Source organism: Cololabis saira, chromosome 10 (genome assembly GCF_033807715.1).
Source record: "Cololabis saira isolate AMF1-May2022 chromosome 10, fColSai1.1, whole genome shotgun sequence".
NCBI classification, from domain to species: domain Eukaryota; kingdom Metazoa; phylum Chordata; class Actinopteri; order Beloniformes; family Belonidae; genus Cololabis; species Cololabis saira.
In genome coordinates this window covers 45,456,059-45,586,178 of record NC_084596.1, presented here as the reverse complement: position 1 = coordinate 45,586,178, position 130,120 = coordinate 45,456,059, and the positions used below count along the sequence as shown (strand labels likewise).

The window sequence follows — 130,120 nt, the reverse complement described above, 5'->3', positions numbered from 1 at the left end:
GATTGAATTTGAACCACAGAGAAGCACTTGCACCTTGAATACAGCTGAGGAAGTTGAGGAACATAAGCATAGTCCATTCACATCTGCAGAAAGTGAAAATTCTTCAGTGTTGGAGCAACCTGAACACAGACATGAGATGTTGATGATGACTAAAACTGATGACTGTGCTGTGTCTGTGCAGAAAAAATCAAAAATTCCAAGATGGAATGAACCTGCATCTAAGCAACGGAGGGTGAAAGCCCACCGGGAAATTGTTGCTCCAGTGTCTGATGACAAGGTGACGCCTGCTTCTCAAAATGAGCAAAGATGGCACAAATTCTCAGAAAGTAGACGTGAGGACTTGATTGCTGATAACCTGATTGCATCTGAGCAGCAGAGACCAAGTTCTATTCCCAGTTCTGTTACAGTATCACAAAGCGAGGAGAGCATTGTTGCCGAGGTTGGGCAACGTGAGCAAACGCGGGACACTGTTTTAGATGGGAATGAAGTAGATAACCAACTTGAGAAATCACTTAATAATCTGAAAAGTACAGTGTCAGTGGTAAATGCCAATAGCAAATCTCTTCCAGATGAGAATAGCCATTTGAGCGCAAAGCTGAAAGAATTGAAACTGTCGGAAGCATCTGCTATTTCCAAAGACTCCAGTTCTTGTGGAGTTGAGCAGGATGAGCACGGATATTACATGGTTTTGGAGACTAAAACTGATGCTGTGTCTGTGCAGAAAAAATATAAAATTAAAAAATGGAAGAAACGTGCATCTAAGAAACGGAGGGTGAAAGCCCACCTGGAAATTGTTGCTCCAGTGTCTGATGACAAGGTGACGCCTGCTTCTCAAAATGAGCAAAGATGGTACAAATTCTCAGAAAGTGCCGAGGTTGGGCAACATGAGCATGTTTTGGGTGACAAACCTGACCTCACTGCATCTGAATTCCAAAGAACTGCAAGCTCCTTGGAAATGACAGCTCCAGACTCCAAAACTACTGAGACTTTATCTCGTAAAGGTCAGAGTAGTAGTATGTGGCGTACTTGTGTGAAAGGCGTACTACAGACAGCTCTGCATGTTGGCATTTTCACTATGACTCAATATGTTTTTGTGCCTTTCCTGATGAACTCAATTTTACCCGACTACTCCATAGACATCCTAACATCCATGCAAGACCATGTTTACCAACTATTACTATCTTACTGCGGCCCTCCAGGTGAAGTACCCTTCTAAATAAGTCCTTCCCTGTGCTTGATACCTACAGAATAGAGTAGAATAGAGTAGAATACTTTATTGTAGATATACCTGGGTACAGTGAGATTGAAAGCAGCATCACCTCTCCAGTGCAAGACAGTGAAAACAATAAGAAATATAAGAGTATAAGAAATATAAATAATATACAAATATAAAAAAGGTTAAGGTGCATTTGAATAGTGAAATCAAGACCTGAGTTCCTATTTACAGATAATAACATAAAGTTACACATGTGGTGGAATATTGCACAGATAGTCCGGGAAAAAGTATTGCACGGTAAAAACAGTAAATGCACATGAAGGCATTCACATTTTGTTCAGGGCGGTTATGGCTTTAGGGAAAAGCTGTTTTTTAGTCTGTTGGTTTTGGACCTGATGACTCTGTAGCGTCTTCATGAAGGCAGCAGGTCAAACAGGTCAGAGCCGGGTCTGTCTTTTATGATCTTAGTGGCTCTGCAGAGGCAGCGGGAGGTCTAAATGTCCGACGGGGGATGATCTTCTGCACTGCTTTCACCTCTGGAGCCTTTACCTGTCCGCAGCAGTGCAGCTGTCGTACCAGACTGTGATACAGTACGTCCAGTACTCGAGTTGTAAAATAAAATCTATAATTCAATTCAATTCAATTCAATTCAATTCAAAGCCTATTTGTTTTGTTTACGGCTTCCCAGAGCTTCTGGTTTTTCCCTTGTTTTTGAGTGAATACAGACTACCGCTGCCTGCTGGTATGGAGGGGAATTACCTCTCACGCATGTGCAGAACGTACGTGCTAGTTGGCCGTTGGGTGTCGTCTTTGCGGTGTGTCCAAGTGCTTCTTTTTGAGCCCGACCCAGCACGACACAGGCGACGCAAGGCGACCCAGCAGTCGGCCGACAGCGGGCGACGTCGGGTTGGTGTGTCCTCGGCTTAAAGCCCACTTGATCTGGGTGTACCAATGTGGTGATCACTTTGGTGAGACGGGCTGCAAGGATTTTAGCTAAAATTTTACTATCGTACCCAACCAGACTAATTGGTCTGTAGCTTTTACAGTCAAGAGGTTCCTTATCCTTTTTGGGAATTAGGGATATGACAGCCACAGATAGAGTGGGCGGTAGGCTGCCCCTGTGTTTAGCCTCGTTATACATATCTAGTAGTAGTGGGGAAAGTTCCTCTACATAGTATAAAACTCGGCTGTGTAGCCGTCAGGGCCAGGGGCCTTGCCAGAAGGGAGGTTTTGAATCGTATCCGCTATTTCCTCCAGTGTAATAGGCTGATCAAGCAAAGCCACCTGGTCCTTTGACAGTGTGGGAAGGCCAAGAGGAGTGAGAAAAGCGCCTATCTCCTGCGCACCTGCTTGGGTTTCAGAAGAGTAGAGTTTAACATAGAAATCCCTAAACGCTTTATTTATCTCCTCTGGGTCTGTTATCAGCAAATCACCTTGAACTCTTAAAAGGAACCCTGGTTATTAAGACTTGTAGTCCTTAATTAGCCACAATTGTTCTCTTATACTAAAATATGTTGTTAGAAACACATAAAATAATCTAATTGCTTTAAAAATCTACAATGTTTATCACATATTTTGACCTGCGGGAGGCGCCATGTTTCCTGCGCAATGCATTCTGGGGGCGATGACGTAGAGCGGTGGCTCTGGGAAGATAAGCCGCGTTAGTTTAACTGGGACAGGTATCTAAAACATAGATGAGCAGCATCTCCCGGCCGTGGAGGCTGACGAGGGAGCCCATAAGACGTCTCGGTTCAGGCAAACTGGATCAAAGTTCTGTGATGCATGGGAGATCTGCAAAAATGATCAATGTCGTGCGCATCTTACCAGTGCATTAGGCTACGGCGTAGACGGCGTAACCTACGCCGTCGACGGCGTAGGCTACGGCGTCAACGGCGTAGCCTACGGCGTAGACTGCGTAGCCGTGGCTCTATGAGCCCCCAGCGCTCCGCCATCCGCTCTCGCCGCCGCCGGGATGGAGACGCCGGTGGAGACGCCGGTGAGCAGGACGCACGTTTGGGTTGGCATAGCCAACCCCTCTCCCCCCCTAAAACCGGCTTCGGTGCTGGGTGATGACAGACCAGAGGCTGAGGGGACTGGCCCGGGACTTTGACGAAACGGGAGGCGCAGACTTCGCGTCAAATAGGCAAGAACATCTTTATTTATTTAATGACGCCAGATCTGGCTGGGGTTTTTATTGTAGCGTCGGCTATCTGCTAGTTGAAACGTGTGGTCTGTTAGTCTATCTGAGTTTTATGGTGTTTTTATAGTTCATGCTTTATGGTGCGGTACTTTTTTTTTTTTTTTTTTTACTTTTTTGTAGGTGCGCCGTCACCTTAATGTTTAGCTGTGTTTTGATCTGTGTTTCTGGTGCGCCGTCACCTGTTTAGCTGTGTTTTCATCTGTTTCTGGGTGTAAAACAGTGTACGGGGGCCAGCAGGAGCCACCGTCTGACGTCACTACCCAGAATGTAAACAGCAATGGCGACCTACGAGTTAAATTATATTTTCAAATTTTATAAAAACGAAGACATCAACAAGGTTTTTTATATCACATTGTTATAATTGATACCAACATTTATCTTTTAAGACCTACATGTCTTAATAGCCAGGGTTCCTTTTAAAGCTGAAATGAAGCTTAGTGCCTCTTTCTGCTTAATGTATCTAGCCAGCAAACGACCCGCTTTGTCCCCCTCCTCAAAAAATGTTTGTCGAGCCCTGAACAATGCAAATTCGGCTTTGCGTGTTAGAATGGTGTTGAATTCATATTTGAGCCTGGTAAGGGTAGCCAGATGGGCAGAGGATTTGTTTTGTTTAAAGGCCCTCTCTGCTATGTTAAGTTTCTTTTCCAGCTCCCTCTGCTTGATAATGCTTCTCTTTTAAGGAAGCATGCTGTATGATGCAGCCCCTGATGAAAGCCTTAAGGGTTTTTATATTATGCCAGCAGAGGGAGCAGAGGGCAAGTTAATTCAATTCAATTCAATTCAATTTTATTTATATAGCGTCTAATACAACAGAGTTGTCTCTAGACGCTTTCCAGAGACCCATACCCAGAACATGACCCCCGAGCAATTATTACATAAACAATGGCAGGTAAAAACTCCCCTAGTGGGAGAAAAACCTTAAGCCAAACAAAGTTAGTCTCCTTGTAAAGGATAATTTGAGATGTGAGATATTCTTTAAAATCCAAATCCAATAGAAGGCTAGACTTAAAGGGGACCTATTATGAAAAACACGTTTTTTCTTGTTTTAACATATATAAAGTGGTCTCCCCTCACCCTGCCAGCACAGGGGAGACAAAATACCATGAATTTCTGCAAGCTCTCTGACCCCCGCCTGACAGAGTCCCCCAGTGTCACGTGGTTTTTTTTGAGCCGATTAAAATCTGCTCCCGTCGTGACGTCACGACGGGAGCAGATTTCCAGAGGTTCAGCCTCCGCTGCTGAAACCACGCCCACAACCAGCTCTCTCCGCTGCTGGAGCGGTGCTTCCTTCAGCCAGTCGGACGCGGCGCTGCGGCGGAGCGGATCCGGGTTAAATCATCCAGGTTCCCGGGTGGTTTGGGAGCTGGGTCCTCGGGGGTCCGTCCCAGGTCGGACCAGCTTCACCCTCCGAGATTTTCAGCCAAATCTGTCGGTTTGATCACCGGTAACGGGCGATGCGCACAGGATGCGCGCCGGAGCCGATCTGTGCGCCCGCCGTGGAGTTGCGGCGCCCGTCGCGCAGCATCCGCCGGGCAGATCCGGCTGAAATTCCGCTGGTCGGTCCCCGGGAGTCCCTGCTACCAGTCCAGGCGGGTTCCTGCGGTCCCGGCCGGTCGTAACCGGTCAGATTCCCTGGTTAAAGTCGCGGTGATGCGCGCTGCTCCACTTCCTGGTTCCCAAAGCGGGGTCCGTCCGACTAAATTGTCCAGGTTCCGAGCCGCTTTGGGAGCAGGGATTTCTGGGGTACGTCCCAGGCTGGACCAGCTTCACCCTCCGAGATTTTCCCCTGCTACACGTCATTCAGGGAGCCAATCAGCACAGAGCCTCATTATCATACCCCCCCCTTCCCTAAAAATGAAGCACAGAAAAAGAGGTTAGAAGCGGTAAAACTAGTGACATGGCCCACAGGCTGGATTTATGATTTAGGTAGAAAAAACAAGCTTTAGATTGTTTTTAAGACATTCAAGGCCTGTTGAGGAAGTGATAGAATTGGAAATAAGAAAGAAGTCTATTCTTGATAGAGTACCATGTGGGGATGAGTAAAAGGTATAATCTTTTTCGGAAGGATGTAGTAAACGCCAAACATCTACAAACCCATAGTCTCTGCACATATCCCATAGCACCCGAGCAGCCCTGTCTGCCTGAGAGGCAGGAGGGCTCCGGTCTAACGCATGATCTAATACTAGGTTAAAATCTCCCCCCATGATAATTGGATAATTCCCAAGACTATTTAGATCAAATTCAAGTTTTCCGAAGAAAGCAGGGTCATATATATTTGGAGCGTACACATTCGCTATGATTATTGTTTGACCTTGAACCACAGATAGTAACAGTACATAACGACCAGCTTCATCTCTTAGTTCTTTAAGACACTTAAATTGTAATCGTTTGTTGAGTAAGGTCATGATTCCCTTATTCTGCTGCTCCCGCATGAAGCAAAAACTTGACCCACCCAGCCCCAGCACAGCTTTTTAACCTCCTCTGGCAACAGGTGAGTCTCCTGTAAGAGCACCACATCACATTTCTGGGACTTAATGAATGTCATACTGTAGCAGAGCCAGAGGGGGGCGAGGGGGCAGTCGCCCCGGGGCCCACAAGCTCATAGGGGCCCACAAGCTCATAGGGGCCCAATGATAGGGCCCCGTTTTGTGTGATACGTTCATCTATAATCGTAAATTGTAGGCTATAATAACGATAAAATGTGCATTGTGCGGCCAGTGTAGGCTAATCAGTACTGGAGTTGACCAACCGGATTTTCTTGCATTCCAAAACTCCGACTTCCGGCCCGCCAAAATAAAAGATACAGTCAGTCAAATGAATGAAAAAATGAAAAGAATCCAGAGCAGCATATGCATATCCTCATATTTTACAGGATCACAACCAAAAATCCAGAGAAAAAATGCAACAGAAGATGAAACCAGATGTTACATTGCTGATGGGATGGAGGACAGCAGCATCTCCCTGGCTGAGGAGCTCCCAGGCCACTCCACATGAACAGGGCTCAGTCAGATCACAAGCTCACCAACCCCCCCCCCCGAAACTATGGTTGGGGCTGCGTTGAGCCGGGTCGCTTTGCTAAATGGAGAGAGGGTCGAGTGGATTTCTGTCACCACAGACAAATTAAAGATGCGCTGGAGATCCTGCAGGCCCTGTCACTTTTCCTTCAGAGAAGAGACAACAGCTTCCGTGCTGATACTGAGGTGGGCGTGGCTGATACTGAGGTGGGCGTGACTGAAACTGAGGTGGGCGTGGCTGATACTGAGGTGGGCGTGGCTGATACTGAGGTGGGCGCTGAGCGCACTGAGATCAATGAGGAAAGACCTGTACCAAGACAATAAAGACATTCTAATTCTAATTCTAAAAAAGACCACGGTGTGAACACAAAATGCATGAGGGAGGACAGAAAAAAAAGAAAAAACCAAGGCACTCTTCTTTAAATATAAAAAGCCTTTATTTGCAATGGCTATTTCATGTAGAAGTTTAAAAAAGTGGGTTACAGCCCATGCGTTTCGGCCACAGCCTTCCTCACCTGAGGAACCACAGCCGAGTGTGAGAGCTGTCAGTGCCATGAACCATGTTCTTACAGAAGGCACAAACAGAATGTCCACACTGAACAATCTACTATTCATCTCTGTAAATGGACCAGATGTTGCTCCTTCTCGGCCCGCAGGTTTATGGAGATGTGGGTGAAGCAGGGACACCACGCTGCTATTGATCCGCCAACCGGAAAGCAGAAAAAAAAACAAAAAAACAAAAAACAAATACAAAAAAAACTAAAACATTTTGACTGCACATTATTTCACATTTTTCTGTTAAACTGATATCGAGAAAGAATTTAAAAAATATTTATTTTGTTTATTTATTTTTATTTGGCACATTTAAAAACAATATTAGGAGAAAATATCTCTGCAAATGCAGTGGTTCAGTTCATGTTCAAAATAGGCCTACCGCCTACGTTATGTAGCTTAAGTGTAAGGTTTACACAAGAAACACATTTTCATATAGCCTATAATTGGACCGCTGTTGTGTGGTAATTTTTTTGAAAAAAAAATGTTTCTCAAATATATATATATATATATATATATATATATATATATACATACAAACAACCAGACACACTCACATTGACACCTACGGGCAATTTAGAATCATCAATTAACCTAGCATGCATGTTTTTGGACTGTGGGAGGAAACCGGAATACCCGGAAGGAACCCACACAAGCCTGGGTGTTGAACCGGGGACCTTTATATATATATTTATATATATATATATATATATATATATATATATGTATATATATATATATGTATATATATATATATATATATATATATATATATATATATATATATATATATATATATATATATATATATATATAAGCCCAGTGGATATTTAAAGCTTACAGAAGGCTGAATTTAACTGCTGCTATGTCATTCCTGCAGTATTTCTGCAGGTGTTTTGGTCACTGCTATTATTTGTAATATATTATATTATTTGTAATCAGCACAAATTATCTGTCCCCATATGATCAAATCCACCATCCCTCCTGATTGTTTTTTACAACTCGAGTACTGAGGCTAATTCTTACTTTACAACTGTCCTGAATGCATCGGGGCTGTGAGCCAACGCTGATTGGCTGTAACTTAACTTGTTTCGTTTTTTTACACTTGAACTAACTAGTCTTGTTGTATGTGCGACTGCGGCATTTTGGAGGGAAGTGAAAGAGGAAAAATGGACAAGAAAAAGCATCAGTCTAGATCATTTAAAAGAAAGATAAAAGAGAGAAAGGAGAAGCTTGTTGCTTCCTGTCTGCCGCTCACCTCATATTTTGCAACGGCGCCGGTGGCTGATGAGGAGGCTAATGTTAGCTGTAGCGGCGTTGTGGCCAGCAACGAATGAGCATGTTTTGGGTGACAAACCTGACCTCACTGTATCTAAATTCCAAAGAACTGCAAGCTCCTTGGAAATGACAGCTCCAGACTCCAAAACTACTGAGACTTTATCTCGTAAAGGTCAGAGTAGTAGTATGTGGGGTACTTGTGTGAAAGGCGTACTACAGACAGCTATGCATGTTGGCATTTTCACTATGACTCAATATGTTTTTGTGCCTTTCCTGATGAACTCAATTTTACCCGACTACTCCATAGACATCCTAACATCCATGCAAGACCATGTTTACCAACTATTACTATCTTACTGCGGCCCTCCAGGTGAAGTACCCTTCTAAATAAGTCCTTCCCTGTGCTTGATACCTACAGAATAGAGTAGAATACTTTATTGTAGATATACCTGGGTACAGTGAGATTGAAAGCAGCATCACCTCTCCAGTGCAAGACAGTGAAAACAATAAGAAATATAAGAGTATAAGAAATATAAATAATATACAAATATAAAAAAGGTTAAGGTGCATTTGAATAGTGAAATCAAGACCTGAGATCCTATTTACAGATAATAACATAAAGTTACACATGTGGTGGAATATTGCACAGATAGTCCGGGAAAAAGTATTGCACGGTAAAAACAGTAAATGCACATGAAGGCATTCACATTTTGTTCAGGGCGGTTATGGCTTTAGGGAAAAGCTAAAAGTTTTTTAGTCTGTTGGTTTTGGACCTGATGACTCTGTAGCGTCTTCATGAAGGCAGCAGGTCAAACAGGTCAGAGCCGGGTCTGTCTTTTATGATCTTAGTGGCTCTGCAGAGGCAGCGGGAGGTGTAAATGTCCGACGGGGGATGATCTTCTGCACTGCTTTCACCTCTGGAGCCTTTACCTGTCCGCAGCAGTGCAGCTGTCGTACCAGACTGTGATACAGTACGTCCAGTACTCGAGTTGTAAAATAAAATCTATAATAATAATTAAACGTCTGAAGTCGTCAGCTGAGCTCCGGGAGCGTATAAAGGCCCTGACACACCAAGCCTACTGTCGGCCGTCGGGCCGTCGATGAGCGTCGGTGCGTCTGTCAGCCTAGTTCCCCGGTGTGTCTCGCACGTCGCCACAGGTCAGCCGCCCATCGGCAGCTTTTCAGCCAATTCGACATGTCAAATCGGCATCGGCCGTCGGTCAAACAGCTCACTCTGTGATTGGCTGTTCAGGTAGCGAAGAAACCGAAGTGACGAAAGCAAAGCTAAGCTAAGAAAGCAAAGCTAAGAAACCGAAGCTCTTTCCTTCTTCCACAAGCTGAAGGCCGAGGGCTGACAACGCCAGTGCCGATTCTTTATTCTTACGCATTGTGGTAGCGAGAGTGGTGTGGAAATGTGGTGTGAATATGAAGCCTATTTGTTTTGTTTACAGCTTCCCAGAGCTTCCGGTTTTCCCTTGTTTTTGAGTGAATACAGACTACCGCTGCCTGCTGGTATGGAGGGGAATTACCTCTCACGCATGTGCAGAACATACGTGCTAGTTGGCCGTTGGGTGTCGTCTTCGCGGTGTGTCCAAGTGCTTCTTTTTGAGCCCGACCCAGCCCGACACAGGCGACACAGCAGTCGGCCGACAGCGGGCGACGTCGGGTTGGTGTGTCCTCGGCTTAAAGCCCACTTGATCTGGGTGTACCCATGTGGTGATCACTTTGGTGAGACGGGCTGCAAGGATTTTAGCTAAAATTTTACTATCGTACCCAATCAGACTAATTGGTCTGTAGCTTTTACAGTCAAGAGGGTCCTTATCCTTTTTGGGAATTAGGGATATGACAGCGACAGATAGAGTGGGCGGTAGGCTGCCCCTGTTTTTAGCCTCGTTATACATATCTAGTAGTGGGGAAAGTTCCTCTACATAGACTGTATAAAACTCGGCTGTGTAGCCGTCAGGGCCAGGGGCCTTGCCAGAAGGGAGGTTTTGAATCGTATCCGCTATTTCCTCCAGTGTAATAGGCTGATCAAGCAAAGCCACCTGGTCCTTTGACAGTGTGGGAAGGCCAAGAGGAGTGAGAAAAGCGCCTATCTCCTGCGCACCTGCTTGGGTTTCAGAAGAGTAGAGTTTAACATAGAAATCCCTAAACGCTTTATTTATCTCCTCTGGGTCTGTTATCAGCAAATCACCTTGAACTCTTAAAAGGAACCCTGGTTATTAAGACTTGTAGTCCTTAATTAGCCACAATTGTTCTCTTATACTAAAATATGTTGTTAGAAACACATAAAATAATGTAATTGCTTTAAAAATCACATATTTTGTACCTTGTTTTACCTGCGCAATGCATTCTGGGGGCGATGACGTAGTCCGGTGGCTCTGGGAAGATAAGCCGCGTTAGTTTAACTGGGACAGGTATCTAAAACATAAATGAGCAGCATCTCCCGGCTGTGGAGGCTGACGAGGGAGCCCATAAGACGTCTCGGTTCAGGCAAACTGAATCAAAGTTCTGTGATGCACGGGAGATCTGCAAAAATGATCAATGTCGTGCGCATCTTACCAGTGCATTAGGCTACGGCGTAGACGGCGTAGCCTACGGCGTAGACTGCGTAGCCGTGGCTCTATGAGCCCGCAGCGCTCCGCCATCCGCTCTCGCCGCCGCCGGGATGGAGACGCCGGTGGAGACGCCGGTGAGCAGGACGCACGTTTGGGTGGGCATAGCCCACCCCTGCCCCCCCCCTAAAACCGGCTTCGGTGCTGGGTGATGACAGACCAGAGGCTGAGGGGACTGGCCCGGGACTTTGACGAAACGGGAGGCGCAGACTTCGCGTCAAATAGGCAAGAACATCTTTATTTATTTAATGACGCCAGATCTGGCTGGGGTTTTTATTGTAGCGTCGGCTATCTGCTAGTTGAAACGTGTGGTCTGTTAGTCTATCTGAGTTTTATGGTGTTTTTATAGTTCATGCTTTATGGTGCGGTACTTTTTTTTTGTTTTTTTTTACTTTTTTGTAGGTGCGCCGTCACCTTAATGTTTAGCTGTGTTTTGATCTGTGTTTCTGTTGCGCCGTCACCTGTTTAGCTGTGTTTTCATCTGTTTCTGGGTGTAAAACAGTGTACGGGGGCTAGCAGGAGCCACCGTCTGACGTCACTACCCAGAATGTAAACAGCAATGGTGACCTACATGTTACATTATATTTTCAAATTTTATAAAAACGAAGAAATCAACCAGGTTTTTTATATCACATTGTTATAATTGATACCAACATTTATCTTTTAAGACCTACATGTCTTAATAGCCAGGGTTCCTTTTAAAGCTGAAATGAAGCTTAGTGCCTCTTTCTGCTTAATGTATCTAGCCAGCAAACGACCCGCTTTGTCCCCCTCCTCAAAAAATGTTTGTCGAGCCCTGAACAATGCAAATTCGGCTTTGCGTGTTAGAATGGTGTTGAATTCATATTTGAGCGTGGTAAGGGTAGCCAGATGGGCAGAGGATTTGTTTTGTTTAAAGGCCCTCTCTGCTATGTTAAGTTTCTTTTCCAGCTCCCTCTGCTTGATAATGCTTGTCTTTTAAGGAAGCATGCTGTATGATGCAGCCCCTGATGAAAGCCTTAAGGGTTTTTATATTATGCCAGCAGAGGGAGCAGAGGGCAAGTTAGTCTCCTTGTAAAGGATAATTTGAGATGTGAGATATTCTTTAAAATCCAAATCCAATAGAAGGCTAGACTTAAAGGGGACCTATTATGAAAAACATGTTTTTTCTTGTTTTAACATATATAAAGTGGTCTCCCCTCACCCTGCCAGCACAGGGGAGACAAAATACCATGAATTTCTGCAAGCTCTCTGACCCCCGCCGGACAGAGTCCCCCAGTGTCACGTGGTTTTTTTTGAGCCGATTAAAATCTGCTCCCGTCGTGACGTCACGACGGGAGCAGATTTCCAGAGGTTCAGCCTCCGCTGCTGAAACCACGCCCACAACCAGCTCTCTCCGCTGCTGGAGCGGTCCTTCCTTCAGCCAGTCGGACGCGGCGCCGCGGCGGAGCGGATCCGGGTTAAATCATCCAGGTTCCCGGGTGGTTTGGGAGCTGGGTCCTCGGGGGTCCGTCCCAGGTCGGACCAGCTTCACCCTCCGAGATTTTCAGCCAAATCTGTCGGTTTGATCACCGGTAACGGGCGATGCGCACAGGATGCGCCGGAGCCGATCTGTGCGCCCGCCGTGGGGTTGCGGCGCCCGTCGCGCAGCATCCGCCGGGCAGATCCGGCTGAAATTCCGCTGGTCGGTCCCCGGGAGTCCCTGCTACCAGTCCAGGCGGGTTCCTGCGGTCCTGCCGGTCGGAACCGGTCAGATTCCCTGGTTAAAGTCGCGGTGATGCGCGCTGCTCCACTTCCTGGTTCCCAAAGCGCGGTCCGTCCGACTAAATTGTCCAGGTTCCGAGCCGCTTTGGGAGCAGGGATTTCTGGGGTACGTCCCAGGCTGGACCAGCTTCACCCTCCGAGATTTTCCCCTGCTACACGTCATTCAGGGAGCCAATCAGCACAGAGCCTCATTATCATACCCCCCCCTTCCCTAAAAATGAAGCACAGAAAAAGAGGTTAGAAGCGGTAAAACTAGAGACATGGCCCACAGGCTGGATTTATGATTTAGGTGGAAAAAACAAGCTTTAGATTGTTTTTAAGACATTCAAGGCCTGTTTAAAATATACATTAAATGCCATAATAGGTCACCTTTAAGTCGCCATCTAGAGGCAAGTGGAGTTTTTTTTAATGGGAAGCAAGCGGAAAAATACAGGAGCATGATCCGAGAGGAGTATGTTACCAATAGTGGAGGAAACTATAGAGGAAGTGATAGAATTGGAAATAAGGAAGAAGTCTATTCTTGATAGAGTACCATGTGGGGATGAGTAAAAGGTATAATCTTTTTCGGAAGGATGTAGTAACCGCCAAACATCTACAAACCCATAGTCTCTGCACATATCCCATAGCACCCGAGCAGCCCTGTCTGCCTGAGAGGCAGGAGGGCTCCGGTCTAACGCATGATCTAATACTAGGTTAAAATCTCCCCCCATGATAATTGGATAATTCCCAAGACTATTTAGATCAAATTCAAGTTTTCCGAAGAAAGCAGGGTCATATATATTTGGAGCGTACACATTCGCTATGATTATTGTTTGACCTTGAACCACAGATAGTAACAGTACATAACGACCAGCTTCATCTCTTAGTTCTTTAAGACACTTAAATTGTAATCGTTTGTTGAGTAAGGTCATGATTCCCTTATTCTGCTGCTCCCGCATGAAGCAAAAACTTGACCCACCCAGCCCCAGCACAGCTTTTTAACCTCCTCTGGCAACAGGTGAGTCTCCTGTAAGAGCACCACATCACATTTCTGGGACTTAATGAATGTCATACTGTAGCAGAGCCAGAGGGGGGCGAGGGGGCAGTCGCCCCGGGGCCCACAAGCTCATAGGGGCCCACAAGCTCATAGGGGCCCAATGATAGGGCCCCGTTTTGTGTGATACGTTCATCTATAATCGTAAATTGTAGGCTATAATAACGATAAAATGTGCATTGTGCGGCCAGTGTAGGCTAATCAGTACTGGAGTTGACCAACCGGATTTTCTTGCATTCCAAAACTCCGACTTCCGGCCCGCCAAAATAAAAGATACAGTCAGTCAAATGAATGAAAAAATGAAAAGAATCCAGAGCAGCATATGCATATCCTCATATTTTACAGGATCACAACCAAAAATCCAGAGAAAAAATGCAACAGAAGATGAAACCAGATGTTACATTGCTGATGGGATGGAGGACAGCAGCATCTCCCTGGCTGAGGAGCTCCCAGGCCACTCCACATGAACAGGGCTCAGTCAGATCACAAGCTCACCAACCCCCCCCCCCGAAACTATGGTTGGGGCTGCGTTGAGCCGGGTCGCTTTGCTAAATGGAGAGAGGGTCGAGTGGATTTCTGTCACCACAGACAAATTAAAGATGCGCTGGAGATCCTGCAGGCCCTGTCACTTTTCCTTCAGAGAAGAGACAACAGCTTCCGTGCTGATACTGAGGTGGGCGTGGCTGATACTGAGGTGGGCGTGGCTGATACTGAGGTGGGCGTGACTGAAACTGAGGTGGGCGTGGCTGATACTGAGGTGGGCGTGGCTGATACTGAGGTGGGCGCTGAGCGCACTGAGATCAATGAGGAAAGACCTGTACCAAGACAATAAAGACATTCTAATTCTAATTCTAAAAAAGACCACGGTGTGAACACAAAATGCATGAGGGAGGACAGAAAAAAAAGAAAAAACCAAGGCACTCTTCTTTAAATATAAAAAGCCTTTATTTGCAATGGCTATTTCATGTAGAAGTTTAAAAAAGTGGGTTACAGCCCATGCGTTTCGGCCACAGCCTTCCTCACCTGAGGAACCACAGCCGAGTGTGAGAGCTGTCAGTGCCATGAACCATGTTCTTACAGAAGGCACAAACAGAATGTCCACACTGAACAATCTACTATTCATCTCTGTAAATGGACCAGATGTTGCTCCTTCTCGGCCCGCAGGTTTATGGAGATGTGGGTGAAGCAGGGACACCACGCTGCTATTGATCCGCCAACCGGAAAGCAGAAAAAAAAACAAAAAAACAAAAAACAAATACAAAAAAAACTAAAACATTTTGACTGCACATTATTTCACATTTTTCTGTTAAACTGATATCGAGAAAGAATTTAAAAAATATTTATTTTGTTTATTTATTTTTATTTGGCACATTTAAAAACAATATTAGGAGAAAATATCTCTGCAAATGCAGTGGTTCAGTTCATGTTCAAAATAGGCCTACCGCCTACGTTATGTAGCTTAAGTGTAAGGTTTACACAAGAAACACATTTTCATATAGCCTATAATTGGACCGCTGTTGTGTGGTAATTTTTTTGAAAAAAAAATGTTTCTCAAATATATATATATATATATATATATATATATATATATACATACAAACAACCAGACACACTCACATTGACACCTACGGGCAATTTAGAATCATCAATTAACCTAGCATGCATGTTTTTGGACTGTGGGAGGAAACCGGAATACCCGGAAGGAACCCACACAAGCCTGGGTGTTGAACCGGGGACCTTTATATATATATTTATATATATATATATATATATATATATATATATGTATATATATATATATGTATATATATATATATATATATATATATATATATATATATATATATATATATATATATATATATATATAAGCCCAGTGGATATTTAAAGCTTACAGAAGGCTGAATTTAACTGCTGCTATGTCATTCCTGCAGTATTTCTGCAGGTGTTTTGGTCACTGCTATTATTTGTAATATATTATATTATTTGTAATCAGCACAAATTATCTGTCCCCATATGATCAAATCCACCATCCCTCCTGATTGTTTTTTACAACTCGAGTACTGAGGCTAATTCTTACTTTACAACTGTCCTGAATGCATCGGGGCTGTGAGCCAACGCTGATTGGCTGTAACTTAACTTGTTTCGTTTTTTTACACTTGAACTAACTAGTCTTGTTGTATGTGCGACTGCGGCATTTTGGAGGGAAGTGAAAGAGGAAAAATGGACAAGAAAAAGCATCAGTCTAGATCATTTAAAAGAAAGATAAAAGAGAGAAAGGAGAAGCTTGTTGCTTCCTGTCTGCCGCTCACCTCATATTTTGCAACGGCGCCGGTGGCTGATGAGGAGGCTAATGTTAGCTGTAGCGGCGTTGTGGCCAGCAGCACTAATATTACTCAGAAAAAGACACTGGAGCCTCTGGAGGACGACCAGGAGCCCTGCTGCAGCACACAACTGTTGCCGGTACATTTAGTACCACCACCAACTGCGGAAGCTAGTTTGTGCTCCAGTAGCGCAAATACACCCGCATTTGACAGCGGAGGACCGGGCTCGGCGGGCAGCCGCCTCGCCAGCAATGTCTTATCTCTGCAAGTGTACCCGACCAACCCGGTCTTGTTTCGAGACCGCACTCTCACCCCTGAGGTAATCCGGGCTCTCATCGGGCATGGAGCTTGTCAGACGGGTTTGAAGGATAATTATGACGATTTTCCATACGACCAAGAAAGACAGCGCTTTAAACCCGCCTGGTACAGCCGTCATTTGGGAGTTTCGGGCACCGTGGAGCGACAGTGGCTCATTTCCTTGTTGGACAATGTTCGAACCTGGCCAATAAAGCTGATTCTGATTCTGATTCTGATTCTGATTTATTCCCCCAGAACAAACAAGATGTTTTGCTTCTGTTGCTGGCTGTTTGGCAAGAAAACAACCTGACCCATGCACAGGATTTTCAAACTACAAAAAAGGACCAGAACGAATTGAGCTTAATGAAAAGTCCAGTGCCCACCGTGAAGCAGAGAAGACATATTTAATGTAAAAGTACCGTCTGACTCAGGACAACACTGTGATCGCGGGACTGATAAGAGCTGAGAAAGAACAGGTGGAAAGGAATCGGACACGGCTTGGCCTTTCGTGGCCACAGGGAATATGCCGGGCTGGGCGACCCTGACTCAAATGAAGGTAACTTTCTAGAGCTTTTGAAATTACTGGCAAAATACGATTCGACTATTGAGCAGCACCTGATGAACCCTGTAAGCCGCACTGCAACTTACCTTAGCCACCAGTCACAAAATGAGCTTATTGGAGCGCTTGCAAGCGAGACATTGAGCACTATAATAGACGAAGTGAAGGCATTATTTGCTGAATAAATATACATGAATATTTATGTTGTAAATGAATTGACTGAAAATGACTGAAATGCACGTAACATTTTTAGATTGTCAAAATGTCAGAGGCATCGCTGCTCCTCATTGATCCACTGGGAGATGAAGATTTTTATGAGAGGAAAGTTCTTCGAAACTGGAGGTATTGTTGTTTAGGCTTAAAGGAGCTGTATGTAAGAGCAATAATAAAACGAATCATAAAATGACCCCGATATGTCAACAGACATTTAAAAATCATGTTCATTTCAAATACTTATGTCACTGACAACAACACTCAAGCCAGGATATTCCAGTTTAAAAAGAGGAGTTGCAGCCCTCAACTGATGTTTATGTTGTCATTTTTGTTTTGGCCTGAAGCTCCACCCTCCACCTATCTCCCAATCACCAAGTCAGTATTGTTTCTGAAGCTCCACCCTCCACCTATCTCCCAATCACCAAGTCAGTATTGTTTCTGAAGCTCCACCCTCCACCTATCTCCCAATCACCAAGTCAGTATTGTTTCTGAAGCTCCACCCTCCACCTATCTCCCAATCACCAAGTCAGTATTGTTTCTGAAGCTCCACCCTCCACCTATCTCCCAATCACCAAGTCAGTATTGTTTCTGAAGCTCCACCCTCCACCTATCTCCCAATCACCAAGTCAGTATTGTTTCTGAAGCTCCACCCTCCACCTATCTTCCAATCACCAAGTCAGTATTGTTTCTGAAGCTCCACCCTCCACCTATCTCCCAATCACCAAGTCAGTATTGTTTCTGAAGCTCCACCCTCCACCTATCTCCCAATCACCAAGTCAGTATTGTTTCTGAAGCTCCACCCTCCACCTATCTCCCAATCACCAAGTCAGTATTGTTTCGGCATCCGGGTTGCCAGCTCGGCTCTAATTATCCCAGCCATGGCAGCCAAACCACACAACTTGCAGCAGGACGGCTGGAGCTCTGGTATTTTGCTGTTGATGGTAAAATTATTTAAACTACTGTCACAGAAATTAGATTTTTTTTTTAATTGTCTAAAGTGTACTAAAACAATGTGCTACATGATTGTCAGATTCACAATATGAATCCCCCTATGTTGTGCCACCTGACATGCAGAACAGTAGGCTTGTGACCCACAGTCATTCTGCTTAGCTTTGATATTTTTTTTTTTTTTTTTTTGGGGGGGGGGGGGGGTTGTAAAGGGACAGATTATAAAAGTCAAACTGACACAACCTTTATTAATATCATTTTGCAGTTTGCCAAAGAATATCTGGAGTATGGCAATGTGTCCATGACACAGACGTCGCCACAAGCTGTTGCACAAGCACGGTTAAACGTAGCTTGTGCACCGCTTCAGTTGAAAGGTCAGTGGTATCAAACAGTAATTTAATTTGACTATGCTTTATTTGCTCTGACAAAATGTAGTTTGTACGTTCTGTTTTATATCTTGTGAAATCTATGGTTAACAGGCAATGCAGATGATTACTGCGTGGTGTGCTCCTGTCTGGAATGCGATGGGGATAAAAGCATGATGGTAAAGTATAATTAAAATGTGTGCTTTGTAGGGCACATTATTCCAATTATATCTATTATTTTTATATCAATTGCCCAGCCATAGTACTTTGTATTGTATTGTTAATTTATATTCATATATATCTTTGTTTGTAGGTGCAGTGCGGGTCCAGCAGTAGGTGGGCACATTTTGAATGTGTCCACTACGACAAAGGGACACAATATAAGTGCCAGAAATGTGGCTGAACTCTTCTGTTTGGCATTTTGTTGTTGTTCTCAAATAATTATTTGTTATTGCTATTATTTTTATGATTATTATGTTATTAAATGTAATTTTCTGAACTTGGCAGACTCTTCTTTTGAAATGAGAAATTGTGACAATTTGTTTGTTTGTGTGCCTTTACTTTTATTTATTTTTCTTTTATATTTATTATCAATCCAAAAATAGTGATTACAAAATGGATAAATTGGGAGGTAAAATATTAATCAAATATTTATTTCAAATGGATGATATGGGATGTTGAGTATTTGTTCGTTCAAAATACACAACCCATGACATGAATTGCATTACACTTTGTGAACATTATACGATAAAGAGAAAAAGAACAACAATTCTATTGCTTTAATTGATATTCAGTTATTCGCCTTTATTTAACCAGGCAGGTCATTAAGAACATTCTTATTTACAATGACGACCTGGCAAGAGACAAGGACCAATTTGGGGGAAAAGGACGTGTAAAACAGTAAAAGTGTAGCTCTACAAAGGTAGAAAACCATTAGGTAGCATTTTGGCAGAACATCACAAATTGACAGATACCGGTAGACTGTTCTGCCAATTTCTGCAGATAGACACATTCTTAAGGCTGATTTATGGTTCCGCGTTACACCAACGCAGAGCCTACAGCGTAGGTTACGCGGCGACGCGCACCGTACGGTACTCGTCGCCGCGTAGCCTACGGCGTAGGCTCTGCGTCGATTTAACGCAGAACCATAATTCAAGCTTCATTTACAATGACGACCTGGAAAGCGACAAGGACAAATTTGGGGGAAAAGGACGTGTAAAACAGTAAAATTGTAGCTCTACAAAGGTAAAAAAAAAAACAACATTTGGTAGCATTTTTTGGCAAAGCATCACAAATTGGCAGATAAACCGGCTCTGGCTGTGAGGGACCTGAACGGAGGCGCAACTGGAGTGAGGAGTGAAGAGGTTTTTTTTTTTTGGTTTTTTTTGGCGTTAGTTACGGCCCACAGTAACCTGTGTATTTATTTAATAAATAGCCCCTAAGCGGGGAACGTCTCGGCGAGATTGTACGAGACGTTACACTATAAATAAACTACAGAAATAACTATCCGCTTGGTAAGGTGGTTCGACACTGAACCATAATCCAAATGTACCAGGTTTACTCACTAGCACACAATTATCTCTCAGTCACTCATCAACATTTACAATGTGAGCCGGTAATAACCGTTCCACCCCGTTGCTAGGCAACAGCACAGGCACGCTACTGTAGCCTCACACAGGCGCGCGCGCCGCGTTCCATTTTTTATGACGTGCTTAAACCGTATGACGTCATAGCAGGGCACAGCTATATAAATATTTAACTGTCCCGATGTAATCATTTCATAGAAAGGACGGATTCTTAACGGACCAAATCAACACAGGAAAAAAAAACACTTCTGCTACTCAGAGATGGAACAAATTAAGAGGGAGTTGGCAAAAGAAAGAGCAAAAAGCGAAAAGTATAAAAAAATAAATCTAGATTTGACAGCAAAATGCGAACATTACAAAAAACTATATCTAGATTTGAGAGCAAAAAGTAAAAACACCTACAATCAACTAAATCGAGATTTCATGCAAGCACATTTAGATGGGAATGAAGTAGATAACCAACTTGAGAAATCACTTAATAATCTGGAAAGTACAGTGTCGGTGGTAAATTCCAATAGCAAATCTCTTCGAGATGAGAATAGCCATTTGAGCGCAGAGCTGGATGAATTGAAACTGTCGGAAGCATGTGCTATTTCCAAAGACTCCAGTTCTTGTGGAGTTGAGCATGATGAGCACGGATATTACATGCTTTTGGAGACTAAAACTGATGACTGTGCTGTGTCTGTGCAGAAAAAATCTCAAATTCCAAGATGGACGAAGCCTGCATCTAAGCAACGGAGGGTGAAATTTGGGGAGGCTAAATTTGAACAACATGAGCAACAATGTGACATGTTTTTGGATCCTAAACCGGAGAGTTTGATTGAATTTGAACCACAGAGAACCACATTTGCAGAAAGTGAAAATTATTTAGTGTTGGAGCAACCTGAACACAGACATGAGATGTTGATGATGACTAAAACTGATGACTGTGCTGTGTCTGTGCAGAAAAAATCTAAAATTCCAAGATGGAATGAACCTGCATCTAAGCAACGGAGGGTGAAAGCCCACCGGGAGATTGTTGCTCCAGTGTCTGATGACAAGGTGACGCCTGCTTCTCAAAATGAGCAAAGATGGCACAAATTCTCAGAAAGTAGAAGTGAGGAGTTGATTGCAGATAACCTGATTGCATCTGAGCAGCAGAAACCAATTTTTCCTTTGGAAAACGTTGCTCCAATATCTGAAAAAGAGGTCACGTCTACTCCTGAAATAAATCGAAATGAGCAAAGACAGTCCACATATTCAGAAGGTAGATCTGAAGACTCGATTCTAGAGACCATTGTTCCATCTGAGCAGCAAAGACCTATTTCTCCTTTGGAAATGAATGGGTCAGAAACAGAAGATGAGGAGAGATTATTTGCTAAATTTGAGCAACATAAGCAAAAATGGGACATGTTTTTGTATCCTCCACCGGAGCCTCCGGAGGGTTTGATTGAACTTGAACCACAGAGAAGCACTTGCACCTTGAATACAGCTCCAGAGACTTCTGGGACTGAAGTTGAGGAACATAAGCATAGTCCATCCACATCTGCAGAAAGTGAAAATTCTTCAGTGGTGGAGCAACCTGAACACAGACATGAGATGAACACAAAATCTGATGCCTGTGATGAGATTAAAGAGAAAATCTCAATCCGCACATTGGAAATTACAACCCACGGATTTGAACAAGAGGAGACATCTTCTGCTGAGGCCATGCGTCATGAGCAGAGACGATACAAATACTCCAAAAGTCAACTTGAAGACCCGATTCCATCTAGGCAGCAGAGACCAAGTTCTATTCCCAGTTCTGTTCCAGTATCACAAAGCGAGGAGAGCATTGTTGCAGAGGTTGGGCAACGTGAGCAAACGCGGGACACTGTTTTGGATGGGAATGAAGTAGATAACCAACTTGAGAAATCACTTAATAATCTGGAAAGTACAGTGTCAGTGGTAAATGCCAATAGCAAATCTCTTCGAGATAAGAATAGACGTTTGAGCGCAAAGCTGAAAGAATTGAAACTGTCTGTTATTTCCAAAGACTCCAGTTCTTGTGGAGTTGAGCAGGATGAGCACGGATATTACATGCTTTTGGAGACTAAAACTGATGCTGTGTCTGTGCAGAAAAAATGTAAAATTAAAAAAGGGAAGAAACGTGCATCTAAGAAACGGAGGGTGAAAGCCCACCTGGAAATTGTTGCTCCAGTGTCTGATGACAAGGTGACGCCTGCTTCTCAAAATGAGCAAAGATGGTACAAATTCTCAGAAAGTGCCGAGGTTGGGCAACAAGAGCATGTTTTGGGTGACAAACCTGACCTCACTGCATCTGAATTCCAAAGAATTGCAAGCTCCTTGGAAATGACAGCTCCAGACTCCAAAACTACTGAGACTTTATCTCGTAAAGGTCAGAGTAGTAGTATGTGGCGTACTTGTGTGAAAGGCCTACTACAGACAGCTCTGCATGTTGGCATTTTCACTATGACTGAATATGTTTTTGTGCCTTTCCTGATTAACTCAATTTTACCCGACTACTCCATAGACATCCTAACATCCATACAAGACCATGTTTACCAACTATTACTATCTTTCTGCGGCCCTCCAGGTGAAGTACCCTTCTAAATAAGTCCTTCCCTGTGCTTGATACCTACAGAATAGAGTAGAATACTTTATTGTAGATATACCTGGGTACAGTGAGATTGAAAGCAGCATCACCTCTCCAGTGCAAGACAGTGAAAACAATAAGAAATATAAGAGTATAAGAAATATAAATAATATACAAATATAAAAAAGGTTAAGGTGCATTTGAATAGTGAAATCAAGACCTGAGATCCTATTTACAGATAATAACATAAAGTTATTCTGGTCCTGGAGGCGGTCTTGGAGGCAAAAACTCAGGTCTGGGAGGAGTTCGGTGAGGCCATGGAGCAAGACTTTCGGTCGGCCTCGAGGAAATTCTGGCGGACCGTTCGGCGCCTCAGAAAGGGAAAGCAGTACTCTGCCGGCACCGTTTATGGTGCGGGTGGGGAGCTGTTGACCTCGACTAGGGACATCGTCTCTGGGGCGTGCTCATCCATCACCCAAGCCGCGGTCACTGAGGTGGTTCATAAGCTCCTCAGTGGCACCGGGGGTGGATGAGATCCGCCCTGAGTACCTCAAGTCTCTGGATGTCGTAGGGCTGTCTTGGTTGACACGCCTCTGCAACATTGCATGGAGGAAGGGGACAGTACTGCTGGAGTGGCAAACCGGGGTGGTGGTCCCTCTTTTTAAAAAGAGGGCCTGGAGAGTGTGTTCCAACTATAGGGGGATCACACTTCTCAGCCTCCCCGGGAAAGTCTACTCCAGGGTACTGGAGAGGAGATTACGGCCGATAGTTGAACCTCGGATTCAGGAGGAACAATGCGGTTTTCGTCCCGGTCGCGGAACACTGGACCAGTGCATGTTGGACTCCGGCAGGGCTGCCCTTTGTCACCGGTCCTGTTCATCATTTTTATGGACAGGATTTCTAGGTGTAGCCAGGGGCCGGAGGGGATCCGGTTTGGGAACCTCAGGATTTCATCTCTGCTTTTTGCGGATGATGTTGTCCTGTTGGCTTCATCGGACCGGGACCTTCAGCATGTGCTGGGGCGGTTTGAGGCCGAGTGCGACGCGGCAGGGATGAGAATCAGCACCTCCAAGAACGAGGCCATGGTTCTCCACCGGGAAAGGGTGGTGTTCCTTCTCCGGTTGGGTGGAGAAGTCCTGCCTGAGGTGGAGGAGTTCAAGTTTCTCGGGATCTTGTTCACGAGTGAGGGAACGATGGAGCGTGAGATTGACAGACGCATTGGTTTCAATTCAATTCAATTCAATTTTATTTATATAGCGTCTAATACAACAGATGTTATCTCTAGACGCTTTCCAGAGATCCAGAACATGAACATAAACATAAACATAAACATAAACATAAACCCCTGAGCAATTATTATATAAACAATGGCAGGTAAAACACAGGCCAGAACGCAGCTCCCGAGGCTCCAGCCTGCAAACATGCACAAAAGAGAAAAAAGGGGGGGCCGGCACAAGAAACTACAGGTACGATGGACAAAAATGATAGCTATGAGATATTTATAATAAATAAAAATGGTAATGGAGAAGAGAGGCAGGAAAAAGGAGAGGAGAAGAAGGGTGAGAGGCACCGCCCAGTGGATCATGTCGGTGCCCCCCTGCAGCATAAGCCTGTAGCAGCATATCTACCTCGAAGCTATATTTGAGACTAACTATTATAGTCTTGTTCTATAGCTGCAACTATGACTACTGACTCTAACACACTAGAGTTTACACTACCTAGAGATTTACCAACACCAGCTAGAGGTTTACTAAACATTAACTAAAGGCTTTACTAAACAGAAAGGTTTTAAGTTTAGTTTTAAAGGTGGAGGTGGTGTCAGCCTCCTTAACCCAGATTAGAAGTTGGTTCCATAGTAATGGTGCCTGATAGCAGCCTGGTGCAGCGTTCGCAGTTATGCGGTCGATGTACCGGACCGTCGTGGTGAAGAAGGAGCTGAGTCGAAAGGCGAAGCTCTCGATTTACCGGTCAATCTACGCACCTACCCTCACCTATGGTCATGAACTTTGGGTAGTGACCGAAAGGACGAGATCGCGGATACAAGCGGCCGAGATGAGTTTCCTCCGCAGGGCGGCTGGACGCTCCCTTAGAGATGAGTTTCCTCCGCAGGGTGGCTGGACGCTTCCTTAGAGATGAGTTTCCTCCGCAGGGTGGCTGGACGCTCCCTTAGAGATGAGTTTCCTCCGCAGGGTGGCTGGACGCTCCCTTAGAGATGAGTTTCCTCCGCAGGGTGGCTGGACGCTCCCTTAGAGATGAGTTTCCTCAGCAGGGTGGTTGGACGCTCCCTTAGAGATAGGGTTAGGAGTTCGGTCACCCGGGAGGAGCTGCTCCTTCGCGCCGCTGCTCCTTCACATTGAGAGGAGTCAGCTGAGGTGGCTTGGGCATCTGTACCGGATCCTCCTGGACACCTCCCTAGGGAGGAGTTCCAGGCATGTCCCTCCTCCCTAGGGAGGTGTTCCAGGCATGTCCCTCCTCCCTAGGGAGGTGTTCCAGGCATGTCCCTCCTCCCTAGGAAGGAGTTCCAGGCATGTCCCTCCTCCCTAGGGAGGAGTTCGAGGCATGTCCCTCCTCCCTAGGGAGGTGTTCCAGGCATGTCCCTCCTCCCTAGGGAGGAGTTCCAGGCATGTCCCTCCACCCTAGGGAGGAGGACATCCTAACATCCATACAAGACCATGTTTACCAACTATTACTATCTTACTGCGGCACTCCAGGTGAAGTACCCTTCTAAATAAGTCCTTCCCTGTGCTTGATACCTACAGAATAGAGTAGAATACTTTATTGTAGATATACCTGGGCAGCGCCGTCGTATAGGGGGGAAAGGTGGTGACAATTATAAGGGCCCACAGCCCACAAGGGCCCACACAGGGCCCCCCAGTAACCTATGAAAAAATGATTATGCACTACCTAGAGATTTACCAACACCAGCTAGAGGTTTACTAAACATTAACTAAAGGCTTTACTAAACAGAAAGGTTTTAAGTTTAGTTTTAAAGGTGGAGGTGGTGTCAGCCTCCTTAACCCAGATTAGAAGTTGGTTCCATAGTAATGGTGCCTGATAGCAGCCTGGTGCAGCGTTCGCAGTTATGCGGTCGATGTACCGGACCGTCGTGGTGAAGAAGGAGCTGAGTCGAAAGGCGAAGCTCTCGATTTACCGGTCAATCTACGCACCTACCCTCACCTATGGTCATGAACTTTGGGTAGTGACCGAAAGGACGAGATCGCGGATACAAGCGGCCGAGATGAGTTTCCTCCGCAGGGCGGCTGGACGCTCCCTTAGAGATGAGTTTCCTCCGCAGGGTGGCTGGACGCTTCCTTAGAGATGAGTTTCCTCCGCAGGGTGGCTGGACGCTCCCTTAGAGATGAGTTTCCTCCGCAGGGTGGCTGGACGCTCCCTTAGAGATGAGTTTCCTCCGCAGGGTGGCTGGACGCTCCCTTAGAGATGAGTTTCCTCAGCAGGGTGGTTGGACGCTCCCTTAGAGATAGGGTTAGGAGTTCGGTCACCCGGGAGGAGCTGCTCCTTCGCGCCGCTGCTCCTTCACATTGAGAGGAGTCAGCTGAGGTGGCTTGGGCATCTGTACCGGATCCTCCTGGACACCTCCCTAGGGAGGAGTTCCAGGCATGTCCCTCCTCCCTAGGGAGGTGTTCCAGGCATGTCCCTCCTCCCTAGGGAGGTGTTCCAGGCATGTCCCTCCTCCCTAGGAAGGAGTTCCAGGCATGTCCCTCCTCCCTAGGGAGGAGTTCGAGGCATGTCCCTCCTCCCTAGGGAGGTGTTCCAGGCATGTCCCTCCTCCCTAGGGAGGAGTTCCAGGCATGTCCCTCCACCCTAGGGAGGAGGACATCCTAACATCCATACAAGACCATGTTTACCAACTATTACTATCTTACTGCGGCACTCCAGGTGAAGTACCCTTCTAAATAAGTCCTTCCCTGTGCTTGATACCTACAGAATAGAGTAGAATACTTTATTGTAGATATACCTGGGCAGCGCCGTCGTATAGGGGGGAAAGGTGGTGACAATTATAAGGGCCCACAGCCCACAAGGGCCCACACAGGGCCCCCCAGTAACCTATGAAAAAATGATTATGCACTACCTAGAGATTTACCAACACCAGCTAGAGGTTTACTAAACATTAACTAAAGGCTTTACTAAACAGAAAGGTTTTAAGTTTAGTTTTAAAGGTGGAGGTGGTGTCAGCCTCCTTAACCCAGATTAGAAGTTGGTTCCATAGTAATGGTGCCTGATAGCAGCCTGGTGCAGCGTTCGCAGTTATGCGGTCGATGTACCGGACCGTCGTGGTGAAGAAGGAGCTGAGTCGAAAGGCGAAGCTCTCGATTTACCGGTCAATCTACGCACCTACCCTCACCTATGGTCATGAACTTTGGGTAGTGACCGAAAGGACGAGATCGCGGATACAAGCGGCCGAGATGAGTTTCCTCCGCAGGGCGGCTGGACGCTCCCTTAGAGATGAGTTTCCTCCGCAGGGTGGCTGGACGCTCCCTTAGAGATGAGTTTCCTCCGCAGGGTGGCTGGACGCTCCAGGTTCCAGGCATGTCCCTCCTCCCTAGGAAGGATTTCCAGGCATGTCCCTCCACCCTAGGGAGGAGTTCCAGGCATGTCCCTCCTCCCTAGGAAAGTGTTCCAGGCATGTCCCTCCTCCCTAGGGAGGAGTTCCAGGCATGTCCCTCCTCCCTAGGAAAGTGTTCCAGGCATGTCCCTCCTCCCTAGGGAGGAGTTCCAGGCATGTCCCTCCTCCTTAGGAAAGTGTTCCAGGCATGTCCCTCCTCCCTAGGGACGAGTTCCAGGCATGTCCCTCCTCCCTAGGGACGAGTTCCAGGCATGTCCCTCCAGGAGACCCCGGGGAAGACCCAGGACACGCTGGAGAGACTATGTCTCTCAGCTGGCCTGGGAACGCCTCGGACTCCCCTCGGAAGAGCTGGAGGAAGAGCTGGAGGAAGTGTCTGGAGGAAGAGATGGAGGAAGAGCTGGAAGAAGAGCTGGAGGAAGAGCTGGAGGAAGAGCTGGAGGAAGAGATGGAGGAAGAGCTGGAAGAAGAGCTGGAGGAAGAAGAGATGGAGGAAGAGCTGGAGGAAGTGTCTGGAGGAAGAGATGGAGGAAGTGATGGAGGAAGAGCTGGAGGAAGTGTCTGGGGTGAAGGAAGTCTGGGCATCCCTGCTGAGGCTGCTGCCCCCGCGACCCGGGAACGGATAAGCGGCGGACGATGGATGGATGGATGGATGGATGGATGGATGGATGGATGATGGATGGATGGATGGATGGATGGATGGATGATGGATGGATGGATGGATGGATGGATGGATGGATGGATGGATGGATGGATGGATGGATGGATGGATGGATGGATGGATGGATGGATGGATGGAACATAAAGTTACACATGTTGTGGAATATTGCACAGATAGTCCGGGTAAATAAAACAAGTAATGTAATATTGATAAGTAAAAAAGTAAATAAATTAAAAAAAAATTAAAAAAATTATATGAAAGTATGTTAAAAAAAAAGGTTACATTATAATTAAAATAGAATTAAAATAGAATCAAGTGCCAGGACTGCCTGAATCAGCAGAAAGAAATTCCCGTTTGGACAGTCCAATAGAAAATAAAGCAATGGAATTGTTTTTGTCACTGACGCTCGCTCGCGTCACATGCAGTTAGGACACGGTGTTATGTAACTGCCCTTCCCTACGTATCCCAACTAGGCTGGCTGCGTTTCTAAGCATGATTGCAAGGGGCTCGATGGCGACATCAAAAAGCAGGGGGGACAGGGAGCACCCCTGCATTGTCCCCCGGAAGAGAGGGAAATACCCGGATATTATGTTTTTGGTTCGTATAGAAGCTTGATGCATAGTATACAGAATTTTAATCCAGGAGCAGAAAATGGGACTGAAACCAAATCTTTTCAGTGCTGTAAACAAGTAGGAATATTCAATTCTATCAAACGCTTTATGAGCATCCAGAGAGATTCAAATTTCAGGATTGATGTTGTCGTTAGGTGCGTATATTACATTAAACAAGCGACGGAGGTTACTAGATAACTGTCTGCCAGCAACGAAGCCAGTGTGGTCCGGATGTATGAGCTCATTCATGACAGGCTTCAGTCTGGCTGCTAGCACCTTGGCCAGGATCTTATAATCGCAGCATAGTAGACTTATGGGACGAAACGAGTCACACTTAAGTGGATCCTTGTTTTTTTCAAGAGGACCGATATTGTAGCTTGTGTCATTGTTGGGGGGAGAGACCTGGTGGCAAGGACCTCCTTAAACACCTTACATAACAGGGGAGTTAACTTAGCAGAGAACATTTTGTAGAACTCGACTGGGTACCCGTCAGGTTTCCCTGACTTTAGTTTCTTGATAGCGTTATCAATCTCAGCTGCTTTCAAGATTGGAATTATCTGGTACATCCAGAGACGGCATCTCAAGATCAGTAAAGAACCCCTCCACCTGTTCACTGTTTCCCTCCTCAGAGGTGTACAAATCCTCATAGAAGAGTCTAAACTGGCTGTTACAGTAATATAGCTTTGAGAACAATTATATCTGGACGTTGGCTAGCAAATTTAGTACAGTGAATATGATATTTAGCAATAATTAAGAGAAGGTTGATTAAATATTCTTTGCCGGTAAAATAACCGACTGTGCAGCTCATGTCTGCCATTGTTTCATGTTTTCAGTGCTTATTTGTGCTACTGTCACAGCTTTATGTGATATTTAGGCCTACATGTGCTTTTAGCTGCATTGTTTGGTCTGCATGCCAGTGCTGCTCTGTGTCACCTGCAGTCATGAGCTGTCATTAGGCCATTATGTGAAAGTTTTTATACATGTCATTTCATTCTGTAACACATATACATACAAGCTCCCATATATACTGTACCAGCTCAGTACATTTTTTTAAACGCCTGGAAAAGTAAGCATTATAAATCCAGGTCGTACTGCGGCAAAAAATTGTATTTTAAACAACTGGAAATCAGAAAAAACCCCAGCACCCAAACAGTGGATCAATGAACTTGCATCATATAGCACTCCAGACAAAATACTGTATTCTGTTAGAAAAAAACCTAGAGACTGACTTTATTTGGAGAGCCTTTTTGGATTTTTTGCCTTTATTGGACTAGCTAATGATCTGAATCATATACTGCATTAATGAATGTGTTTTTTGCAGGACTTGATTATTTACTTTATTATTAATTTGCTCCAGTAAACGTATTACGTATATATGTCAACGCAGTACTGGAGTTGAGGGAGGATGAAGGGGAATGGCATCCCCCCCGAAATAAAAACGGTCCAAATCATCCCCCCTGTAAAACTGCCATCCCTCCTTTCCATCCCTTATGTCATTTCATCAATGAATGTGGTTTTACTGCTATTTCAACATTTAGAGTCATCACCAGAAAAATAACACCAGAAAAATAACTTATTTGACAATTTTCACCTGTTTCAAGTACATTTTCACTTGAAATTGCCAAGAAGGTTCCCGGTTCAACTCCCAGGCCCAGCAGGGTCTTTCTGTGTGGAGTTTGCATGTTCTCCCCGTGCTTGCGTGGGTTTCCTCCGGGTACTCCGGTTTCCTCCCACAGTCCAAAAACATGCATAGTAGGTTAATTGATCATTCTAAATTGCCCGTAGGTGTGAGTGTGAGTGTGTCTGGTTGTTTGTGGGGACTGCGGGTGGAAACTAGCATCTCTGCTCAAACCCGGTGTATTCACACTGCTTAATGTAGTGTGCATTAATATGCATTGTCCCGTCTAAATAAACTTTGAAATGAAATGAAATTTGAAATAAGTAGGAACATCTGCCAGTGGGACAAGATTGATCTTCTTATTACAAGCAAAAAAATCTTGTTCCACTGGCAGATTTTTCTACTTATTTCAAGTGAAAATCTACTTGAAACAGGTGAAAATTGTTTTTTCCAGTGATGAGTCTTGTTTTAAGTGTAATGAGATTTTTTTTAATAAAATGAGACATTTTAACTAGAAATAAGATAAATATTCTTTTTAAGATTTTTTTTTTTTTTAAATATTTTTTTATCCCGGTTTTTTCCCCATTTAATCACCCAATCACCCTAACAGTCCTGTGCATTGCCATCCTCTACCTACCAACCCAGGGAGGGCCCCGCACTGAGCTCAGGTCTCCTCCTTAACCTGAGGAGTGAGCAGGCCGCATCTTTTCACCAGACAGGGTGGGGTTTCTCCGGCCGGACATAGCACGTGGAAGGATCACAGTGTTTTTTATTGTTGTGTTTTGATGTATTTGATGTAAGCCCAGTGGATATTTAAAGCTTACAGAAGGCTGCATTTAACTGCTGCTATGTCATTCATGCAGTATTTCTGCAGGTGTTTTGGTCACTGCTATTATTTGTAATATATTATATTATTTGTAATCAGCACAAATTATCTGTCCCCATATGATAAAATCCACCATCCCCCCGGATTTTTTTTTACAACTCGAGTGCTGTGTCTATGGGCTTGACCGCTGGAGGACACCCTAGTGTTGAAGCTGATCGAGTGTTCGGGGCTCGACTATGTCAGTCTGCTGTTCTGTTGCTGCTGCATGTCTGTTGTAGAAAAGCTGCCACTAAACAGAGCACACCAAGTCACGTGTCTTCCGTGTACATTAGTTATTATTGGAATTCTAGTGCTATATATATAATATATATTATATATAAGTAGGTGGGTCCGGGTCTGGGACGGACACGGGAACGCGCACCGGGAACCCACCGGCGGTCACGTGACCGCGCAGCGTGCACGTGAGTCTGGCACGAGCAGGTCAGTTATTTCTGATTTACCTTCATATGTTTTTCTGCATGCAGTCTGAATTTCGTTTGTTTGCTAGTTGTTGGGGGTGTTTTTCATGAAACCTACTCTTTGCAACATTAACAGGATGTTTAAGCTGAAGTTCGTTTCCGATTCAGTTTTGAATGTAAACTTTAAACGTGTCTTTCCCTTTGTTTTTTTAACATCGAGACCACTTCGGACCAAGTCCAGTTCAAAAACCATATTTAATCATTAACACAGACTTGGTTAATTGTTATGCATGTGGTTACGTCATCGCCTGCACAGTCATAGACTGAGAGAATATATTTATTATTATTATTTATATATTATTATAAATAAATAATATATTAATTTTATATATATATATATATATATATATATATATATATAATTCATATTATTTATTTATTCATATATTATTATAAATAAATAAATAGTAACAATAAATGGAGAAACATTTTCTCATCAACAAAACAAATAAAAAAGATTTCAAATAACAAAATAACATATTTGAACAATTTTTCAGACAAAAAAATAACATTTGAACCATTTTTCAGACAAATAACTGGAAAAACTGGAAAAAATCTGAAAAATGGTTCAAATATGTTATTTTCTTACTTGAAAAATTTTAAATATGTTTATGTAAAATATGCTTTGTTGATGAGTAAATATGTTTCTGTCTTTTTCTTATTTTTGTGAGGGGGGATATATATTGTTTTTCGGCACTACCTTGTTCTCTATAGCTGATATAACATGAATTACTCCTATGTGGGATCAATAAAGTTCTTATTTTTGCCATCTGAGAAAATTAAATATATAATATTTGGTGCCTAACTGTTTAAGTATATTAGTGCATGTGTGAATGAATAAATGAGACGTAAAACGTACATTTCTTTGTAGAAAGGCGCTTTATGAAAATAAGTCCATTTACTTGTATTAGTTTACAGCGCAGTCTTGCAACATCCAATATGGCGGCGACGTTGTCGTATAGCAGCAACTCCATGGAAGGAGGAGGAGACATGTGTGCACAGTAAATAGTGCTGGGCGGTATGACCAAAAATTTATATCACGGTATTTTTCAAAATTATATCGGTTTCACGGTATATCACTGTATTTTTTTTTCATGCACAACTGGGTGTTAACCACATTCTCTAATGATTTGGAAAGGAATTGCTGCAGTAAATTGGCTTAGAATGGCCTATTTTACTGTCATGAGGAGGAAATATTGTAGAAAAACATGAATGTCCACACTAGTATAAATACAGGTTTGCATGGCCTCACAAAATGATGCCGTTTACAATGAGGTGGCGGCACTTATGATTCTAATGAAGTGAGAGAATCAGTCAGACAACACTTAAAGACTTTAAGTGTTGTCTGACTTGACTTTTCTCCCGCACTTCTAGTGTTACCTGTAGACGTCGACGCAGATCTCAGCTTTATGCATTCTTGATATTCTATCACATGTTTGCGGCTGAGATGGTGGAGCAAGTTGCTAGTGTTGCCTCCCGCGGCTACAACTTTAGCTTTACAACACTTGCAGATTGTTGTTTGTTGGACGTCGTCTTTTTTAAAGCCAAAGAATTTCCACACAGCCGACACGGCTCCTCTTTTCGGAACAAGTTCCCCTGTGTCATGTTCTGGAACAGTTGTGGGACTTTCGTTTTCAGCCATCTTCACCCACATATGTCCGCTGTAAACAATGCAACTGCTAAATAGTGATGCACCGAAATGAAAATTTGTGGCCGAAACCGAAACCGAAAATAATAATAAACACTTGGCCGAATACCGAACAATACCGAACATGGTTCTTCGCAGTTTTTCATTTATTTTGCCAATTTTTTCACCATTGCATGAATCAAATAAATTTGATTTAGGCATGCTTTTCAAAGAAAAAATCTTTTACAAAATTACAAGGTAGAAAATATTTATTGAACATAAAAAACTGAACATTTTTTAATTTCCCAGCATTATGTTGTTTTGGTTCCACCTCCTGGTGAATTTTAGGTAAAATTCTTATGTGGTTACTTTTTGGTTGGCCAACGATTTATGTGGTGCGCAACCGGTACGGGAGCGGCCAGTCTATTTCTACGTTTCGCTGCGCGGCGAAACGTAGCGCCGCGTTCCCAACGTTGTGTACGCTACTGTACATACTTACCGGTATTACGGTATATGAAAAATTCATATAAGAAAAATAAACACCGCTATTCGGTATGAACCGGTATACCGCTCAGCGCTAACAGTAAACACTTTTTTGTAGTTGTCAGAGCCCTGACCTCTGACCCTTGACCCCTGACCACGGGGCAGGGGACGCCCCTCTTAACTCCCCTGATAGTGAAGGGGCTCCAGATTTGATTCCAAGTTTTAATATAGAGGTAGTCAGAGGTGGTGAAGCGGTGGACTGGCTGTTTTACCATTTAACCATACCAGTAATTTAATAAAAAAATAAAAAGCCAGCCTTTGTATCACCACAAGGTTCACATTTACACCTACTAAATATCAGTGTTGGGCAAGTTACATCCAAAATATAATATATTATATATTACTAGTTACTGTCATTTGAAAGTAATTAGTTACATTACAATATTACTATATCTGAATTGTAATGCGTTACACTACTTGTGTATTACTTTTGAGTTACTTTCAACAAAATAGCCACAGAAATATATGACTAAGCATTTAAAAATGCTAAACTGCAGATTTTTATAGCTGATTATGTACATTCAGTGGAGGATGATGTAACATAATGACTGTGTAGGCCCCTAAAGCTACTAATAACTTAATATAATTAGGCACAGTAAAGGCTCATGGCACAATACAATAAGTAACAATGACAGTTAGAATCATATAAGCAGACAAATGATCAAAGTCTGTAAGTTATGATGGAGATGCTGCAAATATTTAAAGTCCTGGCCTATTCATATGAAACAAAATAGAGTTAGAGCCCACTATAACATAGCCTATAGCCTTATAATATGACAAACACACAATCTCTTTTTTATTACCGTTTTTATTTCAGGGGGGGATGATTTGGACCGTTTTTATTTCAGGGGGGATGATTTGGACCGTTTTTATTTCAGGGATGATTTGGACCGTTTTTATTTCAGGGGGGGGTGATTTGGACCTTTTTAATTTCAGGGGGGGGTGCCATCACATCACCCCTCATCCCCCCTCAACTCGAATACTGCTCACACGGAACTCAGAACTTCTTCATAAATAACTCCCAGAGAGAAAAAAAACCACCAGCAAGCTAACAAACAAACCAATAAAGCTCTCAGAGTTAACAAAACGAACCAGCAATCAACAACTCGCAGCTGTTTTAACCTCTCCTCCTGATGGGCTGCAGGTGTGGTTTAAGGCTGATTTATGGTTCTGCGTTACACCAACGCAGGCCATACGCCGTGGGTTACGCGAACTACTGCGTACCCTACGGCGAAAGCTCTGCGTCGATTTAACGCGGAACCATAAATCCGCTCTCACAGCGCGACTGACTGTGAGCCCGGCTCGTGCTCCTCGCCGCGCGCAGCTCCTCGCCCACTCCGCGCTCATATATATTTAATAAATGTATAAAGCCCATATATTAATAAAGCCTCACTTGGCCGAGCCCTAACGCTGAGACCATGGTAGATTTAAGTTACACGCGGACACGCCGCACTGTTGACTTTTCCCTGCCGGCTCTGCTCACTGAACAGTCCCCACACAAACAGTGTCCAGCGGCGCTACGTTCCGCTGCGCCGCGCCTTTTTTCTGTTGTCGGGATGTCTCGCGGTCGCGGTGTTGGTGAATTCTTTAAAAAACAACAGCTAAACGGGTTAAAATGCGTTGTAACGCGCGTTACTTAGATTGTAACGAGTAAAATATTACCGAAAATTTATTAGTAATGCGTTATATTACTGCGTTACAGCAAATAGTAATACATTACTGTAATTGCGTTACTTTTGTAACGCGTTACCCCCAACACTGCTAAATATTAGAATGGCCGATTGACCTCATTTTTTAATTAGATTCGGGCCGAGGTCGATCACCGGAGTGTCCGGGGAAAACGCACCTAAACAATGGACAATCCTCTGCTGAGGCTAAAATCCCAGCAGTTTAGAAGTGTTTTTATTTTTAGTTTATAATATTTATACAAAAAAAAAATAATTAAGCTATTTAAAACCAGTAACTGGTACTAGAACGCTAGCTGGTAGTGTCCTCATTGACCTAAAAAAAAAACCAACCCCACAAAAAAACCCTTCAATAGCCAATTCAATAGATATTCAATAGAATCAATAAATACCCTCTGACTTTATGTTAGTCACACAGTCACATTTAGAGTGATTTGTTCTTTCCTGGCACCTAGAAATATCAACATTTGACCATCAACTTGAACCCGTTCCCCGTAAATAAAATCAACCATTAGTGCATGTACTGCTTATTCACTTTTTGCATCCACGACTGACCCACGTACACACAAATGCTTAGAGTAAACATTAGTTTAACCTCCTCTTGTCAATTTGACACAGATAACCGACTTGTGAGCAGATGGGTGCCGTTTTTTTTTTTTTTTTTAAATACACTGACTAGCGCTTTGAGTGTCCAAGAAAATCCCAATATAAATGTGTAATCCATTATTATTATTATTATTATTATTATTATTATTATTATTATTTCTCTTCCCCTGCTACGTCACAAGCACTATAACTTTAGTCATTGACTGTTGGAATAAGCCAGAAAAAAAAAAGTTCAAAGTTTCGACTTAGACAGGCCAAGGCCGAGCTGATGTGCACACGAGGAAACCCCAGTAATGGTACTTGTCCTTAATTTATTAGTTTAGTTTATTGTTTTGCACAGTTTTAAAAATATACAGGAAATATCAAATATAAATACTACACGGTGCAGGAAGAGGCAAAAAACCCAATGGGCTTATTTGAAGCCTCCACCGAAGTTATTAAAATTGCATGTGTTATAAAGAACACAAGATTAACATACAAAAACAAAAAGTATAACTACACAAAAGTGATGGCAAACTAATAATGCAATATATAAATAATACAAAAGACAAAAAAATATGTGTGTGTGAGTGTGCATGGGATATTGTTTTTACAACTTATATTACTTATATTGACTCCTGAGCAAATAAGACGGTACATGTCACTATGAGTGAAACACAAAAAACAAAACAAAAAAGAACAAGGATACATGTACAACATTAAATTGGGAAAACAGTTACAAAACAGCAGTCAAGTTCCTTCAAACGTCTTTTATAACATTTCAAAGAGGAAGAGTTCTTTGCCAAGTGGGAAAAATCATTCCACAATTTAGTCCCTAAATCTCACCGAACATTGACGTCTGCAAGTGAGAAATTTAGGAGGATGAAGATCTGAGGATTGTCCAGTTGAATAAGAATGAACCTGCGAATTTAATTTAAAGTAAGTCTTGAACTGTCCAGGAATATTCCCTTCACTTGAATTTATCTTATAAATAAAAAAGCATATCTGAAAAATATTGATATCACAAATAGTAAGAATCTGGAGTTTGTGAAATAAAGGAGTAGATGAAGTGAGTGACTCTGATCCAGTTGCTAATCCTAACAAAACGTTTCTGTAGGACCAGAATTTTGTGAAGAGTGGTAGGAAAAGTATTTGCCCAAACTATATTACAATATGAGAGATATATTACAATATGAGAGATAAGGATAAATTAAACTATAATTAAACTAGATTAAATTGATTCCTTAAATTGATTCCTTTACACTTAGATATGTGTCTGTTGTGGGTGTAACTGCTCCGTCCGACTGGAGCCCCGGCCGTCGTGCAGAGTCACACCAGTGCACGTGTTCCTGCAGGCAGCTGCAATGGAGGGGGAGCCGCTGTCGGCCCTGTGCACCCCTGCTCTGGTGGTGGACGTGGACAAAGTGAAGACCAACGCTCAGAGGATGATTGAGCGCTGCAGGAAACTGGGAGTCCAGCTTCGGCCACACATGAAGACCCACAAGACCCTGTACGACCGCCACGCTCTCACAAGTACGTACGAGTACGCAGGTCGGCCAGGCCGCGGTAACGGATGCCGTTGTGCTCCCGTCTCTGCAGCGAGGGGGCCGACATCATGACGGCGGGGTCACGGCGCTGCATCGTGGTCTCCACGCTGGCCGAGGCCTCCTTCTACGCCGACCACGGGTTCGATGACATCCTGTATGCATACTCTCTTCCCTTTGACAAGGTTGTCCTTCACACATCCTTCCTGCTCAGTATAACGCTTTTGCTGTTCGTGATGTAAGAATGTAAAACACCAGGGGAAACAGTTATCTTGTTAAATATAAATGTGAATATGACACATTTACAGAGATGAATGAAGCTGTGCTGTCATGGCTGACATGGAATAGAGGGTCTGCATTGACGTCACTTCCCCACTGGAGCAGCCCCCTTACTCTCACTGAGTGGCAGAAATGTCTGCAACTAGTGGAGAAGACGGGATAACAGCTGATTATTGGCTTAAATTAGCGTCAGTTGGACTTGACAGTGACCCGTACAGTTACCCCAAGAACCAGTGGTCCATGGACATTAATATTTGGTACAGTTTCCCCAAGAACCAGTGGTCCATGGACATTAATATTTGGTACAGTTACCAAGAACCAGTGGTCCATGGACATTAATATTTGGTACAGTTACCAAGAACCAGTGGTCCATGGACATTAATATTTGGTACAGTTACCAAGAACCAGTGGTCCATGGACATTAATATTTGGTACAGTTACCAAGAACCAGTGGTCCATGGACATTAATATTTGGTACAGTTACCAAGAACCAGTGGTCCATGGACATTAATATTTGGTACAGTTTCCCCAAGAACCAGTGGTCCATGGACATTAATATTTGGTACAGTTACCAAGAACCAGTGGTCCATGGACATTAATATTTGGTACAGTTACCAAGAACCAGTGGTCCATGGACATTAATATTTGGTACAGTTACCAAGAACCAGTGGTCCATGGACATTAATATTTGGCCACGAATTCAGTTTCCTGATATTTATATGTACTTAATTTCTACGCCGGGGAAATACACGAAGCAAAGCCTGAAGGCTTACAAAAGTCTTGACGCTTGGTCCGACTTCAAGGCAGGATTTGTTGTAGAAATTAAAGTGATGAGGACACTGAACTTTATGATTTGACTGTTTAACGTTAGCTACCCAAAACTCCAACATTACCTGATACAAAATGGGAACCGCAAATCCACATTTCGGTGTCTGGAATCCAGTTGTTTCTGTGAATTGCAGTGATCCATTTGTCTCTTAAGCTTATTTTTCAGTAGTCTGTAAAACCATAACTCCGATTTCTTGCTAAATTTATGAGTACAGTCGATCGCACAACAGCTCTTTCCCATTTTAGATGTTTTCCAGTTGCTCAAACTGAAAGTTTACGCTGCCACTCAGTCTTTCTGCCACTCAGTCTTTCTGTCACTCAGTCTTTCTGACACTCAGTCTTTCTGTCACTCAGTCTTTCTGACACTCAGTCTTTCTGACACTCAGTCTTTCTGACACTCAGTCTTTCTGACACTCAGTCTTTCTGACACTCAGTCTTTCTGACACTCAGTCTTTCTGACACTCAGTCTTTCTGACACTCAGTCTTTCTGACACTCAGTCTTTCTGTCACTCAGTCTTTCTGTCACTCAGTCTTTCTGTCACTCAGTCTTTCTGACACTCAGTCTTTCTGACACTCAGTCTTTCTGACACTCAGTGGGCGAAACCCACTGTGAAGTTGCATCTGTGACGTCATGCGCATTCCCTCTATATACTCTGCAGTTATATTTTTTTGTCAAATATATTTTATTGAAGAAGATATTTGAGCTGTAGGACATAAACGGAGTGTACCTTTTCTTTTAAGAAGAACAAAAAGGAAAAAACCCCCAGAAAAGATAACATCATAACACATGATACACAGGAACATAAGAAAAACCCTCCCATCACATCCAGCCCCCAGCTTCTTTCTTTTTATACATAAACTTATATAATTATAATACTTATACTTATATATTATAAATACTCACGCATTTTGCCACTCATAATTAATTGCGTTAATTTTCATAACGTGTTAATTAGCAGTGTAGTTAATTAATCTAATTAACGCGCTAAACTGACAGTCCTAATTGCGACACAAAAAATATTGACCATAGAGCAGAACACTCACCCTAACACAAACATAAAACACCACACTGTCTGGCCGCTGCTCCAAAAAGCATGGCTGACTCCGTAAGGGAGACCTGGGAACACTAGAACAGGAGAGAAAATAGCAAGAAAATGAAATAAAAGCTCAGATGAGAAAGTATCAATAACACAAGGGTGTAAAAACCTCCCTATAATATAATATATGGTTAACCTGGTGTCAACCTACTCTGCAGTTCTATTAATATGATGTGTGTTCATGCCAGCCTCCAGATACTGACCACCTGTGGATATAATACTAATGATAATGATGATATCTGCGTAGGTAGAGCGTTGTGCCGCCCTGTCAGAGAGGCTGGATCTGTTCCAGGTCTTACTGGACCATCCCGCTGCTCTGGAGCTGCTCAGGAAGAGGCCGCTGAGCGCCGGCCGGCACTGGCACGTCTGGCTTAAAGTGGACTGTGGCAATGGGAGAGGTAGGCCCGCCGGATATGGAGCTAGATCTGTGTCTTAATTATTCAATCAAAAAAAAAATTGCTTCAATCAAAAAATATATTTTCAATTTAAAAAAAAAATCACTTAATCAAAGAAAATGATTTCAATCAAAGAAAAAAAGTGTTTGAATGTAAACAAATATTTGAGACTTAAAAAAAATCTTTTAAAAATATTGTAGCGTCCAGGATGTATCAGAAGAACGAGGAAGCGTAAGCCAGTTTAACAGATTTATTATCTGTTACAAAAATGGGTTACTGTTGGCCGTAACCACGCCAAAACAACAAAAACCCGCTGAGCTCACTTAATCAGCTGTTCAACTCCGCTCAACAGCTGCTCAACTGACGCTCCTCCCAACGGGCATGCGCACACTCACAACTCCTGTGCTTACCCCGCCCCTACCTGTTCTCTACACACAGGCTTAACATTAAACAGAACATCTGAACATGACAACATAACTAAACATAACTGAACATTACTGCAGGGTCGCTACAATATTTTAAATCCAAAAAAAAGTGTTCTAATGCAATTTTTGCTGTCACAAATATTTTTTTGCGTTCAAACTGTTTTTTTCTTTGATTGAAAAGGTTTTTTTTTTATTGGAGTGATTTTCTTTTCTTGAAAATATTTTTCTTTTTGAAGCTTCTTTTTTGATTAAATGATAAAGACACAAATGTCCTACCCATAATGTGGCCCAAACACAAAAAACACTACTTCAAACAAAAAACTTCACTTCTATCAAAGAAAATATTTCCAATCAAAGAAAAACAGTGTGTTTTTATTTGTTTACATTCAAACACTTTTTTTCTTTGATTGAAATCATTGACTACGTTTACATGCAGTCAAAACTTCGGTTATTGTTAATATTCCAGTTACTGAAACATTGGGAATATTCCGTTTACATGGTGATTAATCATTCGGGATATCGGGATCAAACCAACGACGCACGGAGAACATCATGACACAATTACTGTCATTTCTGCTTCTTCTTCCTGTATCCAAATTCAAAACAAATGCTGCTTCGCGCAACTTTTCTCTCACCTTCTTGTAAATCTTCTATCCCGGTACTTTCTAGCGTCTACAAATGCAGAAATGTTCATATCCTTCATTACATTTATGAAGTGATTAGTCTCCTCCTGGTCTTGGTTTCTCCGTGTTTATAAGAACTTCCTGGACTCAAAAGACCAGGATTCCTTGTGAACAGAGCATGTGCAGAAAACAAATTCCTGTTCCGTGTGATGGGGATATTCTGTTTGGTGTTTACATGACCCAATATTCGGGTTTTAAAAGGAGTAACCCAGGGGTCTATTGGGGTTTTTAAAAACCTGAATATGAGCAAATTCTGGTTATTCAAAGAGGTTATTGGTGTTTACATGGCCGTGCAAATTCAGGTTATTGCCAATATTTGGGTTTTAAAAGGGTTATTGATGCTGGAAACACAGTCACTTTCTTTGATTGAAGTGAATTTTTTTTTAATTGAAAACATATTTTTTGATTGAATAATTAAGACACAAATCTACCTCCATAGCCGGACGCCCGGCGGCGGCGCCCAGCTGAGTGTGGCGCCCCAGCACTGGTTGACGTGTGCTCTGCTCTGTGTCCTAGCCGGCGTCCTGCACTCGGAGCCGGCGGCGCTCAGCCTGGCCCAGGCCATCGCCGGGGCGGAGGGCGTGGAGCTGACGGGCGTCTACGTGCACTGTGGAAACACCTACACCTGCAAAGGAGTGGAGCAAATCCAAGCTGTTTCCCGAGAAGCCACCAGCTTCACCCTGCAGTTCATGGACAAGTAATGATGCTTTTCCACTAGAACCTACTCAGCCCGACTCCACTCGCCTCGGTTTTACGCTTTTCCACTCGGTTCCGAGTAGATACTTTTCTCTAACTATTCTGCCGAGGTTCTAAGCTGCTGAGTCGGCAGTATCTGACATCATCACACTACAGGCCACCGATTGGTCGGGGGGTTGGAGTCAGACGTCTGAGTCAGGAGGAGGAAATCAGAGAAAGAGACTCTGACGGATTCTTGTTCATTTTATTCAACAGACAACGGCAGCAAAAGTCTGTTTCATGATCCAACTCTGAGGTGCAGATGTTCATAAACCTGGTGCTGAGGAGAGAATTAAAAAGAGATCTAGACGGTGGCCGAGACCCGCCATTGGTGAAAATGAAAGAAATGCTGCAAATAAAATAAACGCTGCAAATAAAATAAACGCTGCAAATATAAAGAAACGCCGCTGCAAAAAAAAACAAAAAAACGGCGCAAATAAAAAAGCCACAACGGAAGTGTTTTACCGGGGACTATTTTTGCTGATGCACCGGTGTTTTTTACGTGAGAGGAGAAAATGAAGATGAAGACGTAAGTGGAAAGGAAGAAATAAGAAGAGCGAGGAATAAGAAGAACAACGAATGGGAAAATAAGTGAAAAGGTTAGTGTTCAACGTCGCTACGTGTCATTTTTAATGTGCAACACCGGTGCATCAGCAAAAATAGTCCCCGGTAATTCACTTCCGTTGTGGCTTTTTTATTTGCGTCGTTTATTTATTTTATTTGCAGCGGGGTTTATTTTATTTGCAGCATTTCTTATATTTGCAGCTGCATTTCTTTTGTTTGCAGCGTTTCTTTTATTTGCTAAGCGTTGTTTTATTAGCAGCAGCGTTTGTTTCTGTTTGCAGCGTTACTTTTATTTTCAGCAACGGCGGGTCTCGGCCACCGTAGATCTAGACGGTGATAAGGAACGACCAGATCTACCAGGAGATCTGTCTCTTCATAGCTGCTCACGGCTCCAGCTGACTTTTCAGCAGCGCAGAGACAAACTAACAAAAATGAAAAAGTGTCGCCACTTGAAGTTTCTTTTACTCTTATTTTTTAACTTGATATCAAACACAAGCCACAGACCCAGCTGCACATCTATCATCTCCTCCAGGTTCTACATCTTTAGTGTTGTTGTCAAGGGCGAAACTTTAGTTTCAGAGGTGGGGGGGACACAAGTAGGAACGACAAATTTGTGCGTGTAGCTGAATCGTGGATGTGCAGTGTGGCTTTGTAAGACTATGTGTGTGTGAATGCCAACAATCAAACAATTTTAGTATGCATTTGCTTTTTTAGACACTTTTTTACCTGTTTTTTTTTGCCCCTTTTGGGAAAATGCTGGATCTGCATTCTTGGCCAGGCTTGAGTTTTCCTTTTCAAAAGCTTGGGCACAGAAAAAACATAGGATTCCATTGACTCCTTGTTTATAATGGAGCCAAGGAAATTCACAGTACCACTTCTCTTGATCTTAAGGTTTTGTTGCTGAGATGCTGTTCTACAATCACTTTTGGGCTAACATGGTTGGGTTCCTGCCTGCACTTCTTCACTTGCGCCTGTCTCCTCATATTTCTCCTATGAAATATGAAAATAGATCATGTACATTCCTTCCTTTCCTTATAAACAAACCAAAATCACCTAACCATTTACAACATATGAACCTACCTGCACTACAGTGCTGCTGCTGCTGCTGCTGCTGCTGCTTTCCCCTGCCTCTCTCTGAGTTTGAGCCTGTGGTGTAAGTCCTACATTACAGTTAGTGAAGTAACAGCAGAGGGAAAATGTGCTTTCCATACTCTATACAACACACACAACCAGAGGCGGGTAGTACTCAGTTACAGTAAGATTTTGGATAAATTGGGCTTTTAAGAGTATTTTTAATGCAAAGTTCTTTTTACTTTTACTGGAGTAATATTGTTCTAAAGTAACAATACTAATAGCCTTTTCCTGGCAGTTTGTTGTCACCTTCAAGCTCTCTCTCTGTGTGTGTGTGTGTGTGTGTGTGTGTGTGTGTGTGTGTGTGTGTGTGTGTGTGTGTGTGTGTGTGTGTGTGTGTGTGTGTGTGTGTGTGTGTGTGTGTGTGTGTGTGTGTGTGTGTGTGTGTGTGTGTGTGTGTGTGTGTGTGTGTGGTATTATAGTATTATAGTGTTGGTTCTCTCTCACTCACTCACTATTTTTATATTTAACATCTTAGCTAGCTAGCGACAATAGCATATAAAGTAACGTTGAGTAATATTTGGCTACTCATCTCTGCACAGCCTACCTGCAACACAGCAGTGCTGCTGCTTTTTTGTCCCGCTGCAAAAATGGATTTTAAACTGAGCTGCCGGCTCCTCTTCATTTCTGCTGCTGCCGCGTCCTGGCTGTCTGTCTGTGAAGGCTGATTTATGGTTCTGCGTTAAATCGACGCAGAACCTTCGCCGTATGCTCTGCGTCGATTTAACGCGGAACCATAATAATTCAGCTTTGAGCAGCACTGAGGGGAGGAGGGAGGGGGAGCGGGGCTGCCGGGCCGTCAGTACCTTCGCACAGGGTGTCTTGATGATTCGCAATTACAGGCTGAGCCTACCGTTAGTTTTTAAACTATAAAAAGTGGGGGGGACAAAAACATGATTTTGAAAAGTGGGGGGGGGACATGTCCCCCCTGTCCCCAGTGGAAATTGCGCCCATGGTTGTTGTCTTCTTAGTTTAGATCACACAATCAAATACGTCACAGCAGCTTCACTCCAACCTCCTACTAACTTCTGCTCCAGCTGCTGAATTGTTATGGAAAAGAAACCAGGCCGAGTTGAGTGGAGCTGAGTAGGTGCTGGTGGAAAAGCACCACATGACAAGAGCAAGTGTGTGGAGATGAACCCAGTCAGATAAAACCTTCTCTTCGATGTGGAAGATAGACGTGGCAGGGAGTTACTCCCACACAAGCTTGTTGTTTACACTCAGATCTATAATAATATGCACTTTAATGCAGAGCTGGTAGAGGAGCCAAAGATTGTACTCAAGTAAAAGTACTGTTACTTCAGAATAATATGACTCAAGTAGAAGTAAAAAGTAGTCATCCAAATAATGACTTGAGTAAAAGTAAAAAAGTACTTGGTGAAAAAACTACTCAAGTAGACAAAAGTACAAAACAATCATCTTCAGGCAAATTAAATCAATAAAATAAATTAAAATTAATAAAAAATAGCTTAAATTAAAATCTTAAAATAAATTCAAGTACTTTAATAATTAATAAAATAATAACAGAATAAAAAAATAAATTAAGCACAAGTAGCACAACATTTCCAGCCTTTGTACTTTTCTTTTTTAACCAGCAGAACTAGAACAAGCCCATGAACTCATAGAAACTCTGTGTGTGTTTGAGTCTGTGTAAATGTGACAAAACATGCAAAAACAAACATTTTTTCCCAAAGAATCACCCAGTGATGTCATGAGATTGACGCGTACGTGGATAAAAGGGATAAAAGAAAAGTAACAGCTCAACGTAGCCTAATGTAGCGGAGGAAGAGGAACAGTTTCTCCTTCACAAATCTACTCAAGTAAAAGTAAAAAGTATAGTGATTCAAAACTACTCCTAAAAGTACAACATTTCCCAAAACTTACTCAAGTAAATGTAACGGAGTAAATGTAACTCGTTACTACCCAGCTCTGCTTTTATGTCAATCTGAAAAGGCTTGGATCACATTTTTCTAAACATCCAGATTCTTGGCAGAGGTGGGGAGGACGTTGAGATCGGACAGGTTTTAAGGAACCGTTAAAAGAACCCATTTAGATTCAGACGTGTGAATTTGAGTCAACATTTTATTGTTGAATCCAGCTTTAATCCACTGAACCTTCCCTGGTTAACACCTACACGTGATCCTGGAGGTTTTAAAGTCACCAGATTCAGCCGTTTCTCTCTGTTCACGTGTTAATAACTTTCACGTGACAGTTTTGGCGTCACTGCGTTTAGTCAGCGGCTCTCACTGAGCTCACTTGTGTTTCAATAAGAAATAAGTTGTGGTTTTTATTCAACACTGCAAACCTGGTTTGTTTGACTTTATTCTGCAGACTGAAGGCTGTTGGCATTAGCTGCAAGTCCAGCATCGGCTCCACGCCGTCCTGCAGTCATCCCGTCCCAGAGATGGCAGAGCTGGACGAGCTGCACCCTGGGAACTACATCTTCTACGGTGCGTTGGTGCTGATGTTGTCGTGGGGTTGATCTACAGTCAGTGCCTTTACATGGGAATTTTAAGTTCTCTATAATTCAGAATTAAAATTAAATCTGATTTAAAATGAGTAAAAATTACCATGTAAACACCTAATTCCCAATGAAAATGGCCATTCCGAATTTAAACTTAATTCCGAAGTAAGTGGCTGGTTTATTTTGATTTTAAATCCAAATAGAATAATTCCAGATCATGTTTACACTCATTCCTCTTTAAATTAATTCCGGTCTTTCTGCGCTGCTCGTTCCCTCGCCCGTCTGTCTCCATGACGCTTACAGGACTGTCTCAGAAAATTAGAATATTGTGATAAAGTCCTTTATTTTCTGTAATGCAATTAAAAAAAAACAAAAATGTCATACATTCTGAATTCATTACAAATCAACTGAAATATTGCAAGCCTTTTATTATTTTAATATTGCTGATTATGGCTTACAGTTTAAGATTAAGATTCCCAGAATATTCAAATGTTTTGAGATAGGATATTTGAGTTTTCTTAAGCTGTAAGCCATGATCAGTGTGAGGGACCGGAGCGGCCTCCCCTCGTAAAAGGGGATAAGGCAAACTGGACCTGGGTGATGAGGTGGAAAGGAGAACACGCAGAGCGTGGAATGCCAAAAAAAAAGGCTTTTTATTTTATGTAAAAAAAAGCACAAAGACATCCAAATAGAGTTCAAAATATGGCACATTGAGCATAGCCTCACATCCAGCTACCTCCACTCAGCAGACCCCTTTCTGGTATGCAGCCGCTGTTTATGAAGCCAGGCAGGCTGGGGAGGTTGATTGGACACAGGTGTGCCCAATCAGCAGAACCAGGCACACCTGTGTGGTGCTCCCCCGCAGACCACGCCCAATCCTCCACCCTGCCACACAGTCACGTATTAAAAAAGTCCGGTGACGGTGAGAAGGGGAGGTACGGAAGAGTATTAGGGCCACTTAAAAAAAAAAAAAAAAATTCTGAGAAAAAAGTCAGAATTCTGACTTTAATCTCAGAATTCTGAGAAAAAAGTCAGAATTCTGGGCCACTTAAAAAAAAATAAAAATAATTCCGAGAAAAAAGTCAGAATTCTGACTTTAATCTCAGAATTCTGAGAAAAAAGTCAGAATTCTGACTTTAATCTCAGAATTCTGAGAAAAAAGTCAGAATTCTGAGAAAAAAGTCAGAATTCTGAGATTAAAGTCAGAATTCTGACTTTTTTCTCAGAAGAAAAAAAAAAAAAAAAAAAAAGTCAGAATTCTGACTTTTTTCTCAGAATTCTGAGATTAAAGTCAGAATTCTGACTTTTTTCTCAGAAGAAAAAAAAAAAAAAAAAAAAAAAAGTCAGAATTCTGAGAAAAAAGTCAGAATTCTGACTTTAATCTCAGAATTCTGACTTTAATCTCAGAATTCTGAGAAAAAAGTCAGAATTCTGACTTTAATCTCAGAATTCTGAGAAAAAAGTCAGAATTCTGACTTTAATCTCAGAATTCTGAGAAAAAAGTCAGAATTCTGAGAAAAAAGTCAGAATTCTGAGATTAAAGTCAGAATTCTGACTTTTTTCTCAGAAGAAAAAAAAAAAAAAAAAAAAAGTCAGAATTCTGACTTTTTTCTCAGAATTCTGAGATTAAAGTCAGAATTCTGACTTTTTTCTCAGAAGAAAAAAAAAAAAAAAAAAAAAAAGTCAGAATTCTGAGAAAAAAGTCAGAATTCTGACTTTAATCTCAGAATTCTGACTTTAATCTCAGAATTCTGAGAAAAAAGTCAGAATTCTGACTTTAATCTCAGAATTCTGAGAAAAAAGTCAGAATTCTGACTTTAATCTCAGAACCGAACCGATTTCAGTCAGTGTGACACAGTTACTGCAGAAGACAAGACTGCAGAAGGCAAGACTGAAAATGTCTGACGTTGATGATTTCCTCCGAGACAGAGGGGTCTCAGAAGACAATATATCATTGCTGGCAGAGCAAAAGGTAGGTAAAACAGATATTTACTTGTTCGTGTGTGATTTTTGTACATTTAAAAGTGTGAAGCAACTTCTCTGATTAAGCTAGCTTGCATGCTATCATGAGTTTTACATTCATGACTGTAATGATAATAACCCAACGAGCGGACCTCCGACCCGTTTGTCGGCTGATTGCAATATATATATATTACAACCACATTGTTATGTCCTCACTGTTTGTCTTCATAGAGTTATACAGAGTCCGCTGGTGACTGGTTAACTGTTTATTTCTGCTTACACCGAACGTACATGGCTACTTGTCATTGTTTACATCCATCAGCCAACCTCAAGTGCGTGATATAACGTTACTGTAGTGGTCTGTAGTTAAAGTGTCTGAGAGAAACCCCGGAGAAAACAGTAGGTGTTACGTTATTGCGTATTTAAATGTATTTTATCACACACACTGCCTTATTAAATAAAGCCAACAAATGAATGAACTTGCAAGATCTTATGAACGAGCGCGAGAGTTCTGATTATTCATAACGTAAAGTGAACTGCTGGTGGTCTTTGTTTGCTGATGGGTCAAATCCCAGTTCAGTGTAATATCAAAAGAGACTCGATAGATTTGCAACACGGTTATTTTGAATTAAGGTGCTCTAGACTTTATTCATTTCAGATCTGTGCATCATTTACCTGGAAAATTACAAAGTAATACGTTTAGAATTTTACCTATTGTGGTGAAAGTATAACCAAGACAAAAGATCAGCCTAGTTCTCTTCTTTGTATGATATTTCTGGAATTTTATATAATAATTACTATTATGCAGACCAGAGGGCATTCTTTTAGGACTACTGCATACACAAGTTTATAGGTGAAAATACAAGGATAACAGATTAGGTCACACAAAGTTTTAAGTAATTTAAACATCAAGTTATACAACCATATGCCTTTTTTTCTTTTTAGAAATATTTCAAAAGGAAAACAAAAGTGCGCGTGTGTGTTTAAAAAAAAAAAAAAATTATTAATATTGAGATCATGCAGAATAAGATGTTTTCCTGATCCACGAGCAAGCCAACCAGTACCTGAAATAGGGATTTTCTGGGAATAACACGTTTATATTTGTGTATATACATACACCGCTCTTTTTTTTAGTAAACACTTTATTTCAGACCCTTTACTTTAATTTGAGATTATATCACAAATATATCCTTAACTGAAAATCAATGTCTTTGTTTTGTCTTTGTGCAGATCGACAGCAGTGTTATACTCTTGATGGATGATGCAGCCCTGGCAAACTATATCCCTTCCTATGGAGATAGAATTGCCCTCTTGAACTTCTGCATAGTTGTCCTTTCAAATTAATTAAATTTAGTGACACTGGTTTTGCCGTTCAACATGCCTCCCGTGCCAGAGTTGGATGACTTAATCAAATTTTACTTTAGGCTTTCATTTAGTAACAAAGAAATACTTGCCATTTTAGCGCAAAACAGTCAGATAGTAATAAGCATCCGGACTTTAAAGAGAATCTGTAAAAGACTTGGACTGTTTCGAAGGAAAAATCAGTCAGATTTGGATGAAGTTCTGGCTTTTGTCCAGAATGAGATCATGACACATGGACAGATGCAGGGTTATCGTTGGCTACATCTTCGTGCGGTTCAACGTGGATTTGTTGTGTCACAAGAAACTGTAAGACGCATCATTAAGCTGGTTGACCCGCAAGGTGTGGAATTAAGACGAGCAAGACGCTTGAGGAGACGTCAGTACAACTGCAGAGGACCAAATGCACTCTGGCACATGGACGGCTATGATAAATTAAAACCTTATGGCATTGCAATTCATGGCTGTATAGATGGCTATAGCCGATATGTGTTATGGATGGAGGCTTATACCACAAACAGTGACCCCAAAGTCATTGCTGGGTATTTTATCAGAACAGTCTCTAACATAGGTGGATGCCCTGAGAAGATTCGAGCAGACAGAGGCACAGAAAATGTCTATGTAAGAGACATGCAGATATTTTTACGGAGGAACCACCCAGACAGCTTTGCAGGCGAGAGAAGTTTCCTTTATGGAAGAAGCACAGCCAATCAGCGGATTGAGGGGTGGTGGAGTACTCTTCGCAAACAGAGTGCACAGTTCTGGATGAACATGTTCCAAACATTCCAGGATGATGGTCACTTTACAGGAGACTTTTTGGACAAAAGTCTCATCCAGTTCTGTTTTCTAAATCTTGTTCAGGTAAAAATCTTTCGAATCACTCTGAAAAGAATCAATCATAAATGTATAAAAATACTGCTAGTTTTTCCTTGAGCACAAGTGTTCTAAAATGTACAATTCACATTAGTAGAAGCTCCATTTTACATCATGTCAGGAAATTGTTTTTCTTTTTGAAAAAGTTTAAATTTTGTACCTTCATAACTAGTAAAGGAAATTCAAAATAAAATGAAAACAATACTTCAAAAATAGGATCCAATTTTGGTAGTTTACTGACATTTTCTTCAGTTCTGATTTTAAGAAACAATGAATTTCATTGCACTGTTCTAAAAATAAAAGCACATCTCTTTTTTAACCAGTGCCAAGCAAAATTCTGGACCAGAGGCAGAGCTGAATTGGTCTTATTTTTCCTATTTCCAAAACACATAAACTGACCCCTAATATTACTAGGTATTCTGCAAGCAAAAAGCCCCAATTTATTTATCCATTGATGTTATACATCTAAATGTTTCGGAAGATTCAACTTGCTTTCTGAAACAAACAAAAAATTAAAGCAATGCCAATTTTTTGGTTAGCTATCTCAATTAATCATATTTAACAAATCTTAGTTTTATGATATCAAAAAATATTAAATGTACTAATTTTTTAAAAGTCTACGCTATCCCCTTTTTATATCACACTGACTTTAGTATTAGAGTGTGCAGGGTGTGCATGATTTAGGAAGATTTTAATGAACTTACAGGTCTTTCATGTCTTCAGCTTTATCTAAGGTGGTGCACACATGTCAAGGTGGCTGCCTTGACAATAAAGTGCCGTGGGAAACACTGTTAGTAATCAATATTTACAATGCTTCTTTCTGTGTAGGACGAACTTGATGAAGTTGTCAACACATGGAACGCACACAGGATCAGACCAAGGAGTGGTGGTGCTGTGTCGGGCCGGCCAGTTGTGATGTACTCATTCCCAGAGCTCCATGATGCTGAGGATCGACAAAAACCTATTTCTATAGAGGAAGTCACTTTGTGTGCAGAAGAGTGTACTCCCAAGGGACAGTTTCCATGTGATGAAACTATTTTTGAACTGTGCTGTTTACTGATGGAAGAGAATGGATGGGAGGCTCCAGGTGATCCTTTTGCTGCAGCAGATCTGTACATCAGGTTAAGAGAGGAAATACTTAAAATTATTTAATGTCATCTGACCAAAAATAAACTATATTGGAAGCAAGTGCTTGACGTTCATGTTTGTTTTTCTGTAATCTTTTCACTAATTTGAAGTAGCCTGATGAACATAAAATCAAGATGACCAGAATACACATTTGGTAGAAGAATCAACATTTTACTGAAAATTGAAGTTTATAATATTTTAACATTTTCCAACAGTTCAAATGATTTAAAATGACAATATGGCCTACAAATAACTCAATAAAAGCTTGTGGATTGTGATAAAGCTGCCTTCAGAGTAAAATGAAAGAAATCAAAATCAAACAACTGGCCAAGATAATGGCAAATGAACATGGCTGTCATTCAGTTAAACAGAAACAAGTGGTGTCACAAAAAATAATTAGACACATCATAAAACTTTCACAAGATGTGGATTTAAAAGGATAGTTTGGAGTTTTGGAGATTAGGTTGTATGAAATATATGGCAGTAGTATAGTGGATGCAAAGGTGTCACAAAGTTTAACAAATCTCCTGCGCCCGAGTTATCGCATCTTGCTGAAAAAATAGTACAGAAGATAAGAGGGGGACATGAAACCAAGCAAAACTTGTTTTGACCTCATCATGTAGGGAGCATGAATTGTTGCTTTTTGTGTTCCCTCATGATGGGGTCATAATACCAACAGGTTTTGCTCTACAAAGAAGCATGCAAGTGTTGCATTACACTATGTTAACATTTAAACAACAGTCCTCACATATGTCAGAACCTTGGTTTCATGTTCCCCTCTTATCTTCTGTACTATTTTTTTCAGTAAGTAACATGCAATAACTCAGAGCAGGAGGTTTTGTTAAATGATGTGACACCTTTGCATCCACTATACTACTGCCATATATTTTATATAACTTAATGTCCAAAATTCCAAACTATCCCTTTAACATGAGTAAGATATTTTTTTCTACTTTTTTTTTTGTGTCTAGATGCTGGTTAACAAGATATATTTGATTGTGGCATTATGACATGTAAGAATGCATCACAGTAGTTTCATTAGTTACCAAAAACAAGTCAGAACACTAAACACATTTAATACTTTCCATCAGTAACTGGGGAATTATATTTTAACTTTACCCATAAAAATCTGCAACAGGGTACGATGTAAAATTCTCCAAGGATTGAAGAATGCAAAAATAATTTGTGTAGATAAGATAGAGAAAATAAGAAAACAAAGGTAGATTGAAAACCAATAACAAGTGTTGATCAAAAGCAAACAACCAAATTCTAATTATGTCACTTATCAGTTTTACGCTGACCTTTTTTGTGGTATTTCTTCAGGAAGAATTGAGCCAACTGTTCAAGGCTCTAATTTATCTGCCAATAAATTCAAGTTACTGCATGGATGCGGGATTTACTACACTTTTAGTAAATGCAATGGTAATTTGGAACAACTTTCCATGTGGATGCTGCACAATTTTGCAAATTAAAATCATATTCACAAAGGTTGATTTTGTGCAGCTAGATAACTGGAATCAATAGAATGTATTCCTCAACATCCTCTACAATTCTTCAAAATGACTTAATATGCAACATAATATTTGTGGAAGATTGTTACGGTATGAGTTGTGGTAGTCTAAACAATGTCCATTACCCAGACATTACTTTCAAGAACAGCGTTGAATTCTAAACGGAAATCTGGGAAGTTTTCATAGCTTTCAGCAATATGCAGAGTCTTTCCACATGTGTGTCCTATTGGTCTTCTTGTGAACTCCGTCATTTGTTCAAACTCCACATAGATGCTGTCTGTCACAATGAGATCAGATCCTGTGCAGAACCTCAAAAACTTCTGAAGTTTGATTTCATCCAGCTCCCTGATGAATCTTTTCAGGTGATTCGCCACTTCCTTTTGTTTTGGAGTTATATCTTCACTAAACTTAAGCAGTTGGCAGACCTTCTTTGTAGTTGGTTGCAAATCAGACAGCAACTTTGTCAGATGATCTGGAGTGATTGAGAGATGATTCATGGTAATTTCCCTCCAGGAGTTAATAACAAACATTGGTTTTTGGACAAGCTCTTTGTGTGCGATTTCATCCAGGATCGTTGTAAGACTCTCAGCTGTGATTCTCTTTCTGCAGCCGTATCCATCAAGAATTTCCAGAAGATCATCATGATCCACTTTTGAGAAATCCATCATTGCTTGCTTCAAAACCTCACATTCCTGGCTGCTCACAAACTGCAGGAAATGTGCTTTAGGATCACTGTAGATGCAACTGAAAAGCACCTGCTCAAGGAAGGGCAGAGCAAGTTTGTTTGGCAAATACTGACAGTCGAGGTAACCTTTCAAAAGCACTCTGCCAATTGCCTTCCACTTTTCTGCAGAAAAATCATGGCGAATGAAAGGCACTTTGACTGTTGCACCAAGTGTGCATCTCTCATAGAATTCCTGCCAGAAACAGCTGAGAACATCTCTTAGTACTCCAGATCCACTGCCTGCTTCTTCCATGTTGTCTGGAAGTATGCGTTTCACATTCAGTGCTTTGTACAAAATCTCTGCATCAGAGAAGGCAGTTATCATGTCTTGGAAAGTGTCCCCATGATGAATAGTTATTGTTATCACATCATCTGGGTGAGCTGGACTGACAGGAATAACAAAATCCTCAAAGAACAGCGTGTCGTCTGTGTCTTCTTCCACGCCGTAAACCGGGCCAAAGGTTATAGTTCCAGAATCAATAGATGTTTCTGGAGAAGGCTGGAGCTGATCTGTGCCATTTGTGACATCTCCTGTTTGTCGTTCTGTGACACTGACTTCACTGCCACTGGTTGCAGAAACAAGGATCACATCAGTGGCATTTTCATTCATTTCTTTTTGCTTGGTTGCAATGTAAAATCGCAACATTGTCATCTTTGCAGCTTCATACATGGTGCCTATAGTCAGGCATGTCTCACCTGTAAGGCAGTTCTGTTTAAAATCCCACACCTCAAACTCAAAATCAGATACTGATCCTTTGGGAGAGGTTCCATCAGGAAAAAAAAGGTTCTTCCCCTCTTCAAGTATATCTTCTCTTTCAGCATCAATTGACAGTTTGATTTTTCTGGTGCCACCACCCTGCTTTGCCCTGACTTGTTTGGTCAATTTTCCATCATTGTGAATCCATCCTATCTCCACATTTCTTACCGACTTTAGCTTTTTTGAATGTGTACTTGTTGAATGTGTACTTGTGTCTCTGTTTGATGTATCTTCTGTGGAACTGTCCTTTTTGAGCTTCAATTTCTCACGAAGTTTATCTAAAAGCCCTTGCTTTCGTTTTGACAGAGGTTTTTTACTCTTGCAGAAGTTCAAGAGGGCAATTCTATCTCCATAGGAAGGGATATAGTTCGCCAGGGCTGCATCATCCATCAAGAGTATAACACTGCTGTCGATCTGCACAAAGACAAAACAAAGACATTGATTTTCAGTTAAGGACATATTTGTGATATAATCTCAAATTAAAGTAAAGGGTCTGAAATAAAGTGTTTACTAAAAAAAAGAGCGGTGTATGTATATACACAAATATATACGTGTTATTCCCAGAAAATCCCTATTTCAGGTACTGGTTGGCTTGCTCGTGGATCAGGAAAACATCTTATTCTGCGTGATCTCAATATTAATAATTTTTTTTTTTTTTTAAACACACACGCGCACTTTTGTTTTCCTTTTGAAATATTTCTAAAAAGAAAAAAAGGCATATGGTTGTATAACTTGATGTTTAAATTACTTAAAACTTTGTGTGACCTAATCTGTTATCCTTGTATTTTCACCTATAAACTTGTGTATGCAGTAGTCCTAAAAGAATGCCCTCTGGTCTGCATAATAGTAATTATTATATAAAATTCCAGAAATATCATACAAAGAAGAGAACTAGGCTGATCTTTTGTCTTGGTTATACTTTCACCACAATAGGTAAAATTCTAAACGTATTACTTTGTAATTTTCCAGGTAAATGATGCACAGATCTGAAATGAATAAAGTCTAGAGCACCTTAATTCAAAATAACCGTGTTGCAAATCTATCGAGTCTCTTTTGATATTACACTGAACTGGGATTTGACCCATCAGCAAACAAAGACCACCAGCAGTTCACTTTACGTTATGAATAATCAGAACTCTCGCGCTCGTTCATAAGATCTTGCAAGTTCATTCATTTGTTGGCTTTATTTAATAAGGCAGTGTGTGTGATAAAATACATTTAAATACGCAATAACGTAACACCTACTGTTTTCTCCGGGGTTTCTCTCAGACACTTTAACTACAGACCACTACAGTAACGTTATATCACGCACTTGAGGTTGGCTGATGGATGTAAACAATGACAAGTAGCCATGTACGTTCGGTGTAAGCAGAAATAAACAGTTAACCAGTCACCAGCGGACTCTGTATAACTCTATGAAGACAAACAGTGAGGACATAACAATGTGGTTGTAATATATATATATTGCAATCAGCCGACAAACGGGTCGGAGGTCCGCTCGTTGGGTTATTATCATTACAGTCATGAATGTAAAACTCATGATAGCATGCAAGCTAGCTTAATCAGAGAAGTTGCTTCACACTTTTAAATGTACAAAAATCACACACGAACAAGTAAATATCTGTTTTACCTACCTTTTGCTCTGCCAGCAATGATATATTGTCTTCTGAGACCCCTCTGTCTCGGAGGAAATCATCAACGTCAGACATTTTCAGTCTTGCCTTCTGCAGTCTTGTCTTCTGCAGTAACTGTGTCACACTGACTGAAATCGGTTCGGTTCTGAGATTAAAGTCAGAATTCTGACTTTTTTCTCAGAATTCTGAGATTAAAGTCAGAATTCTGACTTTTTTCTCAGAATTCTGAGATTAAAGTCAGAATTCTGAGATTAAAGTCAGAATTCTGACTTTTTTCTCAGAATTCTGACTTTTTTTTTTTTTTTTTTTTTTTTCTTCTGAGAAAAAAGTCAGAATTCTGACTTTAATCTCAGAATTCTGAGAAAAAAGTCAGAATTCTGACTTTTTTTTTTTTTTTTTTTTTCTTCTGAGAAAAAAGTCAGAATTCTGACTTTAATCTCAGAATTCTGACTTTTTTCTCAGAATTCTGACTTTTTTCTCAGAATTCTGAGATTAAAGTCAGAATTCTGACTTTTTTCTCAGAATTCTGAGATTAAAGTCAGAATTCTGACTTTTTTCTCGGAATTATTTTTATTTTGTTTTAAGTGGCCCAGAATTCTGACTTTTTTCTCAGAATTCTGAGATTAAAGTCAGAATTCTGACTTTTTTCTCAGAATTTTTTTTTTTTTTTTTAAGTGGCCCTAATACTCTTCCGTTGCTCACTTTTTCACAATCAGCAATATTAAAATAATAAAAGGCTTGTAATATTTCAGTTGATTTGTAATGAATCCAGAATGTATGACATTTTTGCATTACAGAAAATAAAGGACTTTATCACAATATTCTAATTTTCTGAGACAGTCCTGTATATTCCACGCTGGGCTGGTTTTCCTAACAAAGTTTCAAGATGCAGCACGCAGTAAACGCTGGTCAAGAGCAGAGACCATTTATTTAAGAAATAGCTTGGAGGACCTGGAAATAATTAAAAGAACAGATGGAAACAGGAAACCTCAAAATTACGAGCTTTTCAAAGTTGTAGCGGCTAAGTTAGTTTTTCTTCCGTTAGTTTAACTTCCGGTCCCCCCCCTATCCAATCAGAACCTTCCCATCCCCCAGACCTGTAGAGGAATTGGAGAAAGACCATCAAACGGGTTTTCCATGTAAACCTCAATTCAGAATTACTATTTCCATGTAAACTCAAAGGAAAATAGTTTAATTTTGAATTATTTAATTCTGAATAATTAATTCAGAATTAAAAAAACATCATGTTACCGTGGCCAGTATTTAAAAGGAGGAGAAAAGATGTTCAGGTGCTGAGTTTGGAGTTTGTGTTTGGTTGTGTTCCAGACGTGCAGCAGTCTCTGATCGGCTCGTGCCGCCTGGACGACGTGGCGGTGAGGATTCTGACCCGAGTCATAGGACACTGTCCACACCGGGACCAGCTGCTGGTGGACTGTGGCTGGAGCGGGATCAGGTACAGTCACCGCCGGAGCAGAACGGCTGTAATCCAGCCCTCCACTACGGTGGCCGAGACCCGCCATTGCTGAAAATAAAAGTAACGCTGCAAACAGAAACAAACGCACCTGCAAATAAAATAAACGCTGCAAACAAAAAGAAACGCCGCTGCAAATATAAAAAAACCCAGCTGCAAATTAAATAAAAAACGACGCAAATAAAAAAGCTACAATGGAAGAGAATTACTGGGGACTATTTTTGCCGATGCACCGGTGTTGCACATTAAAAATGACACGTAGCAACGTTGAACACTAACCTTTTCACTTATTTTCTCGTTCGTTGTTCTTCTTATTCCTCGCTCTTCTTATTTCTTCCTTTCCACTTATGTCTTCATCTTCTTCTTCTCCTCTCACGTAAAAAACACTGTTGCATCAGTGAAAATAGTCCCCGGTAATTCACTTCTGTTGTGGCTTTTTTATTTGCGTTTTCTTTATATTTGCAGCGTTTCTTTTATTTGCAGCAGCGTTTCTTTTTATTTGCAGCTGCGTTTATTTTTATTTGCAGCGTTTTTTTAAAGGTGACCTATTATGGCATTTAATGTATATTTTAAACAGGCCTTGAATGTCTTAAAAACAATCTAAAGCTTGTTTTTTCTACATACATCAGAAATTCAGCCTGTGGGCCATGTCTCTAGTTTTACCGCTTCTAACCCCTTTTTCTGTGCTCCATTCTAAGGGAAGGGGGGGGTATGATAATGAGGCTCTGTGCTGATTGGCTCCCTGAATGACGTGTAGCAGGGGAGGAGAATAAGCCTCGCTCCGGGGAGAAGAGCAGCCGGCCACATGTCCCATGCCAGGGAGCTTCTGCGACAAAATAAAATCCATTGCTTTATTTTTTTGGTATTGACTGTCCTAACTGGCCACGAGTTTTCAGCGGGGACAGAGAGCGTCCGATGTCACACGTGATAGTCGGACGCTCGCATTCAGTTGCACAGTGTAAACGGATCTTAGACCCCGTCCACACGTAGCCGGGTATTTTTAAAACCGAATATTTCCCCCCTCCGTTTATAAAATAATTTGTATCCACATTACATCGTTTAAAAAAAAAAACCCCATCCACACAACCGAAGATCTGCATTTTCGACCACATTCATAAGCATTCCAAACCTGTAGATCATCTGCGCCTGCCGGGGAAGCGCTTCCCCGGCTGGTTGTGCCGCGTTATCGACGCAGTACGGCGTAGGGTACGGCGTAGGGTACGGCGTAGGGTACGGCGTAGGGTACGGCGTAGGGTACGGCGTAGGGTACGGCGTAGGGTACGGCGTAGGGTACGCCGTAGGGTACGGCGTAGGGTACGGCGTAGGGTACGGCGTAGGGTACGCCGTAGGGTACGGCGTAGGGTACGGCGTAGGGTACGGCGTAGGGTACGGCGTAGGGTACGCCGTAGGGTACGCCGTAGGGTACGCCGTAGGGTACGGCGTACCCTACGCCGTACCCTACGCCGTACCCTACGGCGTAGGGTACGCCGTAGGGTACGCCGTAGGGTACGCCGTAGGGTACGCCGTAGGGTACGCCGTAGGGTACGGCGTAGGGTACGGCGTAGGGTACGCCGTAGGGTACGGCGTAGGGTACGCCGTAGGGTACGGCGTAGGGCTGCGTCGGTGTAAAGCAGCAAACGGTGGTCAAGAGCAGAGACCATTTATTTAATAAATAGCTTGGAGAACAGCGGTTTCAGCTGGACCATATTACACCAGGAAACTGGACCACATTACACCAGGAAACTGGACCATATTACACCAGGAAACTGGACCACATTACACCAGGAAACTGGACCATATTACACCAGGAAACTGGACCATATTACACCAGGAAACTGGACCACATTACACCAGGAAACTGGACCATATTACACCGGTCATGAAATCACTACACTGGCTTCCAGTGAGTCCAAGGATAGAGTTTAAAATCTTACTGCTGGTCTACAAAGACCTGAATTGTCTTGGACAGAAATCCATGCTGGATCTGTTAGTTCCTATGAAGCTCCCAGACCCCTGAGGTTCATCTGGATCTGTTAGTTCCTATGAAGCTCCCAGACCCCTGAGGTTCATCTGGATCTGTTAGTTCCTATGAAGCTCCCAGACCCCTGAGCTTCATCTGGATCTGTTAGTTCCTATGAAGCTCCCAGACCCCTGAGGTTCATCTGGATCTGTTAGTTCCTATGAAGCTCCCAGACCCCTGAGCTTCATCTGGATCTGGTTTGTTGTGGTTCCAGAACCAGAACCAAGCAAGGTGAGGCAGCGTTCAGTTATTCTGCTCCTCACCGGTGGAACAAACTTCCTGTAGACCTGAGGTCTGCTCCAACTGTCAGCTCCTTCAATTTGATATTTGATTTATTCACACTCACACATGTGAATTGGTCTCCTGGAGAATCAAGACCTTATGCTAGGAGCCAATGAACATAAATACAGTAGACAGGAATACATACATGCACTTGCACTTATAAACACACTTAACAATACAACATGCACATTAGACTAAACTAGCACTTACATTACAACATATAGGCTGAATTATGCTTCTGCGTCAAAATGGCGCCGTGCCTACGGCGTGTGGTTTGGGTCGACGCAGAGGACACGCCGTCACCTGCGCCATCAATGACTTGCAACTCCCGAAAATTGTAACTACGCGTCGAGGAGACGCAGACCACACGCAGACAGAGAGGGCTGTGATTGGTTCGTTTGAAAGCGAAGCATTTCCGGTTTCCGGTTTGAAGCAGTAGTGAACTTCCAGGACTTTTTTCTTCGTTTATATGTGATTTTTTTTGTTTTGGTTTTTTGCACAATAGTTGTCCTTATTTCTTTGATTTACTGTGACCGGAAAAAGTCGGATAAACCATTCAGAAAAAGATCGCTAACTAGTGGCCGCGGGGGGTACTGCACCGCGACCAAATGGAGAGACGGAGAAGTCAGAAGGTTCAGCACGGCGTCACGGCTGCGGCGTGTGCTCTGCGTTGGTGTGACGCAGAAGCATATTTCAGCCTTAACACATTACAAACACTTAACATGAAACATTTTGTGGTCCCGAAGTGTACATTTATATATATGAGCTTAACAATTGTTTCTTTAACTGGCGTTTGAATATGGAGATGGACTGTGACTTTTTAAGGCTCATCATTCAACTCATTCCAGATCTGTGTCCCTGACACACAACACTCATACTCGTTTTTTCCCTATAATAAGGTGTTTGTGTCTAGTTTTGTGGGTGTGCTGGGGAACAACGGAGATTGGGATGAGTTGAGTTAGTCTGGGATTCAAACCTGAGACCACCTGATATATTCTACACGCATTATGGAAAGGGTTATATTCTTTAAGGCCAAGAATACCATAGTGGGCAAACAGGGTTAAAAACATTACTGTTTAGTGAAGCGTACTCCTGAATTAAATACTCACCTGCTGTACTCTACTGCCCTTACTTTTAACAACTTGTGCTTTTTATTATTTTACCTCTTTTCTTATCATTAGGGGCCGAGCACCAGCAAGGCTTGTGCGAAGCCCTATTGAAATCGGAAAGATTATTATTATTATTATTTTATACGAAAACAATTGCGTTTTTGAGGCGCATAAGTGATTCGAAAAGTTGTGAAACATGGCACGCACGTCCCATGTGGCGAAAAATTACGTATTCTAAAAGTGTCAAAAAGGGGCGTGGCCTAATGGCTCAACAGCGCCCCCTAGAAAACTTTGTGCATCAAGCCCCACAATACGGTTTGATGTACATGCACGAAAATCACTACACACCTGTATCCAGTCACAACTTAAAGAAAAGTCTCTTGGCGCCATGGCCGAAACCCAACAGAAAGTCGGACATTTTGAATTAATCGTGTCATTTTGGCGCAATTTTATGACATTTTCACGTGTCGTACTTTAACAAACTCCTCCTAGCAGGATCGTCCGTTCAACATAAAACTCGCTCAGGAGACACAAAAGACGTTAATGATGAAAAGTTATCAAAATAGTGAGTTTTCGTGAAATGGCATGGCCGTGGCACCGCGTCAAACTTCAACGCTAAACAGGAAGTGATACTAGTAGCTGATTGGTCAATATGTGATTCTGCCATAACTTTTGAATGGTTTGACATAAAGAGTCATGGGTGGTGTCATCGGACTCGGTTTTGACTCCTTCACCTTCATTGGTGAAAATCGCACGCACGAGATCCCGTTCATCGCTGCTTGCAGCTTTAATTTTATTTGTTATTTACTGTTTAATCGTGTCTTGCCGCTTTTAATGATGATGTAAAGCACTTTGAGTTACCTTGTGTTGAATTGTGCTATATAAATAAACCTGCCTTGCCTTGCCGTCCCTGTCAGTTTGGACGGAGCCGGGAAACTCCCCACTGGATACGCTGTGATTGAAGGACATCCGGAGCTCAGGTGAAGCCCGTCGCTCTTCTCTCTTCTCTCTCCTGTCAAAGCGGTGTGTGAATGTGACTGATGGGAGATGTGTTTCATCCCCCAGGCTGGCGTCCATGACCCAGGAGCACGGCAGGGTGGAGCCGCTCTCAGGCCCGCTGGACTACAGCCAGTTCCCCCTGGGCTGCCTGCTGGCGCTGATCCCCCACCATGTCAGTACTGCAGGAGGGATGGAGCTTTAGGGGCCTCCACACTGATGCTGCTTTTCCACTAGTACCTACTTGTCTCGACTCTCCTCGTCCTCGTTTCTTTTCAACACCCAGATCAGAAGTAGGAGGTTGGAAAAGCTGCTGTGACTTATTTGATTGTGTATCTAAAGGAAGACAACAACACTAAAGATGTAGAACCTGGAGGAGATGATAGATGTGCTGCTGGGTCTGTGGCTTGTGTTCCATATCAAGTTAAAAAATGAGAGTGAGAGAAGATTCAAGCAGCAACGCCTTTTTTTTTTTTTGTTTGTCTCTGCGCTGCTGAAAAGTCCGGTGGCCGAGACCCACCATTGCTGAAAATATAAGTAACGCTGCAAACAGAAACAAACGCCGCTGCAAATAAAATAAACGCTGCAAACAAAAATAAACCCCGCTGCAAATAAAATAGAAAACCGACACAAATAAAAAAGCCACAACGGAAGTGAATTACCAGGGACTATTTTTGCTGATGCACCGGTGTTGCACATTAAAAATAACACGTAGTGACGTTGAACACTAACCTTTTCACTTATTTTCTCGTTCGTTGTTCTTCTTATTCCTCGCTCTTCTTATTTCTTCCTTTTCACTTACATCCTCTTCGTCTTCTTCTTCTCACGTAAAAAACAACGGAGCATCAGCAAAAATAGTCCCCGGTAATTCACTTCCATTGTGGCTTTTTTATTTGCGTCGTTTTTTTTAAATTTGCAACAGCGTTTATTTTATTTGCAGTGGGGTTTCTTTTTATTTGCAGCGTTTCTTTAATTTGCAGCGGCGTTTGTTTCTGTTTGCAGCGTTACTTTTATTTTCAGCAATGGCGGGTCTCGGCCACCGTAGAAAAGTCAGCTGGAGCCGTGAGCAGCTATGAAGAGACAGAGCTCCTGGTAGATCTGGTCGTTCCTTATCTCCGTCTAGATCTCTTTTTAATTCTCTCCTCAGCACCAGGTTTATGAACATCTGACCCTCAGAGTTGGATCATGAAACAGACTTTTGCTGCCATTGTCTGTTGAATAAAATGAACAAGAATCCGTCAGAGTCTCTTTCTCTGATTTCCTCCTCCTGACTCAGACGTCTGACTCCAACCCCCCGACCAATCGGTGGCTTGTAGTGTGATGATGTCAGATACAGCCGACTCAGCAGCTTAGAACCTCTGCAGAATAGATACAGAAAAGTATCTACTCGGCACGTTAGACCCCTAGTGGAAAAGAAACAAACCGGGTCGGGCTGAGTAGGTACTAGTGGAAAAGCAGCATTAGGTTCTGCTACATACATGAAAGCGTGTCGGTGTCTGCCGGTCTCACTCCCTTCTGTGTTTGCAGTCGTGCGCCACAGCCATGATGCACCCTGTGTACCACGTGCACTCTGAAGGCCGGCTCCTGGGGAAGTGGACCCCCACCCGCGGGTGGTGAACATCTGCATCACCATGGCAACACGGCTGCACGTGTCACTGTTGGAATAAAACCCCTGAAAGCTCACCGTTTGTCATGTCTGGTTTTTCTAAAAATGACAAAAGAAATGTTGGAAAAAATGGAAATGGAGGGGTGATTGTTATTTCTAACACGTAAATAAAGTGAAGTTGGTGCTTCCCGATCCTGGTCTACAGGACTGTCTCAGAAAATTAGAATATTGTGATAAAGTTCTTTATTTTCTGTAATGCAATTAAAAAAACAAAAATGTCATACATTCTGGATTCATTACAAATCAACTGAAATATTGCAAGCCTTTTATTATTTTAATATTACTGATTATGGTTTACAGTTTAAGATTAAGATTCCCAGAATATTATAATTTTTTGAGATAGGATATTTGAGTTTTCTTAAGCTGTAAGCCATAATCAGCCATATTAAAATAATAAAAGGCTTGCAATATTTCAGTTGATTTGTAATGAATACAGAATGTATGACATTTTTGTTTTTGCAATTGCATTACAGAAAATCACAATATTCTAATTTTCTGAGACAGTCCTGTAAGTTTCCAGCGGTGTCCTGCAGAGTTTTATTCATCATCATTTGACTGTAAACATGACTAGAGACCAAGAACAACAGCAAGAAATCCTTTCTGGTTTCTGTTCATAGGCAGACGCTGGATGTTCCCAAAAAACGAAAATGTGTAAATAACATCTTGACAGCTGGACTCAATGAGCTTATTAAATTAAAGTCGACAATCCTTTTTATACCATATGTTTTAGACGCTACATACCCTGAACTTTGGATGCACAAACAAAAGAAACATCCCTTGTGATTTTCCCTTCATGATTGAACTTTGAAACACTGCTGAAATGAAATGTAAAAATTTGAATTCAGTTATTTCCCAGAAATGAATTGGAAGAGGTTTTTATTAAGCGCTGAGTGAAGAGTTACCGGTTTCATGGTTGATAAATGATTTGAAATGAAACTCTAATCCATGGCCTGTTTCTCTGGTCCGCTACCACCAACACTGCTCTCCTCCCGGGGTATATGATGAACTTTTCCAGTTATTTTCTTCATTCAGTTTAGTCAAGAGGGACAGTTCATACAATTACATCTCATGGCACTACGTGTATTATAATTAACTTTTTTCTTCTTTCATATGTCCCTGATGCCTCTGTTTTTAGAGATATTGCTTGTAGTATATGGAAAGCATGTCTTGATAATATGTAAAGAAGATTATATCATCATCATCTTTATTTGTGCAGACTTCAAGGTCCATAAAAAAACATACAGACACATAAAAACACTAAGAGAACATAAATACATAAAAAACAACAGCTACAACAAGAGACACTCATCCCAGTGTCTCCAGAACGGAGACTGATATGTTGTTGCACTGAGGCCGGGGTTAGCCAGCAGTTTGATTATAGAGTTTTGAGACTCGTCCAAACGACTCATAAAACTGTACATCAAGTTTCTCAGGAGTGCATGAAAAGAATTCATGCCAATGTTACAGAACGATTCACTTGCACTGCTCCTCCCTAGTTTTCTCATTAAAATTCTCATACAATCATTATATGAAACCTGTAGTTTGTGCAAGCGTGCCTTCTTGAACTTGACCCACAGGGGGCAGTATAGAGATTATATTATGTACAATATGCTCTAAACAGGTTTGCCTTTACTTCATTAGAGCATGAGTGAAATTTCTTACATAGCATATTTGCTTGCGCATATAATATGCAACGCTGTCTATACAGATCATCATCATCAGACATTTGGTCTGTTGTAACCAGTACTCGAGTTGTAAAACAAAATCAGGGGGAAGGTGGATTTTATCATATGGGGACAGATAATTTGTGCTAATTACAAATAATATAATATATTACAAATAATAGCAGTGACCAAAACAGCTGCAGAAATACTGCAGGAATGACATAGCAGCAGTTAAATGCAGCCTTCTGTAAGCTTTAAATATCCACTGGGCTTACATCAAATACATCAAAACACAACAATAAAAAACACTTTTCTGAACTTATCAATATGACTCTGTCCTTCACAGGATAAGTAACATGGATCACTGCAAACACTCACAATCTTAACAAGAATATTTGTCTGATTTCTAGTTGAAATGTCTCATTTTAGTAAAAAAAATCTCATTACACTTAAAACAAGACTCATCACTGGAAAAAACAACAATTTTCACCTGTGTCAAGTAGATTTTCACTTGAAATAAGTAGAAAAATCTGCCAGTGGAACAAGATTTGTTTGCTTGTAATGAGAAGATAAATCTTGTCCCACTGGCAGATTTTCCTACTTATTTCAAGTGAAAATTTACTTGAAACAGGTGAAAATTGTCAAATAAGTTATTTTTCGGGTGTTATTTTTCTGGTGATGACTCTAAATGTTGAAATAGCAGTAAAACCACATTCATTGATGAAATGACATAAGAGATGGAAAGGGGGGATGGCAGTTTTACAGGGGGGATGATTTGGACCATTTTCATTTCAGGGGGGATGCCATTCCCCCTCATCCCCCTCAACTCCAGTACTGGTTATAACATGTCCAAGATACTTTGCTTTGCTACACACTGAAAACACTTGTCCTGACAGGAAGAAGGAATGAAAAGGAAAGGTGCTTATCCCCTCTGGCCCTGCAGGTCATTACAACACTCTTTTTAGCATTATACTTAACATGGAACGCTCTACCATATTCAGTACAGATATTCAGAAGTAGTTGAAACCCAGCACTGCTGGGAGAAAGTATAGCTAAATCATCTGCATGCATCAGATGGATTACTCGATCGTTCCCAACCATCACCAGCCAGTCTTACAGTTATTTAACTGCATGGAAAGATCATTCATATATAAATTAAAAAGGGCTGGTGAAAGTAGCCCCCCCTGGCAGACCCCATTGCCAACAGAGAAAGAGACACCCCATTTCCCCATCTGACCTGCAGACTCTGGTTAGCGTACCAAAAAGCCAATATTGGGATAATGCTACTAGGCACAGCCCTTTCTTTCAGTTTTAAAAACAGCTTTTGGTGATTTACGCGGTCAAAAGCTCAAGACGCATCAACAAAACCTACTAAAACAGAGGAGTTCTGGCTTCTATATTTTCCAACAACCTCTTTCAGAGCATAAATACATAAATCAGTCCCATGCTTGGCCTTAAACCCAAACTGATTGTCAATAGAACCAAAATAGGAACCCAGTTGACCTAGTAGGACTCTTCCAAGGACTCTGGACATAACACTGGCTAAGGCTATTGGTCTGTAGTTATCCAGCCTCCCCACCTTGCCCGCTTTGTCCTTGATTACCTGCACCAGAGTGACAGACAGCATAGGTTGAGGCAACAGACCATGTGTCATGAGCCCAGTAAAAGATCTGGAGAGCAGAACAGCAACATAGGACTGGCATGTTTAAGGTGTTCAGCAGGGATCTTATCAGAGCCACTAGCTTTGTTAACAGCTGTTCTATTGCTTTGTGGACCTCATTTACTGTAACCCCAACAGCATCACAACTAAGAATGGTCACTCTTTACACAGTTAAATGTCGTAGAGTAATGCTCCCTCCACAGCTCCGCTATATTAAAGGTATAGTCTGTGATCGTATTCAAAAACATGTATTGTTATACTGGGTGAAATGGTCCTTCCATCCTGAGAGTAGCCAGTGAATAATGTGTTCAGAAAAAGGAAAGAAAAAAATCCGACCTCTCTGACAGCTTTAATCCTGTAAAAACTCTGACCAACCTGTTTTTTGCGGTCCGAATGAAACGGATTGGTCAGAGGACCAGAGGATTGGCAGGGGGGAAAGAACCAATCAGATGCCTTCATTTTAAGTCCCGCCCACGCCCCCCTCCGTCCCATGCGCGCACTTGTCTCTCTGCTTCCAGCTGCCTCCAGCCCCCGTGTCCACTTCCCACTGGTCGTCCTCGGCTCAGAATGTCCCAGTGTAACCCCAGTATGGGGGTCCGTGGGGATGGAGGCGTCTCCATCCCCGCGAGGGCAGAGAGCGCTGGTGCGGGTGGCGCTGCGCTGAGGTGCTGTGCAGGCTCTGTTGCCACGGCTACGCCGTAGGCTCTGCGTTGGTGTAGCGCAGAACCATAAATCAGCCTTCAGTGTGTGCTCTGTCTGCTGTTCTGAACTTCTCTGTCTTCTCATTTTGCTGGGACGTCGGGTCCCTCCGTTGAGACACAACTTTTGCGGTATGCGTTCATTGTTGTGTCTAAAAATGATGCGCAGTGCCCGCACAATCAGAAACGGTACAGATATTCTGTGATATTTTTTTATATTTATAAAAAACTAAAATTATAAAGAAATAAAGGATCCCCATAACTTTGATTGGGTGGGCAGGACGAACGTTTGGGTGGGCACAGCTCACCCCTGCCCCCCCCTAAAACCGGCCTCGCTTACAGGTGAATGAGACATGGGGTAGATTTGTTGAAAATGTCCTGGAAAACTCGACTCCTGCAAATGCGCGTTCCCCAAAGTTTGTGGGGGCGTGGCTTTGGACGGAGCGCTGACGGGAGGGGGGGGCTTAGAGGAGGGGCGGGGCTTAGAGGAGGTGCCAAATTCAAATCTTGCTAGCTCTCCATCATTACAGACTATACCTTTAAGATTAAGATTGAGATTAAGATTAAGATACACTTTATTGTCCCACGTGTGGGAAATTGGGGTTGGGCTTTAACCCATGCTGCGCCCATAGAAACACAGACAACAAGAATCAACAACAACAAAGGACAGGGACTTCTCAAGGACAAGATTATACACCATATTTACATAGACATAGACCCCGGAGTGTGTGTACTAGATGATACCGTTTCAATAACACAGTTCAAAGATAACCCTCCTCTATATTTCGTTTGCTCCTTTAAGTAGCCTTATTGAGGATGGGATAAAAGAGTTTTTAAATGTATTTAGCCTACAGCGTGGGGCCCTAAACCTCCTCCCTGATGGCAGTAACTGGAACTCCCTGTGTAACACGTGGGAAGGATCGCAGCCCTAGAGCAGCCTGCTCATAGGTGACTGCAGGTGTGGGTGTTCCTGTACACCCGTTATCTTCCATGCATATTGTTCTCTCCAGAGACACCATCAATAGGACTGGGTAGAGAAGCATTAAGGCCCTGACACACCAAGCCGACTTTCGGCCGTCGGGCCGTCGATGAGCATCGGTGCGTCTGTCGGCCTAGTTCCCCGGTGTGTCCCGCACGTCGCCACAGGTCGGCCGCCCGTCGGCAGCTTTTCAGCCGATTCCACATGTCGAATCGGCGTCGGCGGTCGGTTGAACAGCTCACTCTGTTATTGGCTGTTCCCAGAATTTCCCAGAATGCTTTTCGTCGTCATTTGCGGACTGAATCAAAAAAAAAACATGGCGGACATTTCTTATTTTTTAGTGAATAAAATCAATATTTTGAGTTAGTTTCTGCATAAAAATGCGTTTTGATTACATTTCTAGTGAAATATATATTTTACTTTCATAATATTAACTCAGTGAATGTATATAATCACTCGCTTGCCCGTTGCAAAGTCTTTTTCAAACCTCGCCAGAATAAAGGCTGATTTATGGTTCCGCGTTACACCAACGCAGAGCCTACGGCGTAGATTACGCGGCGATGTACGCCGTACCCTACGCCGTAGGCTCTGCGTCGATTTAACGCAGACCCATAAATCAGCTCTGGAGCAGGCGGGCATTAATCCCGAAATTTTCAGAGCAAATTTCTTAACAGGCGTAACTACAACTGTTAGATTTCATCTATTAAACCAACATTTATCTTCCTAAATGATTTATTTCAGCCAGCGGTAATTCTCCACAGAGCTGCAGGTTGACCCGTCTTTGCGGTGTGTTCAAGTGCTTCTTTTTGCGCCCGACCCAGCCCGACACAGGCGACGCGAGGCGACACAGCAGTCGGGCGACAGCGGGCGACGTCGGGTTGGTGTGTCCTTGGCTTTAGTCCTGTTCATGGCTCTTACCTCCTTCCAGAACCCATTTACATTATGGCTAAGTAGCTTATCAACCATGGAGTCAGCTCTCATCGTTGTTTCATGTTTACTAGTATAGCGTACAGCATATTTATACTTTTTGTGAGTGAGCTTTTTATGGTCCAAGACAGGTCCCTGTCTGGGCCGACCTGCTAACACCCAGGCCTTATGGGCCAGCTTTGCCTCTGCCACATGCTTATTCCACCCTGGCTTGCCTTCTTTTCTCTTATTAGCGTAGCTAAAGAAAGGTCTACACACATAGCCCCCACAACACAGTCATAGAGAGCACATAAGTCCCTGCATAAATAACCTTATTTAAAACATTGAAGAGAAGGATGATTTCTCTATATCAAGTAATGAGCGGTGAAGCTTGCTATGTTGATTTGGGTTTTCATTTATTTGCTGATTTGATTTGATTATTCAAGGATGAAGGAAACATGTAGACTGCACCTTTTTTTCTTTCTTATTTCTCGAGGTTGTTTCCTTGTTGTCATTTTTATTTTATTTTATTTTAAATTTTGTAAAAGCTATTTTGATGTTTGTCTTATTTGTATTCTTTTTTGTTATGTCATGACCGAAAATAAACTGAAACTGAACTGAAGATATTAGAAAAATAAGACATACAGGACTGTCTCAAAAAATTAGAATATTGTGATTTTCTGTAATGCAATTACAAAAACAAAAATGTCATACATTCTGGATTCATTACAAATCAACTGAAATATTGCAAGCTTTTTATTATTTGAATATTGCTGATTATGGTTTACAGCTTAAGAAAACTCAAATATCCTATCTCAAAAAATTAGAATATTCTGGGAATCTTAATCTTAACCTGTAAGCCATAATCAGCAATATTAAAATAATAAAAGGCTTGCAATATTTCAGTTGATTTGTAATGAATCCAGAATGTATGACATTTTTGTTTTTGTAATTGCATTACAGAAAATAAAGAACTTTATCACAATATTCTAATTTTCTGAGACAGTCCTGTAAACTGAAACTGAACTGAAGATATTAGAAAAATAAGAAATATAATGATGTCATATTCTAAATTGTTACCTGTATGTTAGCATAAACAGTATTAAAACAGAAATCTAGAGAAAGACGTTTGAAATAGTAACAGCGTGGGTGTTTGCAGTGCATCATGGGAAATGTAGTTGTATCTGCTGCCGGCCTCTCATTGGACACTATTTGACCTTTCACTTGTCACGTGGTTTAAAAACTTCAGCAGGATGGCGCGGAAACTTGTCACATCACCGTCAGAGAGCTAAAGTGCTTTTTATGTCGCTTGTTTAGGGTTTCCAGCGCCGTCACTTGGTGGCCCACCGACGTTTTTAAAGTGAGTTAAATGCGTTTATGACTATTTGAGTTAGTGTAGTAATTATGTGCCGTTTTCGTAAGAACCAGGGGGTGTAACGCCTAAATTATGGTTCTGCGTTAAATCGACGCACAGCCTACGCCGTAGTGTGCGCGTAGCCGCGTACCTTACGGCGTAGTCTGTGCGTCGGCCTAACGCGGAACCATAAATCAGCCTTCACGCCTGACTTTCCCTATGTCGTGTCTATCTGCAGAAATGAGTGTGTTGGAGGTGAAGTTTGTCGGAGACCGGGATGTTTTGGAGCACATCGTGGACAAACAGGAAGGTATTAACAGAACTCGAGTTGTAAAAAGAAACCAGGGGGGTGGTAGATTTTATCATATGGGGACAGATAATTTGTGCTGATTACAAATAATATAATATATTACAAATAATAGCAGTGACCAAAAACACCTGCAGAAATACTGCAGGAATGACATAGCAGCAGTTAAATGCAGCCTTCTGTAAGCTTTAAATATCCACTGGGCTTACATCAAAACACAACAATAAAAAACACTTTTCTGAATTTATCAATATGACTCTGTCCTTCACAGGATAAGTAACATGGATCACTGCAAAAACTCTAAATCTTAACAAGAATATTTGTCTTATTTCTAGTTAAAATGTCTCATTTTAGTAAAAAGAAACCTCATTACACTTAAAACAAGACTCGTCACTGGAAAAAACAACAATTTTCACCTGTTTCAAGTAGATTTTCACTTGAAAAATCTGCCAGTGGAACAAGATTTTTTTGCTTGTAATAAGAAGATAAATCTTTTTTTTTCCTACTTATTTCAAGTGAAAATTTACTTGAAACAGGTGAAAATTGTCAAATAAGTTATTTTTCTGGTGTTATTTTTCTGGTGATGACTCTAAATGTTGAAATAGCAGTAAAACCACATTCATTGATGAAATGACATAAGGGATGGAAAGGAGGGATGGCAGTTTTACAGGGGGATGATTTGGACCGTTTTTATTTCAGGGGGGATGATTTGGACCGTTTTTATTTCAGGGGGATGATTTGGACCGTTTTTATTTCAGGGGGGATGCCGTCCCCACTCATCCCCCTTCAGCTCCAGTACTGGGTATCAGCACCTTTTGTTGCTTGAGTGTGTAGTTTGTGCTCAGGTGAGCGCCTCTCTCACCTGTGGGTGCTGTGTGAGCAGGGCTGCAGGCCAGCAGCGCCGGCTCGGTCCAGAAGATGGTCACGTTCAAGGGCCGCGCTGCTGGTGCGCATTCGTGCCGGCGGGGCCGCCGGGAGGACGCGGGGCAGGACGGGGATGAAGATGAAGAGGATGGGCTCCTGGATGAGCAGAATTACGTCCGAACTTTAGGAACAGGTGACGCAGAAGGTGAGAGATGAAGACTTTTCTAAATCCGGTGATGCATGGCGGGATCATTTGAGGTTCCATATCGCCTGTAGGAGTGAAGGAGACTGTCTGATTTGAAGTTTTTTATTTCGAACATGCAGGATAAAAAAAAAAGTACAAAAAAGTAAAAAAAAAAAAAAATGTTACCGATGTATGTCTTCTCTGCATTAATCACGCTCTGGAACTCATGTGGTGGTAACAGCTCAAAGGGTGTTTATTCTGCAGCATTGAACAGAAAAGGGTGCAGGAGACAGTGCACATTAACTAGGATGTGTGTGGACCAAAGCACATGTTCTGTCTGTCTCATGCTAGTATACTATACAGTGTTCTGATTGCTTTATATATTGATCGTATAGTGGATTTGATACAGTTGCATTAAAGTAAAATAAATCAAATGTCTAATATATGTAATACAGAAAATGTAAAATACATGTATCTTTTTTACCATGAACTGTTATCATTTTTTAAATATATCATTTTAGCTTATTTATCCAATACAATGAATCTGCCCAAAACATGAAATTGTGACAGTCAAGATACCTGCAGCATTGAACAGAAAAGGGGTACAGGTTGAATTGAATTGAATTACAGGAGACACATTAACACATGAACTCAGATATGTGTGGACCAAAGCACATAGTCCGTCTGGGAAAACAACAATACAACCTGTCAGCTACTTGTACTGGAGACAGTTTTTTTTGCAAGTAATAAACATGCACAGAATATATGTTTGACTGAACAAAAAACGTGACAAAGTTGGTCTAATATAGTTAGCTTTCAGACATGTGTCCCAGATTAACTTTTAAGTGCTTTCCAAAACGTTTATAATTCGTTTTGTCGAAGCCTGATGCATGTAGAACAGCAGGTGGCGTAGTTTCCCCATTTAGCGGGATTTTAAAGGTATTGTGACATCATTTTTAACATGCTTTTAACACTATTAAAAGTCTTGGCCAACATCCCTCAAATGTGTCTAAAAGAGTGTAACAAGAAAAACTTCACTCTAGTACTCCATTCCTGGCTTTTTATTACAGTGTTTTTTTGCGCCGTGAAAAATGCTTCCTTTCCCCCCTTTCCTGTCAATCATTGCTCCGCTCCTCCTCCAAACCTCCTCCTCCTCCAGCCATACGCTCACAGCGGCGTCGGAGCGACAGGCGAAGCATGCACGGAAAAGCAGGAGGGCGAACCACAGCAAACAATCATAAAAATAAAGGCATGCAAGCAGCACTGTCCCCTTGTCTTAAGTCCAGTCAGTGGCCGCGGGTCTTCTTAGCAGTTTTCCTCCGGTGATTAGAACAAAAGAGGCTCTAACAGCTCTGTGTTAAGCCTCATTTATGGTTCCGCGTTAAATCGACGCAGAGCCTACGCCGTAGGGTTCAGCGTACGGTGCGCGTCGCCGCGTAACCCTACGCCGTAGTTCTGCGTCGGTGTAACGCTGAGCCATAAATCAGCCTTTATGGGTTGCTGGAGAGGAGAGGAGACAGGGAGCTGGGTGGAGGGGGCGGTGATTTAGCGGGCCTTGACGTCACGGCCCGCCACCAAACCACATGCGCCGTTTTTGCACAGTTATGCGGAAAATCCCAGAAAGCACACAATACACTGAATGTTAAAAGTTCGTTGTTTTTTGGGTGTAATTGATGTCAAGACACCCAACAAAACACAAAAAATCCATTTTTCATGTCACAATCCCTTTAACCACAACCTATTCAATTATGTTACACACACACACACACACACACACACACACATATATATATATATATATATATATATATATATATATATATATATATATATATATATATAATGAATGTGTGTACAGCACTTGGTCAGACCTCACCGATCCACCAACATGCTCGAAACCGAGTAGGAATGAAGTAAACACTTATCCAGTCCTACCCCTGAATTTTACATACATTCTTACATATAACAACAGTTTCAATAAGCTTACTTATAAAACACCCATACCTACTTTAATAACTGTTCAATACAGTGATATAATACTCAATTATACATACAGGACTGTCTCAGAAAATTTGAATATTGTGATAAAGTTCTTTATTTTCTGTAATGCAATTACAAAAACTAAAATGTCATACATTCTGGATTCATTACAAATCAATTGAAATATTGCAAGCCTTTTATTATTTTAATATTGCTGATCATGGCTTACAGTTTAAGATTAAGATTCCCAGAATATTCTATTTTTTTTAGATAGGATATTTGAGTTTTCTTAAGCTGTAAACCATGATCAGCAATATTAAAATAATAAAAGGCTTGCAATATTTCAGTTGATTTGTAATGAATCCAGAATGTATGACATTTTTGTTTTTGTAATTGCATTACAGAAAATCACAATATTCTAATTTTCTGAGACAGTCCTGTACATAAATATAGTCAAAATCAAGGCAAAGAAAACAAAACAAACGGCCAGCATTTAGTTGTGCTAGTATGTATGTATGTATGTATGTATGTATGTATGTAATAGAAGTAATTATAATGCATAGTATTACATTATCATTAGTTTACTATAATACTACAATATAATAGAGAACAATAGACAGCAATGGTATAACAATATACTTGAATAACTATATAAGAGTAGATATGCTTTACACACTGGTTCATATATTTACCTCCAATTGCAGGAAAAAGCAGGTGTACTCAGTAGTTCATGTGTAGCGATGAATCCAGACGAGGCAGCTGTGGCTGCATCTATCAGTGTTTTCTGGAGTGCTTCACATGGTTAAAGCACTGTAGACATCAGTGATTGTGAGGGGGGTTGTTGGTGTAGACCAGAGTCTTCAACTCCAACCATGAGGAAAACAGGCCTGCAGGAACTCACTTATGCGGGTCTTGAGGACTCTAGTGGCCCCTTTGCACTAGTACCACCTCAGCTCGGTTCTACCCGTTTTGCCCTTTTGCACTCGGGGCTGAGACAGGTAGAGCCGCTCCAAGCCGATACTATTTCTGTAACCATTCTAGTGAGGTTCTATCAGGGCTGAGCAGGGACTATTTCCGACGTCACCACCCTCCACGCCTCTGATTGGTCGGGGGGCGGGGCCGTCAGACGTTTGAATCAGGAAGCGGGAGTCAGCGCGAGGCGACTCGCGGCGATTTTATTATAAAGCACAAACGTCTGTTTGGTGATCCAACTCTGAGGTGCAGATGTTCATAAACCTGGGGGCTGACGAGATAATTAAAAAAGCGATGTAGACGGGCTGTTTTACTCTCAGCTGCTTGCGGCTCCAGCTGATTTCTCATCTGCGCCGACATGAACAAAGGTGTTGCGCAATCGAGTACGTCACAGCAGCTTCACCCCAACCTGCACACTTCTCCCCTGGCTGTGGAAAAACACACGGGTGGAGCCGCGCCGGGCTGAAGCGAGACTAGTGGAAAAGTGGCATAGGTTGACAAGCAGGGCCGGTCCAAGCCTCCACGGGGCCCAAAACAACATTTGATTCTGGGGCCCTCTATTACTGCCAATAATACTGATTATTGATCATTCACACACCCACTATAAACTTATTTCATGTTCTTTCATGTTCTAGACGTAAGAACTTTTTGTTGTAGTTAGATTGTAATCCACAGTGATTAAGACCATGGAAGCAGAACAACAGATTAACAAATTTGTAGAAAAAATCTTTCAATGAATATATATCAAAGTCAGCAACGTCCCCTACTGGCCACACAGAGAAGCAACAGGTCAAAGGTCAGAGAGCTGCACAGTTGCAGCAGAGTTGTTTCATCATCCTACTGTCAGCCTGGCAGGTTTTTACCATCTATGGTTTTTAATCTGAAATGGAGCAAATTCAGCTACAAGAGCGGCCTGGGGTTGATTTACACTTAATACTTAAAGTGATATAGTACTAAGTGATACTGAGTGTCATCTACAGTGTAGGCTACTAAAAGAAACTAAATAATCAAATAGATCATTTATAAACCATTTACTGTAAACACGTTATCTAGTTTATTTTTGGTTTTAAATAAACTGCAACAACAATTTAGTGCAACAACAAACTTCTACAAAAACTATAATTAAAATAACTCAACTTAGATAAACAGAACCTCGTCAATATGTTCTCCATATAAGAATAAATTCAAGTGTACAAAAACAGAAAAATAATATGCCAGCAGTATCTACTTTAGTCTGTTAACATAATATTGTTTATGTAATAATATTAATTGTGTTTTTGTACAATAAAATACCTTTTGATGATGTATGAATCATCACTCACACATAAAAAAATAATTTAATTTTATTTGGTTTAACCCTAAACAGCCGCTTAGTTCACTTGGGCCGGATCTGTTGACAAACATCCCGACTTCCTGCCTCTTCTCAGCTTGAGTCTGCAGGTGCTGCCTCACCTGGTGCTGCCATAAGCTTCATATGAAAGTCCAACTTTAGGTGACTACCTGGTAGGAATGGGTGATATTTTACCGTTCACGATATACCGTAAACAAAATTCCCCACGGTAAGAATTTGTCATCTCGCGGTAAAAACGATTTATTCCTGTTGATGACGCTTTTGTGTAACAAACATGGCGGAAGGAGCTCGTTGTTAAACGAGGCTCCAGCTCCGTTATCTGGAAATGGTTTGGATTTAAAAAGAGACAAGGAGCAAACATCATCTATTATGTGCAGAGTCTGCAAAGAAACAGTGAGTGCAGAGGATGGCTTTTATTTATTTGTCCTGTTTCTTTATCAGGTTGTATTTCTTTTTCTACTTTTGATTTTTATCACACTGAAACTTGAAGGACAATTGTACTTTTGCTGTTTGCACTGTTATCCCACTGTTTAAGCCATACAGTTTGATTAAATGTTGAATCTGTTCTTACATTTCAAACTTGTTTCATTTGAGTCATTACAGTTTTGCAGTACAGGTGTACTAATTTAATTGGTTTGATTAATTCAATGTAATTGGTGAAGTTTAGTAGTATTTAGTATCTTTTAGAGCAGTGATTTGGCTCCAAAGACTGAATGTGGTGATAGATTTATAGTTACAAAGGTGGAGTTGAATTGGTATTTTTTTTATCGTCATTTTTATCGTTATCGGGATAAATGCCAGAAATGATCGTGATAAATGTTTTAGTCCATACCGCCCATCCCTACTACCTGGAGTTTTTGAAGCGGACCGGTGCAGCGGACGGGTTCTGGGTGGATTTAAACTGCTCTGAGACTTGGCTGAGGATTTGATTTCACAGTTTGAATCACAGTCTGAATCCTAGCAAAAAAACAAGCTTTAGCCCATCAGTGATCCAGATATGATCCCTGTGAGTGAAATGCCTTCCTTGTGTTTCCAGAGGATGAACATGGTTTGTCGAGAGTGGCCGGATCCGCCATCTTCACGTTCCAGAAGGTCAGACGTGGTCACAGCATGGCCCAGACCGGTGAGAGCTCCGTCTGTCCCCACATCACTTCCTCCAGTGTGTCTCCGTCTGGATTTACTGAATAATTACTGCCGTGTTTCTGCAACCAGCCAGTGAACTGGCCCGGACTCCTGGGAAGAGCGTCCGAGCCAGCGTGGAACCCTCCACTCCCACCCGGACAGGACACGGTGAGCCCACCAGACCCTCCATGTCTTCTAGGATCCATTGTTTTTTGCGTTTGCTGTCACTGTAATGTCTGTGGTCCTGTGCAGACCCCAGAGGAGAAGGCAGGACCCCGCGGAGGAGCAAGAGGGTGCAGTTTGTGTCCACGACTCCACACCGGCTCAGGAAGAGGCTGTCTAGTGAGTCCACGGCTTTTACCGGGGGATACACGTTTATTAACCAATACACCAAAGAGGGGGCTACGATGTATAGAGCAGTAACATATTGGAATAAGCTTCCACCACATTTAACCATGATAAACAATAAAGCTAGGTTCAAAAACAAATGAAGAAAAGCAGTACTTAGCAGGGACGTCAGTTTTAGTTAGTTGGTTTATTCTGAAATTCTTGGTTTATTCTAAGGGCCAATCCCAATTCCCCCCCTACTTTCTACCACTTCACCCTTAAAATGAAGCCACAGGCGTAGGTCCTTGTAATGTTCCCTAGGGATTGGGACACCACTTGCTACGTCACTGCGTGGTTTACGTTCGGGTACGTAAGCGACTGCGTAATTACGTTTGCACAAACGTCACACCATATCAGGAAGCCCAGAGATAAAAGCTGTTTTAATTTCAGCTGTAGCGCTGTTAATATGACACTTTATTAAGTTTTAATATTTTTTCAGGTGTAAAAGTAACTATTAAGATCCCCAACCTGGGCTCAGTTTATCCAAATAAACTGTTAAGAAATTTTCTCCGATGTTTTCGGGGATGAGAAGAGCCGCCGGCTCGGGAGCTGATTTATGGTTCCGCCTTAAATCAACGCAGAGCCTACGGAGTGAATATTATGAAAGTAAAATATATATTTCTCACAGAAATGTAATCAAAACGCATTTTTATGCAGAAACTAACTCAAAATATTGATTTTATTCACTAAAAAATGACAAATGTCCGCCTAGTTTTTTTGTTTGATTCAGTCTGCAAATGATGACGTAAAGCATTCTGGGAAATTTTCTCTAGCCCTCGGTCGGTGAGTCAGTATCTGAAATCCCTCGCTCTGAAGGGCTAGATTGATACCCCCTACCCCTCGTTATGTCCACTAGCCCTACATGCAAAGAGGAATTGGGACACCACTACCCTCACGGGAACGTGCAAAATGTAGGGGTAGGACTGAAAAGTAGGACTGGGGGGGGATTGGGACTGGACCTGAGTGTGTAAAATGGAATATTTTTTGTTGTTTGGTTCTGGCTGGTTTCAACAATTTAAGGGTTGAATTCCATCACATCTCTTATAATTTTTGTTTCTATTTAGTTATGTTTTAATTGTAAGGATTGTATTTTATTGTTATGTGTGCAATGTTGGACCTCAGGAAGAATAGTCTCCACTGCAGCGAGGACTAATGGGGATCCGTCATAAATAAATAAATATTTGATACAACCTAACTAAATGTGCTGAATGTTTCCAGCCCCGAGTCTCCGGTCAGACAGCGACAGCGAGCTCTCTCCCTCCGACTCCGGAGAGGATGAGGAGGAGGAGGAGGAGGATGGTGATGGTCCAGAGCACCAACAGAGAGTAAAGAGAGACGACCAGGAGAAGCTGAAGAACCCCAGAACTCCCGGGCGAGGCTCGGCCGCCGCAGCGCTGTACAGGACTCCTGCCAAGAGGAGACGCGGCGCGGCGGGGGCTCAGACCTGCATGGTGGAGGAATACTTCGAGGCCCACGGCAGCTCCAAGGTCCTCACGTCAGACCGCACCCTGGAGCGCATGCACACCTCCAAGCTGGACCGGGTCCGTCCACACACAGACACAACTGCAATGTAGCAGGACAGTGGTCCCCAACACCCGGGCCGGTCATCTGGTACCGGGCCGCACAAAGAAAAAATAATTTCTCTCATCCCCGACTGATGATGGTTGACTCTCAAACTGATGCTTCACAATGTTTTTATTCCTTGGATGTAAATACACTGCAAACACACCGTAAGAGCTATAAGGAATAAAATAGTTAGTCTTTCTACATTCATATAAGTTTAATTTAACTTAAATACAGACCGACACAGCTGCTCGCTCGGCTACCGTTAACCGCAATCAGTGTTGGGACTAACACGTTATTTAGTAACGCGTTACAGTAACGGCGTTAGTTTTGCGGTAACTAATACTAATACACATAACTTTTTAAATTCAGTAACGCAGTTACCGTTACCACGGTGCGTTACTCCGTTATTTTTGGCTACAGCGAAGCCTTTTTTCCCCGCATGCGGAGACCGGAGGAAATGTAGTGTGTGTGCTTTCAAAAACATGACGGTCATGGAGAGACCGCGTGAAGTTAGTTTTACGTTGGATATTCGTTAGATATTCGACAGAAATGCCCCCAGAGCGAACGTCTGTGGAATATCCAACATAAAACTAACCGCGTCATGGAGAGCCGAGAGACGGTGAGTTTCGCAACGTGGAGATATTGTCATTACAGTAATCCCTCGTTTTTCGCAGCGGTTACGTTCCAAAAAGAACCTGTGGTAAGTGAAATTCTTTTTACAATTTAAAAAGGCTTCAAATTGCAGAGATCAGCACCGCCTCGCACGTATTCCTGCTCTTCTGACCGAGCCGATGCATCCCGACTCTGTAGCGTCTTTTTCTCCTAAAGCCGCGGTGCAGGAGTGCTTTTTTTGTGTCAGTTAGGAACCACTTTAGCATCAAGACACTAGTTTAGTCTTTCAGACACACTTTCTACTGCCGTTAAACCTTTACCGTTAAAGTCCAAAGCGCTGGATGTTTACAAGGTCTCGGCGAGACGCCTTCAAAATAAAAGCACTAAATATCGGTCTCCTTAACAAATAAAATAAAAGCCTGGCCTTAAATAACGTTAATGACAAAACAAACATAAAAACACATTTATAGAAATACTCATATTAAAGGTAATTTACAGTTTCCATTATTTTATTTTTTTTAAAATGATGTTTTATTATTATTATTATTATTATCATCACTATAGAGAAAATACCACAGTTTTTGATGCCGATCTTGTCATTTTATTTTGTTTTTATCAGCTACACCTTTTAGATTGGGCTGTGAGAATATTGTCAGACATTAAACCGGTCCTGGTTCAGAAAAGGTTGGGGACCGCTGCCGTAGGACAGGATTTTATTCACATCTGAGCCTAAATGTTTTAGTTTGTTTTGTTTTGCAGGAAACTTTGGTTCGTTTGTTGGAAGAAAAACCTTCCTGTTATGCAAAAGAGATCCAGCAGCTGCACGACAAACACCGGCAGCACTTCAGCAAGTGGATGCTGCAGCTGCGGTGAGTGAGGCTGTTTTCTCTTCATGGTGTTGGAGGAAAGGTCCAGAGCTGAGCGTGTGGTTGTTGTGGGTGTGCAGGCTGGGCTTCAACGTGCTGCTGCACGGCCTGGGCAGCAAGAAGGCTCTGCTGGAGGACTTCAGGACGTCTCACCTGGCCAACCAGGTCCACCTGGTGGTCAACGGCTTCTTCCCCTCCATCACGCTCAAATCGGTCAGTACTCACACACAGGAAAGGCTGATGTCGAAATAAATTCAACTTTATTTCTATAGCACCTTTCATGCTTAGAATGCAGCACAATGTACAGGACTGTCTCAGAAAATTAGAATATTGTGATAAAGTTCTTTTATTTTCTGTAATGCAATTTATAAAAAAAAAAAAAAAAGTCATACATTCTGGATTCATTACAAATCAGTTGAAATATTGCAAGCCTTTTATTATTTTAATATTGCTGATTATGGTTTACAGTTTAAGATTAAGATTCCCAGAATATTCAAATTTTTTGAGATAGGATATTTGAGTTTTCTTAAACTGTAAGCCATGATCAGCAATATTAAAATAATAAAAGGCTTGCAATATTTCAGTTGATTTGTAATGAATCCAGAATGTAGGACATTTTTGCATTACAGAAAATAAAGGACTTTATCACAATATTGTAATTTTCTGAGACAGTCCTGTACATGTCATCCACTCATCCGTCTTCCATGCAGTAGCAGCTTCTGTTCTTCCTCTGCAGATCCTCAACGCTGTGACGTGTGAGGTTCTGGATCACCAGGGAAGCTTCCGGACCCCCTCGGACCAGATCCACTTCATCACCCAGAGCCTCAACGACGGTGAGTGTGCAGGATGTGGACGGTCCACGTAGTGCTGGTAGACGTGAGGTTTACGTGCAGAGCCTGTTCCTCAGACCCAGACCTGCACGTGTTCCTGCTGGTCCACAACCTGGACGGGCCCATGCTGCGAGGGGAGAAGGTCCAGAGCTCGCTGGGCCAGCTGGCCGCCCTGCCCAACCTGCACTTAGTGGCCTCCCTGGACCACATCAACGCTCCGCTAGGTGGGTACTGGGGGCGGCTGCAGCGCTGCAGACACCCACGCTACGTCAGAACTCACTCACGTGTGCTCGTGTCTAGTGTGGGACCAGTTCAAGCAGAGCCAGTTCAACTGGCTGTGGTGGGAGTGCGTGACGTTCCAGCACTACGGCGAGGAGACGTCCTACGAGAACTCCCTGCTGGTGCAGCAGACCGGCGCTCTGGCCCTGTCCTCCCTCACTCACGTGCTGCGCAGCCTGACGGCCAACGCAAGGTACCGGGACAGGAATCCCTCGCTAGAACGCCGTTCACTTTACATGTCTCGCTGCTTCACGAAGTTGCATCGTGTAAACACTGACTGTGTTTCCAGCATCAATAACCCTTTTAAAACCCGAATATTAGCAAAAACACAAATTTGCACGGCCATGTAAACACCAATAACCCCTTTGAATAACCCCAATTTGCTCATATTCAGGTTTTTAAAAACCTGAACATGACCCCTGGGTTACTCCTTTTAAAACCTGAATATTGGGTCATGTAAACACCAAACGGAATATCCCCATCAAACGGAACAGGAATTTGTTTTCTGCTCATGCTCTGTTCACAAGGAATCCTGGTCTTTTGAGTCCAGGAAGTTCTTCTAAACACGGAGAAACCAAGACCAGGAGGAGACTAATCACTTCATAAATGTAATGAAGGATATGAACATTTCTGCATTTGTAGACGGTAGAAAGTACTGGGATAGAAGATTTACAAGAAGGTGAGAGAAAAGTTGAGCAAAGCAGCATTTGTTTTGAATTTGGATACAGGAAGAAGAAGCGGAAATGATGGGAATTGCATCATGACGTTCTCCGTGCGTCGCTGGTTTGATCCAGATATCCCAAATGATTAATTACCATTTAAACGTAATATTCCCAATGTTTCAGTAACCGGAATATTAGCAATAACCCGAATTTTGACTGCATGTAAACGTAGTCATTCTCCCCGCTTCTTCACTTCCTGTATCAATAACGTTGGTTGCTTAGCAACAAGCTGAGAACGACCAATGAGCTTCAGCAGCAGCTGAAGAACAGGACCTTTGATGAATCGTTCATTACAGTCTCAGATATAATCCATGGTGACATGTCGGTTTATAAGAATCTTTTTGCCCAGAAGAAAAAAGAGCGAAAACAACGACCCATAACTATTTTCTTCTCTGGAAAAAACTCAACTGCAGCGGCTTTAGGATAAAAAGACGTTACAGAGTCGGGATGCAGCGGCTCAGAAGAGCAGGGAAATACACACCTGTCATTTGTCCTACTGTACTTATTGTATTTTTTTTCATTTTCTCCCGTTCAAATCCAATTAATCGGGTCGCGGCTGATCTCCACAATTTTGAAGCCTTGTATAATAAATGCTACTTGGCGGATTTCACTTATCACGGGTTCTTTTTGGAACATAACCCCCGAGTAAAAACCAGGGATTTCTGTATCATCAGCATAAAAGAAACGGCTGGCGTCTGCTGCATCTCAACACTTTCTCTCTGCAGAGGAATCTTCAAACTCCTGGTGAAGTTCCAGCTGGAGAACACGGACAACCCTTCCTACGCAGGTCTGCACGTCCAGCTGCTCGGCCGTCTTTAGTTCCACCGTCAGCCGCACGGCTGTAATCTTGTCTTTGTTTTAATGCTCCGTGCAGGATTGTCCTTCCAGGATTTCTACCAGCGCTGTCGGGAGGCTTTCCTGGTGAACTCTGACCTCACGCTGAGGACTCAGCTGACGGAGTTTAAAGACCACAAACTGATCCGGACACGCAAGGTCTGCTCTCCTTCCACGACAAAGCACTTAAAGGCCCAGTCCCAACTCCCCCTAGTCCTACTTTTCAGTCCTACCCCTAAATTTTGCGCGTTCCCGTGAGGGTAGTGGTGTCCCAATTCCTCTCTGCATGTAGGGGGAGTGGACATAACGAGGGCTAGTGTGTATGAATCTAACCCTACACAGTGAGGTATTTCAGATACTGACTCACCGACCGAGGGCTAGAGAAAATTTCCCAGAATGCTTTACGTCATCATTTGCAGACTGAATCAAACAAAAAAACATGGGACATTTCTTATTTTTTAGTGAATAAAATCAATATTTTGAGTTAGTTTCTGCATAAAAATGCATTTTGATTACATTTCTAGCGAGAAATATATATTTTACTTTCATAATATTCACTCAGTGAATGTACATAATCACTCGCTTGCTCGTTGTTGCGTTGTATCTTCAAACCTCGGCAGAATAAAGGCTGATTTATGGTTCTGCGTTACACCAATGCAGAGCCTACGCCGTAGGTTACGCGTCACCGCGTACCCTACGCCGTAGGCTCTGCGTTGATTTAAGGCGGAACCATAAATCAGCTCCCGACCCGGCGGCTCTTCTCATCCCCGGAAAACATCGGATCAAATTTCTTAACAGTTTATTTGGATAAACTGAGCCCAGGTTGGGGATCTTAAAGGTTACTTTTACACCTGGAAAAAATATTAAAACTTAATAAAGTGACATATTAACAGCGCTACAGCTGAAATTAAAACAGCTTTTATCTCTGGGCTTCCTGATATGGTGTGACGTTTGTGCAAACGTAACTACGCAGTCGCTTACGTACCCGAACGTAAACCACGCAGTGACGTAGCAAGTGGTGTCCCAATCCCTAGGGAACATTACAAGGACCTACGCCTGTGGCTTCATTTTTAGGGCTAGTGGTAGAAAGTAGGGGGGGATGGGGATTGGCCCTAAACCTGTTGCTTTCCCTCTCACGTTTGCGTTGTTCCTGCTGCAGGGAGCCGACGGAGTGGAAAACCTGCTGGTCGCCGTGGATACAAGCACTTTGATGGACTTCCTGGAGAACGAGGAGGGGGACTGAGAAAACACTGGAGTCGTGAACTTGGTGGAGTCACTGAGACGAGGGACGGCTGCATCTGGTCTGGAGACGCCGGCTTCAGGGTCGGCCCGTCGGAGCGCTGCTTTCACCTGCACGTGCACCCGCCCATCACTTCTGGGTCATTAAAAGCAACACTTGGACTTCTGTTATTGCTGGTTACTGTCTTTAATTAAAGAAATAAATTCACGCATTTAGCAAAACATTCGTTCTTTTGTTCTTACGAAGCAGGTAGACATGCGGCATTAAAAACAAGATGCATAATGAAAACCGTCCACCACTTGAACAGATTTAGAACTGCTCCACTAAGAGAAGAGGTGGCTCAATCTGTGGTGCATTACAGACCAAACGTGACGGGAGACGCGAGTCCCGGAGACGGGACTCCCGGAGGGTCCTGAGGCTGAGTTTGGGGGACGAAGGAGGACATGAGATGTCGGTTCTGGCGTACGTTAGTGCTGGATCTCTGCGTGGCTGGTGAAGGTCTGCGTGTCTCCGGGGCCCAGCGTGTCTTCGGAGACCAGCGTGTCTCCGGGGCCCAGTGTGTACGTCTGCAGTCTGTTCTGGGCGGCCGCCTGCACCACGTGAAGCTCGTCCTCATCCAGATCCCTCAACAGCAGCAGAACCGCATCAAGAATGTGAGTCTGAAACGTGCAGATTGTTAATCAGACAAAAAAAAAACGTAAAGTTTGGAGAGTACCGTATTTTCCGCACTATAAGGCGCACCTTCAATGAATGACGTATTTTAAAACTTTTTCCATATATAAGGCGCACCGCATTTTAAGGCGCTACAGTAGAGGCTGGAGTTACGTTATCATCCATTAGACCAAGGGTCTCAACCCGCTCTTTCATCCTTATACTGCGGCTCAGAGTGGCTTGGGAAAATAAATTACAAAAAAAAAACTAAGTATTTAATTGAAGTGTATTTTATTTGTGTTAGTTCTTTAATATTTTAGTTCTAAATTGGAAGATTATTGTGATCTTGACATATTAGAATAAATATATTTTATTGTTTTTCGTCGCTCAAAATAAACGTCATACTCGCTAAAGCCGGTATACATATATATAAAGCCGGTATTCCCGCCAAAACGCCATCCATTAGTCGCAACTTTCGACCCCAGCAAGGCCAAGTATGGAGAAATGTAAGAAAAGAAAAATATCTGAAAAAAAATGGAACATTCAGTGATGACTGGGCAGATTCATTTGCATTTAGCTCTGATGAGAGTGGCCTACCAGTATGCCTAATTTGTGGAGAAAACCATCTAAAAATAAACAGTCAAATGTCGCAAGACATTTCAACAATACACACAGAGCCTTTGCTGAAAAATATCCAGAGGGAGAAGAGAGGAAAAAAGCTGTTTGGGAACTGATGCGGAAGGCTGATCTGACGAAAAATCACTTCAAGAAGTGGATGAAGTTGCGGCTCAATATTGATCCATATATAAGGCGCACTGGATTATAAGGCGCATTGTCAGCTTTTGAAAAAAATTGAAGGCTTTTAGGTGCGCCTTATAGTGCGGAAAATACGGTATTTAAGTTTAGACTCGGGCGGGAGAGAAAGAACCTTTTTTAATGTCGGCTTTTCCCTGGTTGATGGAGAGGAAAGAGAAGAGAACTTGTCGCGGGAGAGAGGCTTCATCCCCAGCTCTTCTCTGATTTTACTAAAAACAAAAAAAAAACAAATTCAGGGAGAAATGTTGTGTTTTGTAGTGTTTCTACTTTCCATGAGTGTTGCTGAACTGCTCCAAACCCACTTGGTCTCCTGCATGTTGTAGTTCAACGGGTCGTTCTCCGTCTCTGCATCTGGAAGTCCGTTATTGGAGAGCTGGTTCTGGATGTTAGCCGTGGGGGTTCGGACCTCCTCCCCGTCCACCAGAGCCAGGGCCAGCTCGTCCTCCGTAACCACTGCACCACACACACACACGCACGCGCACACACACACACACACACACATACGTCAAGAATCAAACACCCAAGTTCACGACTCGTGCGGCCAAACTACTTCCTGGTTCCGTGTAGGCCTGTGTTGAAAAAAATCGATTCGTGTGTCTGTCTTTTTCCATCATCACATTACAACTTTTGGTATTTTTTTTGTTTATGCCCAAAAAAGGAATGTTTTGTTGGACACAAGAATAACTAGTGCCATGTTTTTGCCTTTAAATATGTTTAAAGGTATGAAAACATTAAAGTTTTCAGTTATAATTGCATAAATTGTCTATATTTTATTACTTTATATACTGTCTTGGGGTTACATTTGCATAAAATGCTAAGAACCAAATTCTCAAAAATTAAAACGGAATGTGTTAAAAAATAAAACGTCCTCTGTTTCCTCCCTGGATCTGGATTACTCCCTTGGTAATTCTGACCCACACGATGTTTCCAAAAGCAGTTCTATCAGCATTCTGGGAGCTGATTGGTCCTTACAGCATCATTAGCTGCCAATACTTGCTGTTGAATCTCAATATAATACTAGTATTAATATGTTGCAGAACTACAGTCATATTATTCATGCAACAGCTCAAAAAACAGTTTTAATAAAACTAACCCACATCAATATCGAATCAAATCGTGATAATCGATTCTGAATCTTAAAAATCGGAATGGAATCGATCCCCAGACCTAGTTCCGTGACTGGCAGGACGCTGGCGAGCGTGTGTGCAGAGACGTCCAACCCACCCTGGTTGTCCAGCTTCTGCAGGCGCGGCAGGCAGCGCAGCACGGTGAGCCGGTACCGGCCCGGCTGGGCTCCACAGCACGGGTTCTCGGCCAACCAGAGCACCCGCAGGCGGCTCAGCGGGCGCAGGTAGGACAGCTCGGAGAGGGAGGGGATCATGTTCTTCCTCAGGTACAGCTCACTGAGAGACAGGCAGCCGGCCAGAGGAGAGAGGGAGGAGATGCTGTTGACGCTGCCAAGACAGAGAGAGAGACAGAGAGAGGGGTCACAGTGGGGACAGGTGTGACCAGGGTGTGTTAGTTAACATGCACTTGGCTGTGCAGCAGCCACGGCTCCTCTGTTTGGGATGAGGATGAAGGAAATGCTGCAGCAGCAGCTCTGCTGCAGTTGTCCTGCTGAACACTTCATCACTTCATGCCCATAAACTGCAGGGACAGCGACACCTACTGGCCAAAAGTAAGCTGACTTGAAGAGTATTTCATGGCTCCATAACTTTCAATTATTTTGTTGTTAAACGATGACTCCCATCTATCACTTACAGGACTGTCTCAGAAAATTTGAATATTGTGATTTTCTGTAATGCAATTACAAAAACGTCATACATTCTGGATTCATTACAAATCAACTGAAATATTGCAAGCCTTTTATTATTTTAATATTGCTGATCATGGCTTACAAAACTCAGATATCTTATCTCAAAAAATTAGAATATTCTGGGAATCTTAATCTTAAACTGTAAACCATAATCAGCAATATTAAAATAATAAAAGGCTTGCAATATTTTTGTTGATTTGTAATTAATCCAGAATGTATGACATTTTAGTTTTTTTAATTTAATTTTCTGAGACAGTCCTGTATGATGTTTTCGGTAATCTGTATGTATTATTTTTGCTGTTTCTACCTACATAAGGGGATTCCTGGTTACCGTGCAGATGATCGATACAGTAGTTACCACTCATGTCTTGATTTCTGTTCCACATGGGGTAGGATTATTAATCCTACCTATTGATCATTTGCATGTTTTGCTTCTATATAATGATTTCCTATCTATTGTCGATTATCTATGGGTGGGCTTTTCCTTTGTCCATATCAAGGATATAAGGAATTGAACTCTAATTTATGAGTAAGTCTTTTTTTTTTAAATGTGTTAAATCTTTAAAAAATATATATATAACCTTGTACAAACTTTAAAATTTAGCCATCCTAAAACTAAGAGGCGCCTTTGTTTTTTTTTTTCACTAGATATGTATGACGGCCAGCTGGCCTGATGTTGCCTTTATCTAGTTATAAGATGTTTGAATGAATTTTTTTCTATACCATGTGACCCATGGGGAGGCTTAAAATGGGGCGTCTATTGTATCCAAATCAGTCTAAAGAAGAGCAAAATGCGCTCGAAACGTAACGACGATTGATGTGCTAAATAAATCTGCACTAGGGAGCAAAGGTGTGCGGTCTCCTCTTGTTTTTTCCTGCTACAACCAGCGCCCATCCCTGCTGGAGGTTATGTGTCAGGATGAGACCAGTACTGGAGTTGAGGGGGGACGGCATCCCCCCTGAAATAAAAACGGTCCAAATCATCCCCCCTGAAATAAAAACGGTCCAAATCATCCCTCCTTTCCATCCCTTATGTCATTTCATCAATGAATGTGGTTTTACTGCTATTTCAACATTTAGAGTCATCACCAGAAAAATAACTTATTTGACAATTTTCACCGGTTTCAAGTAAATTTTCACTTGAAATACATTCTCATTACAAGCAAAACAATCTTGTTCCACTGGCAGATTTTTCTACTTATTTCAATAATAATAATAATAATAATAATAATACATTTTATTTGTAGAGCACTTTTCATGTATAATCTCAAAGTGCTTACATAAACAAGGGAAAGTCAGGACACATAAAAGACCAGAAGTAAAAAAGCATAAAAATAATAAAAACATCTAAAAAAGACCAGGGAAAGCCTTCCTGAACAGGAAAGTTTTAAGCCCCTTTTTGAAAATGTCCACAGACTGGGGTCAACGTATTTCAAGTGAAAATCTACTTGAAAACAGGTGAAAATTGTTGTTTTTTTCCAGTGATGAGTCTTGTTTTAAGTGTAATGACATGTATTTACTAAAATGAGACATTTAAACTAGAAATAAGACAAATATTCTTGTTAAGATTGTGAGTTTTTGCAGTGATCCATTTTACTTATCCTGTGAAGGACAGAGTCATATTGATAAGTTCAGAAAAGTGTTTTTTATTGTTGTGTTTTGATGTATTTGATGTAAGCCCAGTGGATATTTAAAGCTTACAGAAGGCTGCATTTAACTGCTGCTATGTCATTCCTGCAGTATTTCTGCAGCTGTTTTGGTCACTGCTATTATTAGTAATATATTATATTATTTGTAATCAGCACAAATTATCTGTCCCCATATGATAAAATCCACCATCCCCCCTGATTTGTTTTTACAACTCGAGTACTGTGTGTCAGGATGAGACCCCAAAGAGATAAATGGACCAACCTCAGTGTCAGCACTTCAATGTTGGGCATCTGAGTGAAGACAGAAATCTGAAAGAACACAGAGTCGTATACAGGACTGTCTCAAAAAATTAGAATATTGTGATTTTCTGTAATGCAATTAAAAAAACAAAAATGTCATACATTCTGGATTCATTACAAATCAACTGAAATATTGCAAGCCTTTTATTATTTTAATATTGCTGATCATGGTTTACAGCTTAAGAAAACTCAAATATCCTATCTCACAATATTAGAATATTCTGGAAATCTTAATCTTAAACTGTAAGCCATGATCAGCAATATTAAAATAATAAAAGGCTTGCAATATTTCAGTTGATTTGTAATGAATCCAGAATGTATGACATTTTTATTTTTTTTAAATTGTATTACAGAAAATAAAGAACTTTATCACAATATTCTAATTTTCTGAGACAGTCCTGTATCTCCACGTAAACAACAAATAAGTAAAACAATAACAGCAGATGCAAGTATAAACACAAGTATTGTTTGTGAACATACATTTTTGACTACTTACGTCAGTTAAACTGCATCCCCTGCAAAAATAACAGGTAATATTAGCGCACATGCAGGATGATGCGGGCTGTACTGGAGCACTGCGGCTCTCACTATAAGAGCCATAATAAACTGACAGTAACATGGAAGCTCTTACCAGCAGTTCAGTTTCCTCACGCTCTCCAAGTCCGAGGCCTTAGCCTTGGCCAGAACCAACTTTCGCGTTAGCTTCATTGTTTATCATCTAATTTAATTAAAAATAACTTAAACATTTAGGGGGAAACAAATAGGTTTTCATCGTGTCATAAACGAACAAACATTTGATTTCAACTCAGCTGCAGAGGGGCGTCCGCAACATGAATGCGCATGCGCGTCTGCTTGGCGTCCTTGGTTACGACTTAACTTCATTAGATCATTTTGTGTACACTTTTTCACGATAGTAACTACAATACAGTACATAAACAAATCAACTTCAATATTATTTACTCATGTGTAGAGATCATGGATCTATTAATAAAATCGGTAGAGATGTAATTCTTCTTCTTCTTCTCAGTTTTATTGGCGGGTCGCAAACAGCTTTAAGGTGCATACCGCCACCTACTGTACAAGAGTGTGTAACATCATTTCATTTAGCCTGTTTTAAATTCTATTTATCAGCCTAGTGTCTTTTAAGAAATGAATCAGTGCCTTTCTGGTGATTTCACCCCCTCTCCCTCTGTTCCCAGGATCCCCCTCAAATTCCACTCACGTCCTGCCTCTCTCACTTTTTCCTGTAGCCGTTCTCTTTCTATTTCATATCTGTTACAATGCATTAGAATATGTTCAATGTTTTATTTTATTCCACAGTTCTCACACGTATCACTGTCCCTTTATCCCATAACATACAAAGTGCCATGTAATCCTGTGTGGTCTAGTCTGAGTCTTGTTATTTCCTCTCTTCTGTTCCTTTCTGTATAATTCTTTGTTATGATAGACTTTTGTATTTTGTGATATCCCTGTCCTTTCTGACCTTCCTCCCACCTTTTCTGCCATATTTCCATTCCTTTCTTCTTTATTACTGCTTTACCTTCTCCTTTTCCTAGTGGTAGAGATGTAATGAATCTGCGCTTAGCGAAAACTCAAACTCCCACAATGCTGTGGGGCGCGTACCATTAAATCGCGCATGCGCGCTAAGCAAACTCTCTTTGGACCTGCGTCTCCACTGAAACGATGGTGAGCAGCTCACGTCCCGTTCAGAATCTGTGTCAATCTAACAATTCATGTGCTTTCAGTCACATAATGTCACATCCTGAAGCTTAAATACGAGTTGGTTTGTCGGATATAGTATTTATTTGGGTAGATTTAATTATTTTAACGGTAGTAAAAGGAGATGTTTCCTTGTCGTACTGTGACAGTAATGGCCGCCGCCATTGCTCTGCTCGAGCCCGGGAACCGGCGCGTCCGTCTCGGCTGTTTTCAGGCGTTAACCTGCTGGAAATGTCCTGTAGTTATACGAGCTTAATGTGGGGCCTTTTACCGCTGAACACACAGGGTTACGGGTTTTAAAACGGCATTAATGCGTAGTTAGCACGGAGGAGAAATGCTGGTGGAATTGGCTCCAGGGACTGATCATGTTCAGTAATAATGATTTTTATATATATATATATATATATATATATATATATATATATGAACCAGTGTGTGTGTATATAGCATATCTACTCTTATATAGTTACTCAAGTATATTGTTATACCATTGCTGTCTATTCTCTATTATAGTAAAGTAATGATGATGTAATACTATGCTTTATAATTACTTCTATTACCGTATTACATACATAGTAGAACAACTAATTGCTGATTTTGACTATTTATATATGCATATAATATATCACTGTATAGAACAGTTATTAAAGTAGGTATGGGTGTTTTATAAGTAAGCATATTGAAACTCGTCTTGTTATATGTAAGAATGTTATATGTATGTAAAGATTCAGGGTTAGGAAGAACCTTATCACAATATTCAAATTTTCTGAGACAGTCCTAGAAAATTAGAATATTGTGATAAAGTTCTTTATTTTCTGTAATGCAATTTTAAAAAAAAAAAAAAAAAAAAAAAAAAAAACGAAATGTCCTACATTCTGGATTCATTACAAATCAACTGAAATATTACAAGCCTTTTATTTTAATATTGCTGATTATGGCTTACAGTTTAAGATTCCCAGAATATTCAAATTTTTTGAGATAGGATATTTGAGTTTTTCTTAAACTGTAAGCCATGATCAGCAATATTAAAATAATAAAAGGCTTGCAATATTTCAGTTGATTTGTAATGAATCCAGAATGTATGACATTTTGTAATTGCATTACAGAAAATCACAACATTCTAATTGTCTGAGACGTGTGTGGTACTTTTTTTTTTTTTTTAAATAATATGCATGTTCGAAAAAACCTCATGCTTCCCCGTCCCTAACTCCGTGTTGTCAACAGGCCAAGCGCACCAAGAAGGTGGGGATCGTGGGGAAGTACGGCACGCGTTATGGCGCGTCGCTGAGGAAGATGGTCAAGAAAATTGAAATCTCTCAGCACGCCAAGTACACCTGCTCTTTCTGCGGCAAGGTGAGTGACCTCACACTGTTGTGGCTGCGTTATGTATATGGAGTTCATGCATGGAAGCAGAGAACATGCTGTGAGAAGCTGCTCTTTCTCACGCGTTTAACTTTGATTTGCAGACTAAGATGAAGCGCAGGGCCGTCGGCATCTGGCACTGTGGGTCCTGCAAGAAGACGGTGGCTGGAGGCGCCTGGACGTACAAGTAAGTTGCACTCTTGAAATTCTGTCATCTTCAGAGCATCTCCTGAAAATATCGGTTTATACAGAATGGTGTGTGATTTGCAATCCAAATTCTGTTTTTGTCAATTTTTTTTTATTTTTTTATGCTCAATAGGGCATGGCAAACATTTACTGTTTAACTGTGTAGTTTAGATCCACCTGTAATAATGGTATAACTAGTCTAGTATATATTTCTTTCCCATGGGCATAGTCCTGCCTTTCCAAATGCTCTTGTGTTCAAGGATCTCCTGATCGTTGGTTTTCCGTTCTTACGCCTGATTTATGGTTCTGCGTTAAACCAACGCAGAACCCACTCCGTTGCCGTGACGCTGTCGTGAACCTTCAGACTTCTCCGTCACTCCATTTCTCCGCGGTGCAGTACCCCCCCAGAGCGCTAGTTGATACTTTGTTTAGCTTCCGGCTTTTCCGGTCACAGTGAATCAGAGATAAGGACAACTATTGTGCAAAAAAAACAACAAAAATAATCACACACACGAAGAAAAGAGCGCTGAAGTTCACGACTGCTTCACGAACTGGAAATGCGTTGCTACCAAGCGAACCCATCACAGCCCTTTCGGTCTGCGTTGGGTCTGCGTCGCCTCGACGCGTAGTTCCATTTTTTGGAAGGTACACGTCAGGGTACGCCGTTGGCTACGGAGAGACTCCCGCGTAGCCGCCTGCCCTACGGAGTAGGGTTAACGCAGAACCATGAGTCTGCTTTGCATGCTGGGTTAGTTTTTACTGGGTTTCTGCTATGTGGAGAACTGCTTGGTAATATCAAATTACATTTGCCCAGTAAAATTAGTATGGATCGTATTCATAAACCAACAAATGTGACTCCCAACCCCAAAAAGCGCTTCTGTATGGTTGTTATGCCAGCAAGGTGGAGAATGCACACCATAGTACAGGACTGTCTCAGAAAATTAGAATATTGTGATCAAGTTCTTTATTTTCTGTAATGCAATTTAAAAAAAAAAAAATAAAAAATCATACAAATCAACTGAAATATTGCAAGCCTTTTATTTTAATATTGCTGATTATGGTTTACAGTTTAAGATTCCCAGAATATTCTAATTGATAGGATATTTGAGTTTTCTTAAACTGTAAGCCATAATCAGCAATATTAAAATAATAAAAGGCTTGCAATATTTCAGTTGATTTGTAATGAATCCAGAATGTATGAAATTTTTTTAATTCCATTACAGAAAATCACAATATTCTAATTTTCTGAGACAGTCCTGTAAATACTGGACAAATCTTAGTGAGAATGAGGGTGAACATACAAGTCTTGACTCAACAACTGGGATAAAGTCATCAAGGGATTAAAATAGTGTTGCATATTTAACACAGTTCAACCCTAATATGAATGATTGCTTAATTGGCTTTTCAAGCTTAAGACCGGTCGGTTAAACGAGCCTGTAGGTGGAAAAATCCTGCACTTTTACCAACATGCCTCAGTTTATATCTGTTGGGAATCTGTTTTCTCCTAATGTTTTGTTTTTTTTCTCCTTTCAGCACCACATCGGCTGTCACGGTCAAGTCCGCCATCAGGAGACTGAAGGAGTTGAAGGACCAGTAAACCAGTGGGAGACCATCACTGCTGGATTTGGGACTTTTGTTTTCTATAATTAATCCGAGCTGGACATGGCCTCAACATCCAAAAATAAAACGGTCTGGAGCGGAGTTTGTTGTGTGTTTTTTGCACCAGTTTGAACTGTTTAACCTCCCGGCTGTAACGTGTGTCCCAGGATTCCCTCCTGAAGGAGAAATGTTCTTGCTGCACAGTGGTGCAGGTTTTTATGGGTTGATTGGACCATCATATACATGATTTGCCCCAGATGCTGTTAAAAACATCTGGGCAGTTTTAAAACCAACGTGAGGTATATCAAACTGAATCAAGTTCAGTATTTGACATTTGTGCTTTCACTCTTGGGTTTTTTTTGGCCCTTGTGTTTTTGACATCATGTCTCCTGAGGCTCGCAGCGTGATTATTTCTATTGCCACTTATTTCTGGTAAGCGTTGCATGCAGGCTCTGCTGGGGAAGCCGTTCTGCAGTTTGAGAGGGGGGTTCATGCTCAGTGACGATGTCACAGCAAGAACGCTGAAGACAAAGGTCCATTATTTGAGTTGGACACACAGGACTGTCTCAGAAATTTGAATATTGTGATTTTTTTTTTTTTTTTTTTTTTTTTTTTTTTTTTTTCTGTAATGCAATTTGAAAAACAAATGTCATACATTCTGGATTCATTACAAATCAACTGAAATATTGCAAGCCTTTTATTATTTTAATATTGCTGATCATGCCTTACAGCTTAAGAAAACTCAAATATCCTATCTAAAAAAAATTAGAATATTCTGGGAATTTTAAACTGTAAGCCATAATCAGCAATATTAAAATAAAAGGCTTGTAATATTTCAGTTGATTTGTAATAAATCCAGAATGGATGACATTTTTGCATTACAGAAAATAAAGAACTTTATCACAATATTCTAATTTTCTGAGCCAGTCCTGGAACTAAGGAACGACGGTAGACCGGTACAAGTATATGATGGGCCTTTTATGTACTAGTCACATGTTAAAAGTAGATTTTTAGTATTTTGATTAATCTAATGACACGCAAAGTTCATAAATTTTCTTGATATTCATATTTTTAAGCAAGTTAATGTATTTACTGTGTTGGATATAGTGCAGTCCTTCACAAATTCATAAAAAATATAGTTACAGCAGGGTCATTTAGTCTGTAAATAAAGCATCCAGGCTCCGTTAGGAAGAACTGACCTCTGACCTCCATCACTCAGGGTTGAGGCAACTTTACCATTACATCTTTGGGAGAATTGGTTCCTGTCCATAAAATATCTGACAGTTGGTTTCAGTCTGACTTGGCAAAGGAAGAAAAGTCATTTTTGAATTTGTCCGTAGCCTAATTTCGTTGCGGATGTCAAATGTTTCCAATGTGAACCTTGTTTATTTTGTTGGAAGTGAAACCCCTTTCAGTATCTGACAAAATTAGTGGAAAGTAATGTTCACATAGAAGAGGATGAGGAAACATGAAACTACTTAAATGCCATACTAAACAGTATATACTCAAAAAGTACATTTAAGTTTGGCACACTTTTGAGTAAATATCAGTAGTGTGCATTAATTGGGACGTACTACTCAGAGCCACACAGCACTTCCTGCCGTTGGGAGGGGGGTTGTTACCATGGTAGGGGGGTTACCATGGTAACAACTCCTGTCGCAGTAGCAGCTCCGCTCTTTCCCGTTTATCCTGGCCCAAACAAGATGATATATAATATACGAATAATATATTGTACTTAATATTATACTTATGACACATGCGTATCTGAGCAACACTTAGCAACCAAACACCGCTGCATTGCATTGTGGGAAGCTTAGCTGGTGTCCATCAATCCATACCATACTAATACATTTCTCCAGAATGAGTATGGATAGTACATACTATTGAGTACGTACTAATGTTTCGGACGCACTAAAAAATCTCTCATACTATTTTTGCATACTCATTTACGGAAGATTATTAGGGCCAGGCAAGAGAAAAAATATTTGAGAGGGGAAGATTTTTTTTTATTATGCACTTCGAGAAAAAAGTTGAAATGTCCAGAATAATGTTGAAATACAATTTCAAAAATAAAGTCAAAATCTCGCCTTTTTTCTCAACATTGCGACTTTTTTCTCGAAATTGTATTTCAACATTAATCTCGACATTTCGACTTTTTTCTCGAAGTGCACAATAAAAAATTTTTTTCCCTTCTCAAATATTTTTTCTCTGGTGCTGCGTCCGAAACTCTGTTTTATTTCATTTCTATTTCATTTCTATTTTTTATTTTATTATTTTTTAATTATTTTATTTTATTTTATTTATTTTTGTTCTACCTGATGTTCTAAAGCTGCTACCGCGCCTGCGCAGCTGCGTCCGTGGGCGAGCCCGTAGAGCGAGCTTGTCCGCCAGCATGGCCGCGTCCAGTGTGCTCAGACCCGGCTTGTTCAAGCACAGAGTCGCGGTAGTGACGGGAGGGGGGACCGGGATCGGGAAGGCCATCTCCGCGGAGCTGCTGGGGCTGGGTGAGAGGAACCAGAGCGCCGTCACCTCTCTGGCAGCACAGTTTGATGTGAACAACAACGCCGTGAACTTCGACCCAAATAGGAGTTTGCAGCTGACGCTGTTCAACCTGGGACACTTAAGGCTGATTTATGGTTCCGCGTTACACCAACGCAGAGCTCCGGCGTAGTTACGCGGCGAAGCACACCGTACGGTGCGCGTCGTCGCGTACCTTACGCCGTAGGCTCTGCGTCGTTTTAACGCAGAACCATAATTAAGTCTTTACCCACTACGCTGTTTAGTAGCAACCTTAAAATACTATTAATAATTGGAATATGTCCTGTAAGCAAATGTTGCTGGGAGATTTGGTGGTGAGCTTCTATGAAAAGTTCAACTTTATTGCAGATAAATGACAAATGTTTTCTCTTTCTCTTTATCCTTTTATTTCATTAATTAACGAGAAACTAAACAGTTCAATATAATTACGACAAATCTCTTTCCTTGAATGAAAGGGAACAGAGAGAAGACTAAGCTTATTTTATCTGTCCCCTTTTGCTAAGAAATCAAATTTCAATTAATGTAATAAAAAAAATTACAAATTACACAATTAAAAAAAACAGCACTTTACAATAAACGTAATAAAAAAAACTACAACAAAGTTATAAAATAACAAAATAGCAATGTCGTCAAACACAAATAGTCATATTCTTTTTTGATTCAAAGAAGAAAAATGACAATGGTGCTAAAAGAGAGAGAGGAAAAAAAAAACCTTTAACAAAATTCCATAAACATGTAGTTAGTTGCTAAACACATGATTTTTTTTAAGAAAACTTTATTGAAAATATACAAACTCTCAAAGAGGATAATGGACAAATATCAATTTAAATGCAATATGAAAAAAAAGGAAAATTAAAAATGTGGATTTATGCCGCGTTCCATTTGTCCTCGGAAGTCGGAATATCCCAGTTCCCAGTAGGAATTTTCAACTGGAACGCCCCTCGAAGTGGGATTTCCTACTGGGAAAGTGGGAGAAGCTTCACCAGCCCCGAGTTACCATTCCAAGATGGCTGCCATTCCCAGTTCCCAGTTGCGATTTCCGAGGTAAATGGAACGCGGCATTAAACACATGCGGTTGTTTAGTTGTACTCAAAGCTCCGCTGCAGTGAGGCAGCTGAGGACTGGGGTTAACCTGAGTTCTGGCTGCAGAGTTAACCTGAGCTCTGCAGAGTTAACCTGAGCTCTGGCTGCAGTTAACCTGAGCTCTGGCTGCAGAGTTAACCTGAGCTCTGGCTGCAGAGTTAACCTGAGCTCTGGCTGCAGAGTTAACCTGAGCTCTGGCTGCAGAGTTGCTCTGACTGCAGAGTTAACCTGAGCTCTGCAGAGTTAACCTGAGCTCTGGCTGCAGTTAACCTGAGCTCTGGCTGCAGAGTTAACCTGAGCTCTGGCGGCAGAGTTAACCTGAGCTCTGGCTGCAGAGTTGCTCTGACTGCAGAGTTAACCTGAGCTCTGGCTGCAAGCGTTAACCTGAGCTCTGCAGCGTTAACCTGAGCTCTGGCTGCAGTTAACCTGAGCTCTGGCTGCAGTTAACCTGAGCTCTGGCTGCAGTTAACCTGAGCTCTGGCTGCAGTTAACCTGAGCTCTGGCTGCAGTTAACCTGAGCTCTGGCTGCAGTTAACCTGAGCTCTGCAGAGTTAACCTGAGCTCTGGCTGCAGAGTTAACCTGAGCTCTGGCTGCAGAGTTAACCTGAGCTCTGGCTGCAGTTAACCTGAGCTCTGGCTGCAGAGTTAACCTGAGCTCTGACTGCAGTTAACCTGAGCTCTGCAGAGTTAACCTGAGCTCTGGCTGCAGAGTTAACCTGAGCTCTGGCTGCAGAGTTAACCTGAGCTCTGACTGCAGTTAACCTGAGCTCTGCAGAGTTAACCTGAGCTCTGGCTGCAGTTAACCTGAGCTCTGCAGCGTTAACCTGAGCTCTGGCTGCAGTTAACCTGAGCTCTGGCTGCAGAGTTAACCTGAGCTCTGGCTGCAGAGTTAACCTGAGCTCTGGCTGCAGAGTTGCTCTGACTGCAGAGTTAACCTGAGCTCTGCAGAGTTAACCTGAGCTCTGGCTGCAGTTAACCTGAGCTCTGGCTGCAGTTAACCTGAGCTCTGGCTGCAGAGTTAACCTGAGCTCTGGCTGCAGAGTTGCTCTGACTGCAGAGTTAACCTGAGCTCTGGCTGCAGAGTTGCTCTGACTGCAGAGTTAACCTGAGCTCTGGCTGCAAGCGTTAACCTGAGCTCTGCAGCGTTAACCTGAGCTCTGGCTGCAGTTAACCTGAGCTCTGGCTGCAGTTAACCTGAGCTCTGCAGTTAACCTGAGCTCTGCAGAGTTAACCTGAGCTCTGGCTGCAGAGTTAACCTGAGCTCTGGCTGCAGAGTTAACCTGAGCTCTGGCTGCAGAGTTAACCTGAGCTCTGGCTGCAGAGTTAACCTGAGCTCTGGCTGCAGTTAACCTGAGCTCTGGCTGCAGAGTTAACCTGAGCTCTGACTGCAGTTAACCTGAGCTCTGCAGAGTTAACCTGAGCTCTGGCTGCAGAGTTAACCTGAGCTCTGGCTGCAGAGTTAACCTGAGCTCTGACTGCAGTTAACCTGAGCTCTGCAGAGTTAACCTGAGCTCTGGCTGCAGTTAACCTGAGCTCTGCAGAGTTAACCTGAGCTCTGGCTGCAGTTAACCTGAGCTCTGGCTGCAGTTAACCTGAGCTCTGCAGAGTTATCCTGAGCTCTGGCTGCAGTTAACCTGAGCTCTGGCTGCAGCGTTAACCTGAGCTCTGGCTGCAGCGTTAACCTGAGCTCTGGCTGCAGCGTTAACCTGAGCTCTGGCTGCAGTTAACCTGAGCTCTGGCTGCAGTTAACCTGAGCTCTGGCTGCAGTTAACCTGAGCTCTGGCTGCAGAGTTAACCTGAGCTCTGACTGCAGTTAACCTGAGCTCTGCAGAGTTAACCTGAGCTCTGGCTGCAGAGTTAACCTGAGCTCTGGCTGCAGAGTTAACCTGAGCTCTGGCTGCAGAGTTAACCTGAGCTCTGGCTGCAGAGTTAACCTGAGCTCTGGCTGCAGAGTTAACCTGAGCTCTGGCTGCAGAGTTAACCTGAGCTCTGCAGAGTTAACCTGAGCTCTGGCTGCAGAGTTAACCTGAGCTCTGGCTGCAGAGTTAACCTGAGCTCTGGCTGCAGAGTTAACCTGAGCTCTGACTGCAGTTAACCTGAGCTCTGCAGAGTTAACCTGAGCTCTGGCTGCAGTTAACCTGAGCTCTGCAGCGTTAACCTGAGCTCTGGCTGCAGTTAACCTGAGCTCTGCAGAGTTAACCTGAGCTCTGGCTGCAGTTAACCTGAGCTCTGCAGAGTTAACCTGAGCTCTGGCTGCAGAGTTATCCTGAGCTCTGGCTGCAGAGTTAACCTGAGCTCTGGCTGCAGAGTTAACCTGAGCTCTGGCTGCAGAGTTAACCTGAGCTCTGGCTGCAGAGTTAACCTGAGCTCTGGCTGCAGAGTTAACCTGAGCTCTGGCTGCAGTTAACCTGAGTTCTGACTGCAGTTAACCTGAGCTCTGACTGCAGTTAACCTGAGCTCTGGCTGCAGAGTTAACCTGAGCTCTGCAGAGTTAACCTGAGCTCTGGCTGCAGAGTTAACCTGAGCTCTGGCTGCAGAGTTAACCTGAGCTCTGGCTGCAGAGTTAACCTGAGCTCTGCAGAGTTAACCTGAGCTCTGACTGCAGGCTGCAGCGTGGTGATCTCCAGCAGGAAGGCGGGGAGGCTGGAGGCAGCAGCCGAGGAGATGAGGCAGCACATCCCTGCTTCCAGCCCTGCGACCGTCACCCCTCTACCCTGTAACATCCGCAGTGAGGACGAGGTGAGGCACGTTCAGCCTCCACATGTGTTCCACGTGGATGACGGTGCGTGATTGCATGATTTCTGGTTTCCGTGCGCGGCAGGTGAAGGCTCTGGTGTCGTCCGTGCTGCAGCAGTTTGGTCGGATTGACTACCTGGTGAACAACGGAGGGGGTCAGTTCCACAGCCCTGCAGAAGACATGTCCTCCAAGGGCTGGAAGGCTGTGGTAGACACCAACCTGACGGGAACCTTCCACTGCTGCAAGGAGGGTAAATCCAACCCTGTCTCAGGTTCAGGGTCGGAACTGTCACCGGCCACGGTTACATGGTGTTCTTTAATTCCAAATTAATTATTCAGAATTAAATCATTCCGAATTAAACTATTTTCCTTCAAGTTTACATGGAAATAGTAATTCTGAATTGAGGTTTACATGGAAAACACGTGTGATGGGGTTTATCCAATTCCTCTTCAGGTCTGGGGGTTGGGAAGGTTCTGATTGGATAGGGGGGGGACCGGAAGTTACGTCTACATTTCCAGTACCTCCAAGCTATTTATTAAATAAATGTTCTCTGCTCTTGACCAGCGTTTACTGCTGCTGCATCTTGAAACTTTGTTTGGAAAACCAGCCCAGCGTGGAATATAAGGTCATGGAGACAGACGGGCGAGGGAACGAGCAGAAAGAAAGACAGGAATTAATTTAAAGAGGAATGAGTGTACAGGACTGTCTCAGAAAATTAGAATATTGTGATTTTCTTTAATGCAATTACAAAAACAAAAATGTCATACATTCTGGATTCATTACAAATCAACTGAAATATTGCAAGCCTTTTATTATTTTAATATTACTGATCATGGCTTACAGTTTAAGAAAACTCAAATATCCTATCTCAAAACATTAGAATATTCTGGGAATCTTAATCTTAAACTGTAAACCATAATCAGCAATATTAAAATAATAAAAGGCTTGTAATATTTCAGTTGATTTGTAATGAATCCAGAATGTATGACATTTTTGTTTTTGTAATTGCATTACAGAAAATAAAGAACTTTATCACAATATTCTAATTTTCTGAGACAGTCCTGATCGCGGAATTATTCTATTCAGATTTAAAACCGGAATAAACCAGCCACTTACTTCAGAATTAAGTTTAATTCAGAATGGCCATTTTCATTCAGAATTGGGTGTTTACATGGTAATTTTTACCCATTTTAAATGGGATTTAATTTTAATTCTGAATGAAAGAGGAATTAAACCCCCCCTGTATGGGACTGACTGACTGCTGCTGTCTGGTGTTTCCCCCACAGTGTACACCGCGTGGATGAAGCAGCATGGAGGGGCCATCGTCAACATCATCGCTGACATGTGGAAAGGCTTCCCAGGCATGAGGTAAGATCCCCCTCCCTCTAGACTCCAGGACCAGGCTCAGAGTTTCCCAGATTTGGTGCAACCGTGTGTTTCCTTCCCCCGACAGCCACACCGGCGCCGCCAGGGCAGCCGTGGATAACCTAACCAAGAGTCTGGCCATCGAGTGGGCGGCCTCAGGGGTCCGGGTCAACGCCGTAGCACCGGTACGTACAGCTGACCAGCTGAGCAGTGTCTGGGTTTATCTTTGGTCTTTGATTGTGTCTAAACGTGTGACTAATATTCATGTTTGAAGGGAACAATCTTTTCCAAAACTGCAATGGAGAACTACAAAGAGTTTGGATCACATCTCTTCAAGATGTCCATTCCCTTCAGTCCTGCCAAGAGGCTGGGACTACCTGAGGAGGTGAGTGGCTACTTAACTACACCTGGCAATACCCACAAGTTTATTTCAGTTTTCCTCATAATAATACGTAGAAATACCCTCTTAACCCTTGTGCTGTCTTTGGGTCAAGGAAGGAGGAAGAGAAGAAGAGAGGAAAGAAGGGAGAAAATAAGGAAGGAAGGAAGGGAGAAAATAAGGAAAGAAAGAAAGATGGGAGGATGGGAGAAAAGGAAGGTAGGAAGGAAGGGAGAAAACAAGGAAAGAAGGAAGGAAGGGAGAAAAGAGGAAGGGAAGAAGGAAGGAGAGAGCATGAGGAAGGAAGGAAAGAAAGAAGGAAGGAAGGGAGAAAAGAAGGAAGGAAGGGAGAAAAGAAGGAAAGAAAGAAAGAAGGAAAGAAGGGAGAAAGGAAGGAAGGGAGAAAAGAAGGAAGGAAGGGAGAAAAGAAGGAAAGAAGGGAGAAAAGAAGGAAAGAAAGAAAGAAGGAAGGAAAGAAAGAAGGAAGGAAGGGAGGGAGAAAAGAATGAAAGAAGGAAGGGAGGAAATAAGGAAAGAAAGAAAGGAGGGAGGATGGGAGAAAAGGAAGGTAGGAAGGGAGGGAGAAAACAAGGAAGGAAGGAGAGAGCAGGAGGAAAGAAGGAGAGGAGAATTAGGTAATTTTGACCCAAAGACGGTACAAGGGTTAAAAGACCCAGCGGTTGTTTGATGGATATTTGTAGTCCCTTACCTTCATCTGCACTGATGTGTCTAATAAAAGTGTCCTGTGAACATGTACAACATGGTAACAATGTTATAATGTTAATGTAGCCAGTGAAGTATGTATCATGATTCACGATATGAGTTAAAGTTTCACATTACAGTACACTTAAAGGGATCAGCTGTGATGTTGGAAATGGTGAAGGACAGAGCTGGTAGAGGAGCCAAAAACTGTACTCAAGTACTGTTACTTCAGAATAATATGACTCAAGTAGAAGTAAAAAGTAGTCATCCAAATAATGTAAAAGTAAAAAGGTACTTGGTGAAAAAACTACTCAAGTACTGAGTAACTGTTGAGTAACGTCTGATTTATTTTTTTAACACAACCATTCAAACAGACAAAAGTACAAAATAATCATCTTCAGGCAAATTAAATCAATAAGATAATAAAATAATTAGAATTAATAAAAAATAAATCTAGCTTAAATTAAAATAAGCTTAAAGTAAATTCAAGTACTTAAATAAATAATAAAATAAATAAAATAACAGAATAAAAAAATAAATTAAGCACAAGTAGCGCAAAATTTCCAGCCTTTGTACTTTTCTTTTTTAACCAGGCAGAACTAGAACAAACATGAACTCATAGAAACTCTGTGTGTGTTTGAGTCTGTGTAAATGTGACAAAACATGCAAAAACAAACATTTTTCCCAAAGAATCACCCAGTGATGTCATGAGATTGACGCGTACGTGGATAAAAGGGATAAAAGAAAAGTAACAGCTCAATGTAGCCTAATGTAGCGGAGGAAGAGGAACAGTTTCTTCTTCACAAATCTACTCAAGTAAAAGTAAAAAGTATAGTGATTCAAAACTACTCTAAAAGTACAAAATTTCCCAAAACTTACTCAAGTAAATGTAACTCGTTACTACCCACCTCTGATGAAGGACTTGTGAAACTGGGGTTTGATAGTACGTAAAGTGTGAATTCAAACCCTCTGATGTTACATTATGCAACATTTAGAGCAGCGATAGGGAACCCTGGTCCTAGAGAGCCGTAGTCCTGCAGGTTTTGGATGTCTCCTTGCCTCCTTGCGGGGCGGCAGTAGCTCAGGTGGTAGAGCGGGTCGTCCAATGATCGGAAGGTCGGAGGTTCGAATCCAGCTCAGTCCCAGTTTGCTGTTGTAGTGTCCTTGGGCAAGACACCTTACCCACCTTGCCCCGTGTGAATGTGTATGAATGTGTATGAATGTTGGTGGTGGTCGGAGGGGCCGTTAGGCGTGATATGGCAGCCACGCTTCCGTCAGTCTGCCCCAGGGCAGCTGTGGCTACAAATGTAGCTACCACCACCAGTGAGGATGTGTATGAATGAATAATGATCTCTGTAAAGCGCTCTGGTTGTCTTGAAGGGCTCTATATAAATCCAAGTCATCATCATCATCATCAACACACCTGATTCTCATCCAGGTGTGTTAGTGACACAGTCCTTTGTATCGGGGTGTAAAGAAGCAGGGAAACATCTAAAACATGCAGGACTGCAGCTCTCTAGCACCAGGGAACAGTCGGCATCAACAACCGTTCCCACTAGTGTAGAATCCCATTCAGGTGAGATTTGAAACATCAGAACAAGTGTGTGTTTCTGCAGCAGAACCAACACATCAAGCCCCTAACCCTCCAGAAGGCCGTGCACGTTTTCTTCAGGTGTTTGTTGTTTCTCTCACACTCCTAAACCAGGAGTGAGGGGTTGTTCTGTCGGCTGCAGTATTGAGATTTGCAACTAGATGGAGCTTAAAGCAGCACTATGTAACTTTTCCACCTTAATCTAATATTTCATCATCATCATTGTGATGGAACATCAACTTCCAACAGGTTTAATGAACCTCTGTCATGGTCTGAGGGGTCTGTATCTCCTTCACTGGCACTATGTAACTTTGAGGAGCATGGTAGGAACCCTGCCACACTAAAAAACTACACATTTTTACGGCTTTGACTGCTTTACGGCATACGTCACTTCCCCCTCCTTCCCCATTCGTAGTGGAGACCAAAGCTGGGCGGGGCGTGGAGCGCAGAGCTCAGCAGAAGCTGGTGTCATGGCCCAAGCAGCGGAAAAACCCAAGAAAATACAAGTTTTATCGGAGGAGGCGAAAAAAGAAAGCGGGAGAGTAACAAGCTAAATACCTGGACAAGAATAAACATTGTCCCGGCGTTCACTCGCTGGCGTGAGCTGAAAGACGAGGAGGGATGTCCGACAAGAGAGACAATTGTTATGATACAAATGTAAATGTAGAGTTTTATGTTGAATAAGTATCAACATTAGAATGTTTTCACATACAGGGGATTCGTCTTGGGTTCTAGTATTTTTCCTGAGAACTGTAAAATTGTGCAGGGCTGATCTGCAAAACATTCAGTTATTTACAGGTTATAAAGTATTTTTTTTATTTTGTCAGTAAGTATGTTGGACTAGCGTATGAGTTTGTAGTTTGGGGCGTATTATCTGGCTGAAACAGGACAGGGGGGCAGGGGTGACTTCACTAATAAAACCAAGTTGAACTTAGTGATTTTCAACTTCGTCATATTATATTGTTTAGCCAAAAATAGATACATTACCTCTTCACTATCCATCCTGCAAACGACCGCTGAAAACAGAAAAGTAGTTTTGAAAGTCCGTCCCGTCTTATTTCATTCACTATCAAAACAAATGCAGCGACGGGGACAGGAGTTTTCCGGCTGTAGGCGCTGGTGCTCATGGGAAATGTAGTGTTCTTCCTGGTAAAGCACTACTGCTTTGGTCCAAAGGAGCTGCCAAACTCAACAAAAGCTGAAAGTTACATTGTGCTGCTTTAAACGGCCCTTACTCAACCACCTTTTCTGGTATGTTTTGTTTCCACAGATCTCCTCAGCGGTGTGTTTCCTGCTGTCTCCTGGAGCCTCCTACATCTCTGGAGCCACGCTCAAGGTGGACGCAGGACAGAGTCTGTACCGCTCAATGTGGGACATTCCGGGTACGGACACGTTGCCAACACGCCTGCATGTCAGTGTAAATAGTATGTAACGGATATGTGACAGTAAACTGTGTTTGTGTCCAGATCACAGCGCCTGGCCCGAGGCGCCGGAGGGTGAAAACATGGACGGGATGAAGGAACTACTGAACCCACGAAGCAAACTCTGATTGAAATCTGTGACATGTAAACTACACAAAACTCTCAGCCAATACGTGTCATGGACACAGACGCTGGTGCCTGATGCTTCTGCAGCCCTGCAGACGCTAAATACTGCACTTCCTACACTCTTTGATTCATCCTAACAATTCTGTGCAAAATCATATGTATTTAGTAGCAAAGCAAGTCCATAGTGTCCTAAATAATCGGTGACGTTAACAGTTGAAATGTCATCATAATTTTCTGTGTTAGTAGCTCTAACTCAGGGGTCGGCAACCCAAAATGTTTTAGATCCATATTGGACCAAAAACACAAATACAAATATGTCTGGAGCCGCAAAAAATGAAAAGTCTTGTATCAGCCTTAGAATGAAGACAACACATGCTGCATTTTTCTATATTAGTTATAACTGGGGGAAGATTTTTTTTCAATATGCACTTCGAGAAAAAAGTTGAAATGTTGAGAAAAAAGTCTAAATTTCGAAAAAAAAGTCAAAAATTCGAGAAAAGTTGAAATGTCGAGAAAAAAAGTCAAAGTTTCGAGAAAAATGTAGAGATTAATGTTGAAGTACAATCTCCAGAAAAAAGTCGAAATGTCGAGATTAAAAAGGAAAGGAGAAAGGAAGAGAAAAAAGAAAAAAAAAAGAGTCGAAATTTCGAGAAAAAAGTTGAAATATCGAGATTAAAAAGGAAAGAAAAAAGTAAGAAAGAAGAGAAAAAAGGAAAAAAGAAGAAAAAAAGGTCAAACATTTTTTGAAAAAGCTCCAGGAGCCACTAGGGCGGCGCTGAAGAGCCGCATGCGGCTCTAGAGCCGCGGGTTGCCAACCCCTGACCTAGAGGTAAGAACGCAGTTTTTTATCCAGGATGATTTGGCCCGTGATTTACAAAAATTAAGCTTAGCTGGGACTTTGGATTGAATTCCTGCAGCAGTGAGAGACATGCACAGCGGTGAAGAGTTAGTTAGCTGATCGTGTCATTCTCTATACGTTGGATGGTTCAAATGTCTGTGGAAAAATGATGGAGCACTTACATGCCTTACTCTGATATCTTGTTTTTCTTTAACATCCTTAGACCTGGCACATTTTTATTCTTGTTGATTTGGCTCCACGTTAAGAAAGTGAATATTATGACAGACAATTAAATGTTGGATTAACATGTGTGTATACCAGATGTTAGTAGTAGTACCACGTTGATGTAATATGGTAGAAAGTTAAACTTTGTACGACATCATAAACTGTGAGATTTATATTTTTTAATTATAAGGTGATGACAAAGTTCTTTATTAAAATGATTGTGTTGATTGAACAGCATTTGTTGTCATTTAATGTAAACTCTCTTGGTGCAAAAGACCTTTTGAAATAGTCTAGTAAATGGTTGGTCGTTAATATATAGTTGTTGTAATAAATAAATTAAAGTATCCTGCTATTTAAGCCAGAATGGTAAAACAATATTTTTTAAATTAATTACTGTGTGTTTTATATTAATTATTAGTCACTACATGAAATTTGATTGGAGTATAATGGTGTTGCATCTGTAAATGAAAGGTATAATGTGTCATATCCGAGGGGAAATCTTGGTATTTTCTTGAACATTTGTGTAGGAGCAAGTGTAACAAAAAGTAATTTCCCCTCAGCGATCCATGAATCGCTCACCTTATTAGGGCCAAACTAAGACAAAAGAAAGGAAATTATGAGAATAAAGTCATAATATGAGAATAAAGTGGTAATTTATGAGAACTCTAACAGGAAGAGCACATACGTCTTTTGTGGAAAAGGAGCTGAAGTGTTGTAAAAAAACAACACTTCAAGAGAAGTTTAAGAAAACAAAGAATTTCATCCTCTAACACTTGATACCTTAATTTACCTGTGCAAAAAAGGAGTAGGAAGAAGTGTAAACTTATTTAGTCCTACCCCCATTCACTGATCATTTAACCTGTATTTATAAATATTCACACACTGTTCTCACACTGTTAAATAACAGTATTATTATATACTGTAATTATACTCACACACATACCTATACATATATACACATAGTTGAATATTTCTATATATTTGTATACTTATTTACACTATACTGTATCTGCTCTATATCTATGTATATATCTACTTACACACATAATCACACACATATATATATCTATACCCATACATACCAATTGTGAATCCATGCTGTTCCATAGTTTAACTCCACTGAATGATATAGAAAATCTTTTCATAGTTGTTCGTGTTCTACGAGTCCTAAAATTTAGAGAATTAAACCTCCCCTCTCTGTCATAAAACATCTCCTGTAAGTGAGATGGTAATGAGTTGTTCCTAGATTTATACATGAATTGTGCGGTTTGGAATTCCAATATGTCAAAAAGAATGAAGAATAATGAATTGGTGTGTTCATGAAAACCAGCCTTATGAATGATCCTTATGACTCTTTTCTGCAGTATGAATAGTGGTTGCAGTGAACTTTTATACATATTTCCCCAAACCTCTAAACAGTAACTTAGATAAGGTAAAACCAGGGAACAGAACAGAATGTGGAGTGGTTTATTATCCAGGAATTGCTTTGCTCTGGCCAGAACTGAGATGCCTCTATATTTTGTTGTGGATGTTTAATATGAGATTTCCAGCAAATCTATAATTACCCCAAGAAATGTAGTTTTATGTAGGGGGAATATTATTCTCATAATATTACGACTTTATTCTTGTAATATTACGACTTTATTTTCGCAACATTATGACTTTATTCTCATAATATTACTTTATTCTTGTAATATTACGACTTTATTCTCATAATATTACGACTTTATTCTCGGAACATTATGACTTTATTCTCGTAATATTACGACTTTATTCTCGGAACATTATGACTTTATTCTCGTAATTTTACGACTTTATTCTCGTAATATTACGACTTTATTCTCCCAACATTATGACTTTATTCTCGTAATATTACGACTTTATTCTCGCAACATTACGACTTTATTCTCGCAACATTATGACTTTATTTTCGCAACATTATGACTTTATTCTCATAATATTATTTATTCTTGTAATATTACGACTTTATTCTCATAAATTACGACTATTCTCGTAATATTACAACTTTATTCTAGTAATAATACGACTTTATTCTCGGAACATTATGACTTTATTCTCGTAATTTTACGACTTTATTCTCGTAATATTACGACTTTATTCTCCCAACATTATGACTTTATTCTCGTAATATTACGACTTTATTCTCGCAACATTACGACTTTATTCTCGCAACATTATGACTTTATTCTCGTAATTTTCATTTTTTTGTGTCTTAGTTTGGCCCTATACACCGTCGTACTCACTTCACTGGTCAATTCATTTCGATTCCGCTGATAAAGCTGCGCGGGGCGCAGGGGCGCGCGGGAGAACGCGCATGCGCGCTCTTGCCTGGTTTGTCCCCCGTGCGCCGCCGTCCCTCGGCCGTAAAGCGCCGTCGACCGTCGGAGTGTTTGCTGCAGCAGCAGAGGTCACAACAACAAACCGATCAGGTGAGGGAAAAAGCTTCTTTATTCCCCACATTCCAGCGCAGCACTAGTGCTGGTACCGCAGCAGCAGCATATACCAGAATATAAATTATAATATAATATAAATGCCAGAAATATTCCTGGTACGAACAAGTCAAGACAAGTGTTTTAGCGCCGCTAGCTAATTAGCAGAGAAGCTTCATTGCACTTTATTTTTCGTTTTTCCCAACAAACTAATAACTACGTGAGAGTACATAGTCCACCCCCTGTGCTTTTTTTTAAATATATATATATATATATATATATATATATATATATATATATATATATATATATATATATATATATATATATATATATATATATATATATATATATATATATATATATATATATACACATACATACATACATACATACATACATACATACATACATACATACATACATACATACAGGACTGTCTCAGAAAATGAGAATATTGTGATAAAGTTCTTTATTTTCTGTAATGCAATTTAAAAAAGAAAAAAAAAATGTCATACATTCTGGATTCATTACAAATCAACTGAAATATTGCAAGCCTTTTTATTATTTTAATATTGCTGATTATGGTTTACAGATTAAGATTCCCAGAATATTCAAATTTTTTGAGATAGGATATTTGAGTTTTCTTAAACTGTAAGCCATGATGATCAGCAATATTAAAATAATAAAAGGCTTGCAATATTTCAGTTGATTTGTAATGAATCCAGAATGTATGACATTTTTGCATTACAGAAAATAAAGGACTTTATCACAATATTTTAATTTTCTGAGACAGTCCTGTATGTTTTTATTGGTAGACTGTTTCCACAATACAGAGCAAAACAGATGAACATACCTTTTTTTTTTTCTCCCTCACCCCACAGTTATCGTCATAAATTTTCCCTGGGGGAAAAAAAAAAAAGTATATAGTGACATAACAAAAAAGTAGCAGTAGTGAAATTAATATAAACTTAAATAAGAAAATAAAATGAAAACGAAATGGGTTATCTAGAGATTAATAATTAGTTCTTAGATTAATGATTAGCAATTCCAGTAATAGTAACAAGTTAAACTAGTAAATACTTGAGTCGGACTGTTGTCACACAGGACTGTCTCAGAAAATTAGAATATTGTGATTTTCTGTAATGCAATTACAAAAACAAAAATGTCATACATTCTGGATTCATTACAAATCAACTGAAATATTGCAAGCCTTTTATTATTTTAATATTGCTGATCATGGCTTACAGTTTAAGAAAACTCAAATATCCTATCTCAGAAAATTTGAATATTCTGGGAATCTTAATCTTAAAATTAAAATTATAACTTTAAATTATTAGTTTAACTTCCGGTCCCCCCCCCTATCCAATCAGAACCTTCCCAACCCCCAGACCTGTAGAGGAATTGGAGAAAGACCATCAAACGTGTTTTCCATGTAAACCTCAATTCGGAATTACTATTTCCATGTAAACTCGAAGGAAAATAGTTTAATTCGGAATTATTTAATTCGGAATTATTAATTCCGAATTAAAAAACATGTAGGCCATTGTTAGTTTGAAATATTTTTTTTTCCAGAACACCTGAGAAAATGTTTTACCCTGATTTAAAAGTGTAATCTAATATCTATGAGAGTAAATCTATAAACATTTAATATACACACATATTCCGATAAAATAAAAAGCATATTGTATTAATTCAGTGAAGGTTAAGAAGCTTTAAAAACTGCTGCTGATTTCCCGTGTGTGTGTGTGTGTGTGCTCAGCATGGGAGGAGATCACGGCGGCGGGAAGCTGTCCATGCCGGACTGGCGGCAGTGGAAAGTGCAGGGAACGCCCATGGAGTTCACCCAGCAGCGTCTGGCAGCGCGGGGCCTCAAGGACCCCTGGGCGCGGTGCGTATTCCTGCACAAGGGTCAATGACGTGACGCCTAGATTTTCTGATAAACAGATTTTTTATTAATTCAAAAAAGGTTTAAATGGATAAAAAAAAAATACCAGATATATGAAGTACCTGTCCCACATATGGACTCACCTGAATTTTTACAAAAAATACTAGTTATTTGGGATTTTGTTGTTGTTTTAAGCGTCAAAATGTCATGTGGTGCGACCGTCCGACCATGACTCTTGTTTTGAAAACTTTTTTTGAAATCACTCTAAATGTATTTAAATCACTCTTTTTCTATCAAAATATACAAACAAAGTTTGACTGTCCATTTTATGAAATATTATGTGGCACGACCTTTAAAAAAACAATTTTTGTATAATACTGAAAACTTGTAAAAAAAAAGATGTCAAGATTTTAAGGAAATTAATTAATTTTAATATAAATCATGGTTGCACCACATGAGTTTTTTTAAGGCTAGTGCCAATTCATCTTGACAAAAAACTCTGAAATCACTTAATTTAAAATTTTTATATGAATTTATGTGTACAAAACATTCTTAATGTTTGAACTACTGCAATAGATATTCTTTTTTATTATTTTAAAATTGACCTGTTGAAAATCCTTATTCGTCATTGACCCTCCAGCCATAGCAGTGGCCCGCCTGGTGTCTCAAATAATTACTCACGTTACTCTCTTTTCTCCCTACATCTCTCTCCCCTCTGGTCTGCAGCAACGAGGCGTGGAGATATTCCGGCGGCTTCGCTCGCGCCGTGACTCTGTCAGATGTTCTACTGAAAGGATTCAAATGGGGTTTTGCTGCTTTTACCGTCGCTCTGGCCATAGAGTACGCCATGTTTCCACCAAAGAAGGGTGGCCACTAATTCTCCCCGTCGTCTCTCAACCCAACTCCACACCTGATGCAGTGTAATGATGTGTAGAATAATATGTTCATTAAATATCTTTTTGATCACCACATAGATTCACTTATTCTTTTTTGTAAAATTAAACACTTTGATTTATGTTTTCTTTTTTTAATGATGTCCTTTAACAGAAGTATAAAGACAGGAAATATGGTGATGTAAGCAGTACTCGAGTTGTAAAAAAAAAAAATAATAATCGGGGGATGGTGAATTTGATCATATGGGGACAGATAATTTGTGCTGATTACAAATAATATAATATATTACAAATAATAGCAGTGACCAAAACACCTGCAGAAATACTGCAGGAATGACATAGCAGCAGTTAAATGCAGCCTACTGTAAGCTTTAAATATCCACTGGGCTTACATCAAATACATCAAAACACAACAATAAAAAACACTTTTCTGAACTTATCAATATGACTCTGTCCTTCACAGGATAAGTAAAATGGATCACTGCAAAAACTCACAATCTGAACAAGAATATTTGTCTTATTTCTAGTTAAATTGTCTCATTTTAGTAAAAAAAAATCTTATTACACTTAAAACAAGACTCATCACTGGAAAAAACAATTTTCACCTGTTTCAAGTAGATTTTCACTTAAAGGAGCATGAGGCAGGAGGGAGGCAGGATTTATGAAAAGAATTTGTATACGTTTTCAGTTTTCTAGTAATAATGTCAGATGAAGCGTTCCAAACCAAAAAGAATGTTTCCTGAACAGGCTGTGTGCTGCCAAATGTGCTGCAATTCGGTCCCGAATTTCCCGCGCTGTGCTGTGGATGTGACGTCACATGACGCTGCATGAGCGTTCTCCCCGTTCTCCCGTGCCGGCTTCACTGTTTGCTGCAGTACCCCCGACGGCCGTCGTGGTAAAGGGTGGCACTATAGAGTCTCATTTCTTAAAAGGAGCCTCATGCTCCTTTAAAATAATTAGAAAAATCTGCCAGTGCAACAAGATTTTTTTGCTTGTAATAAGAAGATAAATCTTGTCCCACTGGCAGATTTTCCTACTTATTTTAAGTGAAAATTTACTTGAAACAGGTGAAAATTGTCAAATAAGTAATTTTTCTGGTGATGACTCTAAATGTTGAAATATCAGTAAAACCACATTCATTGATGAAATGACATAAGGGATGGAAAGGGGGGATGGCAGTTTTACAGGGGGGGATGATTTGGACCGTTTTTATTTCAGGGGGGGGTGCCGTCCCCCCTCATCCCCCCTCAACTCCCCTCAACTCCAGTACTGGATCTCAGTCCTGCTTCCTCTTCCTGCTCAGTGTCTGCAGGCACAGCTTCAGACATTTTGCTGCCACTATTCCAACCAGCAGCACCACAGCAGCCAGCAGTGCTATCACATCCAGGCAGAAGTACTGGAACCAGTTGAGGTCGTGAACTGCTGATCTGAGGTGCTTTGCTCCTTTGTGTCGCATCACAAACTCTGTCCAGTACACGGAAAGATCCAGTGGGTCGATCACGCGGTCGTTATGAAGCGCTGACAGCTCCTGCACTTTCTCCCTGTACCTGAAGACACACAGGTGGGGGATGAGAAGTGAAGCCAGGGAGCCTGAGGCCACGTTCACACAGAGGGTATTTACAAAAACGGACATTTCCCCCTCTACGTTTTGAAAAATACCATCATTTACACGAACCTGCATACATACTGTTAAGGTGCTATGAGCAGCCAAACCTACAGGGGGCAGTGTAACGAGAAGATAAAGTCATGCTAGCCAATCAGAATCCTGGAAAAAAACATCAACAAATGACACGAGTAACTTCCAGTTACTTCCAAGATGAACCAGAGTCTTTGGTTTGGAGTGACAGAGAAGTGGAGTTACTTTTAAGTGTGACGTTAGAATATAAAACAGGTAAAATACAAGAAACTATTGACGGTGGCCAAATATGGAGGTAGATTTGTGTCTTAATTATTTAAGAAAAAAAAATGAACAATCAATAAAAATGATTTCAATCAAAGAAAAAAAATGAATGCAAAAGAATATTTGAGCCTCATAAAAATGCATTTGAACACTTTTTCTTTGATTGGAAATGTTTTCTTTGATAGAAGTGAAGTTTTTTTAGTTTGAAGCAACTTTTTTGATTGAAGTATTGTTGTTTTGTGTTTGGACCATATTATGGGTAGGACATTTGTGTATTTATCATTTAATCAAAAAAGAAGTTGCTTCAAAAAGAAAAAAAAAAAAATTTTTAATGAAAAAATATCACTAATAAAAAAAACTTTGTGAAGTGAAACTGACAGAGAGTTCTGTGTGCTCGTGATCTTGAGAGTTCTGTGTGCTCGTGATCTTGCGAGTTCATTCTTCCAAGAACGACTAGCAAGAACGTACTCTCCAAGAACACAAGCCTATTCTTTGCATTCTTTGTATTGAGAAAGGCCCATAGTCTCTCCAGCGTGTCCTGGGTCTTCCCCGGGGTCTCCTCCCGATGGGACATGCCTGGAACACCTCCCTAGGGAGGAGGGACATGCCTGGAACTCACCTCCCTAGGGAGGAGGGACATGCCTGGAATTCACCTCCCTAGGAAGGAGGGACATGCCTGGAACTCACCTCCCTAGGAAGGAGGGACATGCCTGGAACTCACCTCCCTAGGAAGGAGGGACATGCCTGGAACTCACCTCCCTAGGAAGGAGGGACATGCCTGGAACTCACCTCTCTAGGAAGGAGGGACATGCCTGGAACTCACCTCCCTAGGAAGGAGGGACATGCCTGGAACTCACCTCCCTAGGGAGGAGGGACATGCCTGGAACTCCTCCCTAGGGAGGAGGGACATGCCTGGAACTCCTCCTTAGGGAGGAGGGACATGCCTGGAACTCCTCCCTAGGGAGGAGGGACAGGCCTGGAACTCACCTCCCTAAGGAGGAGGGACATGCCTGGAACTCACCTCCCTAGGGAGGAGGGACATGCCTGGAACTCACCTCCCTAGGAAGGAGGGACATGCCTGGAACTCACCTCCCTAGGGAGGAGGGACATGCCTGGAACTCACCTCCCTAGGGAGGAGGGACATGCCTAGAACACCTCCCTAGGGAGGAGGGACATGCCTGGAACTCCTCCCTAGGGAGGAGGGACATGCCTGGAACTCCTCCCTAGGGAGGAGGGACATGCCTGGAACTCCTCCCTAGGGAGGAGGGACATGCCTGGAACTCCCTAGGGAGGAGGGACATGCCTGGAACTCCTCCCTAGGGAGGAGGGACATGCCTGGAACTCCTCCCTAGGGAGGAGGGACATGCCTGGAACACCTCCCTTGGGAGGAGGGACATGCCTGGAACTCCTCCCTAGGGATGAGGGACATGCCTGGAACTCCTCCCTAGGGAGGAGGGACATGCCTGGAACACCTCCCTAGGGAGGCGTCCAGGAGGCATCCGGTACAGATGCCCAAGCCACCTCAGCTGACTCCTCATGTGAAGGAGCAGCGGCTCGACTCCGAGCTCCTCCCGAGTAACCGAACTCCTCACCCCACCTATAAGGGAGCGATATCTTAAAAACTAAAGCAGCACAAACGAAATGTCTTTCTGCACAAACGATTGAGAATATTTTCACTGAGTTTTGTGTGGGGTGGCGGGGCAGCTTCACGCAGGTCTTGCTGGCTACCATAACTTGCTTGTCAGAAAGACGTGGTTGGTGTAGACACCTGTCACTCAAACATGCCTGACCAATGGGGAAGCATCCGCCCACTGCGGGATGTTTGTGTCAAAATGATTCAATCAAAAAAAAAACAAACTTCAAAACCTTTTTCACTTCAATCAAAAAAAATAAATCACTTCAAATCGAAAAAAATATTTCAAATAAAAAAAAAAAGTGTTCAAATGCAGCTTGACTTATTGTCAAACTGATCGTTTTTGGTGACTTTGAGCTTCGTTTTAAACGCATGAAAACACCACAGATTTTACTACGTGTAAACGGAGACTGAGTTAGATGAAACTGTGAGTAACATGAGCATCACCTGGCGTCGTTGATGACCTCAGTAAGTCCCTGCAGCAGGCTCTCTGCGCTCACAGTAGTAATATCCAACACCAGTCCTGCTCCTCTGCTTGCTATCTTCTGCGCATTGTCGAGTTGGTCGCCGGCGACCGGCATCATCAGCATCGGAGCAGCGTGACACAAACCCTCAAACAGACCATGAGAGCCAGCGTGAGTGATGAAAGCTCGAACTCCAGGATGTGCTAAAACCACACAAGCAAAGTTCCCAGGGGTTCTCAGACATGAGAAGGCATCACGCATGGTGTTTCAGGATGTGTTGCAGCGCAGCGACACACCTAGGAGGTCGTTCTGAGGAACCCACTCCATCATCTTCACGTTGCCTGGCATGTTGTCAGGAATCTTCCCACTGTACCTCCAGATTACCTGTCAGGGAGCAGGTAAAGTTTTAGTTTGGCTAGAAACTCCATGAGTTAGTCAGCTGGTTTCATATTAGAGCCGTGTGTTGGTATCACTTATTTGGCTGAGCCAAGTATAACCGGGATTAGATATCAGTTTCCGGTCCACACACACATGTGAACATAGCCACTTTGGGAGCCTCACACACAAGAGCTCCATCCATCCATCCATCGTCCGCCGCTTATCCATTCCCGGGTCGCGGGGTCAGCAGCCTCAGCAGAGATGCCCAGACTTCCTTCACCCCAGACACTTCCTCCAGCTCTTCCTCCAGCTCCTCCGAGGGGAGTCCGAGGCGTTCCCAGGCCAGCCTAGAGACATAGTCTCTCCAGCGTGTCCTGGGTCTTCCCCGGGGTCTCCTCCCGGTGGGACATGCCTGGAACACCTCCCTAGGGAGGAGGGTCATGCCTGGAACTCCTCCCTAGGGAGGAGGGACATGCCTGGAACACCTCCCTAGGGAGGAGGGACATGCCTGGAACACCTCCCTAGGGAGGCGTCCAGGAGGATCCGGTACAGATGTCCAAGCCACCTCAGCTGACTCCTCTCAATGTGAAGGAGCAGCGGCTCGACTCCGAGCTCCTCCCGGGTGACCGAACTCCTCACCCTATCTCTAAGGGAGCGTCCAGCCACCCTGCGGAGGAAACTCATCTCTAAGGGAGCGTCCAGCCACCCTGCGGAGGAAACTCATCTCTAAGGGAGCGTCCAGCCACCCTGCGGAGGAAACTCATCTCGCCGCTTGTATCCGCGATCTCGTCCTCTCGGTCACTATCCAAAGTTCATGACCATAGGTGAGGGTAGGGGCGTAGATTGACCGGTAAATCGAGAGCTTCGCCTTTCAACTCAGCTCCTTCTTCACCACGACGGTCCAGTACATCGACCACATAACTGCGGACGCTGCACCGAACCGTCTGTCAATCTCACGCTCCATCGTTCCCTCACTCGTGAACAAGACCCCGAGATACTTGAACTCCTCCACCTGAGGCAGGACTTCTCCACCCACCCGGAGAAGGAACACCACCCTTTCCCGGTGGAGAACCATGGCCTCGGTCTTGGAGGTGCTGATTCTCATCCCTGCCACGTCGCACTCGGCCGCAAACTGCCCCAGCACATGCTGAAGGTCCCGGTCCGATAAAGCCAACAGGACAACGTCATCTGAGACGAAATCCTGTGGTTCCCAAACCGGATCCCCTCCGGCCCCTGGCTGCGCTTAGAAATCCTGTCCATAAAAATTATGAACAGGGAACACACGGGAGCTGACGCTGCCTAAATGCATCGAGCTGCAACCATTTGATCGCTTGGTTGGATATTTAAAGACCAAAAAATTAGATGCGGACTACTAAATAATGATCTTTAAGCTCCAAGTCTTTATTAGTAAACGATCTAATAGAGACCAGGGGCCTCATGTACACAGAGTGCGTGGATTTCAACGTGAATCTGTGCGTGGAATTCTTGCGTACGGAAAAATAAATTCTGATTTTCTCAAAACTGTGCGTACGCCCAAATCCATGCAGGTTCCTTTGAACATCACAATCAACGGGGATTTGAGCGCACATGCACAACACTCCTCCCTCCCTCAAATACATATGTTTGAATATGATAATGAGGATAATTATCCATTAAAAGCCGCTCATCTTAACAAGGAACTTGCAAGAACAAGTAAAACAATTAAAAAAAAAAAAAATCAGCCGTGAGCAGCAGACAGTCCTGTCAAAAGTTGAGGCCTGGAAAAAATTATATATTTGGGGGCATTTCTTCCGACTTAAGCTGCATTGCATTATGGGGATTGTTGTACTTTGCTTTGTGTTGCGTTCCGTGAAGAGTTGTGGATTTATTATGATCGTAAGGGTTTGTGAATGTTTATGGGCAGCGTTAGTGCATCATTACACTCCTTTTCTTGTTTGTATTTTAAGAACCAACACCAGAACTTAAGTTTTTGGACGAAAAACGGCATATGGATGTTGAAAGCGATAATCTTAAATTATTTTTCAATTCTCTCCTAGAATCGATGGCTATCTCACAAAAAGATGATAAACCAACGCACTGTTTTAATCATACCCCGGATCTCGTTCTCACCTACGGTGTTGAACCCAATAATCTGTTGGTGTCGCCTGTAAACTCACTCTTAAGGCGGATTTAAGGTTCTGCGTTAAACCAACGCAGAGCCTACGTCGTTGCCGTGACGCCATCGTGAACCTTCGGACTTCTCCGTCACTCCATTTCTCCACAGTGCAATCCCCCCCAGAGCACTAGTTGATACTTTGTTTAGCTTCCGGTTTTTCCGGTCACAGTAAATCAAAGAGATAAGGACAACTATTGTGCAAAAAACCAAAACAACCAAAAAAAAAAAAAAATCACACACACGAAGAAAAGAGCGCTGAAAGTTCACGACTGCTTCACGAACCGGAACTGGAAATGCGTTGCTACCAAGCAAACCAATCACAGCCCTCTCGGTCTGCGTTGGGTCTGCGTCGCCTCGACGCGTAGTTCCATTTTTGGGAGGTGCAGGTCAGGCTATGGCGTAGGCTACGGAGAGTAGTGCAAAGCAGTGCAACTGTGAGAAACCTTGGTGTTGTTTTCGATCAGGATTTGTCGTTTAAATTTAAATTTATATTAATCAGGTTTGTAAAACAGCATTTTTCCATCTCCGTAATATTGCAAAGATTAGGAAAATCCTCTCGCAGAATGATGCAGAAAAACTAGTTGATGCGTTTGTATCTTCTAGACTGGATTACTGTAATGTGTTATTAGCAGGATGTCCAAGTAATTTGCTGAATAGGCTCCAGCTGATCCAGAATGCAGAAGCGCGAGTGCTGACAGGAATCAGCAGGAGAGACCACGTCTCTCCAGCGTTAGCGTCGCTCCATTGGTTACCCGTAAAATTCAGAATCCAATTTAAAATTGTATTACTTGCGTATAAAGCCCAAAACGGCTTAGCTTCGCAGTATTTACAAGATTTGATAGTGCCTTAGGTTCCTGGCAGAGCTCTCCGTTCTCAGAGTGCAGGTGTACTCGTAGTTCCTAGAGTATCTAAATGTAGATTTGGAGGGCGGGCGTTCTGCTATCAGGCACCGTTACTATGAAACCAACTTCCAATCTGGGTTAAGGAGGCTGACACCACCTCCACCTTTAAAACTAAACTTAAAACCTTTCTGTTTAGTAAAGACTATAGTTAGTGTTAGTAAACCTGTAGTTAGTGTTTAGTAAATCTCTAGTTAGTGTTTAGTAAACCTCTAGTTAGTGTTAGTAAACCTCTAGTTAGTGTTAGTAAACCTCTAGCTGGTGTTAGTAAACCTCTAGTTAGTGTAAACTCTAGTGTATTAGAGTCAGTAGTCATAGCTGCAGCTGCAGGACCAGACTAGAGCTTCATCCTAGATATGCTGCTACAGAGATACTCTGCTACAGAGCTACGCTGCTATAGAGCTACGTTGCTATAGAGCTACGCCGCTATAGAGCTACGCCGCTATAGAGCTACGCCGCTATAGAGCTACGTTGCTGTAGAGCTACGTTGCTATAGAGCTACGTTGCTATAGAGCTACGCTGCTATAGAGCTACACTGTTATAGAGCCACGCTGCTATAGAGCTACGCTGCTATAGAACTACGCTGCAGGGGACACCAACATGATCCACTGAGCGGTGCCCATCACCCCTCCTTCTCTTTCCTTTGTCAGTTATTAATTAGAAGTATCTCATCACCATCATTGTTCTCCATTGTTCTTGTAGTTTGTTGTGCTGGGCTGCCCCCACCCCCCTTGTTGAAGAAAAGGTCAACAGAATAAATGGCATGTTAGAATATGTTAATAAACGTTCCTCTACCTTCTGTGGTATCTGTTTGAAGGCTTCTAGAAAGGTAGAAGTTCTCTCCTCTGGGAACTCTGACACCATGGAGCCCAGAGTGAACACCACAAACCCATGCGGTCCTGACACCCACGGCGTTAAATCCTGCAAACATGCACACATACAAGAACTCTGCATTTACGCTCTTAGTTTCTCTCAGTCCCCATGCTTTTTAACAGAAGCAGAGGAAAACCTGCATTATCAACTGGAACCTGAAAACACCAGGATCTTACGTCTGGAAGAGGATTTCTCACGTGGCAGTTGATTCCACCGACCGGGATGACATTAGGCATGAGAGGGCGTGGGTACTCCAGTATGAAGTCTATCCTGCATCACAAGATACTGAAACTCTAAGAATATTTAAAAGAAACCTCAAAAACTGAATAAATAAAAGACTTCTGTGCATTTACCTCAGTAGCCAGATATCAGAGTGGGACAGCACCTCTGCTATGCCCACCTTTTCTCCCAGGAACTGGTGCGCTATCTCATCAAAGTGCCAGTACACCACTCGACATAACAGCGGCTCCACTAAAGCCACCTGCGTGTCACAATCACCACAAGAAAATACACATGTGGACGTGTGCAACGCAAAGGTTAGTGTTCCCTCATAATCCTGTGTTTCATGCAAAATGTAGAGTTAAAGGAGGGTCCACAGTTCCTCTTCTACCTCTGCTGTCATTTCTTTGAGTGTATTTCTGATCATTTCATATTCTAACCTGGAGGGGAATTTGATCGGGTGTGTACTTCTGGGAAGTTTAGCAAGTTTAGCTTGTCTAAGATGTTCGCCTGTGTCTTTCTTTCTTAACATTGTGTGAACACACATCTCAACAATCCAGACCCGCCAATGTTTAAAATGTCAGTTTTGCCAGTAGTCTGGACACATGCTGATGATCTGGTTATGAAGGGCTGACAATTAGGTGCATCTGTTTACAACTAACCCTCTCACCCCGTAGAAAAGCTTGAAGCATTACTCACATGCATTACTTAGCATTACTCACGTGATTATTTTTTTTCTTTTTATCTTTTTCTGATTAAATATGTAATTACATACTGAAACAAAACTAGATTAAATGAGGGGGGCACTATCTTTAGTAGGAAAGTATGGTAAGGTGCTGGATGAAACCATCAACTATTAAAAAAAATGTCATTTCTTTCACATTTGTATTTTTGAGGAAATTGCTGATCTGTTTACCTCTGTGGACATTGCGCAGTCCTTCCACAAAGTAATCATGACCAGCTCAAACTTTTTTTTCTTTCATATGAGCTGTTTTTCCTTCTTTAAAAAGGCCTTGAAGACTTTAAAAAAAATACAAGTCAGTTTTTACAGTTTTACTATTAAACTGGAAAAACAATCATGTAAATGGTAGTTTTACTTAAAGGGGACCTATTATGAAAAACAGGTTTTTTCTTGCCATAACATATATAAAGTGGTCTCCCCTCAGCCTGCCAACTCAGAGAAGGAGGAAAGCAACCAAATTCTTCAGTGTCTGTACAGCCGCCCAGATGATCGTCCAGTGTGATGTGGATCTACGAGCCAATAAGATTCTGCACACTTTCGTTACGTAACCAAAATGCAAACCACGCCCACAACTAACCACCGTGTCCTAACTGCATGAGAGCGTCCGACTATCGCGTAGCACTGCGTGACACTGGACGCTCTCTGTCCATCTCCCTCTAGCAGCTGCCACTTTATTGAGGTTTTTGTAGTGAAATGAGGAGGAATCATAGAGATAACTTCTCATTTCAACTAACTGGATCAGCCGTTCCTCATCCATGACCGTTTCCTACAGCTTCCAACCGGCTTTCAACGCGAGCGGCAGGAAGAAAATAGAAGCAGGGCGTCCGACAAATGTTCAGCTCAAAACGGCGCGCCGTGTCGCGCTGCGCAGCGCTGCGTCGCTCGCGGCCAGTTAGGACAGTCCAATAGAACATAAAGCAATGGAATTGATTTTGTCGCTAACGCTCACTTGCATCCAATTCAGTTAGGACACGGTGTAATGATAACTCCGCCGGCTGGAGCTTCCGCCAATTTTTCGTAGCGGTGTATGGCGTCATTCAGGCAGCCAATCAGCACAGAGCCTCATTATCATAGCCCCGCCCACTCAGAATCCTGCATAGAGAAGGAGGTTGGAAACGGTAAAGATAAAGACATGGTTTAGAGGCTGAATTTCTAATTTATTTAGCAAAAACAATCAAAAGCTTGTTTTTAAGACATTCAAGGCCTGTTAAAAATAGGTATTAGATGCCATAATAGGTCCCCTTTAATACAACTAAGTGGATCATCCAAACTCATGCATATCCTAAAAAAATTTAGTTTAACCTGCCCTAACTGATTTGAGTAAAAATAAACTAACTTGACTTGAATAATTAACTGAAGACGTTTAACTTTGTGAAATAATATGTTGGTAAAAGATAAATTAGATGTTTAAAATGTGTAGCTTGAATCAAAAGTTAACAAATAAATGTAATGTGTTAAAAATAATAAACTAGATAATCTCTTTTTGTGCACGACCTCACCAAGGTGTTGATAACTCTTTCCTTGAAGTTCATCCTGTCTGTGTTTTGAGTGAAAAAGCGAGGCACGTATGAGGCTGGGGAGGGGCAGCCTGCAGCTTTCATGTCCAGGGAGCAGGGGATCCCTCGGAGCAGGTTGATGGTGGGAAGACCTGGAGGTGGAGGCGGCTGGTCAGGAAACACACGGCTGCACAAACACACAATCCAAATTCAAGCAAACTCACCTAATTTCCGAGCTATTAATGAGCCTGTTGGCACCATAGGATCTGTCAAGACGGCATCGAAGCGCTGTGACGAGGAAGCAGGAGAACAGTGATTAGAGGCCAGCTGTCTATCAACGGCACTGCAAGTGGATTTTCTTTCATTGAAAACATCCATCCATCCATCCATCCAACCATCCATCCATTTTCCGCCGCTTATCCGTTCCCGGGTCGCGGGGCAGCAGTCTCAACAGAGATGCCCAGACTTCCTTCACCCCAGACACTTCCTCCAGTTCTTCCTCCATCTCTTCCTCCAGCTCCTCCCTCGCCTTTCGATTCAGCTCCTTCTTCACCACGACGGTCCGGTACATCGACCGCATAACTGCGGACGCTGCACCGAACTGTCAATCTCACGCTCCATCGTTCCCTCACTCGTGAACAACTCGGTTTTGGAGGTGCCGATTCTCATCCCTACCGCGTCACACTCGGCCTCAAACCGCCCCAGCACATGCTGAAGGTCCCGGTCCGATGAAGCCAACAGGACAACGTCATCCGCAAAAAGCAGAGATGAAATCCTGAGGTTCCCAAACCGGATCCCCTCCGGCCCCTGGCTGCGCCTAGAAATCCTGTCCATAAAAATTATGAACAGGACCGGTGACAAAGGGCAGCCCTGCCGGAGTCCAACATGCACCGGGAACAAGTCTGATCTACTGCCGGCAATGCGAACCAGACTCCTGCTCCGATCATACAGAGACCGGACAGCCCATAATAGAGGGCCCCGGACTCCATACTCACTGAGCACCCCCCACAGAATGGCACGAGGGACACGGTCAAAATGCCTTCTCCAGATCCACAAAACACATGTAGAATTCCCATGAACCCTCGAGCACCCTGCAGAGGGTGTAGAGCTGGTCCAGTGTTCCCCGACCGGGACGAAAACCGCATTGTTCCTGCTGAATCCGAGGTTCAACTATCGGCTGTAATCTCCTCTCTAGTACCCTGGCGTAGCCTTTCCCGGGGAGGCTGAGAAGTGTGATCCCCCTGTAGTTGGAACACACTCTCCGGTCCCCCCTTTTTAAAAAGAGGGACCACCACCCCGGTTTGCCACCCCAGCAGCACTGTCCCCTTCCTCCATGCAATGTCGCAGAGGCGTGTCAACCAAGACAGCCCTACGACATCCAGAGACTTGAGGTACTCAGGGTGAATCTCATCCACCCCCGGTGCCACTGAGGAGCTTATGAACCACCTCGGTGACCTCGGCTTGGGTGATGGATGAGCACGCCCCAGAGTCCCCACTCTCTGCTTCCTCAGTGGAAGGCATGTCAGTCAGGTTGAGGAGATCCTTGAAGTATTCCTTCCACCGTCCGACGATGTCCCCAGTCGAGGTCAACAGCTCCCCACCCACACCATAAACGGTGCCGGCAGAGTACTGCTTCCCCTTTCTGAGGCGCGGAACGATCCTCCAGAATTTCCTCGAGGCCGACCGAAAGTCTTCCTCCATGGCCTCCCTGAACTCCTCCCAGACCAGAGTTTTTGCCTCCAGAACTGCCCGAGCCGCGGCTAGCTTGGCCTGCCGGTACCCATCTACTGCGTCGGGAGTCCCACAGGCCAACATAGCCCGGTAGGACTTCTTCTTCAGTCTGACGGCATCCTTTACTTCCAGTGTCCACCACCGGGTTCTAGGATTGCCGCCACGACAGGCACCGTAGATCTTGCAACCAGAACTTTGAGCTGCCGCGTCGACAATGGAGGCAGAAAACATGGTCCACTCGGACTCAATGTCCCCCGCCTCCCCCGGGATCTGAGAGAAGCTCTCTCGGAGGTGAGAGTTGAAGATGTCCCTGACAGAGGGCTCGGCCAGACGTTCCCAACAGACCCTCACAATCCGTTTGGGTCTGCCCGGTCTGTCCAACCTCCTTCTCCGCCAGCGCATCCAACTCACCACCAGATGGTGATCAGTTGACAGCTCAGCCCCTCTCTTCACCCGAGTGTCCAAGACAAATCAGATGAAACGACAACAAAGTCGATCATTGACCTCCGGCCTAGGGTGTCCTGGTGCCACGTGCACTGATGGACACCCTTATGTTTGAACATGGTGTTCGTTATGGACAAACCGTGACTAGCACAGAAGTCCAACAACAAAACACCGCTCGGGTTCAGATCTGGGAGGCCGTTCCTCCCAATCACGCCTCTCCAGGTATCACTGTCATTGCCCACGTGAGCGTTGAAGTCCCCCAGTAGAACAATGGAGTCCCCAGTTGGAGCACTATCAAGTACTCCTCCCAGGGACTCCAAGAATGCCGGGTACTCCGCACTGCTGTTCGGCCCGTAGGCACAAACAACAGTGAGAGACCTTTTCCCGACCCGAAGGCGCAGGGAAGCGACCCTCTCGTTCACCGGGGTGAACTCCAACACATGGCGACTGAGCTGGGGGGCTATAACCAAGCCCACACCAGCCCGCCGCCTCTCACCCTGGGCAACTCCAGAGTAGTGGAGGGTCCAGCCCCTTTCAAGGAGCTGGGTTCCAGAGCCCAAGCTATGTGTGGAGGTGAGCCCGACTATCTCTAGCCGGTATCTCTCAACCTCACGCACAAGCTCCGGCTCCTTCCCCCCCAGCGAGGTGACATTCCATGTCCCCACTGTGAGGGTTTTGGTCCAGGGATTGGGTCGTCGAGGCCCCGCCACGACTGCTACCCAGTCCACATGGCACCGGCCTTTCATGGACCTTCCTGCGGGTGGTGGGCCTACGGGAAGGTGGGCCCATGTCGCTGTTTCGGCCTGAGCCCGGCCCCTGCGACCCGGCCACCAGGCGCTCGCCTTCAAGCCCCGACCCCAGGCCTGGCTCCAGGGAGGGGCCCCAGTGACGCTATCCGGGCGACGTAACGGTCCTTGTTCTCTTCTTCCTCATGAATGGCTTTTGTGAACCGCTCTTAGTCTGGCCCATCACCTAGGACCTGTTTGCCATGGGAGACCCTACCAGGGGCGTAATGCCCCCGACAACATAGCTCCTAGGATCAATCGGGCGCACAAACCCCTGCACCACAGTAAGGTGGCGGTTCATTGAAAACAAAGGAAGAAAAAGAAATGAAGACCCTGAACTGGATCTTCATCTTCTTTTTTTGTTCTGGATCTCTGGAAAGCGTCTAGAGATAACATCTGTTGTATTAGACGCTATATAAATAAAATTGAATTGAAATTGAATTGAACTGCTTCATGTGTGTTTGAGGTCATTCATGAAGGAAAAGGGAAAGTTTTCAATCCTACATCAGTAAATATCTTTTGAGCTTTATTTTAAATCACGGTTTGCGTTCTGGTGGACTAACTCAAACGGCTCACTTCCAAACCCAAGCCTTGCTCATGTGCAGTGTTGTGCTAGTTACTGAAAAATAGTAACTAGTTACCATTACTAGTTAATTCATTAAAAAGTAACTCAGTTAGTAACTCAGTTACTTAGACCAAAAAGTAATGCGTTACTATGAAAAGTAACTATTTAGTTACTTAAAAAAAAATATTATTTTAAATGCTCCCATTAATGCCCCTCCAGCCTTCATTTCAGCAGGTCTAAACAGTCTCCCCGCTTCTCAACTTCCTGTGTCAATAACGTTGGTTGCTTAGCAACAAGCTGAGAACGGCCAATGAGCTTCAGCAGCAGCTCAAGAACGGGACCTTTGATAAATTGTTCATTACAGTCTCAGATATAATCAATGGTGCATGTCGGTTTATAAGAATCTTTTTGCCCAGAAGAAAAAAGAGCGTCAACAACGACCATAACTATTTTCTTCTCTGGTAAAAACACACCTGCACCGCGGCTTTAGGAGAAAAAGACGCTACAGAGTAGGGATGCAGCGGCTCAGAAGAGCAGTGGAATACCTGCTGATCTCCACAATTTGAAGCCTTCTATAATAATTGTAAAAAGAATTTCACTTATCACGGGTTCTTTTTGGAACGTAACCGTTTCGAAAAACCAGGGATTACTGTAATGACAATATCTCCACGTTGCGAAACTTGACTCATGACCGATGTTTTTGAATAAACACACACTACATTTCCTCCGGTCTCCGCGTGCGGGGAAAAAAAGCTTCACTGTAGCCAGAAATAACAGAGTAACGCACCGTTTGGTAACGGTAATTGAATTAAAAAAGTAATGCGTTAGATTATTAGTTACCACAAAACTAACGGCGTTACTGTAACGTGTTACTAAATAACGCGTTAGTCCCAACACTGATCATGTGTGAGCAAGGCTTGAATGGATTGGTGTTCCTCCTGTTCACTCACCTGCTGAGCCAGGTGCGAGATGAGGCTGGTATTGAACAGCAGACTCTCAGCAGTCGTGTGAAGAAACCCTCCCACCGTCTGTATGTGAGAGATTTTCTTCTTCACCTTCTCCAAGAACGAGTCCTCAGACTTTTTGATGACGTCCTTGTTCTGTGCTATTAAATTGTCGATGTGTGCCTGATCGTAAGGAACAGGATAAGTCACGGTGTTGAAGTGTTTCCCAGGGCCCATTCGCATGCTGACCTCCGGGATCACCACGGTAACCTCGTGTCCACGCCGACCCAGTTCTTGTGCAATGGCTTTCAGCCCCACCCAGTGGCTTCCATCCATGGGCACCACCAGCAGCTTCCCAGTGAAGCCTGCAGAGGATCCACTCGCAGGACTGCTGTTACCTTCTCTGGCCTTCTTCGTCCTCTCTGGCTCGGAGGAATCTGCAGCAGATCCCGTCTGGCCTGCAGCACCGCTCATTTCCAAAGCCACGTTTAGCAGCAAAATGACGATTACTGACGTCCTCTTCATTGATTCTTCCTCCTAGTTCCCGTATCTGCGCTGAATTTGACAGTGAACGCTTGGTAAAGACCAGAAAGACAGAATGTGGGAGTCTATTATGATCGCTGTGCTGGGAGTGCTCAGTTTCCCCCCTCCGCAGGAATTCCCTCATTAGCGGGTCTGTGTGTTCAAAGTCCGCAGCAACAACTGTCTCCGTCGTCGGTCAGCTCTTCATTTACTCATTACTGAACCAGTTGACACTGTTCCAAAGATTATTTAAGCTGGGCATACACTTTGTGATTTTTTCCATTTCAAATCTTTTTTATTATTTTTCACAATGAATATAAAAGTCACAATGATACATTGAGAATGTATATCACAACAACCATAACAAAAACAACAATACCCCCCACTGAGGGTTGTGCTGGTGCAGGTTCAGAGGGTATCAAAATTGTTATCTTACAAAACATATCGAAGAGAAAAAAGGAAAGGAAATCTTGGAATCTTGAGGTAGTACAGTCAAAAGGAAATTTGCAGTTTACAGCAGCAAAGGGGATAGTGCAAAAACAAGAGGCATCAATAGAAACGAAAAACAGAAAAGATCAATAAAAAGCACATCCCACACTGTAAGCGCGGATACATCTGAAGTATTGTTCGTGTCAAGGAAAAAGTAAATCTGCTCCTCCATAAACTTGACAAATTTATCGTCTGAAAGCAGAGTTGCGTTAAATCGCCCGTGCCTTGTGGGTTTCGGAATTCCAGGAAAAATCATTGACATAACCAAACGGGCATGGTCAGAAGTAACCATGCTTTGATAATCACATGAGCTAATCTGGGGAACAATCCTGTCATCAACAAAAAAGTGGTCTATCCTGGTATATGTTGTCATGGTCACAGTTTCATAGGTTTTTTTACTGTGTTACTGACTCCTGTCATCTAGATCCTGCCACCCTCATCAGCCTCATTCCCTTCACCTGTGCTTCCCCGGCCCAGCTCCACACCTGGTTTCCCTCATCAGTTTCCCCTTCATATACCGGCCCATTTCCTCATACCTGTGGCCAGTTTGTCGAGTGTAGATGCCTCGCTTTCCAGCCACGGATTCTGTTCTGTTTCTGCCTGCCTGCCTGCCTGTCTGTCTGTCTGTGACCCTGCCTGATTCCGATTCATGGATTTTTCCCTGCCCCTTTTGGTTTTGTTTGCCTGATCTGCCTGTCTGCCCGGTTTGACCCCTGCCTGCCTTTGACAAAGATTAAAGCCTCTTGGACTCTGATTCTG

General features: G+C 42.4%; 7 protein-coding genes across 12 annotated transcripts; 5 read left to right on the top strand and 2 right to left on the bottom strand.

The window, feature by feature from the left end:
- Positions 1–31,064: 31,064 nt before the first annotated feature.
- On the top strand, positions 31,065–63,428 carry zgc:162816 (uncharacterized protein LOC571260 homolog). 3 transcript variants are annotated; one of them, XM_061731356.1, is made up of 10 exons: positions 31,065–31,296; positions 37,130–37,284; positions 37,374–37,503; positions 39,770–39,920; positions 41,542–41,722; positions 45,787–45,905; positions 57,194–57,320; positions 61,667–61,729; positions 61,815–61,920; positions 63,273–63,428. In XM_061731356.1, exons 2-10 carry the CDS (start codon positions 37,139–37,141, stop codon positions 63,360–63,362), a joined length of 1,113 nt encoding a protein of 370 aa, XP_061587340.1. In that variant the 5' UTR covers positions 31,065–31,296; positions 37,130–37,138; the 3' UTR covers positions 63,363–63,428. The 3 variants fall into 3 exon arrangements, with proteins under 3 accessions (XP_061587340.1, XP_061587341.1, XP_061587342.1); XM_061731357.1 differs by having other exon boundaries at positions 37,043–37,284; XM_061731358.1 differs by lacking the exon at positions 31,065–31,296 and adding an exon at positions 32,286–32,352.
- Positions 63,429–70,554: 7,126 nt separating this feature from the next.
- On the top strand, positions 70,555–85,227 carry orc2 (origin recognition complex, subunit 2). The gene is made up of 15 exons (XM_061731352.1): positions 70,555–70,678; positions 70,911–70,982; positions 71,863–72,048; positions 77,367–77,453; positions 77,543–77,620; positions 77,705–77,794; positions 79,058–79,380; positions 80,777–80,886; positions 80,964–81,096; positions 81,620–81,716; positions 81,791–81,937; positions 82,014–82,185; positions 83,440–83,501; positions 83,589–83,707; positions 84,708–85,227. Exons 2-15 carry the CDS (start codon positions 70,913–70,915, stop codon positions 84,789–84,791), a joined length of 1,758 nt encoding a protein of 585 aa, XP_061587336.1. The 5' UTR covers positions 70,555–70,678; positions 70,911–70,912; the 3' UTR covers positions 84,792–85,227.
- Positions 84,957–90,840, bottom strand: cfap410 (cilia and flagella associated protein 410). 3 transcript variants are annotated; one of them, XM_061731353.1, is made up of 7 exons: positions 90,652–90,840; positions 90,517–90,535; positions 89,983–90,029; positions 87,480–87,709; positions 86,558–86,708; positions 86,368–86,464; positions 84,957–85,447 (listed from the first exon to the last, which is right to left on the bottom strand). In XM_061731353.1, exons 1-7 carry the CDS (start codon positions 90,726–90,728, stop codon positions 85,256–85,258), a joined length of 813 nt encoding a protein of 270 aa, XP_061587337.1. In that variant the 5' UTR covers positions 90,729–90,840; the 3' UTR covers positions 84,957–85,255. The 3 variants fall into 3 exon arrangements, with proteins under 3 accessions (XP_061587337.1, XP_061587338.1, XP_061587339.1); XM_061731354.1 differs by having other exon boundaries at positions 89,983–90,057; positions 90,652–90,770; XM_061731355.1 differs by lacking the exon at positions 90,652–90,840 and having other exon boundaries at positions 90,501–90,535.
- Positions 90,841–91,652: 812 nt separating this feature from the next.
- Positions 91,653–94,988, top strand: rpl37a (ribosomal protein L37a). Its single transcript, XM_061731350.1, has 4 exons — positions 91,653–91,706; positions 92,964–93,092; positions 93,206–93,288; positions 94,821–94,988. The coding sequence occupies exons 1-4, from the start codon at positions 91,704–91,706 to the stop codon at positions 94,882–94,884; spliced, it is 279 nt and encodes a 92-aa protein (XP_061587334.1). The 5' UTR covers positions 91,653–91,703; the 3' UTR covers positions 94,885–94,988.
- Positions 94,989–97,249: 2,261 nt separating this feature from the next.
- Positions 97,250–108,123, top strand: pecr (peroxisomal trans-2-enoyl-CoA reductase). The gene is made up of 8 exons (XM_061731349.1): positions 97,250–97,390; positions 101,113–101,246; positions 101,329–101,494; positions 102,531–102,612; positions 102,698–102,794; positions 102,884–102,994; positions 106,552–106,663; positions 106,748–108,123. The coding sequence occupies exons 1-8, from the start codon at positions 97,279–97,281 to the stop codon at positions 106,828–106,830; spliced, it is 897 nt and encodes a 298-aa protein (XP_061587333.1). The 5' UTR covers positions 97,250–97,278; the 3' UTR covers positions 106,831–108,123.
- A 2,076-nt stretch (positions 108,124–110,199) lies between these two features.
- ndufb3 (NADH:ubiquinone oxidoreductase subunit B3) lies at positions 110,200–113,198 on the top strand. The gene is made up of 3 exons (XM_061733022.1): positions 110,200–110,341; positions 112,104–112,232; positions 112,956–113,198. The coding sequence occupies exons 2-3, from the start codon at positions 112,105–112,107 to the stop codon at positions 113,104–113,106; spliced, it is 279 nt and encodes a 92-aa protein (XP_061589006.1). The 5' UTR covers positions 110,200–110,341; position 112,104; the 3' UTR covers positions 113,107–113,198.
- A 1,168-nt stretch (positions 113,199–114,366) lies between these two features.
- Positions 114,367–128,967, bottom strand: LOC133453135 (UDP-glucuronosyltransferase 1A1-like). 2 transcript variants are annotated; one of them, XM_061733018.1, is made up of 9 exons: positions 128,357–128,967; positions 124,106–124,169; positions 123,885–124,033; positions 121,778–121,905; positions 121,601–121,694; positions 121,347–121,472; positions 117,416–117,503; positions 117,103–117,322; positions 114,367–114,669 (listed from the first exon to the last, which is right to left on the bottom strand). In XM_061733018.1, exons 1-9 carry the CDS (start codon positions 128,873–128,875, stop codon positions 114,399–114,401), a joined length of 1,659 nt encoding a protein of 552 aa, XP_061589002.1. In that variant the 5' UTR covers positions 128,876–128,967; the 3' UTR covers positions 114,367–114,398. The 2 variants fall into 2 exon arrangements, with proteins under 2 accessions (XP_061589002.1, XP_061589003.1); XM_061733019.1 differs by having other exon boundaries at positions 114,583–114,717; positions 117,071–117,322.
- Positions 128,968–130,120: the final 1,153 nt, after the last annotated feature.

Excerpts from the sequence above, each read along its gene's own strand:
- rpl37a (XM_061731350.1), top strand. Across the intron at positions 93,093-93,205 it reads CCTGCTCTTTCTGCGGCAAG|ACTAAGATGAAGCGCAGGGC; the intron begins GTGAGTGACCTC and ends TTTGATTTGCAG. Across the intron at positions 93,289-94,820 it reads GGAGGCGCCTGGACGTACAA|CACCACATCGGCTGTCACGG; the intron begins GTAAGTTGCACT and ends TTCTCCTTTCAG.
- LOC133453135 (XM_061733018.1), bottom strand. The coding sequence starts at position 128,875 with ATGAAGAGGACGTCAGTAATCGTCATTTTGCTGCTAAACGTGGCTTTG. Across the intron at positions 124,034-124,105 it reads ATTAATAGCTCGGAAATTAG|GTCTTCCCACCATCAACCTG; the intron begins GTGAGTTTGCTT and ends CTCCACCTCCAG. Across the intron at positions 121,906-123,884 it reads AAAGAGTTATCAACACCTTG|GTGGCTTTAGTGGAGCCGCT; the intron begins GTGAGGTCGTGC and ends TGTGACACGCAG.
- orc2 (XM_061731352.1), top strand. The coding sequence starts at position 70,913 with ATGAGTGTGTTGGAGGTGAAGTTTGTCGGAGACCGGGATGTTTTGGAG. Across the intron at positions 80,887-80,963 it reads AAGTGGATGCTGCAGCTGCG|GCTGGGCTTCAACGTGCTGC; the intron begins GTGAGTGAGGCT and ends GTGGGTGTGCAG. Across the intron at positions 82,186-83,439 it reads AGCCTGACGGCCAACGCAAG|AGGAATCTTCAAACTCCTGG; the intron begins GTACCGGGACAG and ends TTCTCTCTGCAG.
- zgc:162816 (XM_061731356.1), top strand. The coding sequence starts at position 37,139 with ATGGAGGGGGAGCCGCTGTCGGCCCTGTGCACCCCTGCTCTGGTGGTG. Across the intron at positions 39,921-41,541 it reads GGACTGTGGCAATGGGAGAG|CCGGCGTCCTGCACTCGGAG; the intron begins GTAGGCCCGCCG and ends TCTGTGTCCTAG. Across the intron at positions 41,723-45,786 it reads ACCCTGCAGTTCATGGACAA|ACTGAAGGCTGTTGGCATTA; the intron begins GTAATGATGCTT and ends TTTATTCTGCAG.
- pecr (XM_061731349.1), top strand. The coding sequence starts at position 97,279 with ATGGCCGCGTCCAGTGTGCTCAGACCCGGCTTGTTCAAGCACAGAGTC. Across the intron at positions 102,995-106,551 it reads GGCTGGGACTACCTGAGGAG|ATCTCCTCAGCGGTGTGTTT; the intron begins GTGAGTGGCTAC and ends TTGTTTCCACAG. Across the intron at positions 106,664-106,747 it reads CTCAATGTGGGACATTCCGG|ATCACAGCGCCTGGCCCGAG; the intron begins GTACGGACACGT and ends GTTTGTGTCCAG.
- cfap410 (XM_061731353.1), bottom strand. The coding sequence starts at position 90,728 with ATGAAGCTAACGCGAAAGTTGGTTCTGGCCAAGGCTAAGGCCTCGGAC. Across the intron at positions 86,709-87,479 it reads GCAGAAGCTGGACAACCAGG|TGGTTACGGAGGACGAGCTG; the intron begins GTGGGTTGGACG and ends TGTGTGGTGCAG. Across the intron at positions 86,465-86,557 it reads TACAACATGCAGGAGACCAA|TAAAATCAGAGAAGAGCTGG; the intron begins GTGGGTTTGGAG and ends TTTTGTTTTTAG.
- ndufb3 (XM_061733022.1), top strand. The coding sequence starts at position 112,105 with ATGGGAGGAGATCACGGCGGCGGGAAGCTGTCCATGCCGGACTGGCGG. Across the intron at positions 112,233-112,955 it reads CTCAAGGACCCCTGGGCGCG|CAACGAGGCGTGGAGATATT; the intron begins GTGCGTATTCCT and ends TCTGGTCTGCAG.